The sequence below is a fragment of the Sinohyriopsis cumingii genome, chromosome 14 (assembly GCF_028554795.1).
Source record: "Sinohyriopsis cumingii isolate HCF-2022 chromosome 14, ASM2855479v2, whole genome shotgun sequence".
In the NCBI taxonomy this organism is placed as follows: domain Eukaryota; kingdom Metazoa; phylum Mollusca; class Bivalvia; order Unionida; family Unionidae; genus Sinohyriopsis; species Sinohyriopsis cumingii.
The window spans coordinates 41,295,200-41,439,378 of NC_142974.1; the positions used below are offsets into that span (position 1 = coordinate 41,295,200).

The following is a 144,179-nucleotide window of genomic DNA, read 5'->3' on the forward strand; positions in this document are numbered from 1 at the left end:
TTGAGGGCGTCTATGCTGGGTTACGCCGCTATCAATTTATTCTCGATGATAAATAGATTTCCCGACACCGCGGTTAGAGTAGCCGTTGATTCATTTTATATAGACGTAAAGTACAAGGGAAACTTAGCCGAGTTTACTAGTCCGGACGAGAGTTGGGGTATATGGAGAATTAAAAATGAAATACGACGCGATTATTCCCCGTCAGCAAATGTCACCGTTGAAAATAATTACTTACGCGGTGATAATTTATCAGAATGGTCTAATGCACCACCGTGTTCTGATCCAATTTGTAGACATAAGACGGTTTATTTAAGCGGCTGTGGCGGGTCAGGAAAGACGACTCGGGCAATTGAATTATTTCGAACGCGGGCAAGTATAATCGTGCTTACACCGACCCATAGACTAGCGCGAGAGATAAAACAACGAAATGTTGACGCCGTTACTTATCATAGCTTTTTTCGATACAGCGGCGGTGAGTGGACTCCTGATCGAATGGGGGAAAAATTTATTCCTGAGGTTATCATCTGGGATGAGATATGTACTGTTTCGTTAGATACTTTACAAATGTTTCTTGAGTGGTTGCTGCGCGCGAATACAGCGGTAATCATGTGTGGCGACCATGGACAACCACCACCATTTGTCGGCGAGGGTCCACATGATTGGTTAAAGGGTTTTGTGGACTATTATGAAGAAACCGATACTGATTACCGGGCACTTGATGAACAACTGCGCGAGGTTAAAAAATTAATCAGATTACAGCCGGATAGAGTTCAATGTGAAATAATCCGCGAGGTGATTCCGGAAACGCCGTTAAATGAATTCTGGGAAACATGGAGACCAAACGATTTGATTGTAGCGAGTAGAAAGATAGTCAGAGACACACTTCAGCGGAAGTTGTTTGCGTTGCATAAGGAAAAGTTTCCAACGCGCCCAGTGCCGTTATGTTATAGACCCGCGGACACACGGCGGCAGAACATTGAAGTTGAAATCCCGGGCCCGACAGCGTCAGGGACAAAAAAACAAATTCTTGTGCTGAATGATATCGTGCTCGTTGATATCAGCGTCGTCGAGGACGCGCTACGTGCTGATAAATCCCCGTGGACGCTAGGATACGCAACGACAATACATTCCTCGCAAGGATTGACTATCACGGATACAATTGTTTGGATGGTTGATAATCGCATCGAATGGTCGAATTTAGTCTATCTCGCAGTGTCCAGAGTACGGAGAATGAATCAGCTTCGAAGAATTGTTATTGACGAAGCCACCGACGAAGCCGGCGACAACGATGACATCATCGATGCAAGCGTCACTGATAGAAAACTCTCGGGTTACCGCCAACAGGATAAAAAAAAACAGCGGCGTTTTGATATTGATTCCGAATTAATAATTGCGTTACGACAACAACAGAATAATCACTGCGCGAGTTGCAATTGTGTAATGCGCTGGCGTTATTCGGATAAAGACGCTCGCCAATTTACCGTGGACAGGATCGATAACAGTCTCGGTCATATCCGTGGTAATGTGAGGTTAACTTGTCTTGAGTGCAATAGACGCAACGGCGCTAGTTAAGACCACGCGGGGGCAATTGAGTATCGTCAGGTATCACTTGTAGTTGCTCGCGTGTAAACCCCCGCTGTGGGGCAGTTGAATCCAGTCTATAGATCGGTGGTCTACCAGTTGATCGTGTTATCGTTGATATGTTATGCGTGGTAACACTCCAAATAGGATCAGTAGCTCTTTTTTTACCGCCTTCAAGCTCTCCTGGTTCATACAGATATCTGACAGTGACATCGCCGAGAATCGGCTTGGAAACGCTATCTATTTTTGATCTTCCGGGTATGTACTCGTATTTAATCGCGTCGCTGGGCTTCATGTTGATTGCTCGGGTAATCTCGTTATTTAACGCTGCAATTACGCCTGGCAACCTTTTAACCCATTCACGAGATCGTTTTTCCTGGATGAATTCCTTCGCGTATTGATACCCAAATAACCGTTCAGCAAGAGTCCGATTGAATCGTTCAACAATTGCCTGATCACGATGTAGCGCAGTATGACCTCGTCGTATCGCGACGCTATGATGTTTCAGCGTTGATAAAACAACACCGCGAAATTCATTGCCAGGATCAACTTGTAATAGATTTGGCCAGCGCAGAGGACCTCTTCGATAAATCCGCTCAAACGCATCGGCTACTTCAGTTGCTGACTTTGTTTTTAACGGCTCCGCTTGTTTGTATCGACTCGCAACATCAACTACGGTTAGCGCGTATTTGTAACCGTTGTCATGCGGCAGAAATAGTATATCAGCCTGATGAACTTCATTAGGTACGCTGACATCAAAGCGCGAAAAGTTGATTTGTTTAGGCGGTGGTAGATAAATTTGCCATATAGCCTGTTTGGATAACCAATTAGCCGCAACGGCCTTTGTTACCTTTGCAGCGCTTGCGAGTTTACCAATTGCGGCCTTCCCCTTCCAGTATCCTCTCGGAGAATAATAGATGGATTCCGTGTTGTTATTATAAACGCTAGCGTTTTCAATTACCAGCGCGAGAAGCTCCGCTTCCAATCATTAATTTACCTTTCATAGCCGATTTTACCAACCATGAAGCCAATTTTTCTTTGAATGATTTATCAGGAATAGCATTTAACGCGTGAATTAATTTTACATCCGCGATATGACGCTGTTGCAGATCACCGCTACGATAAGCTATATCATGTATTCGACATGCTTCGTCGATAGCGTTTATTGGATACTCACCGGGTTTGGGCTGATTTTGATCATCGAGTCTGATATCTAATCGTGTTCCGGGGCCACAGTAGCTATATCCTGGGAGGTGCTTTTCTCCTGGATACTTTGCCCACGGTGTTCCTGGGAGTTTTGATAACTTGGCTGCAATATCACCTCCTCGCTTTTTTTTAAAGCATCCCCGGGTCTAGCAGAAATAAGTCTAAATTTCTTTGTACCGCATTGTACACACTTACCAGTAAGCGCCGATCTGTTATTTCTCGTTGTAACGGTTGTCATATCATTTGTGCCAGTACGCACTCTACACTTCACACAATATAGATCCATAATTTATGTATAGAGATATGAATATAATTGATTTTTCGGCAACTAAAACAAGAGAACCAGTTAAGCATGTTGCAGCGTTACCAAACTCGATCCGGATGATTATCATCGGACCATCTGGATCCGGCAAGACGCAATTGTTACTCAATTTAATAATGAGATGGATGAAGTGGGATAAGTTGTATTTAATCGCCCCTAGCGTGGATGATCAACGATGCTACGAGGTGTTGAAAGATTTTAACGAGAATGCATCAGCGATCGCTGAAAAAAATGTTATTGAGTTTATTACAGATATCAATGATGCACCAGGTATTGATGATATTGATGGCGACGTTAACAATTTAGTCGTGTACGATGATGTTATGTTAGACAATCAAAAAAACCCAGCTAGGATATTTTCCAGAGGCAGGCATAAAAACACCGACGTGATATATGTCACTCAACGATACACTCAGATTCCAAAAGTAATCAGAGACAACTGTAATATTCTTGCTGTATTTAACGGCGTTGATACACACACGCTACGAAATATTTGGCAGACATGGTGCGGCGGTGACATGGACTTTAATGGTTTTCGAAACTTTTTTAGTCATGCTCAGTCGACCCCACATGGATTTGTAACGATAAATTTACATGATCCTCGGACACGATATCGTATCGGACTTGACCAAATATTTGGTTAGTTGTAAATAACTTCTTAGCAGCAGGGGGGGAAATGACATCGACGCGGTCGTCGCTGTGTTTACCGGACGCTGACGACGCTGGGATCGGCGCGCAGAAAGATTAATTAAACCAAATGACGTCACCGTCGTGTAGGATGGACCGTCGTCGTTTTTTTTTTACCAGGCGCTGACTACACAGGATCCGCTGAGTGCAGAAAGTAATAATTAAGCAAAATAACGATTGGACAAAATGTCCGATTCGCCCCCCCCCCCCCCCCCCCCCCGCTGCTTAAGTCAACATGGAGCTAAGTATATCAGCTCATGCATGTTGATTTTGGGAGTTGAACTTATAATCCTAATCTAAACAAACCTGAACTTTGCCAACTGGATCCGTCAACATTATTGACCAAAATTATGACATGTGTGGTGAAAGACTTGTAATGGACCATGGCTACTCTTGTAATGTGTAATAGTGACTAAACATTTTGTGAGCATCTGGTACATGTGTGTGTGTGTGTGTGTGTGTTTGTGTGTGTTGGGGTGGGGGCGTAATTGCTACGTTACTGCCTAATTTTACTCTGTGTTTGTGTAACTTAAATTCAAGTATTTTTAACTGATGTGCTTTTGAGCGACCTCAGTAGCAATAACACGTGTAATATGGAGACGACTTTTCTATTAACGAACATACCCAGCGGTGGCTAGGTCGCAGATGCAATCGGCGACTATTTTCATTCATCATTAACCATAGCAACCGGTTACACAACCATAGGTCCTAATAACGCAATTATTCATAATGGCATCTTCTGCCGCATAATTGATATTTTCCAAGGCATACATCTTTGCAGTGACTACGTCCCAATGCCATTGAACTTTTTACATATCGACAAATTATATTTCTCTAATAGAAATAATAATCCGTGTCTTCATTCATATTTCCAGTTAAAGGCGTGCTTAACTCCTGGTGTATGCTTTCATCCCCAAATAGATAGGACCTTAAAACTACTTGTGATGGATAGTATTTGATTGCACGCCATTCGTTGTAACAGACATCGCTTTTGAAATTAATTTTAATTAAACCAGGGAATCTCTAATAATCACGACTCGATCAACATGCATCGTCGATGCAGGATCGGCGTAAAATAGCATTCAGTGTTTAATTATAAGATTATTTAATTCGGTGTTTGACCAAACCACATCTTCATCTTACAGATTATTTAGAAATTTTATAGCTTAAACTTTGCATGATACTCTTCGACTCTTGATATCTCCTCATAATTATTCTCAAATATCTTTGATTATTCCATATATGAATAACTAAAAATTATTTCTCAAATTGATTTACATTTGGTGATCCTCATTACATAAGCTACACTTGATACGTCCTCACTGACGGTGTTGTTGTTGTCATTGCAACATTATTCTGTGTTTATTGTTAGCGCCTATATTTTATATTGCAAAATATCAAATAATGATTTTTACGGGATTTTTTTCACCGAATGTTTTCCAAGCTTAACTAGTTGCTGTTCTAATTCCTCAGTTAATTAATTTATCAATATGGTGCGCATGTGTATCGAACACGCATGCAGCATCTTGTGGGTTTCTTTTATAAATCTGTATAATGTATTCAAACGAAACAGCTATGTAATCTTTTCTATACGTGTCTTACGCTCCATTTATCATGCAGAATAATACTCTGATCAAATATACTCATAAACTCTTTCAAAATAATATGCGCATCTATTTGTGAATTTTTACCTTTATATCTCGCAGCAATTCGTCAGTAAGAAACATATTCTCGGCTATATTTTCCTCCCTAGTTAAAAATACTCATGCTTCAGAAAATTATTATCTGCAATATAACCGTTTAGTGAAAATCAAAATCACGTTTCTGTTGTTTTTGTGCAGTAGTTCGTGTAGTATTGTTGCAATCAATAATACGGGCCTTGCTGAAAATTTTACCATGCAGACATCGACCATATTAGTAAGATCATGGAGTTTTTGTAAGTTGCCAGTATAGGTCATTACATCCTATGCCCGGTAGCTATCCTCTTGTATGGTCGCATATTTGGTCACTTCCGCGAATTATAATCAGTCGGTTGTACATACACCTTTTTGTTGGGGGTTTTCTCCGTTGTAAATAAACGTCATGGGTATAGAAGGCCGTGACCTATATTTTTTTTTAATAAAAATAACCGGTTTCGGCCAAAAAGCTCCAAAACCCTATCATGACACTAGTAACAGGAATATATTCTTAATTTGCACAACTTAGTATTATTTTTGAATTCAGATGTATAGTCATATTTCTAAATAGTTATATGTAAATAAATTTGGGGCACTATTTCATATTATGAACTTTTTATCCAGTCAGCAAATGTATTACTCGTAACTCAAGTGCATATTTTTAGATCACTACCTAATGGAGTGTTTTTTTTTTGTTTTTGTTTTTTTTTTTGTTGTTTTTTTTTTGTATTTCACGAAAGTCTTGACATTCCTTTATGAAAGCTTTCAGTAATATTTCAACGTCTGCAAAGACCTGTATCATCATTATCATCATCATCATCATCTCTTTAATAATTTATATTTAAAATGAATCTATTCTTTAGTTAAGTTGTTAGTTTTTTAGTTGCTTTTTCCTGCAAGCGTGTATTCGGCTAGAAGTAAACGTTCGACATAAATAATGTTTGGTTTCTTAACTGTTGTTGTTGCTGAAGGGTTTAATGCCAAGATAGGCTATACATGACGGCCAGTATTAAAATAGTGGAGGAAGAACCCGGGAAAACCCGGAAAGAACCACCGACCCACAAAAAGCTCCTGGCAATCTTTCTCACATATCCGCATTGGCCGAACCCGAGATTGGAACCCACGCAGACAGAGGTGAGATACTAGTGATCAGTAACGGTTAGCGCTTGGTTTCTTAACTGAATAGCGCAGGTTGTTTGTTTTTTGGTGTTTTTGTTTTTGTTGTTGTTATTGTTGTGTGTGTGTGTGTGTGTGTGTGTGCGTGCGCGCGCGCGTGTGTGTGTGTGCGTGTGTCTGCCTGGAGCTGTAAATTTGTACAGTCTATACTTTCGAGTACAAATATCTTGCAGATATTCCAGGTTCTATCCGGTGATTAAATTCGTTCCCGTCTTTATGTAATCGATAGATACCTCAGACACTCATGCTCCCTTAATTTTATATAGAACTTGCTCCTATCTGATAGAGGGCGTTTAGATTTGTATATTCCGGTAATGCGTGTAACCTCCGTAAATTCCTACCTCGGATCCACGTCCCGAGTCCAAATAATTTTCCTTATTCAGGTTTTGATGGTCGAAACTTCCGCTGGAGGTTTGCCATCGGAAGGTTTATGTAACACCGATTTTATAAGAAATTAAAGTGGAAGATGGCCAACCTGTGTAGATGCAATTCTGGAGTGCGGATTGTAAACGGTAATCTTTCAGATACAGTCGATAAATGTTGCCACTTCAAATTGTTATAATCAAATTAAAATTCAAGGACTTCGGTGTTATAAAACAGATCGGTGAAGGACGGCCAAGAGTCTTGATTTTTGTAAAACACTGTGTATTTTGTTTGAAGCAAGTTACAGTTACTGAAATTTAGTTCTGTAGTCCAATTATTTCATAATAAATTGTTCAGATTAATAGTTAGCAAATTGATTGCATCCAAATTGTACGATAACAACTGGACGTCCCCCCCCCATATTTAGATAAAAACAGAATGGTTTGTTTTCTTCATAATGTATGGATGCATAATTAAAATAAATAAATAAAATGAACCCATTATGATATCTTTCTCAAACAAATTCACAGGAAACCCAGAAACATACACCAGGAACGAGTCTTGCCTAAAGGATAAAAGCGTATTGCAAAATATATAACCTGGAACACTGTATTATTGCGGTACTTAATGTTGTTATCAGTACATATTAAAACCGTTCTGTTATTGCTGCATTGTTATTGTTTTACTGATTTTCCCTGCATCTGTTTCTATAAAACATCTCCGTCAATCCAATTGCATAATTGTAGACAAACTGTTTATGGTGGCTGACCCAGATTACCGTAACATGGGGGAAGAGCTCTTTATTATCAAGGTATTCGCCTAACTTAAGTATGGTAGCACACACATATTATAATAAACATAAATTTCAATTTACCGATAGAATGGAATTAACATGCTTGCACTGGCTGAATATTTCCACAAAAATTAAGGATCCAATTATTAAATTAAATAATATGCTACTATCAGTTAGGTTGAAATCCATGATAAGAACAGTAAAAATTAAAATAAAATTATATACATTGTAACTTGTATCGGTCAGGAACTAAATTCATCTGGAAATAATTTCAGAATTGATAAAATATGGGCATCTTAAAGTATGAATTAAATGTTTGGAAGATCTTGTCTGAGATGTAACACTTATTTTATGAAATTGAATTCTGTACAGACTGAGCCACAATTAACAGTATGTACTGTAAGGTAAAGGGTTAACTCCACTTCTGATGGGTACATTAATACTTCTTTGTTTAACAACTGCAGTGTCATGAAAGCATTGCTCTCTAATTGCTTTCTGGTCTTGTTAGTCCAGTCTAGTCCTTGATTCTGGTCTTGTTAGTTCAGTCTAGTCATTTATTCTGTTCTTGTTAGTCCAGTCTAGTCATTTATTTTGGTCTTGTTAGACCAGTCTGGAACTTTTTTTTGGTCTTGTTAGTCCAGTCTGGCCATTTATTTTCGGTCTTTTTAGTCCAGTCTAGTCCTTGATATTGGTCTTGTTAGTCCAGTATAGTCCTTTTTTCTGGCAATTGCTTTAATGTTCAAAGGTCATGAATGGAAGTTATGTTTTGAAAATCAAGTAACATTAAACCTTTTATCACCCATAAAATGATTAATTCAACATTTTACATGACAGTAAATTGCATAAGATGAATGAATTTTAAAATATTGATTGTGTGATTTATTTCACTGGACTTTTGTATATACCTGACTTGTATTAATTATGCGTGATTTTACATTAACAGGAATTCTACAGAACTTTAGTCCAGTTGCAGTTCTAAGCATTAGGAACAACACCACTGCTACCAAGCCTCCACAGAAGGTTTGTATACTTATTTGGACTAGCAAGTAAGCATTAATTATTTCTAAAATAAGGTTAATAATGAAGAGACAATGCAACAAATTCTTTATTTCCAAGGACATGATTTGTATAGGCAGCTCTGATGCAATGATCTTCTCAACACGTTGTTATTTTACCGTATTTTTTAATGACCTTTTAAATTTTTTAAATCCTCACCCATTTCATCCAAGACTTTTCTGCCCATTTCATTGGAAAATAAATAATGTTTACATTTATAAAAAGCAAAAGTAAAAATACAATTATGTTGGAAGAAACTGTATTTGTAGAATTAAATCCAAAACAAATACAAATGCAAGGCTAAAAAATTTAAAAGCATATTTAGTATTTTTACATCTATGAAATTGTTTTCAGTAAGTAATGCACATAGATTAATCTTGAAGACTTTTAAGCCACAGCTTCACATTATCTCCATTCCATTAACATCTTTGACCTTCAGGCATTTTTTTCTGGACATGAGCAGATACTATATCAGAGCTTCCTTTGACTTAAGAAGTTGATCAGATCATGCCATGACAGTAAAAAATATTTAAATTTTAAGATAAATAAAGCTTTCTGATGTCACTTCCAGTGCATCATGGACCATTAAATACTAGTTTTGGACTGCCATTGTGTTAAGATTTGGCACACGGTGGAGTATGAATCGTTGTGAGATGTTCTAGCTACAGTTTAATTATGATGCCTTAAGTATTTAAATAGCATGGAGAAATGACATTCATAATGTTGAATTATATCACCTTTGCACAGTTATTGCAAAACATTTTTAAATTTGTAAAATTTTATGAATCAAACATTAATGTAAGAAATAATATTGTTAAAATTGTATTTTTTAACTTGGTAACAAATAGGTCAAAAGAAAGACCATAAAGATCGATATATTGTCGCACTGCAGACATCGTAGCGATATGACTGAAAAATTGTTAAAGCTACGTTAAAAATCCAAATCACACAAATAAAGATAAATATACCTTTTTTTTAATTGCACAATACAGTTGTAGTAATATTTTATGAGTTTTCTCAAAGCTATATTTGGATTAGGCAATCTTCATTACATATAAAGCAGTAGGGAAATGACCATATATCTTAAATTTATTAAAAGACAATGTTTTTGTATAATTTGGGAATTTAAACCTTTTGATAGTATCTAAATGGTGAATCCAACTTGTTTCTTTTAAAAAAAACATTCCATTTCCAAATTAATGATATCAGTAGGCATAAATGTAAAGTCTTGTATTTTATGGAGACCATCATTAAAGTGTGTGACATCATGAGATTACTTATTCAATGCTAAAGTTATTTATGTCAAATTCTGCATTTACATACCTGCTGACAGGTTTGTTTAACATAATGTGTGCCACAAGTTATCAGATAAATGACATATGAAGTTATGTATGAAGGGGCATAACTCCATTAAACAAGGTCATGGAATGCAGAAAAGTTAAATCTCTTTAAGGTTTCAGCAATGTAAACCTACATACTAAATTTGGGAAAAGTCCAACAATTCTCAATAAAAATTATCCAGTAGAAATGAAATAGTAATGGATTGACACACTGATGGTTGTACTGACTAGAGGGTTTCATGACTTCAGCAAGCAGGGTCATAATAAGAATATGTCAAAACAGATGTGGATTTGTACCAGCTGTATTCAGCTGCTGTAGTGTCAAGGAACACTTGTATGTATTAAGAACTCTCTTTGAACAGACAGACCCCAAAATTAAAGAAGTTTAACTTTATTTAATGTAACTCAAAATTAAATTATTAAAGCATTTAGTCGGGACTTCATATTTTGTGTTTAAGTATTTTTGCTGCTGTTTTACAGAGAAAATTGTATATGAGACTGAGATAGTTTAATAATATATAAACATATTCAAAGGTAACTACTTTTCTTTCAGACAAAATTTGGCCCATTGAAAGACCAAGACAGGATTTTTACAAACCTCTATGGGCGACATGACTTCAAACTCAAAGGGTCAATGGCGAGAGTAAGTATTCCCAATATAAACCAAAGCGTTAAATTAATGTACCATGAAGTTCTACAGTAATGTGGCATAAAGTATGATAGTAATGTGCCTTAATGTATTAAAGTCATGTGCCTTATTGTATCAAAGTAATTTGCCTTAAAGCATTACAGTAATGTTCCCTGAAGTATTACAGTAATGTTCCCTGAAGTATTACAGTAATGTGCCCTGAAGTATTACAGTAATGTGCCCTGAAGTATTTCAGTAATGTGCCCTATAGTATTACAGTAATATGCCCTAAAGTATTACAGTAATGTGCCCTAAAGAATTACAGTAATGCATAGGTGTCAACCCTTTGAGATGAAAACCTGTACGCCAGACCAATAAAAACCTTACACGGAAAAATGTATTCATACATTATATAAGATCAACAGTTTTAAAACAAGTGCTATACACAAATTATTAAGACACATATTTACATAATTATTTACATTTATGAAACTTTATTTCATTTTTTTTTACTTATAACGCTATCATCTTTCTGCTTTGGCTAAGCAAAGAAGCTTTTGATGGATGCTGTCTTCTTCATTTCAAAATTTCTTTCATGCAGTTTTGTCCTGAAGTGTTCCTCAGATCATATGTGCTCAACACCACCACTTTAATGTCTTTACTGCATATTTCACAAAAAACTTGAAGATCCTAGCATGGATACATCTACATTGCCAGGGAAGACTTTAATCCAATCAGCCTGAAATTTGCCACAACCTCGGTCAGTGTCTTCAAGCTTGCGTTTCTTTGAGTTAGGCTTAGCCATTTGATGGATGGAATATTTCAACTAGATGAGAGAAATAAAAAAAAATAATGTAAAAATTTAGATTTGACATGTGATAGAGGAAGATCTCCCGATTTCCCCATAAACCCCAAGATATTATGCCAGGAACTATCCAAAAATTGAAATCTAGAAATAATTTTTTTTTACACAGTAGCAGTCCGGAAGTTTATACCTCATAAGCTGTTGATCGTTTGTATTAAAACTGTGTATCTGGTGTTTGAAAAGTTATGAATTTGCTATATGGTGTACTGATTATGGTCACAAACTTGATATAAATTGGAAGTGTTACATATTTTCGAGTCACTCACTATCTGCACTACATCCGTCATTATGGCAATGCATCTTCCTGTTTGCATTACGTATCTGACAAACTTAACTCAAAACTATAACAGCACGATAAAATGCCTGTGCTAAAATCAGTAGAGTATTTATTTTTAATTAGTATATTGTTAAAATTTTTATTGAAAATCGACTTTATCTCCACACAGAAAAGTCGGACGAATTACGGTTACACCAACATGATTGCCACACTATGTAAAGTATGAAAATTGATGTAAACTTTATGTGTTTGATAGTAATAATAATAAATAATTAAATAATAATATATAAAATAAGAAAACATGCTTACTACGCAGGCAGTTAGTCAATATTAGAAATAGAGCATCTAATCTCCGAGCGATAAACGACAAGATCTTCACACAATGGAGTTGACTCATGAATCAAACTCGTTTCATTATCAAAGGAAAAGCACAGTTTTGAGTATGATTTGATTGGTTGTTTCAGGCCACCATAGTCTCACTGAATTCTCATGCTAAAACAAATTATGCCAAGAGTCTTGGATGCACACAAAATAGATTTTTTTTTTAAATTTAAATTTTTTTTACGAAAAACCCATATAAAGCAGTTGTACGGCTGTACACTGACGAAAAAGGGAAAAACCATACAAATTATGGGTAAACCGTACAACTTGACACGTATGGTAATGTTCCCTATAGTATTACAGTAATGTGCCCTATAGTATTACAAAAATGTGCCCTTTAAGTATCACAGCAATGTGCCTTAAATTATTACAGTAATGTGCCCTAGAGTATTACAGTAATGTGCCCTAAAGTAATGCAGTAATGTGTCCTAAAGTATTACAATAATGTGCCCTGAAGTATTACAGTAGTGTGCCCTAAAGTATTACAGTAGTGTGCCCTGAAGTATTACAGTAATATGCCCTAAGTATTACAGTAATGTACCCTAAAGTATTACAGTAATATGCCCTAAAGTGTTACAGTAATATGCCCTAAAGTATTACAGTAATGTGCCCTAAGTATTACAGTAATGTGCCTTAAAGTATTACAGTAATATGACCTCAAGTATTGCAGTAATGTGCCCAGAAGTATTACAGTAGTGTGCCTGAAGTATTACAGTAATGTGCCCTAAGTGTTACAGTAATATGCCCAAAAGTATTACAGTAATGTGCCCTAAAGTATTATAGTAATGTGCCTTAAACTATTAAAGTAGTGTGCTTTAAAGCGGACCCTGGGTGGCCAAGAGGTAGAAAGTGGTTGTCTTTATCAAGCACTGCCATATCATCTCTATCTGCATGGGTATAAGTCTCGGGCCCACCCTGTGTTGTCATTTGAGAAAGCTTTCCAGGTGGTTCTTATTGGGGTTTTCCCAAGTTCATCCTCCACCAGTTGTACTGGCCACCATGTATAGCCTATCATGTGCTGAAAAAATAGCATTAAACCCAAAGAACAATAACAACATGTACTTTAATATATTATAGTACTGTGACCCAAGTCTTTTGTTGACTGTATTACAAAGCATCCTCATCTTAAGGATGATGTCCATCTTTCTGTAAGGATGATGTCAATCTTTCTGTAAGGATAATATCCATTCATCTTTCTGGCTGGTTGGCTGCATTGTTTAGGTTAGGATCATATTCACAGACACTTGTATGCATAGGGGCACATAAGTTGGTTTTTAGATGTCTTGTGGAGTATTACATTTCATTAAATAGTAGATCATTACCTATACTTATGGACCATGGACTTACTTTAGCATTTGCATTTAGCCTGTTTTCTTAGGCACTGTTGCTTTCAGAGTTACAAAATGTGTTATTCAGCTTTGTGGTGAGAACTAGTCATTAGTGAAAACTTGGTGACTGTCTTATATATCATGTTCCATTGATTGTTTTTCTTCACCTCTCCATTGAGCTCTTCTCTAAGTTAGGGTTTGCATTTAGGTAATATTCATAGTCACATGTTACTATTTATTTGTGTTATGTTGATCAGTAGATCTTTAAGTGAAAATTAGGTAATGGTGACCTTTATCGTATAATCCAGTGATTTTGATGTAGCTCAATTTTGTTGGCACTATTGCCGTTAGAGTCATATACAGGGACATAACTTGTCATGAGGAATTTAAGAGCCTACACTGAAGCTAGGTCACTCTGACCTATATGTTATGGCTAAGTGATTTGTGTGAACAGTTGCATTGAACTCAGTTTCTTTAGGTTAGGATTTGTGTTTACAGCATTTGCTCAGACACTTTTGCTTGTAGAGTCACAAAAGTTGGTTATCAGTGTTGCAATCTTTAATTCAGAGGAATCCAAAGTCTACAAGATAGTTATCCCATGAAAATGAATTTATAGTATTCATTATGTGCAGTCCAGCCATACAAACAGTAGTAATTTTCAGAGTAAATTATTCATTGGTTTTGCAGAGAGGCACTTTCTTTGTGAGTGTACATGTGTCATCTATCATTTGCTGTCTTAACTTTAAATAAGCGTTGACATGACTGCTTAAATCTATATAAAGTCTGCGTGCATCTCCTTTGACCCGTTGCCACAATGGTATTAATTAAAAAATTCTGCAAATGAAAATTATACACAACTCAGCCTCTTCATTATCAAACAACCCTGACTGAATTATTATCAACTTTTCCAACTGTGCTGTCATTTGTTTTGCAGCTAGTAAACGGTATATTTTATATTGTTGCATTCACTTAACCTTGTACTCTTAATTTTGATCGGACTATTTCGAAAGGTAATGAGAAGGCGTACAGTTGTGTACCACACAGTTTTCACACACTTAAAGGTTTTGAAAACTCATGATCTTCACTAAAACTGTTTTGATGATGGCAGTTGTGGAAGATCAGGGATTTACAAATTTTACAAAACTCACCTTGACTAGGGCAAGCTGACTGGAAAATTGAACATGCCCTTGGAACATTTGAGCTTGCCCCAAACAGTATATCCCTAAAGGAGTGAAACAAAATATGATAAAATGTATCACATAATATTTATTTAAACTTTGGTTGTTTTTCTTCACCTTTGTTGGCACCTTGAAACCATAAGCTGATAATTAATATTATTATATATATATATATGTACATGATAGATGAAGATAGATGTGTATATTATAAACAGTTCGAATGTAGATATAGTTTAATTAGAAGAGATACAAACATAAATGGATAGAAGAAAAGGTAGACACATTTAGGAGCAAAAGAGAGAGAAAATATTATGATTTAAATGTAAATATTTAGTTAAAATCTAAATATTTATACCTTATATGTCAAAATTTGATTTAAATTATCATGTCTGCAGAAGAAAATACAAGACTGCCTTGATATTGACAACATGATGGAAATGATGTACACTAGATGAAATAAACTGTTGCCAGTTATGTAGAAGAATAATGTACCACATAAAAATGCTAAATAAAGGTGCTAATATATATGTGTGTGTATATATATATATATATATATATATATATATATATATATATATATATATATATATACTGTATATATATATAAAAGCTCAAAGAACATTTCAAACTGAAGTTGGCCCATTGTCAGTAGTGCAGCTTGCACAGAGCTAGTGTATATATTTTATCCAGACTTCCAGCACTAACATTAAATATGAAATGAAATTTCTTTTATCTTGTATCCCCCTCTCAAACTTTTGGACTTGCTTGTGGGCAAGTGCTTTGTAAACCTGAGCTTGCCCAAACCAAATTTGAGCATGTCCCAAAAGACTTGCAGGCAGATTGTAAATCCCTGAAGATAGATACATGTAAGTAATTTTCATTGTCATAATTTTTATAAATACAACCCATTAGGAGCTTGCACATATCTAATGGTGCTTCAATATTGGCTCATATTTTCCCCAACAGGGAGACTGGTACAAGACCAAGGAGATACTTTTGAAGGGCCCTGAGTGGATCCTGAAAGAAGTCAGCACTTCAGGTCTACGGGGTAGGGGTGGAGCAGGATTTCCCACTGGAATGAAGTGGGGCTTCATGAATAAACCAAGTGATGGAAGGTAGAACTTGATATAGACATATTACTCATCTTTTTTATAATGAATCTTTTAACAAATTTTATTCATATTAATTTGGAATGAATCCACTATACCTAATGGTTAGTTTGATTCGACATTTTCAGTGGCAACCACTGCAGGGAAGTAAAGAGACTTCATTTTTTGTCACATAGTATGTTTAGTTCTACTGGTTATGGGCCAAAAAGCCTACAGGATGGCATGTTGTCTGTCATCCATTAGCATTGGCATCCATTTTTATGACTACTCCTAAACTACTTGAAGGATTGCAGTGAAACATTACACTCACATTCCGCCATTGGTCCAGTTGATATTGAATGAAAATGGTGCCACTCAGACAGCCAGTATGGCTGCCACAGTGGCAGTCTTGGAAATGTTGATATTGCTACACCTCCTGAATGGAAAATCATATTAACATGCAGTTTTCACAGCAAGACTTCTAATGATGTCTTATTGGATCTAAATGAAAATGATGCTGTCCAGTGTGGCTACCATAGAGTCCATCATCAAAATCTTCTTGTTGCTACTTGTCCAGAATAATGGGTCACATTAACATAGCTTATACTAAAAGATTTTGGTTTTTTATATCTATTTGTTAATCGCTTCAGTGGCCTAGTGGTTAGAACATCGGTTTCAGACATGTGAGGTTGTGAGTTTGATCCCCGGCCAAGTCATACCAAAAACTTACTAAAATGGTACTAACAGCTGCCTCGCTAGGCACTCAACATTAAGAGGTTAGTGTTAGGTCTGGTCGGCCTGGAGTCAGGATAATGTGACTGGGCGGACATCATGCTATATGTCTGCGGCATGATGCCCCAGTGTTAGACATCACTATAAACTGCCACGCTGCAGATAGTGTAGTGACATGACTGAATTTTTTTTAAAGCTACGTTAAAAATCCTAATCACAACACACATATCTATTTGTTCCTAAAGATAAATGGAACCAATCTGACATCCAGTATGGCCACCATGACAGCCATCTTGAAAAACCTGTTATCATTACTCCACATCAACACACATTTATACCAGCCTGATGTCTGATCATTGATAATTGTACTAATCTAACAACCAGTATGGCCACCATGATAGCCATCTTGAAAATCTTGTTATGACTAGCACAAGTAAATGGAAAGACAAATAGCCATGGAGTTTTTGCCAGATGATTTCATATGATGCCAACATTAATAAGGTCCCAGTCTGAAATTCAGTATGGTCAACATGGTGACCATTTTGACAATATTCTTATTGCCACTCCTTGTAGATGGATGGCTAAAAGTACTGAAGCCCAGTGGGATTGGATCTTGCGAAAACACAGTTATGTGAATAAGATGTTTATTTACGATGCATTTGAATAAATTAGTGAATCTAATACACGTTACTTGTGCATAAAATCCATTAGTGGATATAATAAAATAATGTAAACAAAGTTCAACAAAAGATATAAAAAATATAATTATTTCTGAATGGAAATGATCAGAATATAGGATTTCAACAAATAAAGTATCCTGTATATGAATGATATAATCAGCATATGGAACTATCAACAAAATATGAATTATGTATGGAATTTTGAACAAGTATGGTTGACAAAATATGGTTCTGTCAACACAAAATATGCAATTTATAAAAAAAGAATTATTGATACATGGTCTGTCAACAAGTATGATGGATGATTGAATTGATGTATGGTCTGTCAACAAGTATGATGGATGAATGATTGATGTATGGTCTTTCAAAAAGTATCATGGAAGAATGATTGATCTATGGTATATCGACAAATATGATGGATGAATGATTGATGTATGGTCTATCAGAATGTATGATGGATGAATAAGGCAGTATACTACATAATCCACCAATTCCTTCATTAAGACAGTGTACTACATAGTCCATCATTTCCTTCAAAATGGCAATGTACTACATAGTCCACCAATTCCTTCAATAAGGCAGTGTAGTACATAGTCCACCAATTCCTTCATTAAGGCAGTGTAGTACATAGTCCACCAATTTCTTCAATAAGGCAGTGTAATATATAGTCCACCAATTCCTTCAATAAGGCAATGTACTACATAGTCCACCATTTCCTTCAATAAGGCAGTGTACTACGTAGTCTACCAATTCTTTCAATAAGGCAGTGTACTACATAGTTCACCAATTGCTTCAATAAGGCAGTGTACTACATAGTCCACCAATTCCTTCAATTCATTCACAAATTTACTACATAGCCCACCAATTCCTTCAATAAGACAGTGTACTACATAGTCCACCATTTCCTTCAATAAGGCAGTGTACTACATAGTCCACCAATTCCTTCAATAAGGCAGTGTAGTACATAGTCCACCAATTCCTTAATTAAGGCAGTATAGTACATAGTCCACCAATTTCTTCAATAAGGCAGTGTACTACATAGTCCACCAATTCCTTCAATAAGACAATGTACTACATAGTCCACCATTTCCTTCAATAAGGCAGTGTACTACGTAGTCTACCAATTCTTTCAATAAGGCAGTGTACTACATAGTCCACCATTTCCTTCAATAAGGCAGTGTACTACATAGTCCACCAATTCCTTCAATTCATTCACAAATTTACTACATAGCCCACCAATTCCTTCAATAAGACAGTGTACTACATAGTCTACCAATTCTTTCAATAAGGCAGTGTACTACATAGTCCACCATTTCCTTCAATAAGGCAGTGTACTACATAGTCCACCAATTCCTTCATTAAGGCAGTGTAGTACATAGTCCACCAATTTCTTCAATAAGGCAGTGTAATATATAGTCCACCAATTCCTTCAATAAGGCAATGTACTACATAGTCCACCATTTCCTTCAATAAGGCAGTGTACTACGTAGTCTACCAATTCTTTCAATAAGGCAGTGTACTACATAGTTCACCAATTGCTTCAATAAGGCAGTGTACTACATAGTCCACCAATTCCTTCAATTCATTCACAAATTTACTACATAGCCCACCAATTCCTTCAATAAGACAGTGTACTACATAGTCTACCAATTCTTTCAATAAGGCAGTGTACTACATAGTCCACCATTTCCTTCAATAAGGCAGTGTACTACATAGTCCACCAATTCCTTCAATTCATTCATAAATTTACTACATAGTCCACCAATTCCTTCAATAAGACAGTGTACTACGTAGTCCACCAATTCTTTCAATAAGGCAGTGTACTACATAGTCCACCAATTCCTTCAATAAGGCAGTGTACTACATAGTCCACCAATTCCTTCAATTCATTCACAAATTTACTACATAGCCCACCAATTCCTTCAATACGACAGTGTACTACATAGTCCACCATTTCCTTCAATAAGGCAGTGTACTACATAGTCCACCAATTCCTTCAATTCATTCATAAATTAACTACATAGTCCACCAGTTCCTTCAGTTAAGCAATGTACTACATCATCCACCAATTTCTTCAATAAGACAGTGTACTACATAGCCCACCAATTTCTTCAATAAGACAGTGTACTACATAGTCCACCAATTCCTTCAATTCATTCATAAATTAACTACATAGTCCACCAGTTCCTTCAGTAAGGCAATGTACTACATCATCCACCAATTTCTTCAATAAGACAGTGTACTACATAGCCCACCAATTTCTTCAATAAGACAGTGTACTACATAGTCCACCATTTCCTTCAATAAGGCAGTGTACTACATAGTCCACCAATTCCTTCAATAAGGCAGTGTACTACATAGTCCACCAATTCCTTCAATTCATTCATAAATTAACTACATAGTCCACCAGTTCCTTCAGTAAGGCAATGTACTACATCATCCACCAATTCCTTCAATAAGGCAGTGTACTACATAGTCCACCAATTCCTTCAATTCATTCATAAATTAACTACATAGTCCACCAATTCCTTCAGTAAGGCAGTGTACTACATCATCCACCAATTTCTTCAATAAGACAGTGTACTACATAGTCCACCATTTCCTTCAATAAGGCAGTATACTACATAGTCCACCATTTTCTTCAATAAGGCAGTGTACTACATCATCCACCAATTCCTTTAGTTCATTCATAAATTAACTACATAACCCACAAATTCCTTCAATTCATTCATAAATTAACTACATAGTCCACAAATTCCTTCAATAAGGCAGTGTACTATATAGTCCACCAATTTTTTCAATAAGGCAGTGTACTACATAGTCCACCAATTCCTTCAATTCATTCATAAATTAACTACATAGTCCACCAATTCCTTCAATAAGACAGTGTACTACATAGTCCACCATTTCCTTCAATAAGGCAGTGTACTACATCATCCACCAATTCCTTCAATAAGGCAGTGTACTACATAGTCCACCAATTCCTTCAATAAGACAATGTACTACATAGTCCACCAATTCCTTCAATAAGACAATGTACTACATCATCCACCAATTTCTTCAATAAGGCAGTGTACTACATAGTCCACCATTTCCTTCAATAAGACAGTGTACTACATAATCCACCAATTCCGTCAATAAGACAGTGTACTACATAGTCCACCATTTCCTTCAATAAGACAGTGTACTACATAGTCCACCAATTCCTTCAATAAGGCAGGTGTACTACATAGTTCACCAATTTCTTGAGTAAAGCAGTGTACTACATCATCCACCAATTTCTTCAATAAGACAGTGTACTACATAGTCCACCATTTCCTTCAATAAGGCAGTATACTACATAGTCCACCATTTCCTTCAATAAGGCAGTGTACTACATCATCCACCAATTCCTTCAGTTCATTCATAAATTAACTACATAGCCCACAAATTCCTTCAATTCATTCATAAATTAACTACATAGTCCACAAATTTCTTCAATAAGGCAGTGTACTATATAGTCCACCAATTTTTTCAATAAGGCAGTGTACTACATAGTCCACCAATTCCTTCAATTCATTCATAAATTAACTACATAGTCCACCAATTCCTTCAATAAGACAGTGTACTACATAGTCCACCATTTCCTTCAATAAGGCAGTGTACTACATCATCCACCAATTCCTTCAATAAGGCAGTGTACTACATAGTCCACCAATTCCTTCAATAAGACAATGTACTACATAGTCCACCAATTCCTTCAATAAGACAATGTACTACATCATCCACCAATTTCTTCAATAAGGCAGTGTACTACATAGTCCACCATTTCCTTCAATAAGACAGTGTACTACATAATCCACCAATTCCGTCAATAAGACAGTGTACTACATAGTCCACCATTTCCTTCAATAAGACAGTGTACTACATAGTCCACCAATTCCTTCAATAAGGCAGGTGTACTACATAGTTCACCAATTTCTTGAGTAAAGCAGTGTACTACATCATCCACCAATTCCTTCAATTCATTCATAAATGTACAGTTCTGGTTATTGCAAACATTAAGCTGAAAAATAAACCTTTGCTGTTTTACACCATTGTACTTTGGTGATAAATGATGAAAACTCTATCTTTTTAGACCTATATACCTGGTGGTAAATGCAAATGTTTTGTCTTTTTGAGCCCATAATACCTGGTGGTAATGCAGATGTTTTGTCTTTTGAGACCTAAATACCTGGTGGTAAATGCAAATGTTTTGTCCCTACATCTCAGTTCTTAGCATGAATTCTAAAAACTTTGTCTATTAAGACCTAAGTACTTGGTGGTTGATGCTGAAAATTTTCTTTTCAGACCTAAGTGCTTAGTGAAATTTGTTGTTGTGGGGTTTAATGCTATTTTTCAGGCTGTACATGGCAGCTAGTATTAATGGTTGAGGAAGAACCCAGTAAAACCCCAGAAAGAACCACCGTCTCACGAGAAGCTATGGCAAGCTTTCTCACATAGTCATTGGCCGAATCTGAGACTTTGAACCCACAGAGGTGAGATGGCAGTGATTCATAACGGAGAGCGCTTTAGACCACTCGGCCACTCGGGACCCCCAAATTTGTTGTCTTTTCAGGCCTAAATACTTGGTGGTAAATTCTGAAAACTTTGTCTTTTGAGACCTAAGTGCTTATTGGTAATATCTGAAAACTTTGGTTAGAACGCCCGTCTCAGATGTGGAAGGTCGTGGTTTAGATCTCCAGCCAAGTCATACCAAAGACTTACAAAAATGGTACTCACAGCTGCCTCGCTTGGTGCTCAGCATTAAGAGGTTAGTGTTAGGATTGGTCGGCCTGGTGTCAGGATAATGTGATTGGGTGGGACATCGTGCTACATGTCTGCGGCATGATACCCCAGTGCTAGACATCACTATAAACTGCCAGACTGCAGACGTGATAGTGATATGACTGAAAAAATGTTAAAGTTACGTTAAAAATCCAAATCACACAACACTGAAAACTTTGTTTCTTTAGACGTAAGTACTTGGTGGTAAATTCTGACAACTTTGTCTTTTTAGACCCAAGTACTTAGTGGTAAATGCTGATGAAGGTGAGCCAGGGACATGTAAGGACAGGGAGATAATGCGCCATGATCCGCACAAATTGGTTGAAGGTTGTCTTATTGCTGGAAGAGCTATGGGTGCCAGAGCAGGTAATACAATGGCAGCAGAGGTTTTAAGATATTTGACTAAATTTGCCAGCACAAAGTTAGATAGAGGTACCACATTACTTGTCAATTTAGGGGTCATGTGTTTGACTCAAGTAGATTGCAGATGGAAGAATTAAAAACAGTGTACTAGTCTTTTCAGAGGAGGTAACCATGAGAGCTATGCACTTTTCAAGAAAGGGAACTATTACCATTGGCATTTAAGATTGCTTGCATTGCAGATGAAAAAGATAAAAGATAAAAGACAATTTATTTGGAACTGTGCCTTTTGTGATAATGAAATCACAAGCCTGGTATAACATTTTTCCCAAACTCAAGACCAAGACAGATTTAAAAGTAATAGTACCATTTTTGGCAAAATACCAAAAACTGGAGGTCCTTATTGAGCCTGATTATGGCTCTTTGAAAATGAGCTGAGTATAGCTCATAGCTATTTCAGTTTGTTTGGGACATTAGGCTTATTCTGGATTTCTGCATCATAATGTTCTTAACATATGGCATGTTTAAATGATGTTGATAAATAAATCTAATTATTATGATATTACATGTCATGCATGATGTTACTAGTGTAAGTAGTGTCATCTGGTCATATATGATGTTACTAGTGTCATCTGGTCATACATGATGTTACTAGTGTCTTCTGGTCATAGATAATATTACTAGTGTCATCTGGTCATACATGATATTACTAGTGTCATCTGGTCATAGATAATATTACTAGTGTCATCTGGTCATATATAATATTACTAGTGTCATCTGGTCATACATAATATTACTAGTGTCATCTGGTCATAGATAATATTACTAGTGTCATCTGGTCATACATAATATTACTAGTGTCATCTGGTCATACATAATATTACTAGCGTCATCTGGTCGTACATAATATTACTAGTGTCATTTGGTCATACATAATATTACTAGTGTCATCTGGTCATAGATAATATTACTAGTGTCATCTGGCCATAGATAATATTACTAGTGTCATCTGGTCATACATAATATTACTAGTGTCATCTGGTCATACATAATATTACTAGTGTCATCTGGTCATGCATGATGTTACTTGTATTGTGTATGATGTTATATGTGTCATGCATGATGTTACTGGTATTGTGTATGCTGTTACTGGTGTTGTGTATGATGTTACTAGTGTCATGCATGATATTGTATTTTGTATGATGTTACTAGTGTCATGAATGATGTTACTGGTATTGTGTATGATGTTACTAGTGTCATGCATGATATTACTTGTATTGTGTATGATGTTACTAGTGTCATGCATATATTACTGGTATTGTGTATGCTGTTACTGGTGTTGTGTATGATGTTACTAGTGTCATGCATGATATTATTTGTATTTTGTATGATGTTACTAGTGTCATGCATGATGTTACTGGTATTGTGTATACTGTTACTGGTATTGTGTATGATGCTACTGGCAATGTGTATGATGTTACTAGTCTTGTGTCTGATACTGCTAATACTGTGTATGATGTTACTAGTCTTGTGTATGATGTTACTAGTGTCATGCATGACGTTATTTATGTTACTACTAGAAATGACTTAGCATATGAGGCTTATAAAAGAGGAATGCACCACTTCCTTTATAACTTGCACCCTGATAAACTCGCAAACCCACTAATAACATGAGGTAAATCATGGATCACATTTTCTTACACTAGAAAATAAAAAAATTGGACCCTATTTATTGAACATGAAGAAAATCATGATCAAAATTAGTAACACAAACCTTGATATATCGCTTGTTTTATCATTGAAAATAAGAACCTAGGACCTGGAAACTTGAATCAACATTTTGAAATTCTCAACTTTTAAAAAGAAATCTTTTCCAAGTGACATTCTTAGAGCACCATATATAACAATATTCTACTAAATACTGATGAGTGAAAATGTCACTGATGCCTACTGGATGCATGTCTTTAATAAATAAATACCAATTAAATAAGATTTTTAAAAAAGTGAACTTTGCGTTTTAGTTCCATCTTTTAGTTTGCTGTAAGTGTAATCATCATAAATACAACATGCCTTCTTGTATTCAAAACAGTAAGTATGTCAATCTACCATAACAGCATTGTCTGTGAAACTTTCTCTGAGAACCTAAATAAGTGCAGACTGTATTTTGATATCTGATTTGCAGAAGTATTTGTTGTATTGTTGCACTGAATTAAAGGCTGACGTGCTTTGTAGTGTCGTGTTAGTTTTGTCTTCTGTATAAGAAAAAGAGGATGGAATATAAGAAAAGTTAAAAAAGCTTTCAGATCCAATCCAACATAAGAGCTAGTGGCCTCAGTTGTGTGTCAGGTTAACTCATTTAAAATGATAGCTAACCACTGTTGTAAATGTTATTGTGTCCATAATATTATTAAACTACCTTAAATTAACCTACTCATTCATACATGTGATCATAGGTAGCAAGGCAGCTGAGCAAAATCTGATAATAACAGCAATCCCTTTTTCATTTGTAATAATAGGTAATTGGTTAGAAATTTTTTTTATTGTACATGACTCACCTTTTCTTGTCTTAATGCTTATTGTTGCTTGCAGGGCAATTAAGGCATCTATATAGTACAGTTTAATTTGTAAATGGCAGCCACCTGTGGGAAAAGGCAAAACTGGTCTTTCAACACAGGTGACCTCTGTACACAGGTTCTCCTTTTAAACAAATATGCATCTAATATTGCTGTTGTTATTATTATTTTATTATTGTTATTATTGTTGTTGTTGTTGTTATCAAGACCTTTATGTGCACTATACAACCAAATCATAAAATATGCATGTATGTTTTCCTCTCAGAATTGTATGTTCCACACAAGATTACTGTATTCTGCTCACCTTAATGTTTCCAATAATTGTAATCATCACTGGCTTAAAATAATCATTGATCTTAATTTGTTCATGCTTTAAAAACAGTATGTTTGTTAGCCAGTTGGTCAACTCACCAAGATCAGTAGGCAGTTGGCTCATGTGAGAAGCCTGTGATGAATAGGATCAGAAAAAAGCCGTTATATGGTTATTCTTTGTGACCCATGAACCAAAATTTCACCTGTCTTTATACTGGCAGGCACAGTTTTTGTTTGATTGCCCCCTGGCCCAAATGAAATGGAATGTAACTTGTATCTCTCTTCAAAAGACAATTTTTTAAAATTTAGAGATAGCTTTGATTCACAGCCAGATAGATGAAGATATCAAACTATTCCTGAAATGGTGACTTTCATTTTTGCTGCATTAACACAGCTGCTTTTCCTACTGTCTAGCAAATGAATTGCTTTGACCCACGGCACCCTAATGATAGGAGTGATCTATTAATTCAAACTAAGCAGGCGATATCACGAGCGTGCAAAACCTTAATGATAAAAATTAAAATTTCAACACAAAACAAAACAAATAATAAGGAATGCATGAACATACTGGATGATCTGTATATTGAAACATTTGAGTTACAACATGACTGAAGTATGGTGAGTAGAAGTGAGATAAGAAATGTTTGCACATTGATTCACTGATATTCCTTTATCTAAACAATCCCTTCCTCATGAAGGAAAAGACTTAAGTGAGCACTGTAGATACATGAATGACTACTTTAATGGGGGAGACCATTGTTTGATTAGGAAACACCTGGCCACAGACCGAGGTAGGTGACCTTTACATATGGGGAATTTGTCTGTGAAATTTGCATTGGTGGAGAATTAGGCTATTTTGAACAGGTGACTGCTACAGGTATTGTGTGGAATACGGGATTGTGACAGAAATTATGTATTTTCTAATTGCAGCATATATATACATCCGTGGAGAATTTTACAATGAAGCTTCCAATATGCAGATTGCTATCAAGGAGGTGAGGTGCTTTTTGAGCAGAAATATCATTTAACATTTCCAGATGACTGTCTACATTCTGTAAAGAAACTGTTTTCCTTTTTTTTTAAGGAGAATTGACTAAGGGATATTTCAGAAATGATTGTTCAGGAGGGTCAGACAACAGTAAAATTGAAACATTATGGGTTTTATTTAATTTATTAAGCAGAGATCTCATGTTAACATGGCAGTCGCATGATGCCGACAATAGCATAATTGTCATATGCATTCTGCTTGATGAATCTGGCTTTCTTGAGGTTTCTGTGACATTGACAGGTTTCTGGTACATGTTCTCAAAATAAATGGATTGAAATTTATGTTTACTTTAGTTTTTTTACAAGCAATTGATGCTTTTCATGTAATATTTTGACTTTCTGGCATAATAACATTAGAGAAGAGGGTTTTGTTGGTATCACATGATTATTTAACCTTTTTTTTCTTTCCTGAACATTGCAGGATTTTGATAGTCACATGACTGGCAAGTACTAGGTTAAATGTCTTCAATATTGTAGTTTTATCTCATCAGTAAATGGATTAAAAACACGTCTTTGTAGCTCGCTTGGTAGTGTCAGACTCATAATCCAGGGGCTGTGGGTTCAAATCACCCTCACAGATTGGTTGCCTTTGGTGTGTCATGTGAAATGCAGATAGCTTTCGTTTCATTGTTATGAAATAAACAGTACTGTGTTACAAATGCCAGTAAAAGCCAACAAACCACCAAGTTAAAATGGTGTTGATCTGATGTCCATCATGACAGCCATGGTGACCAGTTTGACAATTTTGTCATCGCTACTCCTGTCTGGTGGACAAATCTCCATGGGGTTTTCAAGGAAAGACTTCTTATCATGTAGCTGGTATTGTCAATATAACATCTAATATGGTTGCCATGATGGATATATGAAAAATCATATTTAAGCTGTAGACTTTACTTGACACTATTGCCTTGCACAACTCTGCCAGGGTTAAAGTGACCTCATCCTCCCATTAGATGGAATGTTTCAGATCATTAAAAGCAAAGAACAAAGGCCAAGTCTGACTCCTGTGTGGGCATAAAAAAGCCTATTTCAGTGTGAACTTTTGTAGAATGTGAAGAAGTATTGTGATACCTTGTTTATCTCCTACCCAGTGTAATACCTTGTTTATCTCCTACCCAGTGTAATACCTTATCTCCTACACTGTAATACCTTGTTTATCTCCTGCACAGTGTAATACCTCCTAGCCAGTTTGACACCTTGTTTGTCTCCTACCCAGTGTAATACCTTGTTTGTCTTCTACCCAGTGTAATACCTTGTTTATCTTCTACCCGGTGTAATACCTTGTTTATCTCATACCCATTGTAATACCTTGTTTATCTTGTACCCAGTGTAATACCTTGTTTATCTTCTACACAGTGTAATACCTTGTTTATCTCAAACCCAGTTTAACACCTTGTTTATCTCCTACCCAGTATAATACCTTGTTAATCTTCTAATCAATGTAATTGTTAAGTGTATGCCTATTTTATTCCAGGCCTATGATAATGGTTTGATTGGGAAGAATGCCTGTGGGTCTGGCTATGATTTTGACATATTTGTCCACAGAGGTGCTGGGGCTTACATCTGCGGAGAGGAAACTGTAAGTAGTATGTTTGCTTACCTTGTTTGGCCATAAAATTGAAATAGCTTGAAAATTACAGACAAATTTAAAAAAATGTTAAAGCCTCTTCGAGTTGAAATACTGTACAAACTGCATATACATTTCACAACTGTAAAATTTCAGGTTTTAAAGTTTTGTTCTTTGGTATTATCATTTAGATATGATTGGGCATACAGAACAGGCAATAACTGGTAATTACCTATCAGTAATAATGATGAGTTCTTTATGGGTCCATTTAAATAATGGCCAAGCAGGGACATCAGTCCCATGTACTTCATGGGAGCATATCTTTCAGTAGCAGTTAATTGCATGCCATCGTCATGATCTAAAATCTATTTGTAGTAAGATTTTTAAAGCACTTGTTTGTAAGTTATTGTATTATAGTATTAGGCAAATATTGGCACCAGACTTGGTCTATATACATCATGTAAAAATCAAAAGTATGATACACATCTTGATCTATAGTAAATGGAAAGATACATATAATGATATGTAATCATTTAGAAACTTTGACTTGATGTACATTATAATACAGAATTTGTGATGCTATGATACAGCAAATTTTAGACTTGACAAGAATGGCCAATGTCTTGGTGGCCAAGACCATTGGTCATTTCCAGATGCTGGACTTGTGCATAATCTTTAGAGAGCAGGCCATACTCTACAGTGATGTACAAGTACCTGATTCAATTGATTTGGATATGTTTACTTTTTGTAATTTCCCTGACTATAGATAATTCTCTTTTTGTATATAAAAAAAAGAATAGAAAAATCAATTTTGTTGGTAATTTATATCTTTTTGTATTTATTGCAATATGCAATAATTTTTTAGTTGTGTCGATATATCATCTTGGTTCTGGTGTATTGCATAGCACTGACTCAGAAAAAATAACTTTGGGCAGTACTTGCTTCAGCCAAAATAAATTTCATAATACTGATGTCCATTGATCAATCATTACACCTTAGTACCAGACCTTGACAATCCTGGCAATAATAACACAGGAAAAATATACATGAATAACCGTAACATTAGGTTTTCTCACAATCCTGCTGAAATTCATAGTGTGTAAAAAATTAAATGTTATGACCATTGAAGAGATGGAATTTCTTTATGTTGAGGAAATGTAAGATTTTAATGTTTTGTTCATTTTTACTAGATGCATACATTCTAACAATTCACATTGGCTCAGGAGTTTGTGTTAGAGAAGGTGGAAACTGGAGAATGTGCATGGAGAAAATGCTGACCTTGGGTTGCTGCTAATTCTATTACATTCTGTAAATGTGAATCTAACTCTGGATTGCAGAGGAGCAAATCAAGAGCATTGCCACTCTGATTTTCAGCCTAGAACCAATTCTGAAACCTCTTGTTTTGGAATTTGATGCCAAAGGATTGGTCTTTTGTTTGTCTTTGGTTGGCACCATGTAGCCACTGTTGTGTGGAGGTTTTAAAGAGATCGTGATGATATTTTTCCCAAAATGCATCATGGGAAGGGTGGGGTCTTGATCTGGCTTTTACATCAGACAATGTAAAGATGTTTACCATGAAAGACAAATATTGCTACTCTTTGGTGGCAAAGTCAAAGTGGTCTGTTTTTTTATTGGTTCAGGAGGATTTATGTTGTGAGTCTATGGATATTCTTTAAACTTTTGACCTGATTTACTGTGTGAATGGTACATCCCTTTATGATACTCGATCAGAGCATTAAAAGTCAAGGTCACAGGATGAATTGTTTTGTTCTTTTGGGGATGAATTTGAACAAGCTCTGTGTGTGTGTGTGTGTGTGTGTGTGTGTGTGTGTGCACATATATATGTGTGTGTATGTGTGTGTATATATATATATATATATATATATATATATATATATATATATATATATATAAGGCCTTGGAGCCAGCAAAAGGGACAGGCGAATGGGCCCAAATCAAGACACCAATGCATCAGGCAATGGGGACGGGTGAATAGGCCTAAATCAAGACACTCATGCATCAAGCAATAGGGACAGGTGAATAGGCCTAAATCAAGACACCCATGCATCAGGCAATAGGGACAGGTGAATAGACCTAAATCAAGACACCCATGCATCAGGCAATAGGGACAGGTGAATGCCCATGAAGCGTTGAGGAAAATTAAAAGTTTACAAAATAGCGCCACTTTAAAAATTCTTTCACATTTGGTGACAAATGCAAAGCCTAGCTGAGCCCTGAAATCTAACACTTTAATAAAGTACAAGACCTGTGAACATCAGACGATGCAGCCTACATCAAAAAAGGTTCCCATTTATCACCTCTAACAACACGCAGAAAGGCACATCAAGTCTATTTTACATCCCTGTAGTATAATTAAGAAGAAACGATGAAATTTTTTATTGCATCCTAGATAGAGCAGGAACTGCATATTCATTATGATTAATCAATAAATTATTAATAAATGTGTGGAAGAACCTGCCCGCAATCTTATTACTGTACAGCAGATGGTATAGTGAAGACTCTGAAAGCATTAAATTCCTTACTGTACAATGGTATGGTATATTGAAGGCTCTGAAAGCATTAAATTCCTTACTGTACATTGGTATGGTATATTGAAGACTCTGAAAGCATTAAATTCTGTATTTGCAGTGCAGTATACATTCAGTAAATCCTTCCAGTCACAATCAGACTGGGAAACACTGCTCTAAGTTGAGAGTTGGTCTTATTTCAGAGGATACTTCGAGTCTTCTCTTTGACAAAGTCAAATCAAAAGAGCAAATTTGGTTTCTAATTGGGAGTGGTCTTATTTCAGAGGATACTATGTGTCTTCTGTTTGACAAAGTAAATGCAAAAGACCAAATTTGGTTGCTAATTGGGAGTGGTCTTAGGTTGGTTGAAGTGGATGGTACAGACTCAGCTTGCACAGAATCAGTCTGTATAGAAATTTTGAAGATAAAATATTAGTGCATCACAAAACCTGTTTGATTTTTATTGTTAAGCTCGCTTTGATGAAAGCTGGACACACTGAACACATAGTCATACATCCATACATTTGTCAACACCCAGGATTAAAGACTTTATTCAAGTTTGTTTTAGATTATGGGATTAGGTCAGTTTTAATTTTTGTTTTCTTACATTCTTGGTAAATGTTAGGTGAATTTGACAAAAAGGGAACCTCTTATCCTTTGAATTGTTTTGATGTCTGACATCAAATTCAGGACGCCTGGCAAAGTTTGAATTGTTTTGATGTCATCGATTTCAGGACATCTGGCAAAGTTTGAGTTGTTTTGATGTCATCAAATTCAGGACACCTGGCAGAGTTTGAATTGTTTTGATGTCATCATATTCAGGACACCTGGCAAAGTTTGAATTGTTTTGATGTCATCAATTTCAGGACTCCTGGCAATGTTTGAATTGTTTTGATGTCATCAATTTCAGGACACCTGGCAGTGTTTGAATTGTTTTGATGTCATCAAATTCAGGACACCTGGCAATGTTTTGAGTTGTTTTGATGTCATCAAATTCAGGACACCTGGCAAAGTTATATCATTTAATCAAACTAAATTTAATAATTTGGCACAATGCCATGTTGTTTGGATTTAATAAAACTAATTTAATAATATTCCTATTTTATGTCTGTTCACAATAAAATTATTGAAAAGACTATTTTTTTTACAACACCTATTTGGTGTACTGTACTCAAAACTTTTAGGCACCTCATTTTCATCTACTGTTATTTCCTTTTTCTTTACTCCAGCCCTTATGAGGTTTATATTGCATGATGATAAAGCAGGATGCATTGCCTTATGAGGTTTATATTGCATGATGATAAAGAGGGATGCATGGCCTTATGAGGTTTATATTGCATGATGATAAAGCAGGATGCATGGCCTTATGAGGTTTTATTGCATGATGATAAAGAGGGATGCATGGCCTTATGAGGTTTATATTGCATGATGATAAAGAGGGATACATGGCCTTATGAGGTTTATATTGCATGATGATAAAGCAGGATGCATGGCCTTATGAGGTTTATATTGCATGATGATAAAGCAGGATGCATGGCCTTATGAGGTTTTTATTGCATGATGATAAAGAGGGATGCATGGCCTTTTGAGGTTTTTATTGCATGATGATAAAGAGGGATGCATGGCCTTATGAGGTTTATATTGCATGATGATAAAGAGGGATGCATGGCCTTTTGAGGTTTATATTGCATGATGATAAAGCAGGATGCTTGGCTTTACGAGATTTATTATGCATGATGATAAAGAAGGATGCATGGCCGAGGATGCCAAGACTAAGTGTGAGATTATACTTTATATGATTTTATTGTCTACGTCAGAAAACAAAAGATAGGGATTGCTAAATAATTGTTGGATTTGGAGATGGCTTTAGCTTTGGCATTATATTATTTTTAACAATGCCTTCCTGACATTTTCTGAAGTGAAACTTTGCATTATGTTGAACCATTTTCTTGCACATCCTTTACAGGCTCTCATAGAATCTCTGGAGGGTAAACAAGGAAAGCCTAGATTGAAGCCTCCATTCCCAGCAGACGTTGGTGTTTTTGGTTGCCCAACAACTGTGGCAAATGTGGAAACAGTGGCAGTTGCTCCTGTGAGTTTGTATGGATTGTATTCCAATTTTTCAGTCATTATGTTTGGTGTTTTTTCAAAGTCTGTGCATCCATCCATCTGTTAAGATTCTTCTGCCAAGCTTATAACTTTGTAAGTGTTGCAGATAAATGCACCATACAAGATGTAAAAATAATTTACAATGTTCAGTAGAAAATTTGATAAAGATTCTGTTTCTGAAAAATTTGTTTTACGTTTTCTCAAAAGCAATTGAAAAAGACAAAAACAATGAAAAATTTCAAGATTACATTAATAGCATCAGACAACCCCATTTTGGAGGAGTAACAATTTAGAATGGTTGCTTGTGAAATGTTGGAGTATTACCTTTTTTAAAAAATGCATAAAGTGGTATGCATTTAAATATGTATGGGTTGATATGCATTCAAATATGTATAGGTTGATATGCACTCAAAATTATATCGGTTGGTATGCAGTCAAAAATATATAGGTTGGTATGCAATTCCTCCCTGAGTTCATTGTGATATGATGCATGTAGGTAAAAACTGACATTATAATGTAATTAGAACATCATTTCAAGCTACAGAAATGGACTGCCTTAAATAGTCTCTTAGAAGAAGAAGAGAGCAGGTACCAGCTTTAAAAACTGCCTTGGTGGCCTAGTGGTTAGAGCATCCGCCTTGGATGCGGGAGGTCGTGGGTTCGATCCCCGGCCGAGTCATACCAAAGACTTACAAAAATGGTACTAACAGCTGCCTTGCTTGGCACTCAGCATTAAGAGGTTAGTGTTAGGACTGGTCGGCCTGGTGTCAGGATAATGTGACTGGGTGGGACATCATGTTACATGTCTGCAGCATGATACCCCAGTGCTAGACATCACTATAAACTGCCACACTGCAGACATCGTAGCAATATGACTGATTTTTTAAAAATTCTACATTAAAATCCATGTCACACACACACACACATACCAGCTTTAAAATTGGCCTGCAGGGATTACATCATTCAAAGTTTATGGGATTAAGTGTGCTCTTAGTTGCTAAGTATAGTCTGTTTCTATTAATAATTTCTACAGCTATTCTACAGATAGTATGTTGGGCCATTTGAAGTTATAATGTCATTCAAGATATGTAAAGGAACAGGACTCAAATTCTAATCCTGAAAGAAAATGATTGTCAGAGTGGTTACCTCCCTTAACATAATTTCACAGGTTCTGTGCAACACATAATCATTTCAATATAAAATCCTCATCAAAGGTACTTTCACGAATTATTTGGAATGATATTGGTATTTGCTTATGATCATTAAATGAAGAACGTGATTGTCAGTATCTCACATTTGTGTTTTGATCCTGTTTAATGTAGAAGTACCGTGACAATACAAATCTTCTATATTCCAAATACTTTTCTTTTATAGACCATTTGCAGAAGAGGTGGTGAATGGTTTGCTGGTTTTGGTAGAGAAAGGAATAGGGGTACCAAGGTGAGTAGACTTTGCAGAATTTAATGAATATAACTTTTTGTGAGGATTGCTGTATAGCTTATGTAAAGTGTAGAATCAGGACTCTTAGGCTGGGGTTTTAGTGTGCCATTTTTAATTTGGTTGCATCAGGGATGCAGATTTGTGCATTATCGGAAGCCCTGAATTGTGTTTTACTGTTGATTTGTTAATCCAAATCCTCAAAGATGTGTGCTGTTATCGGGCTGTAGTACCTCAAAGATGTCTGTTGATGTGATGGGTATATAAGATGTCTGTTGATGTGAGGGGTATATAAGATGTCCGTTGATGTGAGGGGTATATAAGATGTCTGTTGATGTGAGGGGTATATAAGATGTCCGTTGATGTGAGGGGTATATAAGATGTCTGTTGATGTGAGGGGTATATAAGATGTCTGTTGATGTGAGGGGTATATAAGATGTCTGTTGATGTGAGGGGTATATAAGATGTCCGTTGATGTGAGGGGTATATAAGATGTCCGTTGATGTGAGGGGTATATAAGATGTCTGTTGATGTGAGGGGTATATAAGATGTCTGTTGATGTGAGGGGTATATAAGATGTCTGTTGACATGAGGGGTATATAAGATGTCCGTTGATGTGAGGGGTATATAAGATGTCCGTTGATGTGAGGGGTATATAAGATGTCTGTTGATGTGATGGGTATATAAGATGTCCGTTGACATGAGGGGTATATAAGATGTATGTTGATGTGAGGGGTATATAAGATGTCTGTTGATGTGAGGGGTATATAAGATGTCTATTGACATGAGGGGTATATAAGATGTCTGTTGACATGAGGGGTATATAAGATGTCCGTTGATGTGAGGGGTATGTAAGATGTCTGTTGATGTGAGGGGTATATAAGATGTCTGTTGATGTGAGGGGTATATAAGATGTCTGTTGACATGAGGGGTATATAAGATGTCTGTTGATGTGAGGGGTATATAAGATGTCCGTTGATGTGAGGGGTATATAAGATGTCTGTTGATGTGAGGGGTATGTAAGATGTCTGTTGACATGAGGGGTATATAAGATGTCCGTTGATGTGAGGGGTATATAAGATGTCTGTTGATGTGAGGGGTATATAAGATGTCTGTTGACATGAGGGGTATGTAAGATGTCTGTTGACATGAGGGGTATATAAGATGTCTGTTGATGTGAGGGGTATGTAAGATGTCTGTTGATGTGAGGGGTATATAAGATGTCTGTTGACATGAGGGGTATATAAGATGTCTGTTGACATGAGGGGTATATAAGATGTCTGTTGATGTGAGGGGTATATAAGATGTCCGTTGATGTGAGGGGTATATAAGATGTCTGTTGATGTGAGGGGTATATAAGATGTCTGTTGATGTGATGGGTGTCTAAGATGTCCGTTGATGTGAGGGGTATATAAGATGTCTGTTGATTTGAGGGGTATATAAGATGTCCGTTGATGTGAGGGGTATATAAGATGTCTGTTGATGTGATGGGTATATAAGATGTCCGTTGATGTGAGGGGTATATAAGATGTCTGTTGATGTGATGGGTATGTAAGATGTCTGTTGATGTGAGGGGTATATAAGATGTCTGTTGACATGAGGGGTATATAAGATGTCTGTTGATGTGAGGGGTATATAAGATGTCTGTTGATGTGAGGGGTATATAAGATGTCTGTTGATGTGATGGGTATATAAGATGTCTGTTGATGTGATGGGTATATAAGATGTCCGTTGATGTGAGGGGTATATAAGATGTCTGTTGACATGAGGGGTATATAAGATGTCTGTTGACATGAAGGGTATATAAGATGTCTGTTGATGTGATGGGTATATAAGATGTCTGTTGATGTGATGGGTATATAAGATGTCCGTTGATGTGAGGGGTATATAAGATGTCTGTTGATGTGATGGGTATATAAGATGTCCGTTGATGTGAGGGGTATGTAAGATGTCTGTTGACATGAAGGGTATATAAGATGTCTGTTGATGTGATGGGTATATAAGATGTCTGTTGACATGAAGGGTATATAAGATGTCCGTTGATGTGAGGGGTATATAAGATGTCTGTTGATGTGATGGGTATATAAGATGTCCGTTGATGTGAGGGGTATATAAGATGTCTGTTGATGTGATGGGTATATAAGATGTCCGTTGATGTGATGGGTATATAAGATGTCTGTTGATGTGAGGGGTATATAAGATGTCTGTTGATGTGAGGGGTATATAAGATGTCTGTTGATGTGATGGGTATATAAGATGTCCGTTGATGTGAGGGGTATATAAGATGTCTGTTGATGTGATGGGTATATAAGATGTCTGTTGATGTGATGGGTATATAACATGTCCGTTGATGTGAGGGGTATATAAGATGTCTGTTGACATGAGGGGTATATAAGATGTCTGTTGACATGAGGGGTATATAAGATGTCCGTTGATGTGAGGGGTATGTAAGATGTCTGTTGATGTGATGGGTATATAAGATGTCCGTTGATGTGAGGGGTATATAAGATGTCTGTTGATTTGAGGGGTATATAAGATGTCCGTTGATGTGAGGGGTATATAAGATGTCTGTTGATGTGATGGGTATATAAGATGTCCGTTGATGTGAGGGGTATATAAGATGTCTGTTGATGTGATGGGTATGTAAGATGTCTGTTGATGTGAGGGGTATATAAGATGTCTGTTGACATGAGGGGTATATAAGATGTCTGTTGATGTGAGGGGTATATAAGATGTCTGTTGATGTGAGGGGTATATAAGATGTCTGTTGATGTGATGGGTATATAAGATGTCTGTTGATGTGATGGGTATATAAGATGTCCGTTGATGTGAGGGGTATATAAGATGTCTGTTGACATGAGGGGTATATAAGATGTCTGTTGACATGAAGGGTATATAAGATGTCTGTTGATGTGATGGGTATATAAGATGTCTGTTGATGTGATGGGTATATAAGATGTCCGTTGATGTGAGGGGTATATAAGATGTCTGTTGATGTGATGGGTATATAAGATGTCCGTTGATGTGAGGGGTATGTAAGATGTCTGTTGACATGAAGGGTATATAAGATGTCTGTTGATGTGATGGGTATATAAGATGTCTGTTGACATGAAGGGTATATAAGATGTCCGTTGATGTGAGGGGTATATAAGATGTCTGTTGATGTGATGGGTATATAAGATGTCCGTTGATGTGATGGGTATATAAGATGTCTGTTGATGTGAGGGGTATATAAGATGTCCGTTGATGTGAGGGGTATATAAGATGTCTGTTGATGTGATGGGTATATAAGATGTCCGTTGATGTGATGGGTATATAAGATGTCTGTTGATGTGAGGGGTATATAAGATGTCTGTTGATGTGAGGGGTATATAAGATGTCTGTTGATGTGATGGGTATATAAGATGTCCGTTGATGTGAGGGGTATATAAGATGTCTGTTGATGTGATGGGTATATAAGATGTCTGTTGATGTGATGGGTATATAACATGTCCGTTGATGTGAGGGGTATATAAGATGTCTGTTGACATGAGGGGTATATAAGATGTCTGTTGACATGAGGGGTATATAAGATGTCCGTTGATGTGAGGGGTATGTAAGATGTCTGTTGATGTGATGGGTATATAAGATGTCCGTTGATGTGAGGGGTATATAAGATGTCTGTTGATGTGAGGGGTATATAAGATGTCTGTTGACATGAGGGGTATATAAGATGTCCGTTGATGTGAGGGGTATATAAGATGTCTGTTGATGTGATGGGTATATAAGATGTCCGTTGATGTGAGGGGTATATAAGATGTCTGTTGATGTGAGGGGTATATAAGATGTCTGTTGATGTGATGGGTATATAAGATGTCCGTTGATGTGAGGGGTATATAAGATGTCTGTTGACATGAGGGGTATATAAGATGTCTGTCGACATGAGGGGTATATAAGATGTCTGTTGACATGAGGGGTATATAAGATGTCTGTTGATGTGAGGGGTGTATAAGATGTCTGTTGATGTGATGGGTATATAAGATGTCTGTTGATGTGATGGGTATATAAGATGTCCGTTGATGTGAGGGGTATATAAGATGTCTGTTGATGTGAGGGGTATATAAGATGTCTGTTGACATGAGGGGTATATAAGATGTCCGTTGATGTGAGGGGTATGTAAGATGTCTGTTGATGTGAGGGGTATATAAGATGTCTGTTGACATGAGGGGTATATAAGATGTCTGTTGACATGAGGGGTATATAAGATGTCTGTTGACATGAGGGGTATATAAGATGTCCGTTGATGTGAGGGGTATGTAAGATGTCTGTTGATGTGAGGGGTATATAAGATGTCCGTTGATGTGAGGGGTATATAAGATGTCTGTTGATGTGAGGGGTATATAAGATGTCTGTTGATGTGAGGGGTATGTAAGATGTCTGTTGACATGAGGGGTATATAAGATGTCTGTTGATGTGAGGGGTATATAAGATGTCTGTTGACATGAGGGGTATATAAGATGTCTGTTGATGTGAGGGGTATATAAGATGTCTGTTGATGTGAGGGGTATATAAGATGTCCGTTGATGTGAGGGGTATATAAGATGTCTGTTGATGTGAGGGGTATGTAAGATGTCTGTTGACATGAGGGGTATATAAGATGTCCGTTGATGTGAGGGGTATGTAAGATGTCTGTTGATGTGAGGGGTATATAAGATGTCTGTTGATGTGAGGGGTATGTAAGATGTCTGTTTACATGAGGGGTATATAAGATGTCTGTTGACATGAGGGGTATATAAGATGTCCGTTGATGTGAGGGGTATGTAAGATGTCTGTTGATGTGAGGGGTATATAAGATGTCTGTTGATGTGAGAGGTATGTAAGATGTCTGTTGATGTGAGGGGTATATAAGATGTCTGTTGATGTGAGGGGTATATAAGATGTCTGTTGATGTGAGGGGTATATAAGATGTCCGTTGATGTGAGGGGTATGTAAGATGTCTGTTAATGTGAGGGGTATATAAAATGTCTGTTGATGTGAGGGGTATATAAGATGTCTGTTGACATGAGGGGTATGTAAGATGTCTGTTGACATGAGGGGTATATAAGATGTCTGTTGATGTGAGGGGTATATAAGATGTCTGTTGACATGAGGGGTATATAAGATGTCTGTTGACATGAGGGGTATATAAGATGTCCGTTGATGTGAGGGGTATGTAAGATGTCTGTTGATGTGAGGGGTATATAAGATGTCAGTTGATGTGAGGGGTATATAAGATGTTTGTTGACATGAGGGGTATGTAAGATGTCTGTTGATGTGAGGGGTATATAAGATGTCTGTTGATGTGAGGGGTATATAAGATGTCTGTTGACATGAGGGGTATGTAAGATGTCTGTTGATGTGAGGGGTATATAAGATGTCTGTTGATGTGAGGGGTATATGTCTGTTGATGTGAGGGGTATATAAGATGTCTGTTGATGTGATGGGTATATAAGATGTCTGTTGATGTGATGGGTATATAAGATGTCTGTTGATGTGAGGGGTATATAAGATGTCTGTTGACATGAAGGGTATATAAGATGTCTGTTGATGTGATGGGTATATAAGATGTCCGTTGATGTGAGGGGTATATAAGATGTCTGTTGATGTGATGGGTATATAAGATGTCCGTTGATGTGAGTGGTATATAAGATGTCTGTTGATGTGATGGGTATATAAGATGTCCGTTGATGTGATGGGTATATAAGATGTCTGTTGATGTGAGGGGTATATAAGATGTCTGTTGATGTGAGGGGTATATAAGATGTCTGTTGATGTGATGGGTATATAAGATGTCTGTTGATGTGATGGGTATATAAGATGTCCGTTGATGTGAGGGGTATATAAGATGTCTGTTGATGTGATGGGTATATAAGATGTCTGTTGATGTGATGGGTATATAACATGTCCGTTGATGTGAGGGGTATATAAGATGTCTGTTGACATGAGGGGTATATAAGATGTCTGTTGACATGAGGGGTATATAAGATGTCCGTTGATGTGAGGGGTATGTAAGATGTCTGTTGATGTGATGGGTATATAAGATGTCCGTTGATGTGAGGGGTATATAAGATGTCTGTTGATGTGAGGGGTATATAAGATGTCTGTTGACATGAGGGGTATATAAGATGTCCGTTGATGTGAGGGGTATATAAGATGTCTGTTGATGTGATGGGTATATAAGATGTCCGTTGATGTGAGGGGTATATAAGATGTCTGTTGATGTGAGGGGTATATAAGATGTCTGTTGATGTGATGGGTATATAAGATGTCCGTTGATGTGAGGGGTATATAAGATGTCTGTTGACATGAGGGGTATATAAGATGTCTGTCGACATGAGGGGTATATAAGATGTCTGTTGACATGAGGGGTATATAAGATGTCTGTTGATGTGAGGGGTGTATAAGATGTCTGTTGATGTGATGGGTATATAAGATGTCTGTTGATGTGATGGGTATATAAGATGTCCGTTGATGTGAGGGGTATATAAGATGTCTGTTGATGTGAGGGGTATATAAGATGTCTGTTGACATGAGGGGTATATAAGATGTCCGTTGATGTGAGGGGTATGTAAGATGTCTGTTGATGTGAGGGGTATATAAGATGTCTGTTGACATGAGGGGTATATAAGATGTCTGTTGACATGAGGGGTATATAAGATGTCTGTTGACATGAGGGGTATATAAGATGTCCGTTGATGTGAGGGGTATGTAAGATGTCTGTTGATGTGAGGGGTATATAAGATGTCCGTTGATGTGAGGGGTATATAAGATGTCTGTTGATGTGAGGGGTATATAAGATGTCTGTTGATGTGAGGGGTATGTAAGATGTCTGTTGACATGAGGGGTATATAAGATGTCTGTTGATGTGAGGGGTATATAAGATGTCTGTTGACATGAGGGGTATATAAGATGTCTGTTGATGTGAGGGGTATATAAGATGTCTGTTGATGTGAGGGGTATATAAGATGTCTGTTGATGTGAGGGGTATATAAGATGTCTGTTGATGTGAGGGGTATATAAGATGTCTGTTGATGTGAGGGGTATATAAGATGTCCGTTGATGTGAGGGGTATGTAAGATGTCTGTTGATGTGAGGGGTATATAAGATGTCTGTTGATGTGAGGGGTATATAAGATGTCTGTTGACATGAGGGGTATGTAAGATGTCTGTTGACATGAGGGGTATATAAGATGTCTGTTGATGTGAGGGGTATATAAGATGTCTGTTGACATGAGGGGTATATAAGATGTCCGTTGATGTGAGGGGTATGTAAGATGTCTGTTGATGTGAGGGGTATATAAGATGTCAGTTGATGTGAGGGGTATATAAGATGTTTGTTGACATGAGGGGTATGTAAGATGTCTGTTGATGTGAGGGGTATATAAGATGTCTGTTGATGTGAGGGGTATATAAGATGTCTGTTGACATGAGGGGTATGTAAGATGTCTGTTGATGTGAGGGGTATATAAGATGTCTGTTGATGTGAGGGGTATATGTCTGTTGATGTGAGGGGTATATAAGATGTCCGTTGATGTGAGGGGTATGTAAGATGTCTGTTGATGTGAGGGGTATATAAGATGTCTGTTGACATGAGGGGTATGTAAGATGTCTGTTGATGTGAGGGGTATATAAGATGTCTGTTGATGTGAGGGGTATATAAGATGTCTGTTGATGTGAGGGGTATATAAGATGTCCGTTGATGTGAGGGGTATATAAGATGTCCGTTGATGTGAGGGGTATATAAGATGTCCGTTGATGTGAGGGGTATATAAGATGCCCGTTGATGTGAGGGGTATATAAGATGTCCGTTGATGTGAGGGGTATATAAGATGTCTGTTGATGTGAGGGGTATATAAGATGTCTGTTGATGTGAGGGGTATATAAGATGTCTGTTGACATGAGGGGTATATAAGATGTCTGTTGATGTGAGGGGTATATAAGATGTCTGTTGACATGAGGGGTATATAAGATGTCTGTTGACATGAGGGGTATATAAGATGTCCGTTGATGTGAGGGGTATGTAAGATGTCTGTTGATGTGAGGGGTATATAAGATGTCTGTTGACATGAGGGGTATATAAGATGTCCGTTGATGTGAGGGGTATGTAAGATGTCTGTTGATGTGAGGGGTATATAAGATGTCTGTTGACATGAGGGGTATGTAAGATGTCTGTTGATGTGAGGGGTATATAAGATGTCTGTTGACATGAGGGGTATATAAGATGTCTGTTGACATGAGGGGTATATAAGATGTCCGTTGATGTGAGGGGTATGTAAGATGTCTGTTGATGTGAGGGGTATATAAGATGTCTGTTGACATGAGGGGTATATAAGATGTCCGTTGATGTGAGGGGTATGTAAGATGTCTGTTGATGTGAGGGGTATATAAGATGTCTGTTGACATGAGGGGTATGTAAGATGTCTGTTGATGTGAGGGGTATGTAAGATGTCTGTTGATGTGAGGGGTATATAAGATGTCTGTTGACATGAGGGGTATATAAGATGTCCGTTGATGTGAGGGGTATGTAAGATGTCTGTTGATGTGAGGGGTATATAAGATATCTGTTGACATGAGGGGTATGTAAGATGTCTGTTGATGTGAGGGGTATATAAGATGTCTGTTGACATGAGGGGTATATAAGATGTCTGTTGACATGAGGGGTATATAAGATGTCCGTTGATGTGAGGGGTATGTAAGATGTCTGTTGATGTGAGGGGTATATAAGATGTCTGTTGATGTGAGGGGTATGTAAGATGTCTGTTGATGTGAGGGGTATATAAGATGTCTGTTGACATGAGGGGTATATAAGATGTCTGTTGACATGAGGGGTATATAAGATGTCCGTTGATGTGAGGGGTATGTAAGATGTCTGTTGATGTGAGGGGTATATAAGATGTCTGTTGATGTGAGGGGTATGTAAGATGTCTGTTGATGTGAGGGGTATATAAGATGTCTGTTGATGTGAGGGGTATATAAGATGTCTGTTGATGTGAGGGGTATATAAGATGTCTGTTGATGTGAGGGGTATGTAAGATGTTTGTTGACGTGATGGGTGTCTAAGATGTATGTTGTTTTAAGGGGTGTGGAAGATGTCTGTTGAAATGAGGGGGATGTAAGATGTATGTTGATATGGGGTGTGTAAGATGTCTGTTGTTATAAGGGGTATGTAGGATGTCTTTGAATTGAGGGGCATGCAAGATGTCTGTTGATATAAGGGGTGTGTAGGATGTCTGTTGACATGAGGGATATGTAAGTTGTCTGTTGACATGAGGGGTGTGTAAGATGTCTGTTGATATAAGGGGTGTGTAATGTCTTTTGAAATGAGTGATGTGTAAGATGTCTGTTGATATAAGTTGTGTGTAAAGTGTCTGTTGATATAAAGGGTGTGTAGGATGTCTGTTGACATGAGGGGTATATAAGTTGTCTGTTGATATGAAGGGTGTGTAAGATGTCTGTTGATATGAGGGGTGTGTAAGGTGTCTGTTTATATAAGGGGTGTGAAAGGTGTCTGTTGATATAAGAAGTGTGTCAGATGTCTGTTGATATAAGGGGGGTGTCAGGTGTCTGTTGATATAAGGGGGGTGTCAGGTGTCTGTTAATATAAGAGGTGTGTTAGATGTCTGTTGATGTGAGGGGTGTGTAAGATGTCTGTTGATATAAGAGGTGTGTAAGGTGTCTATTGATATAAAGGGTTTGTAATGCAAAATCTGTCACATGTTGCATCTTCCAACTTGGATTTCATACGTAAAATTTGATCAGAAAATATTTGTAATTGACATCTTTCGTTAATCTTACCTTAGATCCCCATGCAGATGGATACCACAAAAGCACTACAGAATTTCAGGAATTTCCAACCAGCAGTTTAATAGTTAATACAGTTAAGGATATTTAAAAGAATTGACAGGTTGGTGGACAGACAGAAAAATGAAAATATTGGTTAGCGTTTTCATCTCCTCTTATTATACTTGTCACATTTTCTTTTGGCTTAAAATTTACTTTGATGCACTTCAGCTTTACAACATCTCCGGTCATGTAAATAACCCAACAACAGTTGAGGAGGAGATGTCGATACCACTCAGAGAGCTGATTGAGCGACATTCTGGCGGTGTTATTGGAGGCTGGGATAACCTACTTGCTGTTATTCCTGGAGGTTCTTCCACTCCGCTTATCCCAAAATCGTAAGTTTTTGTTCAGATATTGGTTCTGTTTTATTAGTCTTATCCAAATACACTGCTTTAACAGTTATAAAAATTAGCTCATTTATGTCAACCAACCTAGCTGATGCCTCATTGCTTCTTCGTATCAGTAATGAAAAGCAAGGCACCAGCTGTAATATGTTACAAGTTATGCAACTGTTATGTAACTCTAGTACTACAACAGTAATAGGTGGGAGTCCAAAAATTACAAGTTTGACTAAAAAAACTGTCAAGTTTCAAATCTGTTATGTCGGACAAGGAAAGTGACAGGATCCCACAAAACTGTATTAAAATAGAAACAACATAAAGCAACATTTGGCCATTGCATTTTTTCAGATTTTATTTCAATTTAGCTCACATTTTTAGTTGGATAACTTTATGTGAAATAAAGCTGACAATAATAATTAGATATTTACCATGTTTTGAATAGTTTTGTCTCGTGAGTGTGAGCATGTCTTAGAGGAACTAGTTCAGCTTGCACCTGCTCTCATTAACCTATATTCCTTTCTTTTGATTGTCATTCTGCTGTTAAAACTGACACACAAGTTACTTTCAGAAATTGTCTCACAGATAATGATGCAGGGGTCATGCTATCAGGTGAAGCGGGTAACTATGTTACCCAAAAAATGTAAACTTCACCTTCTTCTGTTAGGAATTTGAAAATGACTTCACCCTTTCAATTTTGTTAGATGAACACTAAATGTCCTTAGCAGCACTCACAAAACAAAAATGTATTCATTTACAAGCATGTGTTTTAAGAGACCGTTAACCCTTTCACTTGCAAGATATCGCAGACCAAGTTATCATTTGATAATGAAACTCTACCAACTTAAGTTTCAAAACTTTAACATCTATAAGTAAATAACAAGTTGTGTTTTAAGAATAGAATCATTGAAAGCACTTTCTAAATAATATATTTTGAGGATTATTACCTGCTATATTGGCCTTTTCTTTATAAAGTCAGTTAAAAATCTTTAGTGAATCTTACAAGGATCAATAATTGTGGTCATTGCTGTGTGTGAAAACTACCTCTTCATTTTTTTATACATTTCATTGTGCACATTACTTAAGGAATATAAATTAAGGAAAATATACATTTCATATAAATATACATTTCATATACAAATACATTTCCTTTAAGTATACATTTCATAGAAATATACATTTCATATACAAATACATTTCCTTTAAGTATACATTTCATATAAATATACATTTCATATACAAATACATTTCCTTTAAGTATACATTTCATATGAATATACATTTCACATATATACACATTTCATATAAAGCAAAGTCTAAATATTATTGATAAGAGATTTAGCTTAAAATTTTTAAAATATTCACGTCAGAAACATATCAAACAACGATATGTTGGGGAATTCTAGAAATGCTTTAAGATTTTGGTAGTTTTCTTACATCAGTCATTTATGTGATTTTTTTTAAAAGAAAGCAGCAAGGCAGATAATATCCTACTTAGACATTGCATTATTACAAGTACATAGACAAAAATTAAAACCATACACATAGCTGCCAACCCTCATGATTTTGGCGTGAATTTCATGACTTTTTTAGCCATTCATGTATTCACGCCACATGCAAAAAAATCATGAGTTCCCCAGTTCACAACTATTTTAAATCTTTAATAAAATAACCAATTTCTTGTTTAGCGCTAGTTGTGATATCAGCAGTTGTTGAAATGGTCAGGTACTGCTAGTCATGATATTAGTGGAACTGTAGCTGATTGGTACAGTTGGCCCGGTAGCAAGCATTTTAGCGTATTTTAATCTATATGTATAACAGTAGTTTTAACAAAGGTTTTTGAGGGTAACTGGGGCCTAACCAGAATTTTACTCTGCGCTTGTGGCGCAATCACTGATTTGAATTACCATTTGGCACCACTTCTTGAGAATGTCTTCACCAACAAGAAAAATGTATTGCACAAAAAGTGAAGTTTAGTTTGGAATATACCAAAAATTTGCCGTGCATTCTGACACCAAACACTGATATACATCATGCTTTTTGCACGCAGTGTGCCACAAATTTTAGCATTGGGCATGGTGGCAGAGATGATGTGAGGAAGCACATTGGTGGCAAAAAGCACATAGAGGATGGGAAAATTAAGAACTCGCAGCAGATTTCAGCCCTCGATGGAAAACCTGCAAGCTACCAATGCTGAAGCATTGTTTGTGAGTTTTCTTGTTTAACACAATCTACCTTTATCAACTGGAGACCATGCTAAACATTTGTTTGCAACAAATATTTCCAGACTCGAAGATCGCTTCACAAATTCATGTAAAAATTCACAAATTTTAATCCCTATTTTCACTAATTGCGAGCCTGGAGTGTTGGCAGCTATGCATACATTGCATGCCTATCAATGGATTGTTGTACCAAAGCTAGAAATTGAGTGGTCTTATTAAGAAAATCAGTGTTTCTAAAAACAGTTGCACATGTGTGTCATCGATAATGCCAGATTTCCTTAGTTGTACTTGACTGTCAGGCAATTCAGTTCCTTTTAATGTTTCAGTTCATTGTCAATGAATAGCTGAAGTAATTTAGTACCTAGATTACATCATTATAATTACACATAGGTATAAATGATTAATCAACTGCAACTAAAATGGGTTATTTCATTTTTGTATTTTTTAAAAACTTAAGTTAAAAGATTTAAATCTGATTTAGAATCGGATCCCTCAACATGGAATTGTAAAGTTGAAGGTATTCATCAGTAACTAATGTGGTTGCATGGATGAAATGTGAAGACAATCTGTCCATGTGTTATCATGTGAATGTTATAGAGGTTTTAAACTAGTTTAGGAATGTTTCGGACTGCCATTTTCTAATGAAGTGATAGATAGAAACCAACAAAAATTGAGTGCTTTTTAACTCATAGTATTTTACCTTTTTATATTTACAGTACTGTAATCTAGGTACTCCTGTTTAATTATATTGTATTTATAATTAAATGTAGTGTATTCGTAATTACAGTGCTGTAATCTAAGTACTCCTGTCTAATTGTATTATATTTGTAATCACAGTTCTATAATCTAGGTACTCCTGTCAGTTAAAATTAATGACAGTGTATTTGTAATTACAATAATGTAATCTAGGTACTCCTGTCAGTTAAAATTAATTATAGGGTATTTGTAATTACAATACTGTAATCTAGGTACTCCTGTTGGTTAAAATTAATTATTTTGTATTTGTAATTACATTAATGTAATCTAGGTACTCCTGTCAGTTAAAATTAATTATAGGGTGTTTGTAATTACAATACTGTAATCAAGGTACTCCTGTCAGTTAAAATTAATTATATTGTATTGTAATTACAATACTGTAATCTAGGTACTCCTGTCAGTTAAAATTAATTATTTTGTATTTGTAATTCAATAATGTAATCTAGGTACTCCTGTCAGTTAAAATTAATTATAGGGTGTTTGTAATTACAATACTGTAATCTAGGTACTCCTGTCAGTTAAAATTAATTATAGGGTGTTTGTAATTACAATACTGTAATCTAGGTACTCCTGTCAGTTAAAATTAATGACAGTGTATTTGTAATTACATTAATGTAATCTAGGTACTCCTGTCAGTTAAAATTAATTATAGGGTGTTTGTAATTACAATGCTGTAATCTAGGTACTCCTGTCAGTTAAAATTAATTATATTGTATGTGAAATCATGGATGACATGTAACAAGCTGCAGATGAATGATGATAAAACTGAGGCCATTCTGATCACAACACAAAGACTTTGTCATTCACATCCTTTACCTCAAACAATAAATATCAGCAATGTCAACATTCAGTTTAAACAATCAGAACAAAACCTAGGTGTTACTCTGGACAGTAGTCTCACATTGTACCAACATGTCATGAACATATGTAAGGCTGCATATCTTGAGCTGAGATGCATCAGCTCAGTTCGCAAATATCTTTCAGTTGATGCCACTAAAACACTGGTGTGTTCATTAGTACTTTAAAGACTGGACTATTGTAACTCAGTTCTGTCTGGTTCATCTCAATATCTACTCCACAAACTTCAAAAAGTTTAAAACACAGCTGCTCGGATCACACTTAGAGTACCACGATCAGAGCACACCTCCCCGCTGCTCTGTACCCTATACTGGCTATCCATTCGATCCAGAATCAAACACAAAATTTGTTCTTGGTGCTACGTTTCACTGTCGAACTCTAGTCCAACATACTTATCCGATCTCACCCATGTGTACACACCAGCAAGATACTTCCACTCCTCTTCTGACAATTGTATACTCATTATTCCCACAATGAAAACAAAGTCATATGGGCAACGTTCTTTTGCATACCAGGGCCCAGCAACATGGAATGAATTGCCCACTGAACTTAGACTCAAAAACACAGTAATCACATTCAAGAGGGCTCTCAAAACTCACTTATTTTGACTGCAAGAACAAACTTAAAGACCTAATAATGTTTCTTACCTGAAATATTCTCAGCATGCTTTTAATTTTTTAATGTTTTTCTAATTTCATGGTGTTTGTTTTTGTAATAATATTATTATATGTTTTTGATCTTATAGGTGTTGTCTAATGTTGTAAAGCACTTATAGCTTCTAAAGATTAGGCGCTATACAAAGTCCTCATTATTGTTATTATTGTATTTGTAATTACAATAATGTAATCTAGGTACTCCTGTCAGTTAAAATTAATTATGTATTTTTAACTACAATAATCTAGGTACTCCTGTCAGTTAAAATTAATTATAGGGTGTTTGTAATTACAGTGTATTTGTAATTACAGTATTGTAATCTAGGTACTCCTGTCAGTTAAAATTAATTATATTGTATTTGAAATTACAATATTGTAATCTAGGTTCTCCTGTCAGTTAAAATTAATTATAGAGTGTTTGTAATTACAATACTGTAATCTAGATATTCATCTCAGTCAAAATTACAGTGTATTTGTAATTACAATACTGTAATCTAGGTATTCCTGTCAGTTAAAATCAATGAGTGTATTTGTAATTATAATAATGTAATCCAGGTACTCCTGTCAGTTAAAATTAATTACATTGTATTTGTAATTATAATAATGTAATCTAGGTACTCCTGTCAGTTAAAACTAATTACATTGTATTTGTAATTACAGTATTATAATCTAGGTACTCCTGTCAGTTAAAATTAATTATAGGGTGTTTGTAATTACAATACTGTAATCTAGGTACTCCTGTCAGTTAAAATTAATTATAGGGTGTTTGTAATTACAATACTGTAATCTAGGTACTCCTGTCAGTTAAAATTAATTATAGGGTGTTTGTAATTACAATACTGTAATCTAGGTACTCCTGTCGGTTAAAATTAATTATATTGTATTTTTTACTACAGTAATCTAGGTATTCCTGTCAGTTAAAATTAATTATAATAATGTAATCTAGGTATTCCTCTCACTCAAATAAATTACAGTGTCAGTGCTAAAATAAACAAAAAATTGACACAGGACCTGGACTGGTGACCTAAATAAGCTCTGACTGAAATCCCACAAGCCTGGACACCAATATCCACTTGCCCAAAATTTCCCCTTTTTTAGTAGCTACAGTTCGAATATAAATTCAGTTTGGTTCGGTTCAGTTCAGTTCAAAGGGGTTTGAAGGTAATGCAAATGTCATTAGTGTTAATTGCTGGTGTGCTTCACAAAGTGAAACTCGGTAAACCAAGAGCTATGAAATTTGTTTTTGCTTGGCCTTGCTGATAGCTAATTGCTTTTTTAAACAGCTTCAGAAATGAATTACACTTGAACACTTTTCTGACAAATGAAATGATCGTGCTTTACATTCCTTATATGCAGTAAAATCCATCTTTAAAGAAATGTTGCCGCTGTTCACAAACTTGTGAAAAATATGATTCCTATGGCTTAAACATTCACATTCAAAGCAATAACATTTACACCACACCCTTGATAACTCATGCCCTGATTACTTGTAAACCCACTTATAATGCAGGGTCAGGTATGGATCTTAAAAAAATTACTAGAAAGTACCAAACAATTGACACCTATTTGTTGAAAATGAAGAAAATCGCGATAAAAATTGGTATCTGAAACCTTGATATATAGCTGTTTATATCATTGAAAACAGTACAGCATAAATAACGGCATGCAATGAAATTTTGATCAATGAAATTGTCACTAACTCCTACTTGAGGCATCAATTTTATAAATAAATACCAATACATTTGTTGTTTTTGAAATTCGAGTATTAGTTTTATCTTTTAGTTTGGTTTAAGTGTAATGATCATAAATACAATGTGCCCAGTTGTATTCAAACATGAAATATGCGAATCTACCATAACAGCTATGTCCGTGTGCATACCTGTGAAAGCCTAATTAATTGCCGACCTTGTTTTTAAACTTGATTGTGCAAGTATTTGTTGTATTGTTGCAATGAATTAAAAGCTGATCTTCTTGTATTACCACATTAATTGCACATTGTTTATCAAAGTGTGTGGAATGCATGAACAGTTAAAATTCATGCAAATCCAACCTGCGTAAGAGCTAGCATGCCCTGTTAGTGAGTGTCAGGTTAACTCATGTCAAGTGATCAATCAAACACTTATAATTGTTTAGTGAATGTAATATAATTAAACTACCTTAAATTAGCATACTCATTCACAAATGTGATCAAAGCTTTCACATATAGGATTGTGGAACCAGTTGGAATAATGTTAGCAATCTCTCAATGGTTGAGCAACTTGTAAATAAATGTCCTTTTTATTTTATCATAAAAATGAATCAATTCGATAGATAAAGTACTTTATTGACAATTATTCCCAACACAATTTTAAAATGATTATGCACCATTAAACTGACCATTTTGCCACCTCCCCCCGGCAGTTTTCTCTATGTCCATCAAGGATGGCATCAATTCATGTTGTTATGTAAAGCTGTACTGATTAATTGGCCACATTCATAATCGGGCCGATTATTGCAACAATCGGTATAATCGGTATCGACAGAAGTAATCTGTGCCAATGTAAACAAATTTCCAAATTATAAATTTAATCATAACATTCATCTTAACATGGCTTGAATTTTAAATCAGAGTTAAATAGTGGAAATTAAGAAATAAACATTTGATTTGGGGGTTAACTGAATGATAAGTTATTCTTAAAAGTAAGTACTTTTTAACACGCTTGCTGTAAACTACCGTTGATTGTCTGCTCACAACAAATTATCAATACCATGCATGCACTCATCCCAATCACAGCAGCCAACCAGCCTCGTGTGGCCGTTGAACTTCCAGCATACACATTACAGGGATGGTCCTGGCTTTTAAAAAGTTGTCTCCAAAAAAAACCCCACACCAATCTCAATATTTTGTTGCCAATTTTCAAAAAATATCAACAGAATAAGTAGTGAATATTTTTCCAAGACTAATAATGTAACAGGCAATGAAAATTGGAAAAGATGGGATAGTTATTTATTGACAATAAGCAGTACAGCCATAATATTACAAAATAAATCATTACATAACTGTTTTGCATTACTTCCATGGCTTTGCATTGCACATCACCGTTAGTACATAGATCTAACTGTTCTCACCTGAAATAAATGCATTATCAAATGTAAAATATCTACTTTCCTTCAGTCTCTCTTTTTTTAATAGAAATATCATGTATTAAACAAATCTATATTATGTATATTATTTTCCAAAAAAATAGTTTTGTAAGAAACTTTATTTTGATAATGACATTTTAATACTAAAACCCTATGATTGTACTTTGCAATTTAAGATAAGTGACGTATGATGCGACCATCGATTTCACACATACAGTAAATTCCCCCCCCCCCCACTTTTATGACTAGCTTCACAAAGTACATCTGTGTCAATCAGGAGTTCAGAAATTTATTTTTTTGCTGTGCTTTACATGCTTTGCTTGTTAGTGAATTGCTTCCTAAATGCCAGGAATGATCACTGAATGCTGTAGATTTTTTCTCGACAAGCAAATTGTGGTCTTCATTCCCACCAATGAAACTTACACGAGTCAACTTGACATGGCATTACTGTACCGTATATATAAGCATGGATTACCATCATTAAATTAAAAGAAGGAATGAAGAAACATATCACAGAGCATATGTGCCTCCTAAAAACTAATTCGGAACAAATATGTTATTTATTAAAGAGTTTTATTTGCATATATGAGTTAACAATAAGAAATAAGGTGGGATTTAAAATGTGGGAAATAGTTATCATTTGTATAGTAGCTTGAGACCAAATTTGAACTGTTAACATAAATCCACACCCATTTTAGGCATTGTTAGCTGTAACAAAAATAGGGCATGGTTTACTTGTCAATCAAATGCTAGTGCTTTCACTAACTGTAGAACAGGCAGTTTCTTGAAATAATCGGTCTCATAATCGGTATCGGCAATTTTAATAATTGGCTATATGCAGTATCAGCATAATCAGCAAAGTGACATCGGTACAGCTTTATTGTTACGGAGATCCCTTGATAACCCTCGCTTGTAGTGTGATCTATGTTTTAGAACCCATTGTGTGCAAGTTGTCAAAGGAGAGGTGTAATAACTTTTCTTCTTGTACACGTATCTGGTAATCTCTTTTATTTACCTATGCAAATTAGCACAGTGGGCTCACCCACTGCAGCATTAAAAAACATCTCACTTGCTATTGTCAGCCACTTTAGTAATACATGTATGTGTAATGGGGATTTATACCTGACCTCTTTGCCTTTAATTGCCAGTATTTAAGCTGCCCAAAGGATAGATTTACATCAGCTCCAGTCATGACTGTTTGCCATTTATACACACTGTTACACGGGTATATATTTGTAGAAACAACCCAGTCCTGTCTTTGGACTATTTACACTTGAATTGTATGTTTATTTTTGGGAACATTCCATTTCTTTCTTTGGACTGTTCACACTTGAATGGAATTTGTATTACTGGGAACTACCCAGTCCATTCTTTGGACTTTTCACACTTGAATGGTATGTTTATTTGTCTGAACAACCCATTCCTTCTTTTGGACAATTACTTGAATGATATGTTTATTGGTGGGAACAACCCAGTTCTTTCTTTGAACTATTCACACTTGAATTGTATGTTTATTTGTGGGAATAACCCATTCCTTGCTTTTGACTATTCACACTTGAATGGTATGTTTATTTGTGGAACAATCCATTCCTTTCTTTGGACTATTCACACTAGAATGGTATGTTTATTTGTGGTACAATCCAGTCTATTCTTTGGACTATTCACACTTGAATGGTATATTTATTTGTGGGAACAACCCAGTCCTTTCTTAAGACTATTTACACTTGAATGGTATGCATACATATCAACCATTACACTTTCGGTGTAATCATTCTACTCCATTCGCATACAAGCGCCTTTGGACACCTCTACACCATTCTCACTGGAGTGCCTTTTGTCATCTGCTGTAAACATCAGCCATTTTGGGCGGGTTTTGTAGCGCCACCTTCGGGGAAAACCCCCTATTATATACTACATTTCTGTGAATGACCATTATCTCAGATCACATGGTCGCTGTCTACGCTCTGGTCGAAATCTGCTATTTAAAGTAACTTTGTCGTATTCTCCACTCTCCAAAATAAAGGTCACGGATTTCGTTAAGTACTTACTCGAGTTTTCACAATTGGAATCACAACTATGACAGCTTAAATAACTTAGGTAAAGGCTGTGCTATTTATGTAGGCAGCAATTAGTTTTTATAAATAATCAAATTCAGATGACGTAGTGATGTAGATGCAGACAAGGAACTTGTAAATTTTGAGTATGAGAAATGGCAGCTGCGGTTGATCACGCGGCTTCACTGACTTGACGGTGAACAAATTCTCTCAAGATTTTAAAGCACATAAAAATTCTTCCATGAAAAATAATTACACAGCTATAATGATCAGACTTTACTATTAAATTTTTCCATACATAATACCAAAAATGTAAAATGGTTAAAATTGTTGTTAAATGCAACATAAACTGCATTGCTTAACAGTGTGTATGGAGTCAAACAGGTAACAGGTGTTTTATTTATAGCGCACTGTACTGGGTAAATGCTACATGTGTATCGAAGAGCTAAAAAGCCATACATTCATTTTAGAGTCTGTGTAAGAGACTTTGACAACAAAAAGGACAAAGTTTGCGTGCTCTTCTTTCATTACCAGAATTAACAGTAGATTCCACTGGAGAAAACATTTTTTTATTTGCTTGATAATGTTTTGATCAAATGTAGCTGTGAGAGATTGTTCAGTATTATTAACATAAAAAAAACTGAATTCTGATCCAGGCTCAGTAACCCAGCACTTAGTGCTCTACTAGTGTGCAAAACATTCATAATCTCAGCTGGTACAAAGTGTTTTGAAATGCAATATGAGAGACTGTTGCTTTTTAAAGCTCAAAGTGTTATATACGAAAACTTAAAGCAGTAATTGTTGTTAAAGTCCAGAGGGATAAATACATCATTTTGTACATATGCTCATTGAATTTTTATTAGTTATATGTGGATTACTCTTTTTCTGCTTGGATTACACTTTTTCCTTGCCACGGGTTGGCATGTATGGATATATTTCTTTGTTGGAAAGATCAAGTCCTATGTTTAGACTATTTACACTTGAAATGTACTCTTTAGTGGTATTTTTTAGTTTGTATGGACTATTTAGTTATATATCTGATATATTTACAGAGTTTGTGATGATGTTTTGATGGATTTTGATGCACTGGTAGAGAAACAGACGGCATTAGGTACAGCAGCTGTTATTGTGATGAACAAATCAGCAGATGTTGTTAAGTGCATAGCTCGCCTCATTGAGTTCTACAAACATGAAAGCTGTGGACAGGTATGTCACAATCTGTGTTTTTGTTATCATGCTGTGAAACCAAATTATTTCCTTTGTATACATTTCAGATGACATGTAACTTTAAGCTACGTATTTTACCTTGCCATGTGCAAGCAATTCATTTGAGCCATAACTTCTGATGAATTTCTGAGATTATCACGTAATGTTTATTTTTAAAAAGCATTGGATATAGTAATAGTTCAAATGGGATTCCAGGAATTTTTAACATTCATCAGTCTGTTCATTAGGACATCTTTGATACCACTGGCTCAAATTTCACCAAACTTATCAGTAATTTTGCAGCAGCCACCAGTAAGATTGGTGTATTTACTGGTTCCTGCTCCAAGAATCCATGGGATTGGGTAGAAGGTCATATAAACAAAAATTGCAACAGACATTTTCAGGTATTCACTGTCATTGCATATGAATGAATAGTTTGCAGGTGGGGGTGGAATATACAGCGAAAAGTGATTAGGGATTTGTGATAGCAAGTGCTTGCAGATGCTGTAATGATACATAAGGGGTACTGGCCTTAGTTACTGCAAAGTGTTGCAGGACAGCATGATGCCCAGTTTTTATGGCAGGACATTATGTAACATTAAGTGCTGCCTAGTTTGTATGGTATGACATTATGTAACATTGAATGATGCCTGATGTATATGACGTGACATTTTGTAACACTGAATGATGCCCAGTTTATATGGCATGACATTATTTAACATTGAGTGATGCCCAATTTATATCATGTGACATTATGTAACAGTTAATGATGCCCAAGTTCATATGGTATGACATTATGTAACATAGAATGATACCTAATTTATATGGTATGACATTATGTAACATAGAATGATACCTAATTTATATGGTATGACATTATGTAACATAGAATGATACCTAATTTATATGGTATGACATTATGTAACATAGAATGATACCTAATTTATATGGTATGACATTAACATAGAATGATACCTAATTTATATGGTATGACATTGTGTAACATAGAATGATACCTAATTTATATGGTATGACATTATGTAACATAGAATGATACCTAATTTATTTGGTATGACATTATTGAACATTGAATGATACCTAATTTATATGGTATGACATTATGTAACATTGAATGATACCTAATTTATATGGTATGACATTATTTAACATTGAATACTACAAGATGAAAATGATTACATGCTGTTGTAGTTTTAAAAACATGTGGGAGAGATCCAAAGGCACTTTATTTAATCACTATGGGTGATTGGCATAATCTAGATTCCTCAGTTTTTTAAAAATGTTTTCCAGTTCAATTAAATGTGATTAGAGTCTGAAAGTGTGCCATCTAACTGCTTTTCATGAGACATTGATGGATATGTTGTGCTATTTCAAAAGATCCACAGACAGAACAGCAATGTTGCTTTTAAATCTCTTGGAATGTGTCCAGCGTCACTTCTTCCTGAGGAAGAAAAAGAAGCATTGGAAAATTGTGACTTGGATCGTGTGAAATTCTATGGGGAGAATAATATGGCAACAGATGGGGCTATAGCATGTAGAAGAGAATGGTCATGTGTCAATAAAATGGTCATAGACCAAATGTACCAACTGGGATAGCTTTTCATACCTACGGAAAAAGATTAAAAAGTACCAAGATGACACTTTTCCTAAAATGATAATGTTGGCAAGGCATGCCATTCTGACCCCTTTGCAATCAGCTGATTGAGGCTTTAGCTGCAAAGACAACATTCACATATGCTCAAGAAAATGCTTGAAAGCTGACACATTGCAGAGACAACATTCACGTATGCTCAAGAAATTTCTTGATAGTTGACACATTGCAGAGACAACATTCATGTATGCTCAAGAAATTGCTTGAAAGCTGACACATTGCAAAGACATGTACACTCAAGAAATCGCTAGACAGTTGAAACATTATAAAGATTGATGCCCATTGTGTTGGAGTGGCAGACAGTAAAAGTATTTGACCGATAAGAAGGTTTAATTGGTTTTTCGTGCCAATAACCAGTAAAATAAGCCATGTTAATGATCTTGCTTCTCAAACCTGAAAAAAAACCACTGCATTTTGCTTGTCCTGATGCCCACTTGCACTAATGCACGAGAAGGAATTCATCATCCTGCCCAAAATATTTAATCAACCAAAGTATGCAATAACTTAAAATGTTAAAGTACCTGAAATGCATTGAAATTCTAAGCAGAATTCAGTGTACTTTTAAACATTAATAACTTCGAGAAAGTTTTGAGAGACATTTTTAGGTGTAATATCATTATGTGTTTTCTTTTTTTCCAGTGCACTCCTTGTCGAGAAGGAATGGGATGGATGATGAAGATCATGGATAGATTTGGTATGCACCACATTTCCAATACAACCAGATCTCATGTTTCATAATATGTATGCAAGACAGATTTTATATTTCACAATTTGTGTGCATGACAGATTTTTCCAGTGAATTTATTCACACATAACAGGACCATTATGTAGCTATCAGGCCAAATATAAAAACCTGGAAAACTGCTGGCTGAAATATACAGATTGCCAGTGTATTATGTGACAGTAGATCTAGGTCTGCACTCATGATAAAACCAAATGGTATACTATCACATTTGCCATTATATGATTGTAACAAGATAACCGGGTTGGGGACGAATTTATAATGAAACACTAATGATGGTTGATACAGATACAATGTTTAGTGATGAAAGACTCAGATGAAAAAAGGATTATGGTTAATACATGCGTGTATAAGATCAATTATTGGAAAAATTAACACAATCTGCATGAACCCAATAATGTAACATAAATGGGAATACAAGTAAATGGCCTTACATAGTGCAAGGACAAAAGGTTAACGATTCACAGTTATTTCACACAACAAAAAGAATGATGTGATCTACTCAAATAGTAAAAATGATGTACTTTACTCAGATAGTAAAAGGATGTAAAAATGGGACAGATATCATACACAAAATCTTTACAGTCCCAAAACACTGGGTCTAACAAACCCCAAAATTTAGGTCACAGCTAAAAGAATACTTGTATGGAGTTACGCAAAACACTCTCACTTGAATACTTGGCCACCAGTAACACTGGTCACTCAAGCAGTCAGCTTTACAGGTGATCACTGACCACCATTCAATCACCTGGTCAATCAGGCAATCAGTGCCCACCAATCAGTTAGCAATGTCTGATCACCTGCTACTCAACCAGCAAAACACTGTTCAATCAACTCGACGGCTGCAATTCAACTAGATTTGTCATCAGCTCTATCGTCAGCTGCTATGGTCAGCTTTACAGCTGCTTTGGTCAACTCTATGGTCAAGCTCTACAGCTGCTACCCCATCAACTCGGATCAGCTGAAAATAAATCTAACACCATGTACTAAGAATGACATTGGCATATATGATTACATGTAATGACTTTATATACTGTAAGCTATACAAATTACATTATCGGCACAACATTTCAAAGCAATAAACAGGTTCAGAAATGAACCTACCTGTGTCCGATAAGAATCACATGGTACTAAATGTTTCTTAATAAAATGCAACTTTATCACTAATATAGATCTCCTTTTAAGTCACATACAAGAATAGAAAATATTTGCATTATACTATGCAGTCTGGAGCTATATAGAAAATATATAAAAGTAAACTTGGTAGTCCAATAGTTATAACCTGTAATATACAGAAGGACTTAATAAATACCTCTACAGCTGGAGATCTGCAAGTCCTTAAGTGGACTGCTCACTGACGACATTTCCAGTCACCCCGAGTGGCCAAGTGGTCTGAAACGCTCAATGTTATGGATCACTGCCATATCACCTTTGTCTGTGTGGGTTCAAGTCTCACAATCAGCCAATCTTGGTACATGAGAAAGCTTGCCAGTAGTTTCTCTTGGGTCGGTGGTTCTTTCTGGGGTTTTCCCAGGTTCTTCCTCCACCATTAATACTGGCCACCATGTATAGCTTATCTTGTGCTGAAAAATGGCATTAAGCCCAACAACAACAACAACAACAACAAGATGTTTCCGTAGTGTAATGTTTTCATCTACAGTGTTGTGTAGCCTTGCGTTGTCTGTGCGCTTGATGAGTACCGGATTTTCCCATCAAAAGCACTTTGCACGTGCGGCATAAGATGAACTGAACTCGCTGTTTCGACATATTATACAATATACATAAATCAACCTCAGGCATCTTTGTATCACAAAAATGAAACCTGAGTACATGTATTTAATAAATAACAAAGGGATTTATACAATTCTGTGACAGTGATGCAAACAGCATATGTACAGATTTGGCAGTTATCTAGTATTATACATCTGTGATAAAGTGACTTGCCTTTTACACATACATGTACAATATCTAACTACATTCAAGACCAAATTATATATATATATATATATATATATATATATATATATATGTATATGTATATATATATATATAAACTGTAGATGATCTTTTAATTAGAAAATCATCTATTTCTTAAAGGGTAGGAAAACTCGGAATACATTTATAAGGGAAACATTAGGTGTTTTTTTTAAATACTATTTTATGTTATAACTGGGTCCTTGATAATGTGGGAAGGTTTACGCTGTGAATCATTGCTGTTTCTTTTAAGGTGTATACACTGAATCATCGCTGTTTCTTTTAAGTTTTATACAGTGAATCATTGCCTTTTACAAAAATTTGTCAAGCAGTCTTAGAAATGCTACTTTAACTTTTGACTTTATGAGGATGATTCCAAACAAAACATTCAGCCATTTACCTCTGCCAACCTGTTTTATGCAATCATGTGTAATGCACATATTAGTAACTAGACACTAATATTTACTGTACATAATAGTAACTAAGCAGCCTCTTTGGTGCAATCATGCATACTGTACACAATATTAATTAGGCAGCCTGTTGGTGTAATCATGTGTACTGTACACAGTAGTAATTAAACAGCCTGTTTGGTGCAAATGTGTACTGTACACAATCGTATCTAGTCAGTCTAATATTATGTACACAATAGACACTAAATTGTCTGTTTGGTGCAGTCATGCATACAATACACAATCGTAACTTGGCAATCATGCATACTGTTCACAAAAGTAATTAGGCAGCCTTTTTGGTGTGATCATTTGTACTGTGCACAAATCATAACTAGGCAGTCACGCATGCTGTCAACAGGTGTAACTAGGCAGTCACGCATGCTGTCAACAGGTGTAACTAGGCAGTCACGCATAATGTCAACAGGTGTAACTAGGCAGTCACACATACTGTCAACAGGTGTAACTAGGCAGTGGCAGTAATAAGCTTGCTAATCATGGAAACTACTAAATGATGAGCTGTATTAGGACACACTTAGGAGGTTTGTTAAACCAATGATGTTGTATCAGTGGCATCAGCAGCTAGAGTTAACATTAAGCTGTATTCCAAGCCTGAGTTGACATTAGACTATCCAAAGTCTGAGTTGAAATTAGACTATATCCAAAACTATTGTTGACGTTAACATACATGCCAACCATTACAGTTTTGGCATAATCATTACGCCTTTTTCACAAAATTATGCCTTATGCGCAAATGTAATCGGATTATGAATTTTCTTTATATCCCCCTCCCAAAAAAATTAATAATTTGTTTTCTCATTTTTATTAACATCCCAATAATCTTTCAGACCATATTCCAGAAAAAAAAACGGCTTCTATGTAACTACAACATAAAAGAGTACACTTGTCCATAGACTTGCATGCACTTTCCTAACAGTATTTCTATTTATAGCAGCTGTCCTATTTCCAAGAAACATGCTGGTTTCTACTTTCAAACTTTTGACCTCAGTTTCTATTTATAGCAGCTGTATGGGTTAAAAGAGAACAGACTGGTTTTCTAATTTTTAATCTTTGCTCACCAATTCTTTGTTCTGATTCATATCTGGTACAGAACCAGTCTGTAGGTATTTGGTGCTGAAAGTCAAATTAGATTTATCCTAGTCGATGCATGTGTTAGAGCAAAAATGTTTGTCAAATAATTTCACAGATGGATTAGAAAAAGATGAAAAACCAATTCAGAGAGGAATACGTGAATTACACTATACAGTGTTCCATTCTAGGGCAGCTTCACGCACATTGCAGGCTGCATGGAAAGGATTTTAATATTGATTATGGTGGTAAAACAAAGAAACCTTGAATTAGCTCATTTTACTAACTCCAATACTAAGGTAACTTTGTTTTTACAGCAGAACTAAATTGTGGACACGAATTTTATAAATGCAGAAGCATTCATTACCGAGTCCTTAATAGAACACGGTAGAAGACTATGTTGGTCCTTTGTTTAAAAAGATGTTTCCTGATTCCAAAATTGCAGAAAATATGCATGTACAAGAACAAAATCATCCAATATTGTTAGGTATTTAGCAGAAGATAATTCACTTAAAATTGCGCAAGCCATGAAGATTGGACAATTTAGTTAACACACAGGAGCAGTGATTATGATGACAAAAAGTTGTACCCAGCCTGGGTAGGAGACTTTGACAATTAAAAGGGCAAAGTCCAAGTACTCTCCTTTCATTACCAGAATTAATAATAGATTCCACTAGAGAAAACCTTTTTTATTTGCTTAATAATGCTTGGCACAACTGTATGGGGTTTTCAGCTGATAATGCATCAGTGACAACTGGAATTCATAAAGGAGTTGCATTCTGTATTTTGAAAAATATCTCCATTAGTGTACATATCAGGTTGTCCCTGTCATGTGATGCACCTTACTGCAGGAAAGGCTGCTAGAAAGAGAACTCTTGAAGTATCAAGTTGGCATTATACCTGACATTGTACTTCATGCAGACAAAGTTAATGTGCAATGCTTATTTCCCAACTAAAAAACCCAATAACTGGAAGATATAAATATCCTCTTCTTTGTCAGGTTATAGGTTGAAAGGAATATTGGTTCTTTACCATTCTAATGCTGACTGAGAGATTGCTCAGTATTGTTAACAAAAAGAAAACTGAATTCAGATCAAGGCTCTGTAACCCAGCACTTGGTGCTTTACTGGTGTGCAAAACATTCATAATCTCAGCTGGTACAATTGCGTATTGAAATGCAATATGAGAGACTGTTGATTTTTATAGCTCAAAGTGATATATATGAAAATTTGAAGCAGTAATTGATGTTAAAAGATCAGAGGGGTAAATAAATCATTTTGTACTTATGTTTATTGAATTTTATTATGTTATATGTGGATTATGCTTTTTCTGCTAGATTTACTCTTTTTGTCCACTTGGATTAACCTTCTTTCTTGCCAGGGGTTGGCATGTATGCATTAGGTTGTATCCAAAGCCTCAGTTGCAATTAGGCTGTATCCAAAGCCTCAGTTGAAATTAGGCTGTATCCAAAGCCTGAGTTGACATTAGGCTGTATCCAAAGCCTGAGTTGACATTATGCTGTATCCAAAGCCTGAGTTGACATTAGGCTGTATCCAAAGCTGACGTTAGGCTGTATCCAAAGCCTGAGGTGACATTAGGCTGTATCCAAAGCCTGAGTTGCTATTAGGCTGTATCCAAAGCCTTAGTTGACATTAGACTGTATCCAAAGCCTGAGGTGACATTAGGCTGTATCCAAAGCCTGAGTTGATATTAGGCTGTATCCAAAGCCTGAGTTGACATGAAATGGTATATTAATAATATATTGTTCTGTGTGACTAACTGTGCTTGTTACTGCCTTGAAGACCATATTTCTGCTCTTATTTTATTCAAACTTGGAATACACATCATCAAGATTTCTGATGATTTCCTTAATTAACAAGAGTCATGCATAATGATTAGGTGGTCATTCTTCTATTTGCCTGAATTGTTTAAAGCTCGATAGACTGCATTTTTTATCCAGATTTGATCAATTTAGTAAATAAACCTGTACTTGGATCATCAATTTAGTAAATTAACCTGTACTTGTATCATCAGTTTAGTAGATAACCTGTATTTGTATCATCAGTTTAGTAGATAACCTGTACTTGTATCATCAGTTTAGTAGATAACCTGTACTTGTATCATCAGTTTAGTAGATAACCTGTATTTGTATCATCAGTTTAGTAGATAACCTGTACTTGTATCATCAGTTTAGTAGATAACCTGTACTTGTATCCTCAATCTTGTTGAGTAAGTTTTATTATGCACAAGATTTTTTCATAATAGTGAAATGACCTTTGATCTGATTGGCTGAACTTCTTATACTTGAGAGGTGGTATTTCTGACCCTGGTTTGAATAAACTTCGTCACTTGGCTGTATGTTAATTATGGGTGAGACTTGTGCATGTTAATGAAATGATCTTGCATACAATTGGATGAACTTGCTTTCTCTTTAGAAACTCTCATTTTAATAGGAATCTGATTAATCTTGGTAAAAAGGCATGTGACATGAAGAACCAGGATGTGTATGATTATGAGCTTGATGCTTGCCTGCTATTGATTATTGATGAGTACAATTATGAGTTCAATGCTTGCATGCTGTAGATGAGTACAATTATGAATTTGATGCTTGCATGCTATTGATGAGTACAATTATGATCTTGATGCTTGCTTGCTATTGATGAGTATGATTCTGTGCATGCATGCTATTGATGAGTGCAGTTATGAGCTTGATGCTTGCCGGCTGTTGATGAGTACAATTGAGTTCAATGCTTGCATGCTATTGTTGAGTACAGTTATGAGTTTAATGCTTGCCTGATACTGATGAGTACAATTATGAGTTCAATGCTTGCCTGCTATTGATGAGTACATTTATGAGTTTAATGCTTGCCTGCTATTGATGAGTATGATTCTATGTATGCATGCTATTGATGAGTACAATTATGAGTTCAGTGCTTGCCTGCTATTGATGAGTATGATTATGAGCTCGATGCTTGCCTGCTATTGATGAGTACAATTCTGTGCATGCATGCTATTGATGAGTACAATTATGACCTCGATGCTAGCCTGCTATTGATGAGTATGATTATATACTTGCATGCTATTGATGAGTACAATTCTATGCTTGCTCGCTATTGATGACTGCGATTATGAGCTCGAAGGTTCCCTGCTATTGATGAGTATGATTATGAGCATGATGCTTGCATGCTATTGATGAGTACAATTATGCACTCAATGCTTTCCTGCTATTGATGAATATGATTCGATGCTTGCATATTATTGATTAGTACAATTATGAGCTTGATGCCTGCATGCTATTGATGAGTACAATTATGAGCTCAATGCTTGCCTGCTATTGATGAGTATGATTCAGTGCTTACATGCTATTGATGAGTATGATTATGAGTTTGATGCTTGCATGCTATTGATGAGTGCGATTATGAGCTCAATGCTTGCATGCTATTGATGAGTACAGTTATGAGCTCAATGCTTGCCTGCTATTGATGAGTATGATTCAATGCTTGCATGCTATTGATGAGTATGATTATGAGTTCGATGCTTGCATTCTATTGATGAGTACAATCATGATCTCGATGCTTCCATGCTATTGATGAGTAGAATTATGAGCTCGATGCTTGCTTGCTATTGATGACTACAATTATGAGCTCAATGCTTGCATGCTATTGATGAGTAGGATTCGATGTTTGCATGCTATTGATGAGTATGATTATGAGTTCGATGCTTGCATGCTATTGATGAGTATGATTATATGCTTGCATGCTATTGATGAGCACGATTATGAACTCGATGCTTGCATGCTATTGATGAGTATCATTATGAGTTTGATGCTTGCATACTATTGTTGAGTATGATTATGTGCTCAATGCTTGCCTGCTACTGATGAGTACAATTCAGTGCTTGCATGCTTTTGATGACTATGATTATGAACTCAGTGTTTGCATGCTATTGATGAGTACAATTATGAGCTCAGTGTTGCATGCTATTGATGAGTACAATTAAGAGCTTGATGCTTGCCTGCTATTGATGAGTATGATTCTATGCTTGCATGCTATTAATGAGTAGAATTCTGAGCTCGATGAATGCTTGTTAATGAATATGATTTTGAGCAAGTTCCATGCATGTTAATCATGAGTACGATTATTAGCAAGATTGTTCGTGCATGTTATTGATGAAAGAGGAGCACAGTTATGAACAGGATCGAGTCATGGATGTTAGTGATGAGTACATGAACAGGATCGAGTCATGGATGTTAGTGATGAGTACATGAACAGGATCGAGTCATGGATGTTAGTGATGAGTACATGAACAGGATCGAGCCATGGATGTTAGTGATGTGGTTATGCATCTGATTCACCAATCTTTTCATCACCCTAATGAATCAGGCGTATAAATTTTTATTTCACTCAAAATAACATGGTCTTAGATTGGTTCCAAATTAACTGAAATCTGCTCATATTCACTATAAATAAGTAACTTGCATTTGATTTGTGTTCTTACTTGTTAGAGACTACATTTCACATCCAGTTTCAGTAAAAGCATGATAAATAGGTTTATATCATCAATTTCTTAGGCTGATGTCAGCTTTGTTATAAATGATTTCAGGCAGATGTCAGCCATGTTATAAATGATTTCAGGTCCACTTGAGCCTCTTGGTTCAGTTCAGTTATTTACTTTTTGGTTTATCTCTGGTGACATTTGTTCTTTTGGTATTAAATATGTTATCCATATCCAAATGAGATTTTTTTTATCTATTTATAGTGACTGGAAATGCCCGTCCTGATGAGATTGACTTGATGTATGAGCTGACAAAACAGATCGAAGGTCACACCATATGTGCTCTGGGTGACGGAGCAGCTTGGCCAGTGCAGGTAAGATGGCAGCCTACTGTTTCATATTTTACTCAGGGTTCAGTTTTTAAAGAAAAAGAATTTCTTTGGTTTTTCTCACTGGTTATAATGTCTGTTTAAAAAATATCTTGATGTCTTGTACATTATCAAAAGAACTTTTAATTCCCTTTCTTCTGGTGTCTGATTGATGTGTGTTATAGAGTATACAGCTTGGCCTCTGTTCAAATGTGCTCCCTTTAAAAAAAACACTAGCTCTGCTTGGTCATTTTCATTTCTTGATTTTCAGTGGTAAAATGTTGATAAAAAGAGATGATAACTATTTTTCCTATTGGTATATTTTGTAATTCAGTTATTTTACTTTCAAAAGTTGGTATTGTCTCCTCTGGCAAAATTTGTTTTTTCCATTTTAATAACTTAAAGATAAATATGCTTTAGACTCATTCAAGCTGAATTTTTAGCATGTGTGAGCAGCCATTTTTGATTTGCTGTGTACACAAGTACAATATTCAAATAAATTTCAGCCACAGTACATGAAACTAACATTGAGATATGTCAATATTCTCTTCATTGTACATGTTGCAAATGCAAACAACTTCACCTTACATTTGTGTCTTTCTCCTGTCCCAGAACTTATGTTGAAACTTTTTCACCTAGGTGATATGTCCCAAGACTTAAAATATGAAATAAATTTGTATTGAATTTGTGCCCCCCGCCCCCTTGCATTTTCCAGTAAGATAGATAAATAAAATAATTACCGGATAATAAAAAGAAAGAAACTAACCTTGTATTGTTATCATTTATTCTTTTTTATTCATCATGAGCATTAAAGAATAAAATATATCCACGAACTCCATATGGCAGAATGTAGTGTAGGCTTCCATACTGTAGCATGTATTGCTTATGTCCGATAACACACGATTCGTTGTTCATTGACATGACCATTGAGAAACAAATCATGCTTGCTTGTGCTCAAAGGTTTGAATATGTTATCCGATTGAAAACTAGATCCAACAAAGTTGCAAACGAGAGGGAACTAATCAACTGAAATCTTGAAGACAACCGCCATTCACACATGACATGGTGTTAGGTGCAATGTATCTAAGATTGAATTATATCCAGGTCAGCTGAAGGACAGTATCTTGTAAAAAAAATCATTATTTGAAAATACGTTCACTTGAGTGCAAGTGACAATCTTTTCACTAGGCTGGGTTACAGAAGTATCATTAAAGCAAGTTATTACTGTGTATACTATTTACCTGCAGACATCAATGCCTGTTTGTATTAATTATAACTACAGATGCCAAGCACATAAAAGCCCAGGTGGTGAATAAACACAACTGGCATTGAGCAGTAAACTCATTATTTGAACTTACCGACAGGACATCAAAGACAAAGGTTATTTTTATTACAGAGCAAGCCCATATCAGAAGCTAACTTTGGATACTTTGAAGCCTGTTTTTCTCTTTTTTTTAAAGGATATCAATTCAAAGGTTATTTTATTGCAAAGCAAGCCGACCTTGGAAGGTGACTTTTAATTTTTTTAAACGTGACGATTTTTGTTATATATATATATATATATATATAAGGCTGGCCAAGATATGGAAGCTGACTTTGGTTCCTTTTCACCAGTATTCAAGGGAATTTTGAAAATAAATTGAAACAATGGAACAATTTTTTAAGTGACACAGTATAGTACTTCATGCATGGACATCGATGACCCAGCATTGGCCAGAATAGTTGGAGAAAATAAAATCATTTGATGAATTTGTGAAGGCCAGAAGAGAAGTAGATGATTTTGCCAACAATATGATCTTAAACATGGATGAAATTCTAGTGTACTTTGATCGCATTCCTGGATGGACTGACAATAAGATGGGGGGGTAGAATTAGCAAGACTGGTGCAGATTCTAAAAAATCTTACTTTAGTCCTTTCATTTTCTGGCTGTGTGTTGCCTCTAATGATAATTTTTCACTATATGAGGAAGCTAAAATAAAATATTCATGCACCGAAAGAATGGACTATATGTTTGCAAAATAAAAATACTACTAACAGATGCCTTGCTTGGCACTCGGCATTAAGAGGTAAGTGTTAGGATTGGTCAGCCTAATGTTTGAATACTGTGTCTGGGCAGGACATCATGCTACATGTTTTTGGCATGTTGTCCTAGTGGTAGACATCACTATCAACTGCCACACTGCTGATATCATACCAATATGACTAAAATTGTTAAAGCTACATTAAAAATCCAAGATACAAACACACAAAGATGCTGGTTTCACATCCATATTGTATCATGATACAGATTACCAGCAGTGTTGTATCATGATACAGTGATTTAGTGTTACTAGAGGCAGTAGAGGTTGGTTTCACCGTCCATATTGTATCATAATACATATCACCAGACAGATTGTGTCAGGATAGATATCCCCAGCCATGTTGTATCATGATACGAATCACCAGCCAAAACACACACACACACACACTGGATGGTTTTGCATCCATATTTTATCATGATGCATATTACCAGCAATGTTGTATCATGATTTATATCTCCAAACATGTTGTATCATGATACATATCACCAGACATGTACCATGATAGATATCCCAACCATGTTGTAACATATGTATCACCAGTCATGTTGCATTATGATACATGTCCCCAGTCATGTTGTATCATATGTAACACCAATCATTGTATCATGATACATATCACAAGCCATGTTGTATTATGATACATGTCACCAATTATGATGTATTGTGATACATAACATGCTATATCACAGGGTTAGTAGAACGGGTTTTGCCAGCCATGTTGTATCATGATACCTAACACGATATATCACAAGAGCAGTAGAGCTAGGTTTTGCCAGCCATGTTGTACCATGGTACATAACACAATGTAGCATGATGTTAGTACCATTTTTGTAAGTCTTTGGTATGATTCGGCCAGGGATCGAACCCACAACCTCCCGCATCCGAGGCAGACGCTCTAACCATTTGGCCACCAGAACGGTTCTCACATTTGCTGATATGCTCACATAAGACAAAAGTAGAAGCATCACTCAGTCTCTGAGAATAATGTTCTTGTCCCAATGAAATAGTTTCATGTGTATTGATTAGAATTAAAAAGAGCCATGTTGTCATAGCACCTGCAGCATTATGTTTTGTTATGTTTTAAATTAATCTTATTGTTATATTGTGTGTAAAAGTTAGACAGTTGCAGGATGTAAATATATATATTATTACTTAGATATGTTTTTAAATAGGATCTCTTGTGCTAAACTGTGATGGCATGCTTGATCAGTAAGACTATGCTGTCAAGGCAAGCTCCAGGTGTTACTTGCATGTTTGATCAGTAAGACTATGCTGTCAAGGCAAGCTCCAGGTGTTACATGCATGTTTGATCAGTAAGACTATGCTGTCAAGGCAAGCTCCAGGTGTTACATGCATGTTTGATCAGTAAGACTATGCTGTCAAGGCAAGCTCCAGGTGTTACGTGCATGTTTGATCAGTAAGACTATGCTGTCAAGGCAAGCTCCAGGTGTTACATGCATGTTTGATCAGTAAGACTATGCTGTCAAGGCAAGCTCCAGGTGTTACGTGCATGTTTGATTAGTAAGACTATGCTGTCAAGGCAAGCTCCAGGTGTTACATGCATGTTTGATCAGTAAGACTATGCTGTCAAGGCAAGCTCCAGGTGTTACGTGCATGTTTGATCAGTAAGACTATGCTGTCAAGGCAAGCTCCAGGTGTTACGTGCATGTTTGATCAGTAAGACTATGCTGTCAAGGCAAGCTCCAGGTGTTACATGCATGTTTGATCAGTAAGACTATGCTGTCAAGGCAAGCTCTAGGTGTTACGTGCATGTTTAATCAGTAAGACTATGCTGTCAAGGCAAGCTCCAGGTGTTACATGTTTGATCAGTAAGACTATGCTGTCAAGGCAAGCTCCAGGTGTTACGTGCATATTTTTTTAAAAGGATTAATTTCATCATTATGAGAACAGAATTAAGGCAAATAACTGAACTCCCTGAACAAGTCTTGATCGCTAAAGCATTTGACACATTTTAAAATGTATGTTTAACATCTTCACGATGAAGACTTCATAGTACACAAGTTTCTAGCTGGTGTTAAGCAAAGTTCAGAAAATATACTATGACATTTAAAAAAAGAACAAAACTGAACTTGGGAGTAAAAAATGTCCTATTTTATAAATTCTTGTCCAGAGTCTTTGAAGGTGTTGCTACAGTTTTTACAATTATGTTGTCAGATGTAGTCAGTGTCATCTCTAGCTAACATGCAGGTATTGCATTTATTTCTATCGCTTTTAAACAGTTGCATTTGTGGGTATCCTGTTTGATAGATGGTTTGATGTTGAGCATTACTTAAGATAACTAAAGTGGTCAAAGTGATCTATTCTTAAGGCATATTGGATTACATTAAATTTCTCTAGTTCTATTTATTTGATATAATTTCTTGTATAATCACAAAACATGATATTTGTATTAATTTGGAGGGCGTGTTAGTACACACGCACAATGAGTTACATTGACCCAAGTGTTGTTATTTATCCAGAACAGTAGTAGGGCCTATAGTGTTATCCACAGTAGACCATGATATATTATTTCACCGTCTCCAGCATGTATTTGGCATTAATGATACAGCCTTACTGTGGTTCAAGTCCTACTTGGTCAACAGGATACAAATTGTGTCTGCAAATGGAATACACTCCAGCCCAGTTAATATATGTTATGGTGTTACATAGGAGTCTGTTCTTGGACCTGTTCTCTTCATTCTGTTCACTCAGCCGCTCTCAAGTGTCATAGATCATCATCTAGTGTCTCACCAATGTTACGCTGATGACACCCAAATATACAAATTTAGCCATCCAACAGAAGTTGATGCTACCATCCAAGGTGTAGAGAGGTGCATTTCTGATGTGAAATAATGGATGACATGTAACATACTGCAGATGAATGATGATAAACGTGAGGCCATTCTGATCAAAACACAAAGACTTTCTCATTCACATCCTTTACCTCAAGCAATAAATATCAGCAACACCAACATTAAATACACACAGTCAGTACGAAACCTAGGTGTTACTCTGGACAGTAATCTCACATTGCACCAGCATGTCATGAACATATGCAAGGCTGCATATCTAGAGCTGACACGCATCAGCTCCATTCGCAAATATGTTTCAATTAATGCCACTAAAACACTTGTGTGTTCATTAGTACTTTTAGACTGAACTATTGTAACTCAATTCTGTCTGGTTCATCTCAATATCTACTCCAAAAACTTCAAAAAGTCCAAAACACAGCTGCTCGGATCATACTTAAGAGTACCACGATCAGAGCACACCTGCCCACTGCTCTGTACCCTACACTGGCTATCCATTCGATCCAGAATCAAGCACAAAATTTGTTCTCTGTGCTACTTTTCACTGACTGACTCCAGTCCAACATACCTATCCGACCTCACCCATGTGTACACACCAGCAAGATACTTACAATCCTCTTCTGACAATCATATACTCATTGTTCGCACTATGAAAACGAAGTCATATGGACAATGTTCTTTTGCATACCAGGGCCCAGCAACATGGAATGAGTTGCCCACTGAATTTAGACACAAAGACAGTGATCCCATTCAAGAGTGCTCTTAAAACCCACTTATTTCGACTGCAAGAACAAACTTAAAGACCTAATAATGTTTCCTACTTAAATATTTTCAGGATGTTTTTTTGTTTTCTAATTTCCTGTTGTTTGTTTTTTGTAATCATATCATTATATATTTTCTATTTTTATGTTATAGGTGTCGTATAATGTTGTAAAGCGCTTAGAGCTTCTAAAGATTAGGCGCTATACAAAGTCCTCATTATTATTATTATTATTATTATTGTTATTGTTATTATTATTATCCTTGTTCATATGCCTGTCTGTCTATTGCACCTTGGTTAGGTTTCGTGTTTAAGTCAGTTTTCAGGCACTGGAGTGTGACATCAGCATGTTTTTTTTATGTTTTCTAATTTCATGTTGTTTGTTTTTTTGTAATCATATCATTATATATTTTCTATTTTTATGTTATTGGTGTCGTATAATGTTGAAAAGCGCTTAGAGCCTAAAAAGATTATGCGCTATACAAAGCCCTCATTATTATTATTATTATTATTATTATTATCATTATTATTATTATTAGTGTGTGGCAGGCATTTAGGTTGGTTTTCATGCACTGGGGTAGGGGGTATGACTGGCATTTATGTTGGCTTTCAGACACTGGATGTGACGCATTTAGTTTTGTTTTCATGCATTGTGATGTGCCGGGCATTTGGGTTGCTTTTCAGGCATTGGGGTGTGACATTGGCATTTAGGTTGGTTTTCAGGCATTGGGGTGTGACCTTGGTATTTAGGTTTTCAGGCATTGGGATGTGACTGGCATTTAGGTTGCTTTTCAGGCATAGGGTGTGACATTGGCATTTAGGTTAATTTTCAGGCATTGGTGTCTGACAGGCATTTAGATTGGTTTTCAGGCACTGGGGTATGACTGGCATTTGTTTTGGTTTTCAGGCATTGTGATGTGATGGGCATTTGGGTTGGTTTTCTGGCATTGGGGTATGACATTGGCATTTAATTTGGTTTTCAGGCATTGGGGTGTGACATTGGCATTTAGGTTTTCAGGCATTGGGATGTGACTGGCATTTAGGTTGGTTTTCAAGCATTTGTGTGTGGCAGTCATTTAGGTTGGTTTTCAGACACGGAGGTTTAACTGGCATTTAGTTTGGTTTTCAGGCATTGGGATGTGACTGGCATTTGGGTTGGTTTTCAGACATTGGGGTGTGACATTGGCATTTGGGTTGGTTTTCAGGCATTGGGGTGTGACATTGGCATTTAGGTTGGTTTTCAGGCATTGGGATGTGACTGGCATTTAGGTTGGTTTTCAGGCATTGTAGTTCGACTGGCATTTAGGTTGGTTATCAGGCATTATGATGTGACTGGCATTTAGGTTGGTTTTCAGGCATTGGGATGTGACTGGCATTTAGGTTGGTTTTCAAGCATTGTAGTTTGACTGGCATTTAGGTTGGTTTTCAGGCATTATTATGTGACTGGCATTTAGGTTGGTTTTCAGGCATTGGGATGTGACTGGCATTTAGGTTTGTTTTATTTCGTTGGGGTGTGATATTGGCATTTAGGTTGGTTTTCAGGCATTGGGATGTGACTGGCATTTAGAAGCAAATTTCTTGTTGCTCTTTTATCTGTTATTGTTTTCTGGCTCATGCACCAAAAGGAATGGCAAAGCATGCCTGTCTTTTGTATCCATCTTATTTGCATTTCATTTTTTTTATTTTTTAGGGCCTCATTAGACATTTTCGGCCAGAATTGGAGAGGAGAATGAAGGAATATGCAGTCAATAAACCCCAGAAGAAAAAAGCAATGGCAAAGCATTGAAGCTAACTTAATATTTTGTTGACTTTTTTAATATATGTAATTAACAACAAGAAAAAGGGGTTCTGCATCCAGGTTACAGTGGTATACATCAAAATAATAAGCAGTGAATTACTTGTTAGACAAGTATCATTTTCCACGGATTTTTAGGGAAAAATTGACAAAAACATTATTCGCTGAAACTAATTTATAAAGAAACGGGACACATTCATATTGATGTGCAGTTGTTATACACTAAATGGAAATAAAGTCTGTGTTTACCTTTAAAATTATTTCTCTTGTTCAGTTTCCTTGTGGTATTTAGAATCTAGCCTCATAACCTGTATATACTCAGAATTTCATGCAGCCATCAAGATTACTACTCTTTTTGTGCACCTATAATTTTTTAGAAATACTTTTAACCATTCCTACAGCATAATTTTTGGGGGTGGATTTTTTTCATCACTCTCCCTTTTTACTCCAACTACCACATGTGGCCTTCAGTTTTATAAGTCCTTAACCTGTAGAATCGACTGTAAAGTGGATATCTTGTGTGTTTATTTATTTCTTTATTCATTAATCATGCACATACTGTATGTGATATAATTACCCAGGTGGTCAGCCTCTATACTGAATAAGTGAAAACAACTTGTCATGATCAGTAGACTAAACATGCTTCAAAGTCTTAAGAATCAAAGGGCCGTATTTGTTTAAAATAGTAAATACCTAATTGGATAGATGGGCTAGTTAATAACATGCTATTAAATGGGGCCGTATTTGTTTAAAAATAGTAAATACCTAATTGGATAGGTGGGCTAGTTAATAACATGCTATTAAATGGGGCCGTATTTGTTTAAAAATAGTAAATACCTAATTGGATAGGTGGGCTAGTTAATAACATAATGTTTCTAAATAGGGCCCTATTTGTTGAAAAATAGTAAATACCTAATTGGATAGATGGGCTAGTTAATAACATCATGGTATTGAACAGGGTCCTATTTGTTGAAAAATAGTAAATACCTTATTAAATGGATGGGCTAGTTAATAAATAATGCAATTAAACATATATACAGTAATTGAAATACTTCAGCTTGCATCACAGAAATTGCAATGTCATTTCAGTTAAAAAATGTTTTATTTTGCATGTGACCATTCTATTCTTATTATAGACTTGATCACTCATTTAAATGTAGAAGTACTCTTGTAGTCTGATTTCTTAATGAAAAATATATATTTTGTGTATTTACATTATATTAAGTTGTACGAACAACACCCACAGACCCTTTTCTGCCTCCTCCTCTATCCCAGACTGTGTATATTTTGTGTGCATAAGAGAGAGAGAGAGGCACAACCTCAAACTGTAGGATATCTGGTTCCAGCCCTTCATTTACTCACACACCATAGCCAGGATTGTGCTGATATACCTTTAATCTGTGTACATTGATGCATACACAGTGCGTTACCTCAACGTTTGCCCCTGTATCATGAATTGATGTCTGATAACATTTGAAGGGCTTAAATTGCATGTGTATATGTGATGATAAGCGTGGTGAGATATACTGTTAGTGTTCTAATTTAGGCACCCTTTTTTATAACCCTTTTCAGTTTTGTGGATACTTGTAAATGGATGCATTTTTGGGTTTCAAAACTTGAAAGCACCAACAGTAGAGGGTTTGCGTTTATAATCAATCAAGAAATGTGAGTTTCTGACATTACATCAAAATAGGGTGTAATACATGTAACTAACCATGTTGCCCTTGGAGTTATGGAATAGTTCATTTGCAGGTATTCATGTCTACCTGAATTTACTATTGCATCATTGACCAGATTTTGTCTTCTTGTATGATGATATTTCAGGACCAGTTGGTTACGGACTGCTAAGAAAAGAACACCAAAAAGAAAAGCAATACAAAATGAAATAGTGAAATTGACTCTACAAATTTGAATAAACGATGTTTTAATTTGCACTTTCCTTTCATGATCAACCACTAGCTTTGGTTTATAATAGCCAATAATGTTCGTATTGAAAATATACATTGGTTAGCAATTATGTAAGTATAAAGGGGCATATCACAGACCACCTGTTTATAATAGGTAATGAACTTGGGATACTAAATGATAATTTGGGACGTTTAGAAGATGAAACATGTAGGCAACGAGGATATGGCATTTCACAAAAAAAGGGCTGATCACATGATTACCGCTTCAGTTGATAATTTGGTGAATGAAAACGGGAGTGGGGGTAATCTGATGTTATTTTCTTGTCTAGGAGGACGATTTTGTTAGGAGAATGTGGTTGTTAGTTTTTTATTTGTCTTTGTTTTGAGGGTTTTTTAAGCAGGGACATGAAAGTTCTTTCCCCGAAAAAAAACAACCTAGGTTTGCAGTCTTGCCAAACCTTGTGATTGTGCCATAAGTCTTATGAGAATGACCCTTAACTTACAGTCTTACGGCATAAGAGCATAAATTACGGAAATCTGATTGTTGCAGTAAAATCTGGAAAACTGGCTTGCCCATGTTCGAGTTAGATCCGGGTTTCATATTACATTTAGTAGAGTTGCTCTGGGAACCAGACTACTGTAACTTTACAGGACTACCTCTGATGCTTTAAGCAGCATGTTATTTTAAAAGGCTTCCGAAAAGCGACACGTTTTCAAGGTAAAAGGGAAAATGAGTCTCTTAAATGTTAATAGTCGGTACAGAAAAATCAAAAGGAACATCCTGATTCTTGGGATAATAACAGGAAGAGCAACAATTACGTTTATTGGATATCGTGTCGATTTGAGTATGTCACGTAACGGAAGCTTTGATTGCTGTCGAAAAACTAAAATAAAAAAAAATCACGAATTGTGTCAAGTTGAGATTGCAAGAAGCCATTGAGCTCCATAGGGTTTGGAACTAAGGTTCGTGCAACTGCACTGCTGGAGGCAATTAAGGTATATGCGTACTTTACCAGCTTTTTAGTTTACTGTCGCTGCATCAGTTTTGGTTATAACATCCGAACTTTTTAAATACATGGTTTCCAACTTACAATAGCAGTGCATATTTTGATACACCTTACTGAAAACGTCAAAGTTACCGAAAATACCAACTGCATTACTGGGAATGTCTTGTCAGGGATGACAGATCTGAGTTTACCACTAGAGAAAGAGGTACTGTCATACTGAGTGAAAATATATTTGCCTTTGTAATGTAGGCCACCAGTCCACAATATAGTAACATTTTACCATGTCTTTGTTATGTGGGCAAGCAGTAAATAATACAGTAACATTTTACCATGCCTTTGTTATGTGGGCAACCAGTCCATAATACATTAACATTTTACCATGCCTTTGTTATGTGGGCAACCAGTCCATAATACAATAACATTTTACCATGTCTTTGTTATGTGGGCAACCAGTAAATAATACAGTAACATTTTACCCTGCCTTTGTCATGTGGGCAACCAATCCATAATACATTAGCATTTTACCATGCCTTTGTTATGTGGGCAACCAGTCCATAATACAGTAACATTTTACCATGCCTTTGTAATGTGGGCAACCAGTCCACAATACAGTAAGATTTTATGAAAAGAAATTGCTTCTGACAGTGATCGTGATCAATACAGTAGCAATACAAATTGGTAAATAAAGAGGGAGTATTTTATTTTACACAAAGTGCATCACTGGACAAATTGATTATCTGAGATAATTCTTTTTTTTTAAAAAAAAATAGATTTGGCGTGCGGGGGGGGGGGGGGGGTGAGGGGAGGCTAAAAGTATTCCCGCCTATTGATTCTTTGATTTTGTTCCTCCGATATCTTGAAATACGAAGATTAAGCCGGTGAAAGCACGAGAGTGCTATCCATGTAGAAAGAAAACCCAGCAATCATAATCCTATAATTTGTATTTTATCTTAATAGATACTTATGAGTTGACGTTTACAACCTACTGTGGATGACCACCTCTACTGGGTATTTTCTTGTAAGAGGAGAATATTGGTAAAGTTTACGCTGTTAAAGATAGCATGTCTTAGCAAGCCATAGACTTAATTTGAAGAAGGAAGAACAAATGGCTGTTTAGATATGTGCATTTTCTTTGTCGATGAAAGTTAAAGCTTTTCGATTTAATTATATCTGGCATTCTTCTATTATTTATGAAATTCGATTTATTTATCAGATATTAAATTAAAATAAAGACAGATAACGATTTTAATTCTAGAATAATTCTAACAGTTACGAAAAGATCAGTTATTAGCATATGAAGGAAGTGGCATCACCGCCGCCATCACCGTCATAACCATCAACTACAATAAAGTATGTTGTAGAGTTGTGTCCTTTTAAACACCAGCAACCTCGATGGGCGCACCACTACGACCACAACATCAATAATAAAAATAATGATAATAATAATAATAATAATTATTATTATTATTATTATTATTATTATTATTAATGTGCAACTACGGCAATATCATCAGCATCATTATTGTCATCGTCGATATCATTTTCATCAATGCAATAACAACAACCATGAAAGTTAACAATAAATGAATGCATGCCTATTAAACCCAAGCTATTTGCAAGAACTAACAAAAAGACAGATACAACTTTCATCGAAACGTGTCAAAATGGGGAATTCCTGTTAAAAAAAAAAATGTATGCTTGTATTAAATCTGGCTATGGTTTAAATAACTTTTCTTTTCGTAACTAAAAGGAGCAGCAGGGAGGCTGAGCCCACCACGGTTTTTCGTCTCAATAGAATCTCTATTAAAAACCTTTCCGATAGAAGGCTTATTTCACAAAAATAAACCCTTGCAGCCAGAAACATAATAGTCCTCTTTTTCCCTGGAAGGGTTTATTTTGACACTCGCTGATAACCCCCGCTATCGAAAACTATTTCGCGACCCGAGTTGACTCGACGAAACACTCTCCGGTGGAGCCTCCCTGCTGCTAATGATGCTTGCATTTTTTATGTTAGGATTTTTAGTTAAAAAATGTATCTAACCCAACTCGATACCGGGTCCGAGGATCATGTAAATTTATCGTCACAAACCCGTGTGGGACACGCTGTGCGTGACTGAAGAAATTTTTAAATTTATTGATGTCCATGTCTCCGTTGCACCAAGTCTGATGAATATTTCTCAGCGTGTGTGTGTCGACTCCGTTAAACACCGCAAGAACGTTACAATTATCTCTGATCACTTTCGGAATTTGTGTATATCGTTGAGTCACATAAATTACATCAGTGTTTTTGTGTCGACCGCGGGAGAATATTCTTGCCGGGTTAGTTTGTTTATCCAGCATGACATCATCGTACACTACTAGGTTGTTAATTGATCCATCAATGTCATCAATGCCGAGTGCATCATTGATATCCGTGATGAATTCAACTATGTCATCATCGTTTCCGACTGCCTCTTTCGCGGACTCATTAAAATCTTTTAGCACTTGATAACATCGCTGATCGTCCACTGACGGGGCAATCAAATATAATTTATCCCACTTCATCCACTTCATTATCAAATTTAACAACAGCTGTGTCTTACCCGACCCAGATGGGCCTATAATAATCATTCGACCAGAATTTGGTAGCACTGAGTTATGCTTGATTGGCTCTCGTCGCTTTGTCGCGGAAAAGTCAGTGATTTCCATTAGATATATCATAAAATAATATGGATTTATATTGTGTGAAATGCCGAGCACGTACCCCAACCGCGGACACAACAACAATTACAACAAAAAATAATCGACAAGCGCTCACGGGTAAGTGTGAACGATGTGGCACAAAAAAATTTAGATTTATTAAAAAAAAGCGGAGGTGATATCGCAGCCAAGTTAACAGCGCTGCCAGGAGCTCCGTGGGCTAAATATCCAGGAGAAAAACATCTTCCAGGATATAATTACTGTGGTCCAGGAACCCGACTTGATATCAGACTTGATGCTCAGGATCAACCCAAACCAGGTGAGTGTCCGATAAACGCTATTGATGCAGCGTGTCATGCTCATGATATAGCTTACCGAAGCAAGGATTTGCAACAGCGCCATCTCGCGGACGTGAAATTAATTCATGCGTTAAATGCCATCCCTGATAAATCTTTCAAAGAAAGGTTAGCGTCTTGGTTGATAAAAACTGCAATGAAGGGTAAATTAGCGTTAGGTACTGGTATATAATGGAGTCGATTTATTATTCCCCAAGCGGATACTGGAGAGGTAACGCGGCAATTAGTAAACTCGCTGAAGCAGCAAAAGTTACGGCGGTTACTGCCAAAAATTGGTTATCCCGACAGGCAATATGGCAAATTTATCTACCGCGCCCTAAACAATTCACTTTGCGCATTTCGATGTTAGTGTGCCAAATGAGGTTCATCAAGCTGATATATTATTTCTGCCACATGATACTATCCGAAGACGCACATACAAGTACGCGTTAACCATAGTTGATGTTGCCAGTAGATACAAAGATGCGGAACCGTTAACAACTAAAACAGCATCTGAGGTTGCTTCCGCGTTTGAAAGAATTTATCGGCGAGGACCTCTACGATGGCCGCATCTGCTACAGGTTGATCCTGGCAAAGAATTTCAAGGTGCAGTATCATCGTTGATGAAACAACATAACGTTACCATACGACGAGGACACACTGAAATTCACCGTGATCAGGCAATTGTTGAGCGATTCAATAGAACACTTGCTGAGCGGTTATTTGGATATCAATACGCGAAGGAATTTATTCAAGATATGAGATCGCGCGAATGGGTTGCAAGATTACCAAGTGTGATAACTGTGCTAAATAACAAGATCACCCGAGTCACTAACGTGAAACCTGCCATCGCGATCACGAAAAAATATATACGACGTGATTCTTCAACATTGGCAGCGCCGGCGCCAGTGTTGGGTAATGTTACTGTAAGATATTTATATGAACCAGGAGAACTTGAAGGTGGTAAACGAAGAGCGACTGATCCCATTTGGAGTGTTACCACACATAAGATATCCACTGTGACAAGATCCACTGGGAGAAACGCAATCTATAGATTAGATTCAACTGCTCCTCAACGCGGATTCACCCGTGAGCACTTCAGGTGATTCCTGATGATATACAATTACCACCCAAATCACTGAAGTGATCCACTAGTTGCAGCGGCGCCTCTGCGTCTATTACACTCAAGACAGGTCAACACGACATTTTCACGTGTGTGGCCAAGGTTGCTATTTTTTCTGTCCAACGTGAACTGTCTCGGGTCATTTTTCGGATATCTCCATAACATTACACAATTGCAATTCGCGCAGTGATTACGTTGTTGTTGTCGTAGCGTAATTACGAATTCAACATCTAAAAGTTGATCAAACTCCCGATTATTTTTTTGTCACTGTGTTTGTAATCAGTTAATTTTTTTCTTATCGTGTCAGTCGTCGCTGACTTATCAACGGCTGATGTCGTTGACGTATCTAACACAATTCTTCCCAGCTGTGATATTCTTCGCACTCTTGACACGGCCAGGTAAACTAAATTTGACCACTCGATGCGATCATCAACAATCCAGACTTTTGTGTCCTCGATAGTTAATCCCTGCGCGGAGTGAATTGTCATAGCATATCCTAACATCCACGGAGATTTATCAGCGGCAAGTGCAGCATCAACAACACCGATATCAACTAACACAATGTCATTTAGCACTAACTGCTGCTTTTCCGATTTTCCTGGACTATCGACATCGATATTTTGTAATCGTGTATCTGTTGGTCTATAACATAACGGTACCGGCATCATGGGAAATTTTTCTTTATGCAGTTGAAGTAATCGCCGCTGAAGTATGTCTCTAACCGTTTTCCTACTCGCCGTTATAAGATCGCTCGGGGTCCACGTCGCCAGGAAGTCTTTCATTGATGTCCTCGGAATTACCTTGCGCATAACCACGCACTGAGTTTTATTATTCTGTAGCCGGATCAGTTTTTTAAACTTCTTTAATCGTTCATCAAGTGCTCTAATGTCGTCATCGATTTCTTAGTAATAATCAACAAAGTTCTTCAGCCAATTATGTGGAGATTCACCTGTAAACGGCGGTGGTTGACCGTGATCACCGCACATAATAACTGCAGTATTTTTCGTCAACAACCACTCAAGAAACATCTTCAGTGTATCCAACGGCACCGTGTCTATTTCATCCCACACAATTTTCTCAGGAATATATTTTGTGCCCATCCGCGAAGGAGTCCACGTGCCTCCGCTATATTTGAAAAAACTGTGATAAGTACAAGAATTGACTCCTCGCTGTTTCATCTCTCGTGCGAGTCTGTGTGTGGGCGTTAACACTATCATGTCAGAATTGAAAATCGAAGATTTTCCAAATAACTCAATTACTCGAGTTGTCTTACCACAGCCACCTGGTCCGTTCAAATAAACAGTTCTGTGTCTGGCAACAGGATCATGCACAGACGGTAACAACCCGCTGAAGATATTTCTGTCATCGTTGATTTACGATAAACGTCTTTAATTTCAACATCAGCTGATTCACAATATCCGTGTAATACTTCATTTTTCACTCTCCAGCACCCCCATGATGAAGATTCCGTTACGACGTTATTTACCAGCGGTAAGTATTTGCTTGATATATAAAATGAATCTGTCGCAACTCTCATTGCGGTATCAGGAAATCTGTTTACCATCGACATTACATTTATAGAAGAATAAGCTAACATTGAAGATCTCAAATGTGTGTATTGACATGATTCTCCATCAAGATAACTAACAATTGTGCCTAATTTTTTTCCGTTTGACAACAATGCATCTTCACGGTGGCAAAATACATCTTTTGCGGCGGCGTCAGCTATTATAAAATTTAATTCGGCGTCATCGAAAATTAATCTGCTATGATGTATCTTGTGATCATACGCTCCTCCTTGAGTAAATTTCCCTATTAATCTTCGAGAGAGATCTTTTGCGATGCTTTCTTCGCGTCGTTGTTGATATTGTTGTGCTATGTCTTCACATTCTTGTTCGGTGAGATCATCAATGCGGCACTTATCTCCGATATCATCAAGGTATTTTTGAATAATTTCTCCGAGGGTTCTCGGATTTTCAACAGCAGTAACAGGCGTTGGTAACCAAACTGAGGTTTGTCGGCGATAGCATATAATTGCTTCACCGACCGTCAACGACGTTAATACGCCACTGTCAAACATGTATCGTAACAACACAATGGGCGCCCAACCCTTTTCTGCTAAGTGTCTACCAAACCATACATAATTGATCGGGTGCAAATCTTTAGCAAATCGAAATGATGTCACCCGGGCGAATCCAGTCAAGTCAAAATCGGGTAGCGGTCCGTCTATGGATACTCTGGTCATCAACGAGGTTGGAAGTCCAAATCTGGCGAAGTAACTACTGCACTCTCCATACCCGAGAAAACTTCCTGGATAACATGCAGTCATATCAACTGATATCATATCGCGGTGATCATACGTGGTATTCCACAACCCGCCATGACCATATTCAACGCAGCTTAGTTCGATATCCTTGAGGAATCTAACGCTGGTTGGTTTCCATGAATTTCGTTCCCTGGCTATATGAGCGGCAACACTGGGAACAGTAAAACAGCGTGTCAGCAACTGATCGATGAAAGACTCATCAACGGAGTATTTTTCCGCGAGTTTTTTCATTTCGTGTTGTAACGACTCAGTTCGGTATATTTCTCCGTTGGGTCTCACAAACTGATCATACTCGGAATCTTCGGAGCTCCTAAACAACCACACCGACACAGGGTCGGTTTAGCTCGCTTCATAAATGTTGTCGAATATGTTTCCACGATAAAACTTGACAATACGGTCTCGTGGAAATATTGTAACTGCATCAGTCCACGCATGCGAATTATGATCAATAATTTCAATCGGTGTTCCTGACTTTTTATAATGCTTCGAACTGTATAATATTTCCCCGGTTAGTGTTTTTACTGTTATTGAGTATTTTAATTTACTTGATAGCGCAGCAGCATCATTTATTGTTGCCCCGGTATCCTTAACCGATTCACCCCAAGCTGTTATTTTTTCACGTCGTAGGTCGGTTAAACCGTTTCCTCGTTTTGTGTTTTTAAAATGTTCCATTACCCGCTCGGCTACACAGTTCAATGACGTAGCCATTCGCATCGGGGCAAGTTTATCAATTTTTAGTTTCATCAGCGGATATAATCCGTAAATGACTGCAGTTACAGGATACGCTCTGACATAATATGGTTTATCAATTCCTACGAGCATTCCTGGTCTGCTAACACGACTTAACAAAACTGTTTTTCCGTTAGCAAGTACAGGATCACGTTTATCACGGATGATCCATTTATCTTCGCCGGTTTCATCATCGACGACTCCGATGATAAATTTTATCAGTATACTGTAATTGGTATCATCGAGATATTCAACGATGCTGTTCGCGCGCGTATCAGTCATTGTGCCGTCAGCGACGTAGTCATCAATGACATTGTCATCATCGCCAAACAGTTCTTCAAAAATATCTTCGGAACTCTCGCTGATAATTTTATATGTCGAGAATACGTGACTTGCACCATCATCACGAAATTCCTGTTTCGCTCGTCCAATGATGCTATTCAGCGTTGTTAATTTTTTCGTTGCGCATCACCGGTTAACCTATCAAGATCAAACCGGCCGCCGGTTGGTCTTATCGATGATAGCGTGTCAAATTCTTTCATGCTATAACAATAGGACAAATAGTGTCTAATTAAAAAAAACCATATATATATGCCTGAAAACTATTGCAACTTGAAAATTGCTGGAACCAAAAATCGTTGTCAACGACGTTGTATCGGAGAATATTGTTTTTCTCATAATCAGAATTTCAAGCGAGGATCCAATGGCGGCGTGAACTGTTTAGTATGTGACGTTGCAACCCGCGGGAAAACAAAGTTATGTTCAGGTTGCGGCGGTAAAAGATTTCGAGAACTCGCCAGATATTATCGACGCAAACACAATCGCGTGTTCACAGAACAACAGTACATCAACAGCCATCCGATATACTATTTAGACAAACAAATGCCATATAGTATAGACAAATGGAATTCAGAAGACATCCAATCTACGATTGCTACGAATCTTCCACAGATGGAACAGTTAGAAACTGCAGATTAAAAAATCCCTGTTGGTGTTGTGGGTAACAGCGGTTATAAAAGATTTACAGCCTGTAAATCTGGTGAGAAAAAAGAATATTATCTTCACAGATTTGTTTTTGAGTGCTATAATGGCCCGATTCCTGCGGGATTAGTTGTTGATCACATTAACAGAAATAAATTGGATAATCGCATAGAAAACTTAAGAGTTGTTACTCGGAGTGAAAACTCCCGTAACACAGCAAGGGTTTTTCAAAAGCTTCCTCCGAGACCGGTCATTGCCGTGTTGGACTCTGATGAAATAGAATTCCCCTCAATGAATTCCGCCGCTAAATATTTTGAGATAAATTCCGCTTCGATCCACAGGAATATTAATCTCGTGACAAAATTTTTCTACTCGAAAAAGTACGACAAACTCTTATCATTTTATGAACCTGATCAGCCTTGACAGTATATTAAAGAGACAAACCAGCTATAGATATAATGAACGAGTCAACGGTTGCAACACTTATCGATGAAATCAGCGCGATAAAAAAATTCACGTCATCGAGTGAGATCTTCAATGTTGACTGGTTACAGGATCAGTACGATTCCGTGGTGGAATCTCGCGAACAAGGCTATAAAACTTACCGGCGTGAATACAGAATCGTAAAAATGCTTAATAACAAGCTTAGATTCAAAATTATTCCCCGGTACAAGGATCGCATCGATGTTTTCGTGCCAATAGCTCGAATCATCAAGAAGATTCTCAGCGATATAGGACAGATCTTCGAACAGGAAAAACTCTCAAAAGTGTTGTCGGATAAGCTCGATAAATTACTTATCAGCGACGAAGCCAACAACGACGACCAGTAATAACAATTATTACGGTAACAATAATTATTATCCGAGCATTTCCGGGGTAAAATTTCTTTTTGTCACTTTTTTAACACGGTAATAATAATTATGGTAAAAATTAATCTCGGTCCGGAGCAGCTTGAACAGATTCAGCGTCAACGAAACGTTGTCCCGATCGCGGAGATTGCCCGAACATACCATAATGGGTACGGTAGAATCTACGAGATATGGCGACAACACAACCCTGGTTCGATCAGACCAAGAGCGCCAGTGAATAATGTTTCCCAAACACAAAGAGAGACACTGGAAACACAAAGTGTTTCTCCAAGTGTTCCCACCAATGTTTCTCCTTGTGGTTCTCCAGGTGTTTGGGAATCACTGGAAACACGAAGTGTTTCTCCAAGTGTCTCTCCTTGTGGTTCTCCTGGTGTCCCCGTGGAAACACAAAGTGTTTCTCCACAAAGTGTTTCTCCACAAAGTGTTTCCAGAAATGATTTTATGCGGTTAGTAGCGGCATACAAACGCGTACAACAACAACTGGAGGCCGCAATGAAAAAAATTGAGAAAAAAAATTAGCTAACAAAAAAATAATCGAGGCACGAAATAAATATCGCGAGCGTAACAAAGAACTTTCTCAGCAACAGACTGAGCTTCACGCGCACATAGAAAATCTTACACGCGAATTCAACGAGTATATCGTGAAAGAAACGCAACCACGGCATCGTGAGCGAACAATCAAGGAGATAAAGGAGGCAACCATCAGGAACATACTATCGCGACCATAACCCGCTCAAGAAATTTAAGCGCGTCAACATCGTGAACTGGGTGAGATTTAGTTTCTTGATAATCCATTCGGAAACCGCTATTACGTTTGGAAGAGAAATAAATGATCCTCAAATACAAAGATTTTTTAGCGTTGTTGTATTCGCATAAACAGCCATTGTCGTCAATGAATAATTCCACGTACACGCCAGGGGAATATTCGATAACCTCAAATTGGTCATCATCGCCGAAGTCATCATCGCCGAAGTCATCGCTGTCATCATCGCTGACGTCAACGACGAAGTCATCATCGCGGACATCTCTGAGTTTGTCAAACACGGACTTGTGTTTGTGCGCGCAGGCAATCACCGACATAGATTCGCAACACGTATAAGCCTCACGGATTTTTGAAAATCTCATATTATATTTAGGCAAATATATCTGTTTAAATGTGATATTATTAAATATTCCCCCCCCCCCCCGCGAGGACGTCACTTAACTGTTCCCGGGACAAACATGAGTGTGCATAGTTCAACAGCTCATCATCGCTGAAGAATACAACAGCGACGCCGTATTCGCGTATTCGCGTGATATCATTGCTTAGCAGCAACATTTTGTCGGTGCCGGTGTTTTCTATGCGAACAGGGACATCCTTAAACTGATATGAAAACACTTCCCTGTCACAGGTTCGTGCAAACGCGGCCCTGATTGCGTCGGCAAGTTCTTTTCGGTCAATTATGTTAACGCGAACATGCTGGTAAAAATCTTCGATTTTCAAATCTTCGATCGCCAAATCCTCGGCCATTATATCGTAGTTGTTTATTTAACTGGAATCGCTGGTGGAATCACTTTGTGATTCCCAATCGCTGGTGGAATCGTAGAATGATTCCGTTGAATCACTGGAAACACTTTGAGAATCACTGGAAACACTTTGTGTTTCTTGAGAATCACTGGAAACACTTTGTGATTCCGATTGGGAATCATCTTGTGATTCTAAATCAACAATGGTAACATCGACACGAACTCGTTTCACAGACATGATATATGATAAGTCACAGCGCTAATTTGAAATTTTTTTAGGATTGAAAGTCCTTAGGACGAAAATCGTTTCACGATGAAAATCTTAAGATTTTACCAGCAGATTTATACTAATTGTTTCCCCGCGCAGGTCTAACAACCGCTGTTGTTGGTCAGTGACTTTAAAATTTATCCTTGTCAACGTCGGATTCAAACACCGCAACGATACTGGATTGATTGGCTCTTGCACAATCAAAAATCCAGGCGGTTTTGTAGGAGTAAACGAATACAATATAAACCCTTGCTGGGCTTGATTTGACGTGGTCGTGTCTATGCTGTAGCTGCCATCGATTACGTTACAGACAAGATTGACCGCGACGACATCAGTGATTGATACGATGCCCGGAGAAATATGCCGGCCATCGCTCGCTGTGGAATTATTGTGTGCTAAGATAACGGGTTCTGGTAGTGTTCGCGCGTGTTGTGCAAGTATGTCATCGAAGTATTCATCGACGATATCAGTGACGAGTTTTCGCAAGATGACCGGGGAAACATATCCCGGTAAATTAAAATTCGGCAGTTCAGCTTCGGTCAGCGAGTACTTGCTCAGAAATTTTTGTTTATCGGGGGATGTGCTAGTGATTACCGCCTGAACCACGTGCTTGTTGATATAATCGCTATCTGCGGCAAGTTGATTTAATATCTCAATTTGTTTAATAATTTCTTCGCGTGAACTTGTCATCGCGGTGCTCACCGTGGATATATGTTCTTGGAAGTGTTGCCGTAGATACCCTCGGTGCGTTCCATGCGCGTCACTGATACCCTTTAGGTGTTCAACGATGTCGTTCAGATTCATAACAACTCCAACACGCACCCATCCATCTTCGGGTTCAGGAGTAAAATTAAACACAATATCGACACCGCGCGCGACAGGAAAAATCTTACCCTGTAAATTACCGCTGCGGATCTCATCAAGACGTGTTCGGTACGGTGGTGTAATTCCGTGATATGACTTCGCGTCAGTGATATAATCGGATTTTTCTGGTGCAGGTGGTATCGGTGGTGTCAGTGGTGGATTTCGAGGCCATCCTAATACTGTTCTGATTGAACTGTTATAGATATCAACGGTGTAACCCGGTGTTGAGATTTCGATGATCTTTGACAGCGTTGGCTCGTGTGCAGTGATTGATATTTTTGCTTTTTTTCCGGTGATACGTTTTATTTGACGCTGTATTTCTTTGTTGATTTCTTCGATCTGATAACTCCCAGTGGGTAACGCAATGACGTTCCAATCTGGGGTTCCATCAGCGTTATTCTGATACGAAAAAACAAATGAGTTATTCGGCGATTGTCCGTGAAATGATGTCGACCTGATATTGGGCCAGCTGTGATATACTCGTAATTGTGCCAACGCGATTTCGGTAACTGGAATTGCAGTTGGAAAATTAATGCTGAACTCTGGTTGCGTCGAGGACACTGATATCATTGTGGTCCTTGTCGGAGTTGTATTCGCGGCTATGTCAAGTAGCGCTTGTCGTTCCATCGTTATTTAACTTCATCGTTTTCAAATGAAAACCGTTTGCGGTTTCTACCGCGCGCTCATAATCGTTGTAGCACGCGGACATCAGCGTGAATTCAGAATCTGATATGTTATTGTCGTCGACGCTAGATGATATCAACGAGGACAATTTCGAGTAGGCGCTGTTGGCCGCGTTGGCTAGTTGCTGATACTCGTGTAATTTTGTTATCGCACACGAGGATATTTTTTTCGCGATGATGTTGGCGACTCCTGCAATCGTCGTTGAGGCCGAAATCGCGATAGTGATAGCGATTGCAGTTGTCACCGGAGTTAACGCAGACAATAGCACACACGTGGATGCAACTACCGCGGATACCGAATACACTGTTATGTCCAACGCGGTCACACGGCGTTTGTATTTTTTTATTTTTGTTGCGCATCTGTCAATGGTGTTTTTCAACGTTGATTGCCACTCGCGTACCTGATTATACCGGTATTGCTGAGCATCTGGAAATGTTTCGGTTGTCATCGACGCTATTTAAAATCGCTGCAGATTTTCAATTACGCGGTAACCAATTGAGGTGTTTCTGCGACGAATTCCAAACACCACCAGTAAAATGTTGAGGTTAATTTCTCGTCTGCGGCTTCAAGTATATATATTTCTTCGGTTCCGCTGTTTAGTATTACGGTTACAACCCCGGATTACTTATCGGTGGAATGTCTCCAGGGAAACGTTGTGAAGATTTCAAATTTAGCGGCTGAAAACACAGACAGCCTGTACACGCCAGTGACCGTTGCTGTGTATTTGAGTGAATTATTTTGTCGGGACCATGTTGCGAATCCCGATGATACCGTGTATACGATGTTGGTGATATGCCCGGGGGTAACTCCAGTGGGGACTTTAATCAAACTGGTTTTGTTAACAATCTCAGGAATACCCGATACGATATCCTGTTGTGTTTGTTTGATCGTGTCAATGTTGGTTTTGATTTCAGAAAGCTTCATATCGACGGCGTGCGGAGTACCAAAGAATTCCTCTGCGGTCTTATTAGTTTTTTGAAAGTTTCTACGGAGATTTTTAAACTCTTCTATGTGCTTGTCATACGCACCCCTCAACGTGGATAGTTTATCGTCAATGGCGCTATCGCTTGTGTCCACGTACTGTTTGTTTGCGGCATCTTCGGGGGATTCCGGATTTTTTAACGCGGTTATTTTGTTGCCGCTCATGCCAAGTTCGCCGGTCATTACGTCTCCGGATTTTATTACTCTGTCATTGACTAAGTCAACAACGAGTCTGTATTGCGCGTCAACATACTGTTTATTTGTGGTGTCCTCGGGACCTATCGGATCCCCTAACACAGTTATTTTGTTGCTGTTCATGCTGAGTTCGCCTGTCATTATGTCGCCGGTCTTCGCTACACGTTCCCGGGCGACTCTTCGTGCATCATCTCGCAGCATCGCAATTGATATCAAAGAGTCTCTGATTTTGCCGCCGTCAGCAAATACAACGATGTTGCCTGCGGTAGCTCCAGAAACTTTGACAATTATGTCACCCAACGGAACGTTACTAGTTTTTAGTTTGCCGTGTTTGTCCAGGAAAACAGCAACCTCATCTGAGTCTATTCCGGTTAACGTTAAAAGATTATCAACGTCATCTTTGGTTGCATACTTCGATAAATCGATATCTTTTTTTTCTTCCTTGGTTCTGCTTGATCTTCCGTAAATATCAACCATTATCTGTTACAGGGTTGTTTAAATTTGGAAATCATTGATGATTTTTGGAAATCTGCGATTGAAAAAATCATTGATGATTTTTCAACGTGTATTCGTGCACGACTTTATGAGGAGGAATCGCTGGATGCGCTGTTATCGCGGCGAGAACATTCAGTACCTGCTGACCACATATCGGAGGATCGGTTAGTGTTTGTGTTGGTAACGTTGACTGCCAAACTGGAATTGAAAATCCTTGGACGTACCTAAGAAATTCAACTGGCGGTGCTAACCCGTACGAATCGAAATAGATAATTCCACGTGGATCGATCGTATAAGCAACCCAGTGAGTCCCAGGACCTTCGCGGTTGTCAAGATTAATAATTCCTGTTTCTGTGCTCGCCGGTCGTGCTGGTAATTGATCTCGCATAAATACACCTCTGAAGGATTTTATGCGTAATTGTTTAGCAGCATCGAGTAGATCAAAATTACTCATTGGAAGATTCCCCCCGGGAAGTGTTTTCAAAACCTTTTTGGGTACCATGATGCCGGAGTTCCCGGTAGTCTTAGACCGGATCCCTTTTTTTTGTATCCTTTCCCGGTGGCTTTCTTTAGTGCCATTCCAGCTGTGGTTCCAACAGCTCCTAACGCGGCTGCCTTTGCTGCTGCGGCTGCTGCTGTTGCTAACGCGGCGGCAATTATTGGAAGAAATGGAAATATTCCGCCGGTCTTTTTGACCATATCTTTGACCGCGGCCGGAGAGAGATCAATTCGAACTCCAGTCTTACCCTGCTTCGCGCTGCTGAAATGTTTTAGCTGAGTTTTAGTCAGCGACAGTTTGTTTGGACCACCCGCTAGCTGATCGTGTTTTAACGTTATTGATGTCCCACATGTGCTTGCGTTTTTCGACTGTAATTTCTTCACCTGACCAGGAGTCAGTGACACATTAACGTAACTGTATGACATTTTATTTAATACGATATTGATCTAATTGTTTACAAGTTTTCCACGGGCGCATCAACGACTGTCATTCTACCGCCAACGCCCTCAAGCAACAGTGCTTTATCGGAAAGTATAACCGCGATGGCTCTGTAATTAGCTATAACTCCTACGTCTCTATTTATGGTAGCCCTGAAGTGAATATCAACGACAGACTGTCTGGCTAAATCAAGATGCTCCAGCGAGAAGTAATAGATTGGATAATGAGATATAAAATCCAATTGTGATATTTGCAAACCAGTGTCGATATTTAGATCACGCGCTAGATACTTTGTCAATCGATGATATGCACGCGCAACATGGTTGTTAGCGAAATTTAACTGTATATTTTCAGATGGTTCCTGATGCCCGTTTATTCTCAGAGAAACGTCAGTGATACCAAGTTGATCAAATATCATATGCGAACGTGTTTGATCACCTACTCGTCTAATATCCTGAAAAGCAATGAAAATATGTCGCGGCGCTGAAACTCCCTGCTGTGTTGCTATATTCCACGTGAATATACCATTGATAGCACCTTGAATACTATCTGTAGTTGTTGTAAGCCACGATAGCAACTTTTTGCCACCTTGATGCATAAAAGAAAGCAGTTGCTGTTCTTGGGTAATTGCAGGGGACATCACTGGCATCCACAGCGACAGTTTTGTTATTCTTACTTGACCAGGATCACCTACAGGTCGCCATATCGCATCATTGTCATCACCTTTCCTAACAAGCACAACTGTGTGTTTTGCTCCGAAAATTACCTTTCTGACTTCTCGGCAAAATCCAAAGATATGAGACAACGGAATCGCACATGAAAAATTTCTACTATCACCCCGCAGCATTTGTCTGCGTGTAGAAAAACCTAAATTAAATTCAGGGTTGTGGCTCTGTGGCATCAAAAATGCAGCACCTGGTCTTGCTATAGCTTCAGCTGGCTGTGGATCAGTTGCAGTATCACGCTCCACTTGTACATACTGAAATTGTTCTGGATTAGGATGATTAGAAGTGTCCTTGGTAAACATCATTGATGGACCAGATGATCTTGTGTAATCGTCGGAATATCTTGCTAAACCAATTATTGTTGTGGCAACATCGACATCATTCTGAATCGTTTCGATATTTTTTCCGTCAATGCTGTAAATGGCACTATTAAACAACGCCATAATTCCGTTGTTAACAAAACCGACTTTAACACCGGCTCCGTAGTTTGTGCCATCGGTTCTTACAATTTCACCTTCTACCTCAATAAATGCCTCCGCGGGCAGAAAATATCTACTGGTATCCTGAACCTGAAGTTCAATTCGTCCTCGTCTGTTTGGTTCTCGTGCGTCATAAGAGTAATACTGATAATCACGCACTGATTCATTTTTAGAGACTGGCTCGGTTATGGCGAATGCTGTGTCAGACTCATATTTGTACATCTTTATTGTAAAAGTTATCGTCTAAAACGAAGACCATACCCCGCGACCAAACTCGTATTTATTTGTTCAGGAATTTCGTTGACTAGCGCGGCTAGCCTTTGATTTGCAGCTTCATTTATTACCTTACTGACATCCGCTGGCATGTCTGCGGTGGTTGGTAACGCTACCCGCGGAGGTTTTTTTCTGCGTATCAGTCGTGATAGTCTGTCTTTGATCGCCGTGAATGCTTTACCGGCAGCGCTACCAGCAGCACCAATAGCGCGATCTTTAATAACATCAAAGGCTTTCACACCTAATTGTTTTGCAATTGGTATTGCTTTAGGTGCCACTCCCGCAAATAAACTCGTAACAACATCGCCAAATCTATCTCCGTAAGTCATTCTGTATACGGGCAGTCTTGAATTTATCACCCTGACCATGGTTGGTCTGCGTTGAGAGTTATGTACTATCATTTATTTATTATTAATATTTCTCTAATCGTCGATTAACTCATCAATAAGTTCTCTGTAGATGTGAGAATCCATTATACCGCCGCGAAATAGTCGCTGACAAATATCTGCGGCCTCATTAATTATTTCTGGAGAGTTATTTCCGGCTCGTTTTCCTCCGATGAGAACTTCCAACCGAGATACGTCGTTGATAACGCCATCAGGACAAGTAATGTGAGCACCAAGACCACTACCTGTAGTCGTAAGGCCAAGATCTTCGAAAATATCACCTTCATCTGGACGTTTCTCTGCTGGCGGTGAATAGGGAGGTGGAGGTCCTTTTTGTCCACTTTTGTGAAGTTCATTTATTGCCTCTATAAGTATTTCGAAGCGTTAGATTTGACTGTTTTCTTGTCGTAGTATACACGATATGCCCATTTAACAAAATTGTCATTAGTCGTGGCCTTTTACTTCTCAGCTAAAAAATTTTTTTTGTTGCGTAAACCTTCTAACATCACTTCAGGCAAATCTTTTTCTGGTATGTTTTTAAGAATTTTAACAAACTTCGGATTAAATTTTTCAGTTAGTTCAACAATTTCCTTTTCTACTTTGGGTGCAGCAGCTTCGGCGACTTCAGCAACGGGCGGAGGTTGAGCTGCAGCGATGGGCGGAGGTTGAGCTGCAGCTATATCAGCTGGAAGCCCTCGTAAAATTCCCTTTGTTTGTTTGGTTCGCCTTGCAATTTTTTCAGTTTGCTCAGCGGTTTGTTTTAGCGTTGGAAGAATACCCGGTTTTGTTATATCTGTTGGATCTCCCAGTAAAGCTTCTTTGGTGACCGCCGCAGCCTTTTCAGTAGCTGCAGTAACGGGTTTAAATAATTCTTCTGCACCTGTTGCAAATTCAACTTGTGCTAGCTGCCGTGCTTGTAATTTTTCTCTGACACTATCTCGCACAGGAATAAATTTTTTGATTGCTTCTAGTCGCTCTCTAGCTAATCTAGCAGAATGTGCTTCTCCGATGTTGACCATTATTGTTAACCCGAATTTTTAATTCACAACAAAAATCCTAACATAAAAAATGCAAGCATCATTAGCAGCAGGGAGGCTCCACCGGAGAGTGTTTCGTCGAGTCAACTCGGGTCGCGAAATAGTTTTCGATAGCGGGGGTTATCAGCGAGTGTCAAAATAAACCCTTCCAGGGGAAAAAGAGGACTATTATGTTTCTGGCTGAAAGGGTTTATTATTGTGAAATAAGCCTTCTATCGGAAAGGTTTTTAATAGAGATTCTATTGAGACGAAAAACCGTGGTGGGCTCAGCCTCCCTGCTGCTAAAGGATTATCCACTGTTTATTAATTCATTCGTTCATCTAACTAAAAGGATTATCCACTGTTTATTAATTCATTCGTTCATCTAACTAAAAGGATTATCCACTGTTTATTAATTCATTCGTTCATCTAACTAAAAGGATTATCCACTGTTTATTAATTCATTCGTTCATCTAACTAAAAGGATTATCCACTGTTTATTAATTCATTCGTTCATCTAACTAAAAGGATTATCCACTGTTTATTAATTCATTCGTTCATCTATCTAAAAGAATTATCCACTGTTTATTAATTCATTCGTTCATCTAACTAAAAGGATTATCCACTGTTTATTAATTCATTCGTTCATCTAAATAAAAGGATTATCCACTGTTTATTAATTCATTCGTTCATCTATCTAAAAGAATTATCCACTGTTTATTAATTCATTCGTACATCTATTCATTCACTCGTCCAGAAAATAATAATGTCGCGTGATATTTCCATAAATGTGTATTATAATATCATCATTGTAAACCTTGTTATGCCTGTTTGCATGTACATCGCATATGAACGCCAAAAATTAAATTAATTATGGATGAAGATGCAAAAAAAAAAAAAAAAAAAAAACTTGAAATTTTTGTTTTCTTAGTTCAATCCAACGTAATAGAACAAATTTCGACAGCTTTCCATGTCTTTGGAGATAATTAACATTAGACTAAGATAAAACTGGTAAAATTTATATGCTAAAAGAAAGGCTGGGAGATAATTTACAAATTGTTGTGTGCTTACAATACTACATAACCTTCCTACAAAATCAAGTGAGCGATATCGTGCCCACGTGTGTCTCTTGTTCTAATATTAGCAACGGCAACCATATTACACGATGGATCGGCATGTATTAATATTTCTTTCAAACTTGTTAGACTCTGCTTCGAACGGTTGTCTGATGAGTAATTCAATTTGATTTACAACTTTATTAATTTTTTTTATTATGGGGTGGGTGGGTGGGATATTTTCTATACCGGACGCCATACTAAATGGTGGATTAGCATCACTGATACAACACTCAGACGCCTCTATGCCAGAATGCTTTCTGCTGAAATGTGTTAACACTGATCAAAAGGTTTGTCATCAGAATTCGAATGACAATGCACATTGTACTCAAAGACTTTATGTAAGTTTGCATTCCATTACGGCTGGATGAGCTAAAAATATTTTTTTTTTAAAACAACCACATTGGTTTAGCCTGTTAATATTTAGGCAGCCAAATCCTTACAGATGTTGTATTCATTTCTTTGCAATTCCTGAAGGCAACTACCAGTTGCTAACACATATTTAATTACAAAAGTGAACATAAAACTCTTGCACTTTTCCAGTCTGGTTTTGTTCCAGGTGATTCTACATTCCATCAATTAGCATACCTCTATGTTCCGATCTGCAAAGAAATAGATTACTGTAAGGAAATTAGTGTTGTGTTTTATGTCTGCAGTGTGGCAGTTTATAGTGATGTCTAGCATTGGGGCATCATGATGCAGACATGTAGCATGATGTCCCACCCTGTCACATTATCCTGACACCAGACCGACCAGTCATAACACTAACCTCTTTAAGCTGAGCGCCAAACGAGGCAGCTGTTAGTACCATTTTTGTAAGTCTTTGGTATGACTCGGCCGGGGATCGAACCCACGACCTCCCGCATCCGAGGCGGACGCTCTAACCACTAGGCCACCGGAACGGTTGCAACGTAAGTGAAGTTTTTGACCGAGTGCGGCACAAATGACTCGTTCACAAATTGAAAGGTACCTGTAGAATGGCGCTCTAAAATTTCATAAGTTGCATAGGTTAGATTTTTAAGAAAATATAAATACCAAGGTTTTCCTCACTGGCTATACTGGCTATTTAAAACTGACACTGCAAATCTTGGGTACTTTTAAAAGAACATGTAATTTCCTTGATGCATGATTGATGGGTGCAATTTGGGTTATAGCTTGGAATTACCCATTAAAATGTATGAAACGCTGAGAAAATAAAGGGAAATAAAGGCAAGGGACAAAAAGTAAATAAATAAATAAACAATTAAAAAGGAACAGAAAGCGAGATGTCGCGGAGGCAATGGCGAATAGTTTAGAAAAATTGTAAAGAAAATGATAATTGGAAGTTCATGCATGATAGTATTATGTGCGCTTATGTAAATCGTTCTGAATATTTATTTATTTATTTATTTATTTATTTATTTATTTATTTATTTATTTTTGTCCCTTACCTTTAATTCACTTTTAGTTTGTCAACGTTTCACCCATTTTAATGGATAATTTATCCTTTTAACTTCTTTCTATTCTTTATTAGAGTCTCTCATCTACTCTCTGGTTTTTCATCCCCCGTCTTATATATATATATATATATATATATATATATATATATATATATATATATATATATATATATATATATATATATATATACATACATACATACAGGGTAAATACTAATTTTAAACAAATAGACTCTTCACTTTGGCAATTCAGTTTATCATCAAAACATATTTTGGACTGCCATATATATTCATATTTATTTAAAAGTTTTGTATTTTTAAAAGGAACATTATGAGCCATTAGCTTTCACTCTCTATAATGTACATTTTGTAAATCTCCAACTACAAATTAATGAAATAAAATATGTTTAACTAAAGATGGTACGTTATCTGTAAATTTTTCCCCATTGTCTGCAGACCTTCATTTTAAAAATAAAATAATTCTCCCAATGACAAAGATCTAACACTTGTCTGCTGTGTTCGCATTCCACTGTCATTATGATAGATTTTTCTCCAGCTAGTACATTAGCAGTAATGATGCAGACTGCAAGCTTACCTGTGAACTTTGACCTCTTTGGCCATCACTGATATATGTATTCTACTTCCCCATCCATAACGTTATGATTATTGGTAAAATCAGACAGTTATTTACTAGTTCAACAGAACGCGTTGAAATTTTAAAAGGGGTGAAAGAAAGAAGAAAAGGAAAGATAAATTTAAAAATGCCCTAATGCTAACGTCTCTGCCTTTGGAACGGACGGACGGACATTGTGATCATGGTGTCTTTAGTTTCGCGGAATCAAAGGCGATGCTTATTTCTTCTAGTCACTATAATGGTCTTTCTTAATATTCACTATATTTATAAAGTCTCACATTAAATATTCACTATATGTAGAAAGTCTTATTTCAATATTTACTATATCTGGAAAGTCTTTTTAGAATATTCACTATATCTGGAAAGTCAATTTGTTTAATATTCAGTATATGGATAAAGTCATTTTTAAAATATTCGTTATATGGAGAAAGTCTTTTTTAACATTCACTATAATTATAAAGTCTTTATTATTCAAATAGGTCACGTTCGTTTATTTATAGGACGCAATGCAAAACTATCCCACTATAACCTGTCACAGGATGCACGCTGTCATTTATAGGACCCAATACACAATTATCCAGCTCTCTGTCAGAGGATGCTCGCTTCATCATTTATAGTGCTCAATATACAACTATCCCATTATCTGCCAGATGATGCACGCTTCATCATTTATAGGGCCTAATGCACAGCTATCCCATTATCTGCCAGATGATGCATGCTTCATCATTTATAGGGCTCAATACACAACTATCCAACTATCTGCCACAGGATGCACGCTTCATAATTTATAGGGCCCAATACACAACTATCCAACTATCTGCCAGAGGATGCATGCTCTATCAAGGTGATATTCGCTCTCTATGTGCTATTGTTGTTAAAAATGGGTATGTTCAGGACCATTAGTTTGGAAGTCTTTAGTTAGCAAAATTAAAATTTCTCAAAAACTGGTCACGTGAGTTTAGCTCGCCATCATTACAAATATAACACAATTTATGCAAGTAGATCATAATACGTAGCCACCAAAACATGGCAGAGGCTGGATTGCATATGTACGTCTTTCTATTTGTCCATCTCATCTTACGGTCTTTATTTTTGTGTGATCAACTCCTTCCAAATTTTTATGCGTGATGTTTAATTATTTTAGAGATAATGGTGATATGTACAATGCATTATGACGGTGCAAAATAAATGTGATTTTTTTTAAAAATAAGGAATGTGTTGCTTCTAACCTTTATTATGCACCAACAAACCTTCCCACCGTTGTTAGCATACTGGACTCGCGACCGAACGGGTGCGGGTTTGGATCCTACCGACGGATCAGCACGGATCATCAACCGTCGTTTGTACTTCGGCAAGGTAATTAAGTCCACCTGTTTTTGCAATAATTAACTATTTGTGTTACTGTGCATTCAAAAAGCAAACCTAACCAATCCCACCACATAGTTCGTAGTTTGCGTTCTTCACGTCTACTGTTTACAGTGCATTGTCATGTAATTTTGTTGGTTAATACAGAAATAGCGGATATAAGCATATAAAATGAATTGTCGCAAATAAAGGAAAGTTTTTAAATTTGTCATTTTCATCTGGTCATTCCATCTAATGTCCCTTTTACCTTTCTAGTTTTGGGTGATTTGTTTTAAACCGTGCACGGCAATATTAGACTTAACGGAGATAAACGTGATGGAAGTTAAAAGAATTGTTTAAAAATTTCAAATAGTTTCAACTTTGCATATTCGTTTCAGGATCATTCGTGCAGTAGGTAGATGGAAATACGAAGGACAGGTTGCTACGAGTTTTCCTTGCAGGAAAAGCAACATAAAAAAAACATAAGGGCTGCAAGCAAAATTTTCTTTATTAACAAATTTATTCTGTCCAAAAATACAACATAGATATGATTTTCATGCAAAATATCATTGTATGAAATACCATCACTATAAATTTCCATATTTTATTGTATTTTTAAAATAGACTTCGTTATAATAAGATATATACAATATATCACAAATATTAACTGAACATAAAATAACCCAAAATAAACAATAGCCATATAACATCAGCAATTATAAACGGAGCATAATATATTGTCACAATAACAAGGAATAAAAACAAATACCAAAAGTTCAGTAGCATGGTACATTAATTTGTTTACAACAGAATGATATGAATAATAAATATTTGAAGTCATTTAGTTGCAACAAATAAATTTCACTAAAATCATGATGATATAAGACATTTGTTTAAAAATTTATTAAACTATTATTAACGGCTGTTAACTGTTTATTTTCAGTCATTATCTGTAAACCTGTATTAATGTTCATGTTAATGATGCCAGTTTCCATGAGATAAATTCACCTGTCACACTACGCTCCGTCATTTATAGAAACATACCAAATACTACTGACAAAAAATATTCCCAGTTTTTTTTTCACTCTTTGTACTACTCTGAAAACGAAATTACTTTGGCCTTGACCTTACATGATCAGGACCACCTACCCCGTAAAAGACGTTGTACGTCAGTTCATTTATTTTTACGAGACTTAAGACTAAGGCAAATGGAATGCAAAATGCAATGAGAGATATATGCTCCTATTTAGATGATTGTCTACTTAAATGTGTTGGTAGAAAAGCAGAAAATATAGACAAGTACACCTTCAAATAGACTAGGGAAGAGTGATGAGTCAAATTTGTTTTTGTTTCGTCTGGAAAAATCTGATATTGAAATCGGTATATGATTCGTTTGTCTGGTTCCCCCTGATAACACACACACACACACACACACACACACACACACACACACATATGACGGTCTGTAACATTCAATGGATAGATATTTAGAAAGAATAATAAAAAAACTTGATCGAATACGAACACACGGGGAGTGGCACAGAATTCAACGTGTGTTGCTGGTCGACTTCTTCTCCAATACTTTTTCCAAGAGTATAAACTAACCACGCATCTGTTTGTTTCGTTAAATCAATTATCAGATCTAAGTTATGTCTACCTTATCTCATAGCCGCATTGTATTTATGCATCCAGGTATAAGTACAGTCAACAGAAAGTTGGCTCAGCACGAAGGACCTTAACTTATCAGCTGTAAGTACAATACCGCTGTTGATCTTACAGTTCTAAATACAGGATAGTGCTTCCCGGAAATAAAAAGTGCCGCAGTGCTCATTGATTACATAAAAAAGTGCCGCAGAGGTTCATTGGTTACATAAAAAGTGCTGCAGTGCTAATTGGTTACTTACATAAAAGTGCCGCAGAGGTTCAGTGGATACATAAAAAAGTGCCGCAGAGGTTCAGTGGTTACATAAAAAAGTGTGGCAGAGGTTCATTGGTTACATAAAAAGTGCCGCAGATGTTCATTGGTTGTTTACAATGTGCCTCAGTGGCTCATTGATTAGCGTAACAGAAGGGTGTGGAATGAATTCCTACCCACAACAGGCCGGATCGCATTCACAACCCTAGGGAATCCATACCAATATGGGTCATTTTTATAAACCAAATTATCCAGCATTTTTTGTTTGATGGTAACGGTAGCCATATTTAATACTTGGAGCCAATTTCACGCATTGGGAGTGGCGGGCCTTGATCATAGGATGCACTCTGATAAATCGGTCTAAATCAAGTAAAGACAGATTTGGGGCATGACATATGGATATGACAGGCTCTATGCAAGCCTTGGCTACAGAAGATGGGGTGGCCCTGACTGCCTCATTTATATTACCCATCACGATCATATAGTGTTAATCTAGTCCATCGTCTGCCCTACACAGCATACATCCATTAAACTAGGTACATTTTGTGTTTAGGTCAATTTTCTACACTACATGCTAAATATACATGAAGTCTATGCACGGTGACCATAATTTGCCAAGTTATGCTTTTAGGAACAAAATGATGAATCGTGCCATATTTGCCTCCGTATTTGTGGAAATGTTGACTTTAAAAGGTTACGTGTGGCCTCGTCTACGACAAATGCCCCCTACCCCCCCCCACACACACACACACACACCTCGTGCTTTCCTTCCCTTAAGAAATTGACCTTAAACATTGTCTGTGAATCTGTTACATTTAAATGACACGACTGATGGGTATCATATAATGCAAACTTACATAAATAACCATTAAAATATCAATAATTTGCACATAAATAACCATTAAAATATCAATAATTTGCACATTAATAACCATTAAAAAATCAGTATTTACTACCGACAAACGATAAACAGATAGACGAATGACTGAAAGCGTTTTTTTGTATGTTTGTTTGTTTTAATTTTCTTCAATGCAATAATAGTTCCATTTTGCGACAATGTTTATGCAATCACAATACACATCGCTAAAATCTTAGTTATTTCAACATTGCGAGATAAATACAAGATTTAAAATAAAACATGGATATAACACGATTCCAGTAAGATTTTCTACATACAGTTTTTTGAAGGGATACACTCGGCACCTGCTTATTGGCAAGATATCAAAACATTCTGTTGCAACTGACAAGGCAATTTTTTTCTTCCAAAACCAGAATGCGTGCTTTTGTACGTAGAATGCATGTTTTATGTACTAAGCGCAGTCTGACAATATGTATTTTAGCATTCCTTGTAGCGCGGAGGAAACAAAGATATGTACCATTTCGCATTCAAGAACTTACCATTGAATTTTCACAGTGTAGACTGTGAATTCTTTCCGACCAAAAGTTTAATTTTTTCCTTAAATATAATTTTTTTTTCAACTAATAATAATAGATTTCATTAATTCGTCTTTCTACCAATCAGAGCAACCAGTGGCTAAGGATAAATGGCACCCAGGGCGACGACGAAGACCCAAATGGGTTTTTGCGCCCCAAAACCTCTGGCGCCGTCGGTTTTGGCACCCCAAGACCTCTGATACCCAGGACAACCGCTAAATTCGCCCTCTCCACCCCCGCCCTCTTCGTTAGTACGATACTGTGAGCAACACTTTTTTTTCAAGCTATTAAAGGCCTGAATTTAAGGACGAAAATAATCCCAACAATCCCATTCCGTCCTAGAAAAGTGAATGGTCCGTCTCCTAGGTACGATTCAAAGAGTACAAAATAAATGTAGATATAAATAAAGACAACATACCGCAATTACGGTATCTAGAGCAGAATACAACACAAATTATGATTATAACATTTTTTTTTCAAAAGATTCAATTCATCATTTAGGTTTCAGAGATGCAATGCATCTTATTGGTTTCAAGAGATGAAATAGATTATCTAAAGTTCAAGAGAAGCAATCGATCATCTAGGTTTCAATAGATGCAATCAATCGTCTAGGTTTCAAGAGATGCAATCGATCATCTGGTTTTCAAGAGATGCAATAGATCATTTGGGCTTCAAGAGATGCAATAGATCATATAGGTTTCAAGAGATGCAATAGATAATATAGGTTTCAAGAGATGCAATCGATCATCTAGGCTTCAAGAGATGCAATAGATCATATAGTTTTCAAGAGATGCAATAGATCATCTAAAGTTCAAGAAATGCAATAGACCATCTGGGTTTCAAGAGATGCAATAGATCATCTAGGTTTCAAGAGATGCAATAGATCATATAGGTTTCAAGAGATGCAATAGATCATATAGGCTTCAAGAGATGCAATAGATCATATAGTTTTCAAGAGATGCAATAGATCATCTAAAGTTCAAGAAATGCAATAGACCATCTGGGTTTCAAGAGATGCAATAGATCATCTAGGTTTCAAGAGGTGCAATTGATCATATAGGTTTCAAGAGATGCAATAGATCATATAGGTTTCAAGAGATCCAATACATCATCTAGGTTTTAAGAGAACCGATTGATGGTCTAAGTTTGAAGAGATGCAATCGATCATCTAGGTTTCAAGAGAATGCAATAGATCATCTAAGTTTCAAGAGAATGCAAACGATCATCTAGGTTTCAAGAGAATGCAATCGATGATTTAGGTTTCAAGAGAATGCAATCATCTAGGTTTCAAGAGATCCAATACATCACCTAGGTTTTAAGAGAACCGATTGATGAGCTATGTTTGAAGAGATGCAATCGATCATCTAGGTTTCAAGAGAATGCAATAAATCATCTAAGTTTCAAGAGAATGCAAACGATCATCTAGGTTTCACGAGAATGCACTCGATCATCTAGGTTTCAAGAGAATGCAATCGATCATCTAGGTTTCAAGAGAATGCAATCGATCATCTAGGTTTCAAGAGATGGAATCAATCATCTAGGCTTCAAGAGATGCAATAGATCATATAGGTTTCAAGAGAAGCAGTTGATCATATAGGTTTAAGAGATGCAATAGATCATCTAGGTTTCAAGAGATGCAATAGATCATCTAGGTTTCAAGAGATGCAATAGATCTTCTAAAGTTCAAGGATCCAATCTAACATCTAGGTTTCAAGAGAAGCAATAAATCATATAGGTTTCAAGAGATGCAATCGATCATATAGGTTTCAAGAGATGCAATAGATCATCTAGGTTTCAAGAGATGCAATAGATCATCTAGGTTTCAAGAGATGCAATAGATCTTCTAAAGTTCAAGGATGCAATCTAACATCTAGGTTTCAAGAGAAGCAATAGATCATATAGGTTTCAAGAGATGCAATCTATCATATAGGTTTAAGAGATGCAATAGATCATCTAGGTTTCAAGAGATGCAATAGATCATCTAGGTTTCAATAGATGCAATAGATCATCTAAAGTTCAAGGATGCAATCTAACATCTAGGTTTCAAGAGAAGTAATAGATCATCTAGGTTTCAAGTGATGCAATAGATCATCTAGGTTTCAAGAGAAGCAATAGATCGTCTAGGCTTCAAGAGATGCAATAGATCATCTAAGTTTCAAGAGAATGCAATAGATCATCTAAGTTTCAAGAGAATGCAAACGATCATTTCGGTTTCACGACAATGCACTCGATCATCTAGGTTTCAAGAGAATGCAATCGCTCATCTAGGTTTCAAGAGAATGCAATCGATCATCTAGGTTTCAAGAGAATGCAATCGAACATCTAGATTTCAAGAGAAGCAATAGATCATCTAGGTTTCAAGAGATGCAATAGATCATCTAATGTTCAAGAGATGAAATCGATCATCTAGGTTTCAAGATAATGCAATCGATCATCTAAGTTTCAAGAGAATGCAATCGATCATCTAGGTTTCAAGAGAATGCAATCGAACGTCTAGGTTTCAAGTGAAGCAATATATCATCTAGGTTTCAAGAGATGCAATCGATCATCTAAAGTTCAAGAGATGCAATCGATCATCAGGATGTCTCTTGCAATAGTACATCACATCAAACGTTTTCAAAAGGCATACATAATCATAATAACAGCAATGTAAATATTACAAGTTTTCGTGCGTTCTTTTAAAAATTCATCTTAATCGTGTTTTTTTTTGCGGCGTGCTCTTTCCGCGATTTGGAGGAAGAGGTATTTTTAATAACTGACCTCACTGTAGCCTCTACTTCATATTGATCCTAGTGTACTTGATCCAAAGATTGACTTAGAAAGATCATATACTTCATACTTTTAGCGAATATCTTTTTCTTTGTTTCAATCAGTACCGGTTTATATTCCGTCGATAGGCCTTTTTTTTTTCAGATACGGCACAGGAGTTAATCTCACACAATGTATATAATGTGTTTCCCTCTTTATGCAAATAACTCACAGGAGTTAATCTCACACAACGTATATAATGTGTTTCCGTCTTCATGCAAATAACTCACAGGAGCTAATCTCACACAACGTATATAGGGCATAATGTGTTTCCGTCTTCATGCAAATAACTCACAGGAGTTAATCTCACACAACGTATATAATGTGTTTCCCTCTTCATGCAGATAACTCAAAATACCTAATTATTTCATGGTAAGAGCCATAACGATTATTGTTAAGACCAGATTTTGCACTAACTAGCTACCGACAACAAGTTAACACGTTTATGTGCATGGCAGGATAACTCACAGTATTATACTTTCAAGGAGAACATTACAGTATGCATTTATGATATTTTAAATCAATTGCTCTGTATGGGATATTTCACCATTTTGTCCATACTTTCTGCATGAGTAATTTTCCATAAGTGCCAAAGGTTGGTTTGATTTTATTTTATAACTGCACGAATGACAGCTTCCTACTCTTACGACAATGTTTATATTGATTTACCTCTAAGATGATGAATCACGGCCCCAGTTTCCATGGCAATATAAAATGGCGTCATCCTTGGAAATATTCCAAGAGAAACTCTTTGTTTCAAATGCTTAACAGTGCACAGGGCGATAGCAATAAACGGAATCACGTCTTCACAACAATAAAATTGGTACATATATTGGTGTTTATAACGAACGTTGGGGCAAGTTCTGATTCTCTATGAACGTTCCTCCTCGAGAAAGGATAGAGTCTCTTTTACGATTCTTGTACTTGCCTTTGGATCTGTTTGACGTTGCTCGGACGACTCAGTATGCTCCGCCTCTCTCTTGCACCTTCTATCAAATTCTGGAAAAAATAACGTGCACCTGTTCAACCGTTGAATAGAGTTCCAGCAAAACGCATATTACACCAAACTATAATACCATCATTTATACTAGAATAAAGTACCATCAAGACGCTTATTTATACTAAAATATAGTACCATCCGTACGCTTATTTATACTAGAATAGAGTACCATCCGTACGCTTATTTATACTAGAATGGAGTACCATCCGTACGCTTATTTATACTAGAATATAGTACCATCAAGACGCTTATTTATACTAAAATATAGTACCATCCGTACGCTTATTTATACTAGAATATAGTACCATCCATACACTTACTTACACTAGAATATATTATCATCCATACGCTTATTTATACTAGAATAAAGTACCATCAAGACGCTTATTTATACTAAAATATAGTACCATCCATACGCTTATTTATACTAGAATATAATATAATCTATACGATTATTTATGCTATAATATTGTACTATCCATAAGCTTATTTATGCCAGAATATAGTACCATCCATATGCTTTTTATACTAGAATATAGTACCATCCATACGCTTATTTATACTAGAATATAGTACAATCCTTACGCTTTTTCTCTACTAGAATATATTACCATCCATACGTTTATTTATACTAGAATAGAGTACTATCCATACACTTACGTATACTAGAATAGAGTACCATCCATACACTTACGTATACTAGAATAGAGTACCATCCATACGTTTATTTATAAAAGAATAGAGTACCATCCATACGTTTATTTATACTAGAATAGAGTACTATCCATACACTTATGTATACTAGAATAGAGTACCATCCATACACTTACTTATACTAGAATATGGTATCATCCATACGCTTATTTATACTAGAATATAATACAATCCATACGATTATTTATGCTATAATATTGTACTATCCATAAGCTTATTTATACAAGAATATAGTACAATCCTTACGCTTTTTCTGTACTAGAATATATTACCATCCATACATTTATTTGTACTAGAATATAGTACCATCCATACACTTACTTATACTAAAATATAGTATCATTCATACGCTTATTTATACTAGAATATAATACATTTCATATCCTTTTTATACTAGAATATATCACCATCCATACATTTATTTGTGCTTGAATATAATACCATCCATACGCTTATTTATAGTAGAATATAGTACAATCCATACGTATTTATATTAGAATATAATACCATCCATACGTTTATTTATACTAGAATATATTACCATCCATACACTTACTTATACTAGAATATAGTATCATCCATACGCTTATTTATACTAGACTATAATACAATCCATACGATTATTTATGCTATAATATTGTACTATCCATAAGCTTATTTATACTTAAATATAGTACCATTCATACGCTTATTTATACTAGAATATAGTACCATTCATACACTTATATATGCTAGAATAGAGTACCATCCATACTCTTATTTATACTAGAATATAGTACCATCCATATCCTTTTTGTAGTAGAATATATTACCATCCATAAGTTTATTTATGCTAGAATATAATATCATTCATACATTTATTTATACTAGAATATAGTACCATCCATATGCTTATTTATGCTAGAATATAGTACCATCCATAGGCTTATTTATAGCAGAATAGAGTACCATCATACGCTTATTTATGCTAGAATATAGTACTATCCATACGCTTATTTATAGTAAAATATAATACTATCCATACGCTTATTTATAGTAGAATAGAGTACCATTCATACGCTTATTTATACTAGAATATAGTACCATTCATACACTTATTTATGCTAGAATAGAGTACCATCCATACTCTTATCTATACTAGAATATAGTACCATCCATATGCTTTTCATGCTAGAATATATTACCATCCATGAATTTATCTATATTGAATATAGTACCATCCATACGCTTATTCATACTAGAATATAGTACCATCCATAAGCTCATTTATGCAAGAATATAGTACCATCCATACGCTTATTTATAGTGGAATAGAGTACCATCCATACGCTTATTTATAGTAGAATAGAGTACCATCCATACGCTTATTCATACTAGAATACAGTACCATCCATAAGCTCATTTATGCAAGAATATAGTACCATCCATACGCTTATTTATAGTGGAATAGAGTACCAGCCATACGCTTATTTATCGTAGAATAGAGTACCATCCATACGCTTATTTATACTAGAATATAGTACCATCCATACGCTTATTTATAGTAGAATAGAGTACCATCCATACGCTTATCTATAGTAGAATATGATACCATCCATACGCTTATTTATACTAGAATATAGTACCATCCATATGCTTATTTATGCAAGAATATAGTACCATCCATAGGCTTATTTATAGTGGAATAGAGTATCATCCATACGCTTATTTATCGTAGAATAGAGTACCATCCATACGCTTATTTATACTAGAATATAGTACCATCCATAAGCTCATTTATGCTAGAATATAGTACCATGCATACGCTTATTTATAGTAGAATAGAGTACCATCCATACGCTTATTTATAGTAGAATATGATACCATCCATACGCTTATTTATGCTAGAATAAAGTACCATCCATACACTTATACTGCGGGGGGGGGGGGGGGGGGGGGCGAGTGACCGAGTGGTTTAAAGCGCTCTCCGTTACGGATCACTGCCATCTCACCTCCGTCTGCGTTGGTTCGAGTCTCGGATTCGGCTAATGTGGGTATGTGAGAAAGCTTGCCAGTAGCTTCTCGTGCGTCGGTGGGTTCTCTCCGGGATTTTCCCGGGTTCTTCCTCCACCATTAATACTAGCCGCCATGTATAGCCTATCGTGTGCTGAAAAATGGAGTTATACCCTACAACAACAACTTGTACTAGAATATAGTATCATCCATATGCTTATTTATACTAGAATGTTGGTTTTCGCTCTTATACATAACTTTATGACCATAGATTTGTACCAGTTAATTAATATTACAAATATATATTACTGTATGTACAGTGCTGGCTTAAACCCTGTGGAGGCCCTTAGGTAGTCGAAATCTTGCCCCCCCCCCCCCCCACGTCGCAAATTATATCCTAATACGTTTTATAAATATTATTTTGATCTGTTGCCGCGGGGCCCCTAGGCCAGTGCCTACTCTGCCTATTTGGTAATCCGGAACTGTGTACGTGCTACTGTACTGATTGCATGCAGTGTATGTTACTGTATGTACTACTGTACTGATTGCATGCAATTTATGTTACTGTACCTTACTGTATTGATAAAAATAATAATAATAATAATAATAATAATATAAACATAATAATTAACTTCTAATCTTTAGAAGCTCTAAGCGCTTTACAATATTAGACAACACCTATAACATTAAAAGAATCCACATCTATAATGATATTATTACCCCCAAAAAATAATGAAATTTAATAAAAAATAAATAAACATGCTAAAAAGAGTTAAGATAGAGAACATTATTAGATCTTTAAGTTTCGCAATCGAAATAAGTGAGTTTTAAGGGCACTCTTGAATGGGATCACTTTGTCTTTGTGTCTATGTTCAGTGGGCAATTCATTCCACGTTGCTGGGCTCTGGTATGCAAAATAACGTTGTCCATATGACTTCGTTTCGTAGTGGGAATAATGAGTATACGATTGTCAGAAGACGAGCGTAGTTATCTTGCTGGTGTATACACATGTGTAAGGTCGGATAGGTATGTTGGACTAGAGTCCCTCATTGAAACCTAGCACAGAGAACAAATTTTGTGCTTGATTCTGGATCGAATGGATAGCCAGTGTAGGGTACAGAGCAGCGGGGAGATCTGCTCTGAACGTGGTACTCTAAGTATGATCCAAGCAGCTGTGTTTTGAATTTTTTGAAGTTTCTGAAGTAGATACGGAGATGAACCAGTCATAATTGAGTTACAATAGTCCAGTCTTGAAAGTTCTAATGAACAAACAAGTGTTGTAATGGCATCAACTGAAAGATATGTGCGAATGGAGCTGATGCGTTTCAGCTCAAGATATGCAGCCTTTCATATGTTCATGACATGTTGGTGCAACGCGAGAGTACAGTCCAAAGTGACAACTTGGTTTCGTACTGACTGTGTGAATTTAATGTTGGTGTTGCTGATATTTATTGTTTGAGGTAAAGGATGTGAATGAGAAAGTATTTGTGTTGTAATCAGAATAGCCTCAGTTTTATCATCATTCATCCGCAGCTTGTTACATGTCATTCATGATTTCACATCAGAAATGCACCTCTCTACACCTTGGAAGGTAGCATCAACTTCAGTTGGGTGGCTAGATTTGTATATTTGAGTGTTGTCAGCATACAATTGGTGAGACACTGGATGATGATCTATGACGCTTGAGCGCGGCTGAGTGTATAGAATGAAGTGAACAGGCCCAAGAACAGACTCCTGTGTAACACCACAACATATATTAACTGGGCTGGAGTGTATTCCATTTGCAGACATAATTTGTATCCTGTTGACCAAGTAGGCCTTGAACCACAGTAAGGCTGTATCATGAATGCCAAATACATGCTGGAGACGGAGAAGTAATATATTATGGTCTAGTATGTCAAATGCTGCAGACAAATCAAGGAGGGTGAGGACCAAAATCTTTCCGCTATCCAACGCAGAGAGAATGGCATTAACTACTTTTAGAAGAGTAGGTTCAGTACTGTGGCAAGGGCGATATGCAGATTGTACATGGCTAAAAAGACTGTTTGAATTCAGATGTGATACAAGCTGGGATAGAACAACCTTTGCTAAGATTTTTTATATGAATTGGAGATTGGAAACTGGGCGGTAGTTCTTTAAATCGTTATCGTCGAGTGATGGTTTCTTCAGCAGAGGCTTTACAATGCAGTTCTGAAAAATGAGTTTACAATGAGTTCCAAGGATGAGAGAGAGGTATTAATAACGTTAGTTAGTGAAGGCAATACTGGATCTAAACACTCAAGCAGCAGTGATGTTGGAATTGGGCCACGTTCACGTGATTTGGTGCACTCTTCATCACGATTGTACGCAATAAATCCATAGAGACAGGTTCAAATGCTGCTAATGGTTGCCGCTGAATTTCTGTATCCCAACTGTACGGTGATGACGAGTCAATTGTAATTGTGTTGTCAAGCTTATCTCTAATGGTTTGTACTTTGTCACGGAAGAAATTTGCAAACAGGTCCTGAAAGTCGACTAGAGAGAATGTAGTTGGAACTGGTATACATTTGTTCCTTGACATTAACTTCTTATTAATATCGAAGAGCTTTCTTCAACTGGAACTTTCCATGATCTTAGTAGTGTAGTGGGCTGATTTCGCTGCATGTACTATGTTTGTGACGTTCTTCTTAGCGGCTTCATAGATTTGCTTATGAATAGGGAGCCTGGTGGAAAGCCAAAACCTCTCAGCTTTACGGCGGTCTCTTTTAGCAGTACGAAGCTGGTCCCTAACATTGCAATACCATGGAGAAAACTTTTGAATTGATACTCTGCACTTGGTAGCTGGGGCATGTTTGTCGACCAATGAACGCAGGCAGTTATCGAGTTGTTCTGCTGTAGGAAGTAAGCAAGTTGTTAGGTTTGCTTGGATGTCATTAGTTTGGTTTTATTTATCATACGGAGGTTTCTGTTAGTAGCAGATAAAAGTGGCGGGTTAGGGACTGATACGTCAAGATGGCATATAATGCAGAGGTGATCTGATGCAAGGTCATGGGATACCAGGGAGGACCGCAGAATGTAACCATCAGGTCTATGAAGAATCCAGTCTAAAATGTGACCATGTTTATGGGTGGGTTGGTTAACTGACTGTTTGAGGTTGAAAACATTAATGGAGTCTATGAGTTTTGATGTGTTTGGGTTTCCGGAACAGTCAAAGTGAAAATTGAAATCTCCAAGAAAGATCAGGTTGCCACTTATCGAATTTTAATACTCCAGGAGATTCGGAAACTGCTCCAAAAAGAGAGATTCAATGAGCTTGTTTTTTCTACTAGGATGAAGGCGGTATACGCAGAAAAAATGGCCTGACCTTTGTTCCAGTGTAAGTATGGTTTGGACTAGTTCAAACGATGTGTGATAGAAACTGAAAGTTGTGGTGTGGTTAAGACGTTTGATCATGGAGTTCTTTGTGATGACAGCAATTCCACCTCAGCGAGAGTGGCGGTGGAACGAATTGACGGAATAACTGGTGGGTGTTAGATCCGCACACTTGGGCTCATCGCCTGATGTTTTTACCATGTTTCTATCAGGAAAAAGATGTAGATATTCTGATTGTTGATAAAATTAACTATTTCTTTGCGCTTTTCCGGTGGTCCTACTGATAGGGTATTGAATAATGCAGTATGCAGAGATATCGCTTGGATAGCTGACACAACGATTGACGATTTAATAGGGATTTAAATTAGGTTATCTAAAATTAACGGTCAAATTTTTAAATTGTTGAGCTAGAAAGGGCATAAGGGAGATAACTGGAATTCTTCCTATTCTACGCCGGCCAGCTTTGAAACAACGTTTGTTTTTTCGCTTCTGTTTACATTTAAGTAATGATGAATGTAGTCCCAGTTCGTTTAGTCTAGAGCACAGTGTATTGTTGAGAACCAAGGAATGGTCATTTAAAGCAATTAATGAGGGTCTATCAAAGCATAAACGGGTTGACTGGCGAGTATCACGTGATGGCGGTTTGTTCAACAACAAAGAAAGTTGTAGCAGTGGAGCAAGACAGCTGAGAAAAAGTCTAATTGTTCTCGTTTCCGAAAAAAGGAGATGAAAAAGCACAAACGAACTAAACAACCAATGCATGATGAACACAATAACGTAGACGAAGACATGCAACAAGCACATATATCATGAAAAAGGCGCAAAAACAGAACAGCTGCTTCAAGCCGGATAAGCGATAGTGTCCATCTTGTATAAGATAAGAGATAATATAAGAATTCTTTATTTCAGACTACAAAGTCCATACCTCTGAATTAAAATATAATTATAAAGTAAAAACATTGCAAACATAAAAGTACATATATATCATATATACAAGTATACATATCCATCTACAACTATTAATCGTGCCGTGCATTGATAAGAATGAAATTAAATGGCACATTTAAAGAGTAATTTGTTCCATCTACTAATAATATGAGAATTTAAATGAATGTCATAGTTCCAAAGAGATTTCAATATACAGTTTTTACTATTAGATATTAGGTGTTATTTAATATCTCAAGATGCATGCAATGTATGTTACTGCATGTTACTGTATGTACTACTGTATTGACTGCATGCAATTTATGCTACTGTATCTATCACTGTATTGACTGCATGCAATGCATGTTACTGTATGTAATACTGTACTAACTGTAGACAATGTATGTTACTGTATGTACCACTGTATTGACTGTATGCAATGTATGATACTGTATGTACTACTGTATTGACTGCATGTTACTATACGTTACTGTATTAACTGTACGCAATCTATGTTACTGTACGTACTACTGTATTGACTGCAAGCAATGCATGCTACTGTATGTACTACTGTATTGACTGTAAACATTATATGTTACCGTATGTACTACTGCATTGACTGCATGCAGTGTCTGTTTCTGTATGTACTACTGTACTGATTGCATGTTACTATACGTTACTGTATTAACTGTACGCAATCTATGGTACTGTACGTATTACTGTATTGACTGCATGTAATGCATTCTATTGTATGTACTACTGTATTGACTGTACGCAATCTGTTAACGTATGAACTACTGTATTGACTGCATGCAGTGTATGTTACTCTACGTACTACTGTATTGACTGCATGCAATGTATGTTACTGTATGTACTACTGTATTGACTGCATGCAGTGTATGCTACCGCATGTACTACTGTATTGACTGCATGTAGTGTATGTTACTGTATGTACTACTGTACTGACTGCATGTTACTATACGTTACTGTATTAACTGTACGCAATCTATGGTACTGTACGTACTACTGTATTGACTGCATGTAATGCATTCTATTGTATGTACTACTGTATTGACTGTACGCAATCTGTTACCGTATGAACTACTGTATTGACTGCATGCAGTGTATGTTACTCTACATACTACTGTATTGACTGCATGCAATGTATGTTACTGTATGTACTACTGTATTGACTGCATGCAGTGTATGCTACCGCATGTACTACTGTATTGACTGCATGCAGTGTATGTTACTGTATGTACTACTGTATTGACTGCATGCAGTGTATGTTACTGTATGTACTATTGCATTGACTGCATGCAATATATGTTACTGTATGTACTACTGTATTGACTGCATGCAGTGTATGCTACCGCATGTACTACTGTATTGACTGTATGCAATGTATGTTACTGTATATACTTCTGTATTGACTGCATGCAGTGTATGCTACCGCATGTACTACTGTATTGACTGCATGCAATGTATGTTACTGTATGTACTACTGTATTGACTGCATGCAGTGTATATTACTGTATATACTACTGTATTGACTGTATGCAATGTATGTTACTGTATGTACTACTGTATTGACTGCATGCAGTGTATGCTACCGCATGTACTACTGTATTAACTGTATGCAATGTATGTTACTGTATGTACTACTGTATTGACTGCATGCAGTGTATGCTACCGCATGTACTACTGTATTGACTGCATGTTACTATACGTTACTGTATTAACTGTACGCAATCTATGTTACTGTACGTACTACTGTATTGACTGCAAGCAATGCATGCTACTGTATGTACTACTGTATTGACTGTAAACATTATATGTTACCGTATGTACTACTGCATTGACTGCATGCAGTGTCTGTTTCTGTATGTACTACTGTACTGATTGCATGTTACTATACGTTACTGTATTAACTGTACGCAATCTATGGTACTGTACGTATTACTGTATTGACTGCATGTAATGCATTCTATTGTATGTACTACTGTATTGACTGTACGCAATCTGTTAACGTATGAACTACTGTATTGACTGCATGCAGTGTATGTTACTCTACGTACTACTGTATTGACTGCATGCAATGTATGTTACTGTATGTACTACTGTATTGACTGCATGCAGTGTATGCTACCGCATGTAGTACTGTATTGACTGCATGTAGTGTATGTTACTGTATGTACTACTGTACTGACTGCATGTTACTATACGTTACTGTATTAACTGTACGCAATCTATGGTACTGTACGTACTACTGTATTGACTGCATGTAATGCATTCTATTGTATGTACTACTGTATTGACTGTACGCAATCTGTTACCGTATGAACTACTGTATTGACTGCATGCAGTGTATGTTACTCTACATACTACTGTATTGACTGCATGCAATGTATGTTACTGTATGTACTACTGTATTGACTGCATGCAGTGTATGCTACCGCATGTACTACTGTATTGACTGCATGCAGTGTATGTTACTGTATGTACTACTGTATTGACTGCATGCAGTGTATGTTACTGTATGTACTATTGCATTGACTGCATGCAATATATGTTACTGTATGTACTACTGTATTGACTGCATGCAGTGTATGCTACCGCATGTACTACTGTATTGACTGTATGCAATGTATGTTACTGTATATACTTCTGTATTGACTGCATGCAGTGTATGCTACCGCATGTACTACTGTATTGACTGCATGCAATGTATGTTACTGTATGTACTACTGTATTGACTGCATGCAGTGTATATTACTGTATATACTACTGTATTGACTGTATGCAATGTATGTTACTGTATGTACTACTGTATTGACTGCATGCAGTGTATGCTACCGCATGTACTACTGTATTAACTGTATGCAATGTATGTTACTGTATGTACTACTGTATTGACTGCATGCAGTGTATGCTACCGCATGTACTACTGTATTGACTGCATGCAATGTATGTTACTGTATGTACTACTGTATTGACTGCATGCAATGTATGTTACTGTACGTACTACTGTATTGACTGTATGCAATGTATGTTACTGTAAGTACTACTGTATTGACTGCATGCATTGCATGTTACTGTATGTACTACTGTATTGAATGCATACAATGTATGTTACTGTATGTACTACTGTATTGACTGTATGCAATATATGTTACTGTATGTACTACTGTATTGACTGCATGCATTGCATGTTACTGTATGTACTACTGTATTGAATGCATGCAATGTATGTTACTGTATGTACTACTGTATTGACTGTATGCAATGTATGTTACTGTATGTACTACTGTATTGAATGCATGTAATGTATGTTACCGTATGCACTATTGTATTGACTGTATGCAATGTATGTTATTGTATGTACTACTTGATTGAATGCATGTAATGTAAGTTACCGTATGTACTACTATATTGACTGCATGCAATGTATGTTACTGTATGTACTACAGTACTGAATGCATGTAATGTATGTTACTGTATGTACTACTGTATTGACTGTATGCAATGTATGTTACTGTATTTACTACTGTACTGACTGCATGTTACTATACACTACTGTATTAACTGTACGCAATCTATGTTACTGTACGTACTACTGTATTGACTGCATGTAATGCATTCTATTGTATGTACTACTGTATTGACTGTACGCGATCTGTTACCGTATGAACTACTGTATTGACTGCATGCAGTGTATGCTACCGCATGTACTACTGTATTGACTGTATGCAATGTATGTTACTGTATATACTTCTGTATTGACTGCATGCATTGTATGCTACCGCATGTACTACTGTATTGACTGCATGCAATGTATGTTACTGTACGTACTACTGTATTGACTGCATGTAATGCATTCTATTGTATGTACTACTGTATTGACTGTACTCGATCTGTTACCGTATGAACTACTGTATTGACTGCATGCAGTGTATGTTACTCTACGTACTACTGTATTGACTGCATGCAATGTATGTTACTGTATGTACTACTGTATTGACTGCATGCAGTGTATGCTACCGCATGTACTACTGTATTGACTGTATGCAATGTATGTTACTGTATATACTTCTGTATTGACTGCATGCATTGTATGCTACCGCATGTACTACTGTATTGACTGCATGCAATGTATGTTACTGTATGTACTACTGCATTGACTGCATGCAGTGTATGCTACCGCATGGACTACTGTATTGACTGCATGCAATGTATGTTACTGTATGTACTACTGTATTGACTGCATGCAGTGTATGTTACTGTATGTACTATTGGATTGACTGCATGCAATGTATGTTACTGTATGTACTACTGTATTGACTGCATGCAGTGTATGCTACCGCATGTACTACTGTATTGACTGTATGCAATGTATGTTACTGTATGTACTACTGTATTGACTGCATGCAGTGTATGCTACCGCATGTACTACTGTATTGACTGTATGCAATGTATGTTACTGTATATACTTCTGTATTGACTGCATGCATTGTATGCTACCGTATGTACTACTGTATTAACTGCATGCAGTGTATGTTACTGTATGTACTACTGTATTGAATGCATGTAATGTATGCTACCGTATGTACTAGGTTATAGACTGCATGCGGTGTATGTTACTGCATGTTACTATATTGACTGCGTGCATTGTATGTTACTGGACGTACTACTGTACTGACTGCATGCAATATATGTTACTGTACGTACTACTGTATTGACTGCTTACAATGTATGTTACTGTATGTACTACTGTATGGACTGCATGCAATGTATGTTACCGTATGTACTACAGTATTGACTGCATACAGTGTATGTTACTGTATGTACTACTGTCTTAACTGTACGCAATCTATGTTACTGTACGTACTACTGTATTGACTGTATGCAGTGTATGTTACTGTATGTACTACTGTATTGAATGCATAGTGTATGTTACTGTATGTACTACTTTACTGAATGCATGCAATGGCTGCTACCGTAAGTACTAGGTTGTATACTGCATGTAATGTATGTTACCGTATGTTAATGTATGTACTACTGTACTGACTGCATGCAATGTATGTTGCTGTATTTTCTTCTCTACTGACTGCATGTAATATATGTCACTGTATGTACTATTGTATTGACTGCATGCAATGTGTGCTACCGTATGTGCTACTGTATTGACTGCATGCAATGTATGTTACTGTATGTACTGCTGCAATGACTGCATGCAGTGTATGTTACTGTATGTACTACTGCATTAACTGTACGCAATATATGTTACTGTACGTACTACTGCGTTGACTGCCTGCAATATATGTTAATGCATGTACTACTGTATTGACTGCATGCATTGTATGTTACTGTATTAACTGTACGCAATCTATGTTACTGCATGTACTACTGTATTGACTGCATGCAATGTATGTTACTGTATGTACTACTGTATTGACTGCATGCAGTGTATGTTACTGTATGTTACTGTACGTACTACTGTATTGACTGCATGCAATATATGTTACCGTATGCACTACTGTATTGACTGCATGCAATATATGTGACTGTATGTTTCTGTATGTACGACTGTATTGACTCCATGCACTATAGATAATATTAGAAGAAAAGACCAACTCTATTTACAGGCATGTTAGGTATGTTTAACGCAATTATGTTGGCAGTAATGTTTGGCATGTGTAATGCAGTTCTATAATATTTTTATTCTGTGTTTCGTTTCTATATATGTAGAGTGGGGTGGGCACAAGTGGCAGAGTGGTCTAAAGCGCTCACCGTTACGGATCACTGCCATCGCACCTTTGTCTGCATGCATTTGAGTCTCGGGCTCGGCCAATGTGGGTACGTGAGAACGTTTGCCAGTACCTTCTCATGGGTCGGTGGTTCTTTCGGGGGGCTTTTCCCGCGTTTTTCCTTCACCATTGAAACTGAACGCCATTCATGGCCTGTCTTGTGCTGAAAAAGGGCGTTAAACCCTACAACAACAACAACTATCTCTGTAGAGCAAGGAAATGGTACGTTATGGTCCAAGCAAACAACATTCTTTGTACCTTCTATTTCCCAATCTTCCCAATGTCTTTCATCATCATCGTCATCGCTGTAATTATCACTCAGCCATGGTCGTTGTTGTTTAAGCTGCTCTATGCTTTCCTGGCATCGCTGAAACTGAGACATAAGTACTTTGTCCTGCGTGCGTAACACGTTCTGAAAGAGAAAACACAGATATAGGTGTATTATCCAACATTTTCTAAGAAATTTTCATTCGTACACTCAGAAGGCATTATATTAAGCCAATCTACTATTGATGTCGAAATCTATGTCAATTTACATCTCAGCGTGGATAAAATGTACACTATGAACCGGATGCATATTTTGGACACGTGATTTTTGTTATGGGTCTTTGTCAACCATTAATAGGCGAAAGGGGCCACAAGGACACATGGGTAATTTGACACTTTGGGATACTTAAAATAAATAGTAATCGGTATTATATTGCATTAAGGGATCATTAACACGATTGGAACTGCGTTAGCTTGACCACTGACCTTCTAATTTTAAAATATTTTATAAGAACAATTATTGCTACACACCAGCTTTGCACTAAACTCTTTTTCTCTTTTAATATATGTAGATAGTTTTCTTTGTGAAAATACATATCCATACATGCGTATACGTTGTTGCACGTGTGCTGTTTGATTTGCATATACATATATGCGCGTGCGTTGTAACATGTGCTCTGTTCGACCTATCTGTTGGCATTTGTTTCAGAAATGGCGGATGAGTCTTCTGCACGAAAATAACGAGTTCAACCAAACATGGGACAGAATAAGACTGTCACATATCTTTAACCATAGTTGATGTTGGTTTGTTTGTTTGTTTATTTTAAAAGAATTCCTTATCAAGAATTCCTAATAAACGTATAGCGGAATATTTATTCCCTAAAATCAATGTACACTGATAATCATTCATTTAAGAAGGAAAAACGTGAAACCTGCATTCTGAGAGCCCTTTAATTCACTCGTTTTACTTTTCTTGGCAACACGCTTGGCTTTAATGGGAGTGATGAACGCTGGTGGTGTTGCTCTGAAACCAGAGTATGCCTGTAATGTCTTACAAAATATATAGGCCGATATAAAATTGACATTGTGGTGTTTGGGGTCTCGGGGAGAAGTATAACCTCTGATGGTTGGAACATGTCATGCCTTCCCAAGTGTAGTTCATCCACATTGGCCATCCACTCATTCCCAATGCTCACCTGTGGCTCCTAGCAGCTGTTTGTATGCGACAGCGGCCACACCCCGGCAAACCGCTTTGACTGGCGGGCTAAAGCTGGTGAGGGCAGTTGGTAGATCTCGAGCCTTCCGGTGATTTTAGGGACTTGCTCAACCCAGCATACGAATACTGCTCTGGCTGACGTTGCGGGTGAAATCAATCAGAAGATACAACGGCCAGGAAGGAGGTTCAGCAATGCACTGATGAGTGCAGAGGGCACGTCGGAGCACAAAAGAAGACCTGGCGCTCCACTGCAGCCAAAGAAGTTGCCAGACGTAACGAGTTATCGTGCCACTGGATTTTGACGTCTGCGGCCGAGAGGGTGAGGATGCTGAAGCGCATCGGCTTCCTCACCATAATCTCCTTCACGCGCAGGTTTTTCTTGTTTAACGCTTTTCACTAAAACCCCCGAGTACTGTTTCTTTCTACTCTGCGCATCTTCAAAGTCCAACGGCGATTGGAGAGGAAAAGAAGCGACAGGTAGAGAGGTTACTAATGTCAGTCGTAAGTTCCAAACCTACACGGAGGCGGTCTGTGGACAAGTGGTCGTTTTCTTTGAACGAGGAGAGCAAAGAAGTTCGGCAGTATCCCAGTTGGCTAAACAGCTCTGTTTATGGCAGCACTGCTCACATTAGTAGGGTAGAGATTAGAAAAGGTGTCCTAAAAATTGCCTCGCCATAAACTAACTGGCCATCTGTCCGCGGTTGGCAGTTAACCCTTAATGCAGTCGACACCATAAGCATAAACAAACCAAACTCATTTTCGGTACATGGAAGATACGCACACACATGGACAAAAAGGATACACCCAGGTCTCAGAAAAGAACAGACTTCATAGCCAGAGAACTGGACCGATACAAGATTGACATTGCCGCTCTTAGCGAGACACGTCTAGCTGATATAGGATCCGCCTGCTAACCCGAGGGTGGCTACACATTTTTGCGGAAGGGGAAAAAGAGAAGATAGACAAAGAATCCAATGAGTCGGTTATGCCATTCATACTGCACTTTTGCGTCAATTTCTAGTGGTTCCTACGTACGTGAACGAACGCTTGATGCAACTCCGCGTCCCCCTCTCTAAGTCACGGTATATCACCATCATCAGTTTGTATGCCCCCACGTTGACTAGCAGCTAAGATGCATCCCATATCCAAACAATGGCATCTGATCGACTATATCATCTTCCGTAACAGAGATGTCCGCGATGTACGGATAACAAGACCCTTGAGGGGAGCAGAGTGTTGGACGGACCACCGGTTAGTCAGGGCTATGCTTGATCTCAACATTGTCCCACCACAGCGCAAAAAGACGAAACTTATCCGAATCAATTTCAACACTGCAAGGCTGAACCATCCGCAGGTGCGAGAGCAATATCAAGCTCACATTGAAAACCTAATGAATGCGCACGGACGTCTGATGGTGAGCAACCTCATAGTGGCACCAGCTCAAGGACATGCTGAGTGAATCTGCGAAAGTCATCCTAGCATCCCCCAAAAGGTCCACCAGGACTGGTTTGACGAAAGTAACGAAGTGATAAGCATCCTCCTTCAACAAAAGCGAGAGACATATATCGAATGGTTAAACGACATTTACTCAGTCTCAAAATGATCGCTTCAAACATCTGCAGAGCAAAGATCAGACAGAACTCCGCATTATGCAAAATAGTTGGTGGGACCGCAAATCAGATGAAGTCCAGTATTACGCAGTCACTAACAACTCGACAGAGAATTTTCAGGTCCCTGAAAGATTTTTATGGACCGTCGAAAGCCTTCAGCACCCCGATAATCTCTTCTGACGGGACCACTCTTCTCATTGACAAATAGAATATCATAGAAAGGTGGAAGGAACACTTATCCAACCTATTTAACATGCCCTCAACCGTAGACTCGGCAGCCTTAGATGCAATTGTCCCGAAACCAACTATCTTGGACCTGGGCTTGCCTCCTACCACGGAATATGTCGAGCCAGCCATCAAAATGATCAGCTCTGGCAAGGCACCAGGCGCGGATGGAATTCCTATTAAACACTTGATAGCAGTTGGCCCTATGGTACTTGAGGAGCTGCACAACCTCCTGATCAGCATTTGGGAAGAGGAGTCCATGCTACAGGAGTTCAAAGACGCAACGATTCTCACCTTATACAAAAACAATGGGAAGAAAGCTGACTGCGGAAGCTATCGAGGTATATCACTCCTGTCGATTGTAGATACGATTATGGCGCGCGTCCTTCCTAACCATCTGGTCAATAACGTCTCGGAAGCCAACCTTCCAATGTGGCTTCAGACCAGATCGAAGCACGATAGACATGATCTTCACAGTAAGACAAATACAGGAAAGCCTTAAATACTGTCAACAGAGATGCACTATGAGTCATCTTAGCACGACTAGGTTACCCTAGGAAGTTCATTAAGATGATGAGACCTTTCCACGAGGACATGATGGGGCTCGTTCTCCACAACGGGGATGTCTCTAAGCCATTCAATATTTCTAACGGCGTGAAGCAGGGTTGCGTTTTCTCTCCAGTATTATTCAACCTATTCTTCACATGTGTCCTGAACCATGCTACACGTGATCTTCAGACAGGAGTGTACATAAAGTACAGACTGGATGGCTCTCTATTTGACTTTCAATGAATGAATGCTTGGTCCAAAACAATGGAAAAACTTATTCTTGAATAACTTTTCGCGGATGACTGTGTTCTCATGGCATACAGGGAAGCAGATTTCTAGATCATTGTTGGTCGCTTCGCGGAAGCTTCGAGACTCTTCGGACTCAGTATCAGTCTGAACGGCAAGTATTCAGCCAGGCTATAATTACAGCCAAACGGCAAGTATTCAGCCAGGCTATAATTACAGCCAAACGGCAAGTATTCAGCCAGGCTATAATTACAGCCAAACGGCAAGTATTCGACCAGGCTATAATTACAGCCGAACGGCAAGTATTCAGCCAGGCTATAATTACAGCCAAACGACAAGTATTCAGCCAGGCTATAGTTACAACCAAACGGCAAGTATTCAGCGAGGATATAATTACAGCCAAACGGCAAATATTCAGCCAGGCTATAATTACAGCCAAACGGCAAGTATTCGACCAGGCTATTTTTACAGCCGAACGGCATTACAGCCAAACGGCAAGTATTCAGCCAGGCTATAATTACAGCCAAACGGCAAGTATTCAGCCAAGATATAATTACAGCCAAACGGCAAGTACTCGGCCAGGCTATAATTAAAGCCAAACGGCAAGTATTCAGCGAGGATATAATTACAGCCAAACGGCAAGTATTCAGCGAGGATATAATTACAGCCAAACGGCAAGTATTCAGCCAGGCTATAATTACAGCCAAACGGCAAGTATTCAGGCAGGCTATAATTACAGCCAAACGGCAAGTATTCAGCCAGGCTATAATTACAGCCAAACGGCAAGTATTCAGCCAGGATATAATTACAGCCAAACGGCAAGTATTCAGGCAGGCTATAATTACAGCCAAACGGCAAGTATTCGGCCAGGCTATAATTACAGCCAAACGGCAAGTATTCGGCCAGGCTATAATTGCATCATCAGGCTGACAGCGCTACAATGTATCCCTATCTAAAAAATACAGCCGGGCTCATTGGCGGAAATATTTGTTCTTTGATTTTTTTAAATTAAATTTTGTTTCATGACGCGTATCTGCTTTGCCAAAGTTGAATAAGCAGTTCGGCATTTATTTCAACATATTTCATTTTACTATTTCATACCATGTTTTCACAATAATACACGATCTTTTCCTCGATTTCTTGCTTTTAAATGCATCAATACTTGCTTTTAAATGCACCAAATACTTGCTTTTAAATGCATCAATTACTTGCTTTAAAATGCATTGATTTCTCTAATTTCCGGATGTGCAACAATATAAATATGATGTATTTCGAATAATTCAAAACAACGCGCATGTACAATGCCTTACAGCTGGTAGAGAAACGAGTACTATCGCTTAAACACACGTTAGAAAATAATCTTATCTTCTTATGTGGTTAAACAGTCAGAGCACAAACTGCGGAGATATGTTATGATTGAACGCAGCCAGCATACCTATCTTATCCTCCTTTTCCGACGAAAAAAAAAACAACAAAATACCACACACACACGCAGATTCTGATTCGCCGAAGGACTAATTACCAATGGTAATTAAACATGGCATTAACTAATTAAACGATTCATAGCAAAGTCAATCAATCTAATTTCTCTCTTGACGCAACTGATATCGTCCTAAGGGATTTAATATTGATGGTAAATCTATTGGTATCAACAAATCCATTACTATAACAATATTTCTGCAACAGCATGGAATCTTTTGGCTTCCGCAGTGTAGTTTATGACATCTGTTCTACGTCGTTTTGCCTAAGTAATGATCTTCTTTCGACAAATGGCGATGTGTAGACTGGTCTAGAATCTAGATATATTATCAGGTATATTTGCAACTATATTTAGAAACATATCAGCAAAAACGGGAACAGGAGCTGTTTGACCTATAAGGTTCGTTTCGTTGCCGCTTGTAGGAGAAGCTCAAACCAGACACATGGTTTTGCTGTTACATCGAAATATGCAGCTGTATTACCCCATACAAACAACGCATATTCAGTAACTGTGCAGACCTTCAAAATCATGATATGCGAGAAAATTTATCACAGACCCATCTAATAAACTTCGAAGCTGGATGAAACGCAGTCTGCACTAAACACAATTATATAAAAAATAGTATTCTTTAATATAATAAAAGGTCAATTTGTCGAATTACTTGATTACCAAAAGTGTGTGTGTGTGTGTGTGTGTGTGTGTGTGTGTGTGTGTGTGTGTGTTGGTATGTGGGGTTTGTGAATCAGGAGGCATGGGGTCCGCGGAATCGAATCCCAAATGAAGGTCAAGGAGGCAAAGCCCCATGAAGCTCCTGCATTTTATGCGTGTTCGCGGAATAATTTCAATCACCTAACTGTAAAGAAAACTAAGATAGGGAAAAGTTGTCTTGCGTCCGTTTTATGTAGCATGTTCGACCTGGCACGTCGATCTTGCTTCTTTTTCCGATAATGTAAACAGTATTTAATTCGCTTTTTTTTTAGAAACAAATTGCATGTAATTATCAGATTCGCGTGATCTTCTGATAATCACCTTGACATAATTTATATAGTTACCAGGTGTTTTATGATGGCAGTAACGCTATCTGCATGAACATATCCATTACAATAACAACATAATGCAGCAGTATCATCCAACCCCATGAGTTCCACGTTGCATCCCCGATACTCTGTATTAAATCATTTAGGCAAATCCTATACTTCTTCCTGTATAATTGTCAACCACACTGGAGAAACATTTGTTTTCCAATTATATTCATCATAAATGCCTTATAGCTGGTGGAATAAACTGAAATCGTCACCAAAGTTAACAAACACATACTGCCATTATTTATTAACATGATTTCAGATTTGTCGCAATTACCCAGCATGGATTTGAATAACTTGCTGCAAGCATGGACGCGCCCAACGCTTCAGCTATTTTCAGGAATGAAAGACATTTTATCGACCAGATGTCACATCTAGTGCATTTATTTTATTGACCACAAAACATTTGTGTCAAAGTTTACAAACATAGGCGAAATCGATGGATCGCCGACTTTTTCTACCTGTCAGTAAAACATTAATAAATTGCAACTGCCGACTAATGTTGTGAAAATATGCCTACACAACGTTTAAGATTTATCTAGAGGGGATTAGGAAATACTATATGCAAGAAATATTTAAAACTGTACTGTGCAAGCCGAAGGGTTCTACGAAAGTCAATGGCGGCATTTGCAATCATTAGGCTTCTGCCAGCATAGGACACCTGGAGATGATCTAAGATATACTGAGTTGGAAGCTTGTATTATCTACGTAAATTTGAACAAGACAATACTTTGTTATTCTTTTCGAAAATTTTAAATAAAAATTAACTGGAGGGTCCAGCATCAGCAATGTTGCAAAACTGGATTTTGAATTAGTTTGACCCCATAAAAACGTCATTTTTGACACAAACACACACACACACACACACACACACACATATATATATATATATATATATATATATATATATATATATATATATATATATATATATATATATATATATATAAGCTTCCTTCCACTAGAAGAACAGTATCTGACTGGTTTGTATTGACTTATGTACATACGTCACTGTTTGACTTAGACTTGTATTTAAGTATTTTTATTGACATCACATTTTTTAGTTGCACATAGTGTTATTATTATTATTATGATTGTTGTTATTATCATTATTATTATTATTATTATTATTATTATTATTAAATAGGTACAAATTAGACAAATACAGAAAATGCCAAGCAAAGTTATAACATTGACAGCTACGATGAACGGCATGAAAGAAAAAATATATTTTCAGTTTTATTTCAAACATGCAACATTAACGAAATTAACCCATTTTATTTGTGGAAACACACAGATACACATACACACGCATACACATACACACGCATCTCTCACAGCACATATCAAACCTACATCACAAAAGCTGAACACCTGTTACAATGTTAAAATATACAGCTTTAAGGCATCGTATTCTTATCACAATGCAATATCGATTTTCCTATTAAGGCATTATTACTGTACAATTTCATTAACTCTCAGCATATTAATACATGTACATATATTTTAGTCTGGTCAGACCAGTATAAATTATCAAGACTCATTTTATACTGAGGCAGAGATTACAACCACGCCTAACTTTTCTTACTGTAATAAACTTCGTGGTTTCTACTGACTCCTGAATCCTCGATTATGTTTTGAATGATAAGTGAAGATGATTTAAACTAATCCAGACAATATGTGGGGTACAATGCTAAACAAGCATTCTCAAATTCAGTGTGGCAGCAAAACGGTTTGGTTAAGTTGTTGAAATATAAGTATTGTAATGGATTCCGAAAACATTTATGGCAACATAAAAAGGCGAAATATAAATTATGTCAGCTGGAAAGTTCGATGAAATCTCTGAAGCAGTGGAAACCATTCAAAATGAGATTTTATCAAAAGAAAGTGGAACCAAATTGCTCGAATATTTGATTTAGTTGTACACATTGTTTTGCGTTTCCTTTAAAACGTTCGACTATTTTCTTGTTTATCTTTTTTCTTTCTTTGTAATCGCCACTGTAGTATCTCATAATGAATTAGAGGTACATTCTATTCTTGGACGGTTGTTCATGCCTTTACACATCAACAAGAATTAATTTAATTTAGTGAAGTTTTCTTTAGTATTACGATTATTAAAATATATTAACTGGTACATGAAATCTAATTGGGTTAGTACAAAGTATTAACTGGTATATTAAATCTAATTTGATTAGTACAGATTATTAATTGGTATATTAAATCTAATTACATTAGTTCAAAGTATTATTTGGCATAGTAAATCTAATTAGATTAGTTCAAAGTATTAATTGGAATATTAAATCTAATTCGATTAGTAAAAGGTATTAATTGGTATATTAAACCAAACTGGATTTGTACAAATTATTCACTGGAATATTAAATCTAATTAGATCAGTAAAAAGTATTAATTGGTCTATTAAATCAAACTGGATTTGTACAAAGTATTAATTGGTATATTAAATCTAATTAGATTAGTTCAAAGTATTAATTGGCCTAGTAAATCTAATTGGATTGGTAACATATTATTTTGTGTATTAAATATAATTGGGTTACTAAAAAGTATTGTTAGTACATTACATCCAATTTGATTAGTAGAAAGTATTATTTAGTATATTAATTCTAACTGAATTAGTAAAAATATAATGCACGAATGGTTTCACATGTATGCATATTTTTATACATATGTTTCATAAAAGTTTTGAAGTCTCACATATTGCAATACTAATATTAATAACATACCTACAAACAACAACATACCAAAAAAGAAAATTTTATTGTAAACGCCTGATGAGTCTTGATTACACAGTAATCAATATTTCACATGCATACTGATTGCCTATATGCTTCACCTTTACAGTTCAATAATTAATCTGGCCCATTATATGTGTGTGTGTGTGTGTGTGTGTGTGTGTGTGTGTTGTAATTATACACATAATTGGTTTTCTCTTTACTTTGTCGCCTATTATGTAAAATTTGCCGTATCTTCATAATTTAAAGATAAACATTAATCGAATACATTTGGCATATATGGATTTAAAGATAAACATTAATTGAAAACATTTGGCATATATGGATTTAAAGATAAACATTAATTGAATACATTTGGCATATATGAATTTAAAGATAAACATTAATCGAATACATTTGGCATATATGGATTTAAAGATAAACATTAATCGAATACATTTGGCATATATGGATTTAAAGATAAACATTAATTGAATACATTTGGCATATATGGATTTAAAGATAAACGTTATTCGAAAACATTTGGCATATTTAGATTTAAAGATAAAAACATTAATCGAATACATTTGGCATATATGGATTTAAAAATAAACATTAATCGAATACATTTGGCATATATGGATTTAAAGATAAACATTTATCGAATACATTTGGCATATATGGATCAGAATGTAGACGACCATTAAAATGGGCATAACAAATACATGGCTTGGATAAGCTGTACAGAGCATTTAAAGTTTGTATTATTGTTGTCGGCTTGTACAGCTCAGCAACGTGGAAATGTTTGGCTCTTAAATGCACACACATACACACATGGTATAAAGTAACACAATACACACACAGGGTATAAAGTAACACAATACACACACAGAGTATAAAGTGAAAATACACACACAGGGTGCAAAGTAACACAAAACACACAAAAATGTAAAGCAACACATACACATACAGGGTGTAACGTAACACAATACACACAGGGCTTAAAGCTACGCATATACATACAGGGTGTAAAGTAACACACATACACACATAGGGTATAAAATAACACAATAAACACACAGAGTATAAAGTAACACATACACACATGGTGTAAAGTAGCGCATACACACACATGGTTCACATGGTTAAAGTAACAAATACAGTGCTGTGATGTGATTTGGATTTTTAACGTAGCTTTAACAGTTTTTCAGTCATATCGCTACGATGTCTGCAGTGTGACAGTTTATAGTGATGTCTAGCACTGGGGCATCATGCCGCAGACATGTAGCATGATGTCCCACCCAGTCACATTATCCTGACACCGGGCCGACCAGTCCTAACACTAACCTCTTAATGCTGAGCGCCAAGCGAGGCAGCTGTTAGTACCGTTTTTGTAAGTCTTTGGTATGACTCGGCCTGGGATCGAACCCATGACCTCCCGCATCCGAGTCGGACGCTCTAACCACTAGGCCACCGGAGCGGTTGTAACAAATACAGGGTGTAAAGTAACAATACACAGGGTATAAAGCAACACATACACATACAGTGTGTAAAGTAACACACATACACATACAGGGTATAAAGTAACACACATACACACACAGGGTATAAAGTAACACATGCGCACACAGGGTATAAAAAAACACAACATACACACAGGGTGTAAAGTAACACATATGCATACAGGGTGTAAAGTAACACAATACACACACACAGGTATAAAGCAACACATACAAATACAAGGTGTAAAGTAACACATACACAGCCTGGGTACAAAGTAACACAATATACACACAGGTTAGAGAGCAACACATACACGCACAGGGTGTAGTTGTTGTTATTGTTGTTGTTATAGGGTTTAACGCCATTTTTCAGCACAAGATAGGCTATACATGGCAGCCAGTATTAATGGTGGAGGAAGAACCGGGAAAACCCCGGAAAGAACCACCGACCCACGAGAAGCTACCGGCAAGCTTTCTCACATATCCACATTTGACGAGCCCGAGACTCGAACCCACGCAGACAGAGGTGAGATGGCAGTGATCCGTGACGGACAGCGCTTTAGACCACTCGGCCACTCGGGGCCCCTCGCACAGGGTGTAAAGTAACACACATACACACACATGGTATAAAGCAACACATACACATACATGGTGTAAATTATCACACATACACTCGAAAGGAATTAAACCACACATACACACACACAGAGGGTATAAAGCAACATACATGCACTGGGTATAAAGAAACACACATACACACAGCGTAAAAAGCAGCACGCATACACACAGGATATAAAGCTACACAGCAGGCTTTATTAGAGACTAACGATGAAGTAAAACCCCTTATTTTGCGGTTACTAAATATTGCGGTTTCCAGTGTCGAATGGATGCGACCATCCCACGATCTCCGTGAAAATAATAAGTTCCCGAAAAAGTCCGTATACAGTATTTGGGTATAATCCTCACTGTCTCATTGAAACACGTACGCTCGAATATATGTGTATGTGTGTGTGTGTGTATGAGAGACATACAGACAGACAGAGGGAGAGAGAGTGAGAGTTTTTGAATTAGAGTTCTTCTCAGTTCCCACAATTTTTACAGCATGTAGGCGATATTATAGATTTTAATGCACGGTGCAATTTAACGAGAGATAAAGATGAGGGTGGGGATAGAAGTACTGACATGAATCCGATAGATGCCACGGTGTGGCGGGAGGCTGCTGTTAACTTAATTAACAGTGATTTATGGTAGCAAGGAATGGTACATATGAAAATATACATTGTAAGATCCGCGTTACTAGTACGTAAATATGTTGTGGTTATTTAAGCAGGCAACACGAGCAGTTTGTTTATCATACTAAAAGACAATGATTCAGATTGAATCAGGTATTGAGAATAGCACATATAGACAGAAACACATACACACACACACACACACACACACACACACAGATATATATATATATATATATATATATATATATATATATATATATATATATATATATATATATATATATATATATATAATGTTACAGATTTAATTGTTGACTTTCCAGCTTTCCAGCGTCACAAATTTAGACGAAACTTTCACTAACCAAAGATAATATATGCAAACCTGCATTCTATCATACTTATTCTTACAGTGATTTATCCATATGACATGCATTGAAGGTACTTGTTCTATCCATTTGAAGTGCATTGACAGGTGCTTGATCTATCCATATGACATGCAGTGAAGTTACTTGCTCTATCCATTTGACGCATATTGACAGGTACTTGTTCTATCCATATGACATATATTGAAGGTACTTGATATATCCATATGACATGCATTGAAGATACTTGTTTTATACATGTGATGTGTATTGACAGGTAATTGGTCTTCACATGAGGGAGAAAAAGCTTTCTATAATGTGCAAATTAAATCAATAGATTGCATAGATTTTCATATTTATGATGACTTTTTACTTCAAAGAAGATTATTAACAACATATTTAAGAAATGAATTATAAAAAAGAAGAAGAGCGAGAAAAGACTGAACCCTGAATTCTTATGAAGTTAAGATTTACCATTTCAGAACGTATCCAGGATAAAGCTTTATCAATTCTTTGTCTCCTCTGCTCCCATGCCGCTTTATCGTCTGTTTCCAAACCTGACCTCAGATCACATCGTCTGCTTTCGCGCTGAGCGTTGCCACGACCTATTTCGGGTAAACTTTGCGAGCGACTCTCTTCTTTCCCGTCGTTTTTTACACCCGCTATTTCCTTTGCTTCTTTCACCGAGGGCATTGAGTTCTTATTACTAGCCTCGACATTTTTTGTCATCCCAACATCCCTGCCACCGTAGACTTGTTCTGTTTCTCTAATATCGTGCCCACTTGCATCACGGATAACTCTAGATTCATGACTAGAGATCGATAGTTTTCCACGTGGTATTATCGATTTGCTTGTCTCCTTGTCGCAAGCATCACGCATCTTATATTTATCCTGCCTGGCAGACATGTAGTCACATTCAGAAAGGTTTGAACTAGTGCCAACGCTACTTCCAGCTTCGCTAGCTCCGGAACTGTAACTGCTTTCATATCTATTCCGTAATCTTTCTGAGAAGTCTTCAGTTCTTGGATCAACCCGAGGTGGTAGAGATCTGGCCCTGTCGTCAAAATATTCCTCTGTTTTAGCTTCAGAAAGGCTGTAGTTCGAACTAGACTCACGAACGGCAGTGTCTCGCTCACTATCATATTTAGCAGAATGCTCCGCGCTCCTATAAGAAGTACTGTCATGACCTTTTCCAAAACATTTGGACGAAGATGCTTCGAAGTGCCCCAGTGGATTTTCGAATGTATATTTTTCCAAATTCCTCGCATTGCGATCCGAAATATAGGACGGATTATCCCATTGTCTTTTATAATCTGAATGCTCTTTGGTAGGAGATAATGGGTTGTTTCTTGAACGGATACGAATGTTTTCACCAAGGTACAGTTCTTCGCTTATTTGTCGTCTATCTTTGTTGGCTGTAGTATTTCTTTCCCCAATTGATCGCGAACTGTCACGTTGGTATGTGTATGGAGCAAACTCTGAATGGATAGAATTTCCTGGCGACTTAACTTTGCCAAAACCTGCTGGGCTTAGCGTGAATGCACTGTCATAGAGATCGGAGCTTTCCAGCAAGGGATAGGAGACTGAGGACGACGAGGAAAGTGTTGAACCAACAGAACGCTCGGTACGTGTTCCTAAACTGGTAGGCCTTGGTGTCTCTCGTGTTGAACCGCTTTCTGTGCGTTGACGATGCACATTAAGATTATTATTAGGATGTGGTAGTGTTGATGACAGTACGCGAGGTTCATTTCTTCTAATACTGTTCGTGAGCAGTGTATCTGCAGATGTTTGCTTCTGGAACTCTTTTGTGTGTTCTGGCATGCTTCTGTCCACCAATGTGGAAGAGCATTCTGTCCGTGATCCATTAGCATATTGGTCTTTCTTAGGATAGGTTGCGCGTTCCTTGCCATCTTCACGCTTTCCAGGCATCGAAGTGCCTTTGCGACTGGCTGAGAGTTGTTTCTCGGTGTTCTTTTCCCGTTTCTCGAAGTCTTTCGATATTATAAAATCTTCTTCGCTCGATTTCCTGGTAAATTGTTTATCGACATTATCTTCTTTATAACGCCTACTTTCTGCAGTATCGAAAGATAAACTCTTGCTGATGCTGTGCTTCGAGCTTGTCGACTTCGACTCTATAGAACTCGAAGAGAGATGGCGATTGTAATTCTTCATTTTTGAAGATGTTGACTGTGATGAGTCGGTGCATTGACTAGCTTCATTTGCTATGCTGGATGATTTTGAAATAGTATCTGCTCGACTTACAAGTGATTCTTTCCTTTCACTATTTACATCCCCCGAATCATTCGTAACAACTTTACTTTCTGAAAAATTATTTTCGCTTGTATCTTCTTTTATAGACTCACTTCTCGTCATAGTCGTCTCTCTTGAACCGGTTTTCATAATTTCGCTCCCCGATGTATTCGTTTCTTTAAAGCCCCTTTTCATGCACTCATTTCTTGCGATAGTCGTTTCTTGTGAATCTGATTTCATAGATTCGCTGCTTGTGGTATTTCTTTCTGAAGAATCAGACACAGCCGACTCACTTTTGGTTATATTCAACTCTCTGTCGCCTGCTCTTACTGACTCACTTCGTGCCATATGCATTTCTTTGGAATCTGTTTTTAACGAATCGCTTCTGCCAATATTCATTTCACCTGAATCAGTTTTTATGGACTCACTGAGGGTCATTTTTGATTCCTTAGAATCCGCTTTTTCAGATTCACTTCTTGCAATACTCAAGTCTGCGGAATCCGTCTTTATCGAGTCACTTCTGGCAAGATTTATCTCGGAGGAGTTCGAGTTCATAGATTCGCTTCTAACTGCATTCCATTCTCTGGAGTCTGTTTTGATGGAGTCACTTCTTGTCATATTCATTCCTTTAGAATCTAACCTCATCAGCTCATTTGTAGCCGTATTCGTTTCAGATGAATCCGTTTTAATCGACTCTGTTCTTGCTGTATTCAATTCTTTTGAGTCTGCTTTCAATGATCCACTTTCTGTCGTATTTACTTGTCCCGAATTTGTTTCCACAGACTGGTTCCTGGACATATTCTTTTGCAAGGAATCGGATTTCATGCGTTCAATTCTTGCCATATTGATTGCAGATGAATCTGTCGCGAACGATCCACTTTTCGCATTACTTGATTCTCTGGAATCTGTTTTCTTAGACCCCTCTGTAGCCATTTGGTGCAAATACTCGTCAGCTTTTCGGGATATTCTGTCTTCCATTGAATACCTCGTATGATTCGGGTCATCTTCTCTTATATCGAATCTTGTAGAAAGTAATTCCTGTGGATTGAAATGCTCCGATTGCCCCTGATATGATTCTTTCTCATGCATTATGGTTGATAGTACGGAGCTTGATGAAGGGTGCCTTTGATGCGTCAAGTTTCTTGATTCAGGATCGGAAGTAATGGACGTTCTCCGCGTAGAATATCCTTCGTCATCCATAAACCCAGACTTAACTGAATTTGTAGAATTCTGTCTTATGTAGGTAGAATCGTCCAACTTATGGATATTTTGCGAAGGCGCTGTGCTGTTCGAAGGCATTTGTCCTCCTAGGAATAAATCCGACTTGTACTGCGATTCCATCGACGAGTCTACATCGCGACTTTGTAAATGATCTTCTGAAAGAGACTGTATCGGCCTTTCCCTAGAAAGATTAGCCTCACGGTGTACTCTTTGTCTGATAGACGAACTTCCAAGATCAGGCCTCGGCTTGATGTCCTCGTTTAGTGAAGAGTGGGGTCCACTTGCTTGTCTTCCATCTAGGAGATCTCTGCTCCGGTAAGACTTTACAGAAGCTTGGCTGATACCACTATCCGTTTCATATTCCGATTCGCTCTTTTTAGAATATGTGTCCCGCTCAGGAAACGGTGATGATGTACTAGAACAACTAGATCGAGTCTGAAACCTGTCAGAAGCTCCATTGGTTCTACGTGACCGGAAATCACCGTAGACCCGATCGTCCACACGTGATCTGAAGTTGCTGGACTCCTCTCCAGTCTCAGCCTCTCTGGGGCATTGAGCATTTTGACTCGCCATTGACTGTGTCTTAGTGTCTGAGTCTTCGCAAACAGTTCTTATTGTCGTCCATCCATTGGATGCAGATGTAGAAGGTAAATTAGTATCAGAGCGTAATAAAATATCATCATCGAATGAGAAGTCACGGCTAGTTTGACGAGGTGTTTCAAAAAAGGTAGGCATTGAGGAATATCGGGGATCACGCCTACGACGATAGCTTCGGCTATAAGAGCTGAACGATGAGAGCATATTGAGTACATCATTAGGCATTTCAAATCCTTCTTCTTCTAAAATCTTCAAAGCATCGTCAATCAGAGAATTATTTCCGTCTTCTTCCATTTTTGGCAGGAGTTCTTAATACGATGTCGATCTATATAAAATGAATGAATCAGATGCGGTTGTCTTTCTGATGAAGTGAATCTAACTGCATTTAAAATTCTCTTCTGTATATTCTTTGAAAACACGAACTAAAACACACACTAACACTGATGTGACCTTCTACACAATGTTTTATTGCATCGACAATATTTACTTACTTTATTTCTCCACTCCTCTCCAATAATTGATGTAGCTGTCCTCTTACGTGTCCTCTTAAATGTTGAGTTCTCGGATACAGAAATATTATTTCTTGTAAGGCCCTTCTGTCTAAACAATTATAAGACAATGACTACCAACCATACATTGTGGGAAAAAAGATATCCAGAATTAGACGAACCAAGTAACTGCGCATTTCGTTTTAAAACTTTAATCCACTGCACAATAATCGCTTTGAATTATGATTCGGTATATTTTTTTCCATGCTATGACCAGCTTGTGGTAAAATACTTTTCATGAAGAGATGCCCCGCAAAATTTTAATCAATAACTGAACTGAATGTTTTGTGCAGCAGTTTGCAAATTTTAAACTATCAATCCACGAGAGAAATTGAAAGATGAATTTCTCTATGTAATTCCACCACTTTAAGGCTTTACAATCGTATCACACCAAGACCAGGACGACAACACAACTGTACGAAATATTCTAATGCATAGGTCTAAATCATGCCTATCCACTCACTTGTCTTGCTACGTACTGACGCAAGTGGTTTTCTTGCTCGTACAAGAATCTGTATGCTGTTTGTTCTTTGGCTGATAAATACATTCCGCATTTCTTCTGCAAGTATGCAGCTAATTAATCATATGACGAATCAAACTATCTTGAACCCTTCTTGGCACTCTCCGAAACTACCAAAGTCATTACTATCTTTCTTACTTGACAAACCCTTCGTTTTTATTGAAGACATTCCTGTCTTCAGTTTCTAATGGAATAAAACCTGCCATAAGAACTGGACAAAAAGGGCGAGAAAAAGTGAGCTTCGTTTGCTTTTTAGTTTCAGTGTTTATTCCACTGCTATTTGAATGGGGGGGGGGAAGACGTGCGCACTTTCCTTTTTGGTTTCGGCACCCACGCTTGCAGGCTGTCTGTTTAACGTGTTCTTGTAGATTAGCATCAGCTCTAACATCGGTCGTCGTAGTTACGTTGCTGTTAATACGTTTCTCTTGGCACATCTAACTCCACTGTTTATAATACATGTCAAATGCTCTTGGAAAGATTCTCTCACCTACATATACTTACACTCATTAAGTACTACAATAAAGACTATGATAACATTGTATGTTCAGGAATACTAGTCTGAAAACCGCCGACATAGGCTATAACACTGATATTACGTTTGTAATGTTTAAATTGGCAAAGCAATAACCTGTTCAAAAACTGGATTCAATTTAATGAAGCTTGTAGAGCACGTGTAAAATTCGAACTTATTTTTCTCTGTAATTTTTAGTGATATTGCAATATATCCGCTGTATTAGTTATTATTTTTATTGATAGTGATGATGACGGCGACGAAGACCGCGATGATCATTATTAATTATTTGTATTAATCATTGCTGTTATTGTTTATTGCTTATATATTTGTATATTTCTTTGCATGCTTGTTTGTTTGTTTGTTATAGCTGATGTTCTCAGTTATGCTTAGTCTGTAATGGTTACATACATCGTGTTGACAATTTTATGACGATGTCGACAGCTGTACCGTGGTGGAAATCTATATTTGCCTAATAGTTTTCCTTTGATCGCAACGTGTTGAACTTTTCACTTCTGTTAGCAAAACCTGCACGTCACCGCTTCAGTATTGCTCCAAGAAGCATCACCATGAGATAATTTGGAGTGGCACCTAACTAGCATTCTTGAGATTGCTGCCTTTGGTCTCGTCCATAGGTAATTTACCGTTACAGGCTCAAGGGTTTCCTAGCACTGCACAGAATGAGGGTGGACTACTGCAACTTACTGCAATGTCTCTATATGTGTTTTTCTCTGTTCATATACGTTTCTGTAGAAATAGACGTTATATGTATTGCTTCTTAGACGTTAGTAGCACGAGGTCACGTGGTCGTACAGAGTTAGTTTCACTGTAGGCCAGGAACTGTACTATTTCAATAGCATACCCCTATTTTGGATGATGCACCACTTCGTCGTCATTGTTTCGAACTCATTGTGGTCCTTAAAATCCAATTATATTGAATTTAAACATAAGCCGTATAGGTATATATTTATATATATATATATATATATATATATATATATATATATATATATATATATATATATATATATATATATATATGTTAACTTACGATCCTCGAAATGTCTGTTTTCGCATTCCACGATAGTTTCAAAGAACACTTGTCATGTGCAGACAACATACGGAGGATCATGATGCGTGTGTTTCGCTGAAAGCAAACTCGTTCTTCGTGTCAAGTAGTTACGGATGCCATTTTATTGAGATCAGGGGCCTTAATTTTTATTTCAGCTAATATCGAGCTTCAACGGCCTCGACGAACATAATTTTTTAGAGGTTGATAAATCTTTGTATTAATATCATCCAAAGTCAGTAATTGTATATTAGCGCACTGTCGCTGGTGTATACGAAAATCTAAACTCTCTGCCAATTCTTATAAACCGCATGTAGTCTGTACTAAACACTGATAAAGGTATACTCTCAAGTCTGTAGTTGTAAAATGTTCTGTTCTTTTTATTTAGTTACCTGCAACTTTTAAATCTCCGTATTGGCATATTTGTTTGCTAAGCTTCCATTACAAATTATGCTTGGACTCGAAAACAGCTTTTTATAAGTTGCAAAATAGCCAAAACACATCCTTCAAGTTTGGTGGAAAAGTTGTTTTTATAGATGATATTAAATACAAAACTATTAAGCATACAATGGCTCAAGAAATTTAAATACACTAATAAAACACGATGAGGAAAAATATTTCTTAGAAAAACACACAAGAAATAAAAGCATTAATAAATTGTTAAAATATTGAAAATGTGAAACACTATAATCAGGCAATCTATATACTAGACGAAGCATTTGTATTAAATGTCCTTTGTTAAGGCCTCTTTCTTCTTACATAGAATTGTGATAATAGGCTTTGTGCAGAAGAAAGTATTGTTCCAAAAAGGCTTGATAAAATATATTAGATACAATGCAATCATATCATAACATATAAACTGAAACATAGCAATTAAATTTCATTTTTCTAGGTCAAACAGTCGTGAAAGAAAACAAGATATATGGCCCCCATTACCAATTCTAAAAAGATATGAAAGAAACTTAAAATAGCATGAAAATATAATTAATTATTCTAATAATTGGGTTAAATATAATGCATATAAACTTTCACGAAATGCACCTGACAAACTATGGCAGTTATTATGACTGGTCAAATCAACGGCATTTTTTCGTATTGGAGAAGTTACATAATTCAACCACCCAAATGTTAAGTCGTAATCTTTCGATGACGTTATTATCTAGATGAAAACGTGAAATATGACGTCGTCGTTACAATTTTAACTATCGTTTTTGATGAATTACAATTAGAGAAGATAACTTATGAATCAGAAGGAAATTAATGTTGCAAAAACTGTCAGCAAAGATTTGGTTAAATGTCTCTTAAAATAAAGAAAACATTTCCACTCAAATTGGCAAGGACCTTTATGATTTATTGATTCTGTTATGCCTTTTGTTCAGGAGGAGTAGTGACAACAAAACTGATTTTCTTACAAACATTTTCTTTTTCAAGTCAAATATGCACCTTTCACAAACGGGACAAACTTCGTTTATTAAGAAGTGTTTTAGCGAACCCTCCTCCATTCTTTACACACAATGTTTCAAGAGGAGTAGCAATAACACGATTTTCAAGATTCTCATTATTTAGGTCATGTTGGAGGTCAATATTTCATATGGGACAAATTATATATCATAAGTAGTCTTTTCATCGCAATTTTGATGCCGATTTCACAACAAGTTTAGGAGGAGTAACAAAAACAAGAGTTACAAGCAGTTCAGTTTTTCTCAGATTTGCACTATTTTCATATAGGACCATATCCAAGTCATAAGCCGTTTTGTAAAATGCAGTGTCAGAAAGACCAGCCATTCAAGCGGCCATGTTGGCGGGCAGATCAGCATCATTTTCCTTTAGGACCAATTTGCTAACCTGAGAAGTCTTTTCCAACGAAAATCCTACGATGAAAAAAACCAATGTGTTTCAAAAGGAGTAACGGCAAGAAGATTATTAAGATTACTGCAATAGATAATATTACCGGCATTCAAGATTAAAATGGTTATAGTCGAATCAGATATAGATCACAATGAGCATCAGGAGATTATCAACGAGTATAATCGATGAAAAGAAATGAAGAATCCAATCAGGAATATACAAAAAAAAAAAAACAACGAAAGTCAATATACTAAAGAGGTTAAAATCCTTTTGTGAGGAAGGAAAGAAATTTACGCGAATGATAGATTTTGGTAAAATGTTACTGTGTATCCATGTATTTGAACTTGCATATGTGTATCCTTGTTTTCAAACTTGTATATGTGTATTCCTGTATTTGAACTTGTATTTGTGTATTCCTGTATTTTAACTTGTATATATGTATCCCTGTTTTTGAACTTGTATATGTATATCCCTGTATTTGAACTTGTATATGTGTATCCCTGTATTTGAACTTGTACATGTGTACCCCTGTATTTGATCTTGAAAATGTATATCCTAGTATTTGAACTTGTATATGTATATCCCTGTATTTGAACTTGTGTATATATATCTCTGTATTTGAACCTGTATATCCCTGTATTTGAACTTGTTAATGTGATTCCCTGTATTTGAACTTGAATGTGTATCCCTGTATTTGAACTTGCAAATGTGTATCCCTGTATTTGAACTTGTATTTGTGTATTCCTGTATTTGAACTTGTATTTGTGTATTCCTCTTTATGAACTTGTATATGTGTATCCTTGTTTTTGAACTTGAATGTGTATCCCTGTATTTGAACTTGCAAATGTGTATCCCTGTATATGAACTTGTGTATGTTTATCTCTATATTTGAACTTGTATATGTGTATCCCTGTATTTCAACTTGTATATGTAAATCCACGTATTTGAACTTCAAAATTTATATCCCAGTATTTGAATTTTTATATTTATATCCCATATTTTTAACTTGTATATGCATATCCCTGTATTTGAACTTGTATATGTATATCCCTGTATTTCAACGTGCATATGTATATCCCTGTTTTTGGACTTGTATATGTGTATATCTGTATTTAAACATATAAATGTGTATCCCTGTATTTGAACTTGCGTATGAATATCCCTGTATTTGAATTTGTATATTTGTATCCCTGTATTTGAACTTGAATATGTATATTCCTATTTTTGACCTTGTATATGTGTATCCCTGTATTTGAACTTGTATAGGTATACCCATGTATTTGAACTTGGATATGTATATCCCTTTTTCTGCATTTGTATATGTGTATCCCTGTATTTGAACATGTAAATGTGTACCCCTGTATTTGAACTTGCGTATGTATATCCCTGTATTTGAACTTGTATATGTGTATCCCTGTATTTGAACTTCTATATGTATATCCCTGTTTTTGACCTTGTATATGTATATCCCTGTATTTGAACTTGTATATATATATATCCCTGTATTTGAACTTGTATATGTGTATCCCTGTGTTGGAACTTGTATATGTCTATCATTGTATTTGAACTTGTATATGTGTATCCCTGTATTTGAACCTGTATATGTATATCCCTTTGTTTGAACCTGTACCTGTGTATTCCTGTATTTGAACGTGTATATGTATATCCCTGTACTTGAATTTGTATATGTGCATCCCTGTATTTGAACTTGTATATGTGTATCCCTGTACTTGAATTTGTATATGTGCATCCCTGTATTTGAACTTGTATATGTATATCCCTGTACTTGAATTTGTATATGTGCATCCCTGTATTTGAACTTGTATATGTGTATCCCTGTACTTGAATTTGTATATGTGCATCCCTGTATTTGAACTTGTATATGTGTATCCCTGTACTTGAATTTGTATATGTGCATCCCTGTATTTGAACTTGTATATGTATATCCCTGTACTTGAATTTGTATATGGGTATCTTTGTATTTGAACTTGTATATGTGTATCCCTGTATTTGAACTTGTATATGTATATCCCTGTATTTGAACCTATATATGTATCCCTGTATTTAAACTTGTATATGTATATCCATGTATTTGATTTTGTGCATGTATATCCCTGTATTTGAACTTGTATATATGTGTATCCCTTTATTTGAACTTGTTAACGTGATTCCCTGTATTTGAACTTGTATATGTATATCTCTGTATTTCAACTTCTATATGTATATCCCTGTTTTTTACCTGTATATGTATATCCCTGTATTTGAACCTGCATATGTATATCCCTGTTTTTGGACTGGTATATGTGTATCTCTGTATTTAAACATGTAAATGTGTATCCCTGTATTTGAACTTGCGTATGAATATCCCTGTATTTGAACTTGTATATGTATATCCATGTATTTGAACTTGTATATGTATGTCCCTGTATTTGAACTTGAATATGTATATTCCTATTTTTGACCTTGTACATGTGTATCCCTGTATTTGAACTTGTATATGTATATCCAGGTATTTGAACTTGTATATGTATACCATATATTTGAACTTGTATATGTATATCCCTGTTTTTGGGCTTGTATATGTGTATATGTGTATCCCTGTATTTGAACATGTAAATGTGTACCCCTGTATTTGTAATTGCGTATGTATATCCCTCTATTCGAACTTGTATATGTGTATCCCTGTATTTGATATTGTATATGTGTATCCCTGTATTTTAACTTCTATATGTATATCCCTGTTTTTGACCATGTATATTTTGATGTTGTTGTTGTTGTGGGGTTTAACGCCATTTTTCAGCACACGATAGGCTATACATGGCGGCCAGTATTAATGGTGGAGGAAGAACCCGGGAAAATACCGGAAATAACCACCGACCCACGAGAAGCTACTGGCAAGCTTTCTCACATACCCACATTGGCTGAATCCTAGACTCGAACCGCCCCAGACAGAGGTGAGATGGCAGTGATCCGTAACGAAGAGCGCTTTAGACCACTCGGCCACTCGGGACCCCAACTTGTATATGTATATCCCTGTATTTGAACTTGTGTGTATATATACAAGTTCCAACACAGGGATACACATATACAAGTTCAAAAACAGGGATATATATATATATATATATATATATATATATATATATATATATATATATATATATATATATATATATATATATATATATATCCCTGTTTTTGAACTTGTATATGTGTATCCCTGTATTTGAACTTGTATATGTGTATCCTTGTTTTTAAACTTGTATATATCTATCTATGCATTTGAACTTATATATGTGTATCCCTGTTTCAAGGCGGAAAACAAAGAAGTAGTAATTACAAACATTTGAACAATGTTGTTATTTACAAACTATTGTTATATAGTAATATTAAAACCAAACTCAGAAATATAGAATATACCAATAGAATATAATAATATAGAATATAGCAATATAGAATATAGCAATATAGAATATACCAACATAAAATTTAACAATACAGAATACACCAATATAGAATATAACAATATTGAATATACCAATATAGAAAATATTAATATAGAATATAACAATATTGAATGCACCTATATAGAATATACCAATATAGAATATACTCATATTGATTATACCGATGTAGAATATGCCAATATAGAATATACCACTATTGAATATTACAATATAGAATATAACAATATGGAATATACCAATATAGAATTTATAATGACAGAATATGCCAACATATAATATACCAATATAGAATATACTAAAATAGAATATACCAATATTGAATCTAACAATGTAGAATTTACAAATATTGAATTTAACAATATTGAATATAACAATATAGAATATAACAGTATAGAATTCTAATGAATACTAAAAGAGAAAACTTTAATCATCTGGAGATTTTTTTGCAGGTATTGCGGCCAAGGTTTGGAAAATATACCAGTAAATGAAAGAATGGTCATACATAGAAAGGAAGACAAAACATTTCATCTAGAAAACGTATGAAATTTATGTGAGACAGATATACGACATGAACAAGATCCTAATCAATTAGCAGGCTGATATATCGTTCCTGCAATCACTGGTTTTAACTTTAAATTTACAGATAACACAAATACATAGCACAATTTGTCAGTAATGTTTCTCGCTTTGTTTCTCATATTTTTATTTACACACCTGTGAGAAATGATCCCGATAACAAGGTATTGATAATATCGATCAAAAAAAAAAGAAGAAAAAAGAAAGATATCTTTTGTTTAGTAGAATTTTATGGTCGATAGGGCCAAGGGTAATGATACACAGTTTGTTATTAAGAGGAACAGGTGCGTTTGTAGACAAAGTATGTAAAAACTTGAGAGGGATCTCGAAGACAACAAATTCACAGAAACCGTGCAACGTATTGAAACCATGTCATCAAAATTCATTTTGGTACATGGATATCTTTCCCGGCGGGCACTTGGGTGACTACCCCTGTG

The 144,179-nt window shown here is 36.7% G+C and overlaps 2 protein-coding genes across 2 annotated transcripts; one reads left to right on the forward strand and one right to left on the reverse strand.

Moving 5' to 3' along the window:
* Nucleotides 1–7,002: 7,002 nt before the first annotated feature.
* Nucleotides 7,003–73,652, forward strand: LOC149783628 (NADH dehydrogenase [ubiquinone] flavoprotein 1, mitochondrial-like). Its single transcript, XM_089931876.1, has 14 exons — nucleotides 7,003–7,160; nucleotides 8,748–8,824; nucleotides 10,754–10,843; nucleotides 15,824–15,972; nucleotides 22,396–22,529; nucleotides 26,339–26,403; nucleotides 27,930–28,034; nucleotides 32,517–32,642; nucleotides 34,034–34,099; nucleotides 44,125–44,291; nucleotides 55,013–55,166; nucleotides 57,475–57,529; nucleotides 65,845–65,954; nucleotides 73,291–73,652. Exons 1-14 carry the CDS (start codon nucleotides 7,115–7,117, stop codon nucleotides 73,384–73,386), a joined length of 1,440 nt encoding a protein of 479 aa, XP_089788002.1. The 5' UTR covers nucleotides 7,003–7,114; the 3' UTR covers nucleotides 73,387–73,652.
* A 25,530-nt stretch (nucleotides 73,653–99,182) lies between these two features.
* LOC149783629 (uncharacterized) lies at nucleotides 99,183–136,430 on the reverse strand. Its single transcript, XM_089931877.1, has 3 exons — nucleotides 131,613–136,430; nucleotides 118,896–119,049; nucleotides 99,183–105,848 (listed from the first exon to the last, which is right to left on the reverse strand). Exons 1-3 carry the CDS (start codon nucleotides 135,498–135,500, stop codon nucleotides 105,721–105,723), a joined length of 4,170 nt encoding a protein of 1,389 aa, XP_089788003.1. The 5' UTR covers nucleotides 135,501–136,430; the 3' UTR covers nucleotides 99,183–105,720.
* Between the last annotated feature and the right edge of the window lie 7,749 nt (nucleotides 136,431–144,179).

Excerpts from the sequence above, each read along its gene's own strand:
- LOC149783629 (XM_089931877.1), bottom strand. The coding sequence starts at position 135,500 with ATGGAAGAAGACGGAAATAATTCTCTGATTGACGATGCTTTGAAGATT. Across the intron at positions 119,050-131,612 it reads CCTGGATACGTTCTGAAATG|AACGTGTTACGCACGCAGGA; the intron begins GTAAATCTTAAC and ends TTTCTCTTTCAG. Across the intron at positions 105,849-118,895 it reads GGAAGATTGGGAAATAGAAG|AATTTGATAGAAGGTGCAAG; the intron begins GTACAAAGAATG and ends TATTTTTTCCAG.
- LOC149783628 (XM_089931876.1), top strand. The coding sequence starts at position 7,115 with ATGGCCAACCTGTGTAGATGCAATTCTGGAGTGCGGATTGTAAACG. Across the intron at positions 55,167-57,474 it reads AACATGAAAGCTGTGGACAG|TGCACTCCTTGTCGAGAAGG; the intron begins GTATGTCACAAT and ends CTTTTTTTCCAG. Across the intron at positions 57,530-65,844 it reads GAAGATCATGGATAGATTTG|TGACTGGAAATGCCCGTCCT; the intron begins GTATGCACCACA and ends ATCTATTTATAG.